The 144,179-nt window shown below is 41.5% G+C and overlaps 7 protein-coding genes across 9 annotated transcripts in view; 3 read left to right on the forward strand and 4 right to left on the reverse strand.

Annotated features, from left to right (window-relative positions):
• The window catches only part of kiaa2013 (KIAA2013 ortholog), a 5,053-nt gene extending 1,759 nt beyond the window's left edge, over positions 1-3,294 (reverse strand). The window contains exons 1-2 of the mRNA XM_084917817.1: positions 1,960-3,294; positions 1-1,439 (exon numbers count right to left, since the gene is read on the reverse strand). The exon at positions 1-1,439 is cut by the window's left edge and continues 1,759 nt beyond it. Coding sequence (XP_084773943.1) covers positions 580-1,439; positions 1,960-2,917 — 1,818 coding nt within the window. The 5' untranslated portion in view covers positions 2,918-3,294 and the 3' untranslated portion in view covers positions 1-579. The remainder of the gene's footprint in view (positions 1,440-1,959) is intronic.
• Positions 3,295-14,804: 11,510 nt separating this feature from the next.
• On the forward strand, positions 14,805-45,209 carry plod1a (procollagen-lysine, 2-oxoglutarate 5-dioxygenase 1a). The gene is made up of 19 exons (XM_084916955.1): positions 14,805-15,713; positions 16,702-16,793; positions 17,067-17,200; positions 19,361-19,524; positions 20,999-21,111; positions 21,985-22,048; positions 27,066-27,163; positions 28,324-28,425; positions 28,563-28,694; positions 30,962-31,083; positions 31,256-31,360; positions 31,516-31,641; positions 33,252-33,387; positions 33,480-33,593; positions 35,353-35,418; positions 35,688-35,792; positions 37,545-37,691; positions 43,500-43,625; positions 43,962-45,209. Exons 1-19 carry the CDS (start codon positions 15,623-15,625, stop codon positions 44,115-44,117), a joined length of 2,193 nt encoding a protein of 730 aa, XP_084773081.1. The 5' UTR covers positions 14,805-15,622; the 3' UTR covers positions 44,118-45,209.
• A 456-nt stretch (positions 45,210-45,665) lies between these two features.
• On the reverse strand, positions 45,666-58,908 carry tpx2 (TPX2 microtubule nucleation factor). 2 transcript variants are annotated; one of them, XM_084916957.1, is made up of 17 exons: positions 57,611-58,908; positions 56,978-57,129; positions 53,960-54,082; positions 53,743-53,866; positions 53,050-53,112; positions 52,771-52,875; positions 50,815-50,924; positions 49,882-50,027; positions 49,581-49,752; positions 49,347-49,485; positions 48,719-48,941; positions 48,523-48,618; positions 48,277-48,450; positions 48,048-48,194; positions 47,865-47,976; positions 47,037-47,203; positions 45,666-45,955 (listed from the first exon to the last, which is right to left on the reverse strand). In XM_084916957.1, the coding sequence occupies exons 2-17, from the start codon at positions 57,087-57,089 to the stop codon at positions 45,845-45,847; spliced, it is 2,124 nt and encodes a 707-aa protein (XP_084773083.1). In that variant the 5' UTR covers positions 57,090-57,129; positions 57,611-58,908; the 3' UTR covers positions 45,666-45,844. The 2 variants fall into 2 exon arrangements, with proteins under 2 accessions (XP_084773083.1, XP_084773082.1); XM_084916956.1 differs by having other exon boundaries at positions 47,037-47,221; positions 57,611-58,902.
• A 2,098-nt stretch (positions 58,909-61,006) lies between these two features.
• LOC146364405 (rho-related GTP-binding protein RhoA-C) lies at positions 61,007-72,991 on the forward strand. 2 transcript variants are annotated; one of them, XM_084917667.1, is made up of 5 exons: positions 61,007-61,110; positions 65,042-65,197; positions 67,299-67,419; positions 67,513-67,643; positions 69,968-72,991. In XM_084917667.1, the coding sequence occupies exons 1-5, from the start codon at positions 61,012-61,014 to the stop codon at positions 70,139-70,141; spliced, it is 681 nt and encodes a 226-aa protein (XP_084773793.1). In that variant the 5' UTR covers positions 61,007-61,011; the 3' UTR covers positions 70,142-72,991. The 2 variants fall into 2 exon arrangements, with proteins under 2 accessions (XP_084773793.1, XP_084773794.1); XM_084917668.1 differs by having other exon boundaries at positions 61,024-61,088.
• Positions 72,992-74,018: 1,027 nt separating this feature from the next.
• Positions 74,019-92,380, reverse strand: tpk2 (thiamin pyrophosphokinase 2). The gene is made up of 8 exons (XM_084917666.1): positions 92,232-92,380; positions 91,909-92,150; positions 82,629-82,692; positions 82,416-82,546; positions 82,180-82,298; positions 75,132-75,264; positions 74,925-75,021; positions 74,019-74,847 (listed from the first exon to the last, which is right to left on the reverse strand). The coding sequence occupies exons 1-8, from the start codon at positions 92,311-92,313 to the stop codon at positions 74,801-74,803; spliced, it is 915 nt and encodes a 304-aa protein (XP_084773792.1). The 5' UTR covers positions 92,314-92,380; the 3' UTR covers positions 74,019-74,800.
• Positions 92,381-94,563: 2,183 nt separating this feature from the next.
• Positions 94,564-102,419, forward strand: gmeb2 (glucocorticoid modulatory element binding protein 2). The gene is made up of 10 exons (XM_084917549.1): positions 94,564-94,844; positions 95,283-95,445; positions 95,941-96,020; positions 96,236-96,360; positions 96,435-96,538; positions 99,082-99,239; positions 99,832-99,900; positions 99,997-100,134; positions 100,237-100,359; positions 100,483-102,419. The coding sequence occupies exons 2-10, from the start codon at positions 95,303-95,305 to the stop codon at positions 101,103-101,105; spliced, it is 1,563 nt and encodes a 520-aa protein (XP_084773675.1). The 5' UTR covers positions 94,564-94,844; positions 95,283-95,302; the 3' UTR covers positions 101,106-102,419.
• Positions 102,420-104,193: 1,774 nt separating this feature from the next.
• Positions 104,194-105,840, reverse strand: pdyn (prodynorphin). The gene is made up of 3 exons (XM_084917550.1): positions 105,645-105,840; positions 105,268-105,391; positions 104,194-104,940 (listed from the first exon to the last, which is right to left on the reverse strand). Exons 1-3 carry the CDS (start codon positions 105,701-105,703, stop codon positions 104,374-104,376), a joined length of 750 nt encoding a protein of 249 aa, XP_084773676.1. The 5' UTR covers positions 105,704-105,840; the 3' UTR covers positions 104,194-104,373.
• Positions 105,841-144,179: the final 38,339 nt, after the last annotated feature.

Here is a 144,179-nt window from a genome sequence, read left to right on the forward strand (position 1 = left end):
TATTCTTTTTCATTTCCCGACTTTTTGTTACTGTTTAACCTGACAGCAACCATAAAACTCATTATTGTAGGCGATTAAGACACCAGCCTGGATTGATGGGTAAGCTAGTAGGAGAAAAATAATGAAACAGTAGCCCCTTGTGCTCAAAATTTCACCATTGTAATCAACAATGTTTTACATTCCACAACGAACATGAAGTGCAAACAGATGTGCTAAGAGGACTGCAGACTAAATGATTTACTGCAACTCTGTAAGGATGCTACTCTTTGTTGCTACTCTGCTTTTAACTGAGATCTGATTTTGCCTTCAGCCTCTTAGAGTAAACGTGTGCAGTGAAAATCTTTATCAAGTCATTCAACACGAAACAAAAACTGTAGAAAGAGCTGGAAAGGAGAGGTGTGTAATGTCATTATGCCAAAACGATCCATGTGAGTTTAGAAAACAGTTCATTGACAGAAAAGGTTAAAGTCAAAACTGAGAACCCATCCCACAGAGAGAGCACTGAGCCAGCGACACACACACACACACACACACTCGAGCAGAGAACATCAGGGTTCAGTTCTGCTTCCTCTCTGCTGTTTATACCTTGCTCCTGAAGAGAGGCTTAGCTCCGGGCCCACAGTACTCGTTGTATATGAGCTTGAACAGGAAAAGGTGGAAGAGAGTTATGAGCGAGGCCACGCTGAACCAGAAGAGGAAGGGCAGGCCTGGGTACCTGTTGGCCATGTGTTCCTCGTGAGCGAGGATGGCCTTGAGGTGCAGAGTGTGGCGGAGGTCCTGCAGATGGCGCAAATCTGTGGAGATGTAGAGCAGCGGCGTGATGGGCTGCGTCACCATGACGGGGAAGGTGTGGCCTTTGATCTCTGAGGTTAACTCCACGGGCTCGTTGAGGCAGCCGGCCTCACAGGCATACAGCTTCACCGGCTTTTCCTGCTGCTTTACCGACACGTGGAGAAAAGGCTTTCCGTCCATATCCAACAGCACCGCCAAGTTGATGAGGTCCTGGTTGTAGTGAATGCCTCTCAATGCGTAGCTGTTGTGCAGCACGTCTGGGTCGGTCTGGAACTGAAGATGGTTCTCTGTGAACTGAAGGCCACCAAAGCTGAGCACCATGCCCTGCATGACTCCATGGGCCCCAGCAGCTACCAACACCTTGCAGCCTCTTTTGTGCAAAGTCAGAGTCCACAGCGTGACCAGCTGCAGGATCTGAGCAGTGCTGCTTACTCTCTCAGGCCACAGGTTTTCTGCATGCATGGTAGCATGGCCGCTGAAGCAGTGGTCAGCGTAGTTGAGACTGGATTCGAGACTGGCGCGCTCCTCGCCATTTAGCCTTTGGTCCAGAAGTGGAGCCGCGGAGGAGGACAAGATGTAGTAGAGGGTGGTGTTCACAGTGCGGCTCGATGGCGTGTGGGAGTCGATTATCTTCCTCATTTCAATACCTAAATGGAAACAAAAAGCAGAGTTATAGCTTCACATGACTCCCTGGGCCCCTTCTGAATAACACAGCAGGTGAAAGTAGCTATTGAAAATACATTTAACTGTACACAGAGAGACACTATTGGCTGACAGGAAGCTTTAATAAATTAAAGACAGGGTCACTCACATCCTATTCCAGTGGTAGCTGCTGATTCAGTTCATTTGTTAGTCTTGCTACTTCTGTGTTATTTTTGGTATTTTTGTAGATTCGACTAAAGAAATGGGAACAAATGTTGTGTTTTTGTGACTGCTAATAAAAAACTACAGACACTAAACTGGGTCTTTGCCAAGTCTGTTATAGGCAGACACAATAGTTACTAACTTAAAAAAAAAAAAAGCTTCACCTTTGGACGACTTGCAAATCACTGCACTGTTTTTATTTAGCTTTAAAGGAGGTTTGCTTACTCTCACGCTTGCATTATGCCTGTACAGTGACACCATCTGTGATCGTTTTTGGTGCAGCCAGCTACTGCTACTCCTCACCTGAAATGAAGAGCTCCCTCCAGGCTTCCTGGTGGTGTTTGACCAGGTCATCCTCACTGGTCCTCAGCAACTCTTCCAGCTCCTTTTTGGCTCCGTCTTTGAGGGCGCTGAAGGTCTCCTCCAGCATTGAGGACTCGATGGACTCTGAGGTCCACACCACACTCACAATGTTGTCTACATGCTCTGACTTAGCCAAAACATGGATCCTGCTGCTTAGCTTTTTGGTGACCACCACGACTAGAACCATCCTATTTTTTTCCACCGGCACCCTGCCAGAGGAGAGGACCACCTCTCTGTCCTCCAGTTTCTCCACACTGGTGGAGAACTTGATACCGAAAGAGGGATTTCCAGACGATAAGTCCAGGTTAAGCGCCCTATCGGAGGGATTGTTGATATGGATTCGCTGCAGAAATACGTTAGGTCTGCTTCTGTGAGCAATAAACTCCTCTCTAATAGTGACACAGTCTCGGGTTGACTGCAGGGTGGCTGGTGAGGCGCAGCGGACAGACAGGACCGATCCCTTCCGGAACCACAGCATGTTAGCCTCAGCCTCGGCCAGCGCCCCATCCAGGCTGACGGTGACTCTGGGAGAGTACTCAGTCTGGTGTACCGGAGCCGAGCCGGGCTGTGAGGATGAGGCTACCCAAAGTTTGTTAGACTCAATATCAATCAGAATATGGCCGTTTCCAGTTACAAAAGGCGTGTCTAGCCGTTCCTGAGGTGTGCTGTATATGCCTTCTCCTCGGTCTACCAGAGACCTCCACCTGTAGATCTCAGTCAAGAGACACTGGCCGGCCGCCCCTCCGGGCATGGCCGAGCCACCGAACAACCTCCATCTTCGCTCGGCTCCCAGGTACCAATAGAAAATGAGGAAGAGCAACAGTCCTATAAGGAGTCTTCTCGCCCAGCTGCTCGATAACAAGCCTGGTAGCCCCTTCAGTCGTTGCTGTAGCCACATTTTACGATCAAAACCCGGCTGTGAGTCTGCTAAGGACAGCACCCAGAGGGCTCGGGGTGAACACGCGAGGATGTCTCACATGGAATTTCGCTCGTACTTTCTCCAGGAACGAAAGCTGACAAACAGGATTCAGGCTAAATGAGCTCGTTAGCTAGCACTGTGGACAAAAGCTGCACAAAATGTGCGGACGCTTCTCGCATTGTAAGCTTCTCTCGTATCCTCAGAAGTGAGACATCAAGATCTCCGTTTGACTTCAACTAGAAAAAAAACGAATAAATAATTAAAACAATTCTCTCCAGAAACAACTTTGCCATAGGCTGACACTTCTGGTTTGTCAAAAATGTCGTAAAGCAAATCGGCAAAAAAAAAAAAAAACGATCGGCAAACATAACAACCGGAACTGTCGCAAAAACCAGTAACTTTACGACAAACAGCGCTGGACAGGAAAACCCTGCGGAACTGATCATTCAACATCTCCGGCCAGAGCAAAGTGGAGTTACTGGTGCTTTATGCTTGCTGCTGTTTGGGTACAACATGAATAACGACAGCTGCAGTCAGAGGAGAGGAGATCAGCGTTTACTTTCCATAACAGCGACTGTCTGTCTGAACTGACAGAGAGAACATGTGAGGTGGTCTGCAGTAAACTCGACTAAGGAACATGAGAGTCTTCATTTTTATAAATATCATGAAATTATGATATTTCATACCTCAGCAATAATCATTTTCCCAAAAAATAAAATGAAAATAGGGGAGATGGACTAGGCTGATGAACAGTATGTTTGAAATAGAAATTAAACTGATGGAATAATTCATATTGGTCTGTTGTCATGTTTAGAAAAAAAAGTTGACTTTTTGGACAAAAATGTCATCTGTGTGTGTGTGTGAGAGAGAGACAAAATGTGTTGAACCATAAAAAGAAGGTTATTTTTGATTAAATCGGTGCTTTTGTAACAACAGAGGGCAGTGAGGATGGGGGAGTTGGAGGCTGTGTGCTTCGTTGGCTGTGATTCGTTTCATTTGTGTTTGTTTAATCCAAACAAAGAAAATCAAAGTCAGACTTACACACACTCTACCTTAGCGTGAGACGGTCGTACCTGAGCAAGGATCCCCAAGTCACACAGCAGCCAGTGTGGGTAAAATGAGGATGTCTCTGACTCACGTTGCGACCCCAAAGCAATTTCAGAAAAGCAGGCTCTCACTTTGCTCTCCTCCAGAGAGTGGAGGAGGCCTGGGTTTAACCTGATCCATGTGAAACAGCTGTTTGTGGGGGGATATCCCACCCCCGCTCAACCCCAGGGACCCCGAGTGACTGGAAGTTATTGCTTGCCTGACTTTCACCAACTGGAAATATCCCCCCGACTGTAACCCCATGGCCACAACCTCGAACTCCTCCCAGACCGTCAATAAAGTCATTACAGTGAGGCCGGCTGTCGCTTCAGCCACTGAAACACCAGGGGATGGCTTTGATCTGACCAATGAGCCTAATTTACTGATGAGTGAAGCGCGCAGAGTTTTTGAAATCAACCAAGACAGCTTTGCAGACTCTCCAGAAATACACAAGTCCTTACCAGCTGCTCCATAACTCAGTATGGTTGGTCCCCTCACCACATTCAGCTGTTTTTCCACTTAAAACATCGCACTGTCAGATATTTTTTGATAAACTGCCATTTTTACCCCCCAGTACAGAAGACTGAGCCTTTAGATCTGATCCAGCACACCCGAGGAGAGCAGCGCACAAATGATTGTGAAGAAGTGAAGGACATTTGATGTCAGGTCTTAGCTAATCGTGAGTTATTGTGTCTGATGGTGAAAAGCACAAAGGCACTGTGGAAAAAGTAAAGCTGTGTAAGTTCTCTAAAACTGTTTTGTGAACACTTTTCTAAGATTATTATGCTTTGAAATGTGACACATCTAATGTGATCATCAAAGACTTTTTAATTAACATTTTATTACTATGCTTTGAAACAATGTCAGATTTTCATATAACATTTATTTGTATGTTGTAATGTTTTTCTTACACCGTGTGTAATTTTTATAGAAACCTTATTCATTGTATCAATGTGTAATCATGTATCTTTGATAAATAAAATATTTCATCTTTTATTTGTTTACTTTGTGGTTATTAAATAAAGATTAGTCACATATTGCACTGATAAACACAGATGGCAGATGGAAAAAGCAAGCACAGTGTTGTGCTGCTAAACTTTGAGGTTCTAAGTCACCAACGTTCAAATAAGAAAAGATCAAGAGGAGACGAGCAGCCCTGAGTCTGCATGTAAAACATGAAAACTCCAAAGCAGCCAACCCAGGTGGCCTTGCATGGAATGGGAAGGAACAGACTCAACACACGTTATCAGGGAGTTTTTGTTCGGCTCCAGCCTTGAGCCCACAGCTGGCGCCGAAGGGGTAGCCGGATTATGATGGTAACATCTTAGATCTATTTCCAGGGGCGAGAATGTTGTATGTTAGATTTTGTTTTAAATCAGATGATTATGGGGTAAATTGCAGTACTGAAGGCAGAACATACATATAATGCTGAGTGCAGAAAGAGATGGTTTCACTTCACAGGTGTGCCTGTCAGGGTTCATTTGTTGCCTTCTTAATGGGGTTGGGACCATCAGTTGTGTTGTGCAGCAGTCAGGTTGGTACACAGCTGACAGCCCTATTTGACAACTGTTAGAATTCATATTATGGCAAGAACCAATCAGCTAAGTAAAGAATAGAATAGAATAGAATAGCCTTTATTGTCATTGTACAAGGTACAACGAAATTGGAGTGCCACTCCCTTGGTGCAAAATGCAATAATAAATATAAATATAAAATATAAAAAGTACAATAAAACAACCGAAGTACTCAAACAATAATAAGTACGATATATACAGAATAGCAACATTCATATAATGATAGTATGAATAGCAGCATAATATAGTGACAGTGGCAAGTATGGTATAGTTAAGCAGGTTCAATTGTTTTGTGCTTATTTACTACGGTGATAGCTCTGGGAAAGAAGCTATCCCTGAATCTGTTTGTCCTGGTTTTATGTGACCTGTACCGTCGGCCTGACGGTAATAGTTCAAACAGTTGATTATTGGGGTGAGAGAGAAACAACAGTCCATCATTACTTTAAGAACTGAAGGTCAGTCAGTCTGGAAAACTTTGATTGTGTCCCCGAGTGCAGTCGCAAGAACCAAACGCTATGATGAAACTGTCTCACATGAGGACGCCCCAGGAAAGGAAGACCCAGAGTCACCTCTGCTGCTGAGTACATATTCACCCGAGTCACCAGCCTCAGAAATCACAAGTTAACAGCAGCTCAGATTAGAGCCCAGATACATGCCACACAGAGCTCCAGTAGCAGACACATCTCTACATGTTCAGAGGAGACTGTGTGAATCAGGACTTTATGGTCAAATAGCTGCTAAGAAACCACGACTAAGGAAAAGCAATTCAATTCAATTCAATTCAATTCAATTTTATTTATATAGCGCCAAATCACAACAAAAGTCGCCTCAAGGCGCTTCATAGATACAGAGAAAAACCCAACAATCATATGACCCCCTATGAGCAAGCACTTTGGCGACAGTGGGAAGGAAAAACTCCCTTTTAACAGGAAGAAACCTCCGGCAGAACCAGGCTCAGGGAGGGGCGGCCATCTGCTGCGACCGGTTGGGGTGAGAGAAGGAAGACAGGATAAAAGACATGCTGTGGAAGAGAGACAGAGGTTAATAACAGATATGATTCAATGCAGAGAGGTCTATTAATACATAGTGAGTGAGAAAGGTGACTGGAAAGGAAAAACTCAATGCATCTTGGGAATCCCCCGGCAGCCTACGTCTATTGCAGCATAACTAAGGGAGGATTCAGGGTCACCTGGTCCAGCCCTAACTATATGCTTTAGCAAAAAGGAAAGTTTTAAGCCTAATCTTAAAAGTAGAGATAGTTTCTGTCTCCCGAATCCAAACTGGAAGCTGGTTCCACAGAAGAGGGGCCTGAAAACTGAAGGCTCTGCCTCCCATTCTACTTTTAAATACTCTAGGAACAACAAGTAGGCCTGCAGAGCGAGAGCGAAGTGCTCTAATAGGGTGATATGGTACTACAAGGTCATTAAGATAAGATGGGGCCTGATTATTTAAGACCTTGTATGTGAGGAGCAGGATTTTGAATTCAATTCTGGATTTAACAGGAAGCCAATGAAGGGAAGCCAAAACAGGAGAAATATGCTCTCTCCTTCTAGTCCCTGTCAGTACTCTTGCTGCAGCATTTTGGATTAGCTGAAGGCTTTTCAGGGAGTTTTTTGGACATCCTAATAATAATGAATTACAGTAGTCCAGCCTGGAAGTAATAAATGCATGAACTAGTTTTTCAGCGTCACTCTGAGACAGGATATTTCTAATTTTAGAGATGTTGCGCAAATGGAAGAAAGCAGTCTTACATATTTGTTTAATATGTGCGTTGAAGGACATGTCCTGGTCAAAAATGACTCCAAGGTTCCTCACAGCGTTACTGGAGGCCAAGGTAATGCCATCCAGAGTATGAATCTGGTTAGATACCATATTTCTAAGATTTTCAGGGCCGAGTACAATAACCTCAGTTTTATCTGAATTAAGAAGCAGAAAGTTAGCGGCCATCCAGGTCTTTATGTCTTTAAGACATTCCTGCAGTTTAACTAATTGGTGTGTGTTATCTGGCTTCATGGACAGATAGAGCTGGGTGTCATCTGCATAGCAGTGAAAATGTATGCTATGTCTTCTAATGATGCTGCCTAAGGGAAGCATGTATAATGTAAACAGAATTGGTCCTAGCACTGAACCCTGTGGAACTCCATAATTGACCTCAGTGTGTGAAGAGGACTCTCCATTTACATGCACAAATTGGAGTCTATTAGATAGATATGATACAAACCACTGCAGCACAGTACCTGTAATACCTACAGCATGTTCTAATCGCTCTAATAGGATATTATGGTCGACAGTATCGAACGCTGCACTGAGGTCTAGCAGGACAAGCACAGAGATGAGTCCACTGTCAGAGGCCATAAGAAGATCATTTGTAACCTTCACTAAAGCTGTTTCTGTGCTGTGATGAGCTCTGAAACCTGACTGAAACTCTTCAAATAAGCCATTCCTCTGCAGATGATCTGTTAGCTGTTTGACAACTACTCTTTCAAGGATTTTTGATATGAAAGGAAGGTTGGAGATTGGCCTATAATTAGCTAAGACTGCTGGGTCTAGAGATGGCTTTTTGAGTAAAGGTTTAACCACAGCCAGCTTGAAGGCCTGTGGTACATAGCCGATTATTAGAGATAGGTTGATCATATTTAAGATCGAAGAATTAATCAATGGCAGGACTTCTTTGAGCAGTTTTGTAGGAATGGGGTCTAAAAGACACGTTGATGGTTTGGAGGAAGTAATTATTGAAGTTAACTCAGAAAGATCAATTGGAGAAAAAGAGTCTAACTTAACATCAATGGTACTAAGAGTAGCTGTAGATAATATTACATCTGTGGGATGATTACTGGTAATTTTTTCTCTAATGATAAAAATTTTATTTGTGAAGAAGTTCATGAAGTCATTACTAGTTAACGTTAAAGGGATGGTTGGCTCAACAGAGCTCTGACTCTTTGTCAGCCTGGCTACAGTGCTGAAGAGAAACCTGGGGTTGTTCTTATTTTCTTCAATCAGTGATGAATAGTAAGATGTTCTGGCTTTGCGGAGGGCTTTCTTATAAAGCAGCAAACTATTTCTCCAGGCTAAATGATAATCCTCTAAATTTGTGACACGCCATTTCCTCTCCAGATTACGAGTCATCTGCTTTAGGGTATGTGTTTGAGAATTATACCACGGAGTCAGGTACTTCTGATTAGAGACCTTAGTTTTCACTGGAGCTACAGTATCCAGAGTCGTACGTAGTGAGGAGGTGAAATTATTAACAAGATAATCGACCTCTGTTGGGGTAGCGTTCAGATAGCTGCTCTGCTCTGTGTTGGTACAGGGCATTGAAGATGATAACAGTGGGTGGATTATATTCTTAAACTTAGTTACAGCGCTTTCAGAAAGACATCTACTTTGATAAAATCTACTCTCCACTGCTGTGTAATCAATTATTGTAAATGTAAATGTTATCAGGAAATGATCAGACAGGAGAGGGTTTTCAGGAAACACTGTTAAATGTTCAGTTTCTATGCCATATGTTAAAACAAGATCTAGAGTGTGATTAAAGTGGTGGGTGGGTTCTTTTACATTTTGAGAGAAGCCAATTGAGTCTAATAACAGACTAAATGCCATGTTGAGGCTGTCATTTTTAGCATCTACATGGATGTTAAAATCACCCACAATAATTATTTTATTTGAGCTCAGAACTAAATTAGATATAAAGTCTGAGAAATCAGACAGAAACTCTGTGTAAGGCCCAGGTGGACGATAGATGATAACAAGTAAGACTGGTTTCTGAGTTTCACAGCTGGGGTGGACAATGTTAAGCATCAGGCTTTCAAATGAATTAAAAGTCTGTCTTGGTCTTTCATTAATTAATAGGCTGGTGTGAAAAATTGCTGCCACACCGCCCCCTCGGCCTGTGCTTCGAGGTTTCTGGTAGTTAGAATGACTCGGGGGTGTTGATTCATTTAAACTAACATAATCATCCTGCTGCAACCAGGTTTCTGTAAGGCAGAGTAAATCAATTTGTTGATCAATTATTAAGTCATGTACTAACAGAGACTTGGAGGAGAGAGACCTAATATTTAATAATCCACATTTCACTGTTTTACTCTTTGGTTCAGATGTGGATACTGTATTGTTCTTTCTTTTTGATTGTTTATGTTTAAGTTGTTTGTTGCTGGTTTTTAGTTTGTTTTTTGTCTTTTTGGAAGCTGACACAGTCTCTATGGAGATGGGTTTTTGGGGGGGTAGCAGGAGGAGAGAAGCTGCAGAGAGGCGTGTAAGACTGCAACTCTGCTTCCTGGTCCCAACTCTGGATAGTCATATTTTGGGGGGTTTAATAAATTTGTCCATATTTCTAGAAATGAGAGCTGCTCCATCCAAAGTGGGATGGATGCCGTCTCTCCTAACAAGACCAGGTTTCCTCCAGAAGGTTTGCCAATTATCTATGAAGCCCACATCGTGGCAACAACAAGCAGAAGAGCAACAAGCAGAAGAGATTTGTTTGGGCCAAGAAACACAAGGAATGGACATTAGACCAGTGGGAATCTGTGCTTTGGTCTGATGGGTCCAAATCTGAGATGTTTGGTTCCACCCGTGACGCAGAAAAGATTAACTGATAGTGTCTACATGCATGGTTCCCACCGTGAAGCATGGAGAAGGAGGTGTGATGGTGTGGGGGTTGCTTTGCGGGGACACTGTTGGAGATTTATTCAAAATTGAAGCCACACTGAACCATCATGGCTACCACAGCATCCTGCAGCAACATGCCATCCCATCATTGATTTTTCAACAGCACAATGACCCCAAACACACCTCCAGGCTGTGTCACGGCTGTTTGACCAACAAGGAGAGTGATGGAGTGCTGTTGGAAAACCATTTCAGGTGATGACCTCACGAAGCTCATCGAGAGAATGCCAAGAATGTGCAAAGCAGTAATTAAAACAAAGGGCAGCTATTTCGAACCATCTGAGATATAAAACATGAAGGAAGGATTAATGAGGGATTAATCTCCATCTCATATGTTTCCTCCATCAGGTTAGGGATAGGAATTAATAAGGATTCAACATCACTTATCAATTCAATTTCCTGTTGATTATCTTAGCACTTCTCACTGGGTTCTCGTTGGCTGCACTTTGAGAGTGGCCACCATTGTTAAACAGCATACCAAAGACATTACATTCATGCAGATGAATTGCATGTTCTGGGTCAAATGTTTGTACATGTTGGAGGCTACTTAAAAACGTCATCAGTACTGTTTTTTACGGTGGCCCCTAGAGACAAAGCACGTACAAACTCCAAAACACATGCAAATTCCAAAACACAACGGAAGTGCTCCAGGACGCTAGGGGCAGTGTTGAGCTTTTGTTACCTAGTAACTACACAAGCCAGGAAGTACCAATGACCGGATTTGGGGTCTGCAGCCTTAAAGGCCGCATTTTAAGGCCGATTACGTCACAGCGACATGGCGAAGGCTGTCCCAATTCAAAGGCTGCTCGAAATGCGGCCCTCAAATGCGTCCTTAATTTCCCTGAATTTTAAGGATGGGTCGGTGTAGCCTTCATGGCCCAACATATCCCAGACTTCATAGCGGCGGAAGCGGAGCGGATGAAGAGTAAACTTTCAGAAGTAAGTACTGAATATGATGTCACTTATTTATGCGCAAATGTTTTTATAATGAAGAACATTAAAACATTACTGTTGGCCACATGTTGGGAAAGTTATGTGACATTAGCGATGTTTGTACTAACTTGGTTTTAAAGCCTTTACTTCAAAATATACGCTGTTCAATAGTTGACTTTAATCTTACAGAGAATGTGATGATTTTATGGATAATTAAAGTCAGTCATATATCCACAAACACAACAAGCTGATAGTCAGTGATGCTGCTCGATTTGCAGTCCTGAATATCATGGCACAAGCAGGATTCACTGCACTGTTAATGTTAGCTATGTTATATTGCTGCCTCTGTTTGGTGATGTCGAGCCAAACGGACTTTAACGTGTGTTTGAACGAGCTGACGGTTCACTCCTTAAGCTGAAAGAAAGATGCTTTAATCACAGGGGTCACACATGTGTCCAATGTACCATCTGGGAACTCTTCTTGTTTAGCACTCGTAATAACACAAACACTAAATCCTCCTTCTCTTGTGCTGTTTTGTAGCAGTGTATACACCTGAGACTGTCACCTGTCTGTCTGTCCTGCACTCTCTCTCTTTTTCTTTCTCTGCTTGTGTAATAAAAGTATGAACATTCATTTATAAGTCACACTTGTGTTTGAATCCTGCAGCTTATCACACATTTGATTTCCATGTGTGACAACTGCAAGTGTCCAGAGTGAGGACAGACTGAGGGACCCACTGCTGCACATCATCTGTGAGGCTTTGCACCCCTGATGATCCACCAGGACAAACTCAGCAGTGTGTGAGGAAGAGGAGGAGGAAGAGCCAGCAGCAGCTGACAGATGCAGAGAATAGACAGACTGTTCCCTGTTTGTGAAGGACTGCTAGGAAAGTTTAAAATAACTAATTGTCTGTCCTGAATCAGTCTTATTAGGTAATGTTCAAATAATTTTATCATTCCAGTGTTTTCAGTGTGGGAGAAAGTACTCAGGGCCTTCAAGTTACACACTATGAAAGGCAGCAACACGTTTAATATTCAGAAACCTAAAGTATGTATCAGCAGCAGAATGGACCTAAAAATAAATGTTTGTTTCAGTTCTATGAAGCTTTGAGTATTTTGGATTAGTAGTACTGCTGTGTTTGTTGCATCATATTGCTGTAATTGTTTATATGCTTTATATATTCTGAGGTAAGTTGATCTATAGTGTTACATCATATTTTATAAAGATGTTATGTGTTTGTATACTTTCTGCCCAGTTTGACCCATTTAGCAGAAGTCAGCCTGTTTAAGGCTCCGATATCTATTCTGTATGACTTAAAGCAGTTATGACATGGTCTGATTTTCTCACTCAATAAAGGAATATTTAATATATCAGTCTACTCTTCATTTTATCAGACACAGTTTTCACAGCTTGTACATTTTCTTTTTATAAATATATGTAAGCAATGAGCCAAATTTAGTAATGCCAACATACTGAAGGAACAACATTTGTCTCTTATACAGGGAGTGCAGAATTATTAGGCAAATGAATATTTTGTCCGCATCATCCTCTTCATGCATGTTGTCTTACTCCAAGCTGCATAGGCTCGAAAGCCTACTACCAATTAAGCATATTAGGTGATGTGCATCGCTGTAATGAGAAGGGGTGTGGTCTAATGACATCAACACCCTATATCAGGTGTGCATAATTATTAGGCAACGTCCTTTCCTTTGGCAAAATGGGTCAAAAGAAGGAAAAGTCAAAAATAGTGAGATATCTTGCAGAGGGATGCAGCAGTCTCAAAATTGCAAAGCTTCTGAAGCGTGATCATTGAACAATCAAGCGTTTCATTCAAAATAGTCAACAGGGTCGTAAGAAGCGTGTGGAAAAACCAAGGCGCAAAATAACTGCCCATGAACTGAGAAAAGTCAAGCGTGCAGCTGCCAAGATGCCACTTGCCACCAGTTTGGCCATATTTCAGAGCTGCAACATCACTGGAGTGCCCAAAAGCACAAGGTGTGCAATACTCAGAGACATGGCCAAGGTAAGAAAGGCTGAAAGACGACCACCACTGAACAAGACACACAAGCTGAAACGTCAAGACTGGGCCAAGAAATATCTCAAGACTGATTTTTCTAAGGTTTTATGGACTGATGAAATGAGAGTGAGTCTTGATGGGCCAGATGGATGGGCCCGTGGCTGGATTGGTAAAGGGCAGAGAGCTCCAGTCCGACTCAGACGCCAGCAAGGTGGAGGTGGAGTACTGGTTTGGGCTGGTATCATCAAAGATGAGCTTGTGGGGCCTTTTCGGGTTGAGGATGGAGTCAAGCTCAACTCCCAGTCCTACTGCCAGTTTCTGGAAGACACCTTCTTCAAGCAGTGGTACAGGAAGAAGTCTGCATCCTTCAAGAAAAACATGATTTTCATGCAGGACAATGCTCCATCACATGCGTCCAAGTACTCCACAGCGTGGCTGGCAAGAAAGGGTATAAAAGAAGAAAAACTAATGACATGGCCACCTTGTTCACCTGATCTGAACCCCATTGAGAACCTGTGGTCCATCATCAAATGTGAGATTTACAGGGAGGGAAAACAGTACACATCTCTGAACAGTGTCTGGGAGGCTGTGGTTGCTGCTGCACGCAATGTTGATGGTGAACAGATCAAAACACTGACAGAATCCATGGATGGCAGGCTTTTGAGTGTCCTTGCAAAGAAAGGTGGCTATATTGGTCGCTGATTTGTTTTTGTTTTCTTTTTGAATGTCAGAAATGTATATTTGTGAATGTGGAGATGTTATATTGGTTTCACTGGTAAAAATAAATAATTGAAATGGGTATATATTTGTTTTTGGTTAAGTTGCCTAATAATTATGCACAGTAATAGTCACCTGCACACACAGATATCCCCCTAAAATAGCTAAAACTAAAAACAAACTAAAAACTACTTCCAAAAACATTCAGCTTTGATATTAATGAGTTTTTTTGGTTCATTGAGAACATGGTTGTTGTTCAATAATAAAATTATTCCTCAAAAATACAACTTGCCTAATAATTCTGCACTCCCTGTATATGATACACCTATATATGCACTGTCAAAGATAGTTGTCTTTGAGTGAAGATTTAAGGTGATAAGACATATAAATAACTGCAACTTGAATCTGTACTGAGGCTCAGTATTTGACACAGAGTTCATGTTCAGTGCTGTAATAGCTAATAATGATTAATATAATAACTATAATATTGGCCATATTATATTTACATTACCAAAGTGATATGACTTTAGTCTCATGAACAACATTAGCTAATTGTTATTTACTAACTAATCTTAAATGACCGTTCAGTACAGAAATGAAGCCCAAAAATCATGTTTTACTGTCCTGTGGTCTCAGCCTCAGATACTTATCAAATCACACAAAGCTCTTGTAGAAACAAACAAACAAACAAACGAACAAAATATGTTCTCCTTCATTTCTGTCAAACCAAGTTGTATGACACGTTTCCAGCGGTTAGTATCATGGTTGCTAGGCAACCTGGGAAGCGCGATGGAGACTAGACCGTCCCATACAGACAAACTTGCCGTTTATTTTGCAAATCAAGCTCAACACTGCCCCTAGCGTCCTGGAGCACTTCCGTTGTGTTTTGGAATTTGCATGTGTTTTGGAGTCAGCAAGTGTTTTGGAGTTTGCAAGTGTTTTGGAGTTTGTAGTGCTTTGTCTCTAGGGGCCACCGTAGTTTTTTCTACCTCTAATAACCTCTAGCTGGACTTTAATGAATGCAATAACACTTTTTAACGTCAGTTAAATTAACCACTATCTAACAAAGAACTCGTATACCAGTATTCGCAAATATATCGGATGTCAATACCACATTAGATATACCTCTGTCTAAACTCTTCATTTGGGTTCTAATGTTAGGTTTATGATTACTTTGGATAATGTGATTGGCACTGATGTTTAACATTTCCTTTCTTTCTTTTCATGGTCAAGTTATAGTGAGAGCTTTAATTTAGCAAACTGAGTTTACCCATAGTCTTTGTAAGAAACTTATATACAACCACCGGTTCAGGCTACGTGCAGATACTCATGTCTGCGGAACAGCAGGATCCCCATGTGCACAGTTCTCTCCTGCCCACTGTGGAAGTAGGCGTTTGCTTGCGATTTTAACAAGTGGGCTACTATGTTATAAAAGAGCCTGGATGGCAAATCTTTACACAGATGCCAAACTGCTGTTTTACTACTGTTATTCTTCTACTTTAACTGCTGTATAGACAAATACACGGTTTGTGTGCACACACTGAGAAACTGCGAGGAGGAGAGAGAAAAGGCAAAGTAGGGAAAAACAAGGCGAGTTAGAGAAGGCTGAGCTGGCAGATCCAACACAGCCGTAGTTGACGTTCGCTAACGGGACCAGTCCGGTTCAAAAACAGGGACGTTAACCTGGCAAAAATGAGACTTTCATCTTTGCTGTTATTTTCAGGTATTGTTGTCTGCGCGCTTTCCGCTCTGGTAAACTCCGAAGTAGAGGGAATTCCTGAAGGTAAGTCTGGAATGCTGGCAGAGATAACGCTGTGTCCGCACCCTACGGTGTTGGTGGTGCAGTTTGTAGCAAATGTGTAACGAGACTAGTTGGGCCAGTTAAGCTCGACACAAGGAGACTTAGTTCATTTGATAACTGGCTGAAAAAAGCTGTGCTGCAACCACGCGTGTCACAGAAATGTGTGAGAAAGAGTTGAAGCCGAACTACAGACAAAACAAGACGGTAGCGACAAATTATCTGACTGCATCTTTATGAAAAACCCGGATCCTTGGATCAGTGTTAGTCTGTTAGAAAAACCGAGATTTCCCCACTTTGTCTCGTAGTGCTTGATGCAGGTCGAAAAGTTGTTTTTCAGTTTTCCAAAATAAAAATCACCGTTAATAAAACATGAACGGAGTTTATTAACGTTTCGTCAGCGCTTTCCAATTCAAAGCAAACTGTAGTCGCTCCGGGCTGAGGAGGGCTGCCATGCCGCTGACGTGGACGATGCTCCTCTGAACTGCTGATCATTGCCTCTAACACATTCACGTTAGCCTGTGGGAAGCCTATATTATCAATAGTTGCAGGGGATGCGGACTTGATTCTGTGATACACCCACAAAGAATAAAAATATAAGTTTAGAGACTTTTTTTCAAGCTTAATTCATAGCGACATTAACCCTGAGCAGTTCACTGTTACATCATAACCATCTTAAAGCCTTTATCACAGCCTGTGCAAGAAACGTATTTGCTCCTCTGTAGAAATGTAACTACATGTCGACATAATCGCACAAGTATAGATCTGCATTAAAGCTCTGTGTTTAAGTGCAAATATGTGAGCATCAAAATGCCATCATATTACTAATACAGCGCCTCTTCTTTCTGCTAGGTTATTGTACACTATAGTTCACAGTCATACATGCGTTACATAAATACTCTTTATGGTGGTACTGTAAAGTTTTGTCACGCTTAAGTCATTCTGAATTCCTCTGTCATGCTCTGGTTTCCAGACAAACTTCTAGTTGTGACTGTTGCGACCAAAGAGACTGATGGCTACAGGCGTTTCCTGAGGACAGCGAAACACTTTAACTATACTGTCAAGGTAAGAACTTCTGGGGCAAAGTTTTCGAAAAAGTTTATTTCATGCTCTGTAGACGTGAGGGCTCACAGTCTCTTTAAAACAAGTCCCTGCTGTGTGCTTTAAGGAGTTTTATCTAAACACAAAAATTGGTCCTTTTCAGTGGATTTCAGTCATACTAATATGTGTTGATAATATAAAGCAGAAAATAAGGAAAGACATAACCTTAATGGCTGTATTATTAAAGGATGATACATTAAAATCTTTAAACTAAAAGATGAGGTGTATGTTTTTAAGGTTCTGGGCCGAGATCAGAAATGGAAGGGAGGTGACTACATGTCAGCCCCAGGAGGAGGCCAGAAAGTACGACTTCTTAAAGAAGGTCTGAAGGAGATGAAGGATGATGACCAAATAATCCTTTTTATTGACAGGTAGAGTGTCTATCTGGATACCTATGCCACTATAATACTGTGTTAGTTATTCAGCCACTGGTTCAATTTCATTTCATGTTACATGAATCTGCCTTGTTCTGCCTTTTGTCAGCACACGAAATATAGTAATGTGTAGTTTGTAATTTTACAGCTTGATGACAAATTAAGGAAGAACTGTATTAGTAGGTGAGAAACATACTCTGTTTGGAAGCTTTTCAGCACTGTGGTGCTCTGCAGGCTGCAGTTAACATCCAGTCATTCTGTGTGGCATTGTGTGTGTAAACTCTAAGCAGGTTGATTCTGATGTATCAAAACGATAAGAAGAAAAGAGCTCAATGACTGTGACATGACGGTTCACTTTGTGTTTCAGTAGGAACAGTGACTAGAAACACATCTGCATTTAGACATATTGGAAGAACATCAGTCCACATGGTTAGAACAACAGCAAACATTTGATGAGCGTGATATTCGGCATTGATACGTAAGGAAAACATAGAAGCACTAAATATTAGTGCATGATGTAATCAGGCTGTAAGTATGAATAGTCAACAGTTAAAGTGATTGATATTGAACAGCTGCACTGCATTAAACTCTCTTTGTAAAGATGAATGCACATTTGTGACTTCATCATTTGAATAGTTGTGTACAACATGAGTATAGAAGTAAAATTAACAGTAACAGTATTTTGTCTAAGTCCGCCATTGTAGAAATCCATTTCACCGAAACAATAACGTGGCGTACGGTGTGACGTCAAAAAAGGCACACACCTTTGACGCTGCGTTTTCTCCGTTTTCCTCGTTCACACATAAACGCAAAAATGGAGTTTTCGAAAAATTTCCACCCTGGCAGTAGTTTTTAAAAATCTCCGTTTTCAGTGATCGAAAACGCCGTTTACGTGTGGACGAAAGGTGCAAACGCATAGAAAAATCTGTGTTTTCAAAAATACCCGTGTACGTGTGGATGTAGCCTCAGTGTAGGGAAAAAAAAAATCACACTTACAATTATTTCTATTGTGCGCTGCAGTAGATGTGTTTTAGCAGACCTGCAGCTCTTTGTGGTTTTACAGAACTGAATTCAGCCAGATGTAAGCAGATGTTTCACGAGCTATCTTGGCTGATTGTCTCCCTCTACACTGACAGCACAATGTTTATGCTGGACAGTCTGAAGCTGCTGTGAAGGTGGACTTCAGTGAATGAATCTAAGCATCATCACATAAAGTTCATATTATGTAACTCGACACTGACCATGAACACCACAGCTGCTGTGCACCCGTCCAGTACAGTGCTTTACTTAGAATCCATTGTATGACTCTAAGCTAACCTGTTTATCCTGCACTAAAGAGCAGATTCAGTAACACAAAGGTCAAAGGCTACACCTCAGTTTGTCTTGCAGGAAGCCTAAAAATTAAGAAAAAAAAACAAAAGGTCACATATACAGAAGCCAGTATCTGATGTAAAAATGAGGACTTACATGTAAACCTAAAATTTCCAGTATATTAAATACCACTGAGCAGTCTTTACCTTTAAATATAACCTCTCTTCTTTCTCTTCTCTTCCACATTTTATACCAAACTAGGCCAACTGACTCAACATGTCCAGTTCAAAATAATGCAAATATCGAGCACAGGTGTATAAGAATTGCCTCGGTATAAATTTAATAGCCACTTATTTAAAATACATTAGCAGTTCTTAACTGTTTCTGCTGTTTCTCTAGTCTTTTAAGGTAGCGTGCTTTGAATTGAGTAACAAGCTCCACTTATAGCAGTTTATTTGCTGCGTTACGATGTTATGAGTCAGTATACTAAATTCAGAAGATATTACTGTTTCAGTGTTTATGCATATTTAATATAAACAACATGTTTTTGAAGCACATTTGATGCACTTTAGCTGTACATGGCAGCTAAAGGAAAAGTCCTGACATTTTGTAAAGTTGTAAAATTCTTTATGGTGAAGCATGTAATTATAGTGAAATCAAGAAAGTGTGTGTTGTTTTTGTTGCAGTTCCTTTTCTGGTAGTAAACATACTCACAGGCAAATTAACTCTGGCTGGTATCATATAATAACAACGCCTTCATTTGTTTTAACTGTGTCACTGGCTTCACACAGTGCTGAGCTGCACTGTGTACTAACGTTTTCTGTTTTCACTCCCTTCATGACTTAGCTACGATGTGGTTTTCGCCTCGGGTCCCAAAGAGCTGCTCAAGAAGTTCCAGCAGACCAAGCACAGGGTTGTGTTCTCCTCTGAGACCCTCATCTGGCCAGACAGACATCTGGAGGACAAATATCCCCATGTCAGGGAGGGCAACAGGTTCCTGGGCTCAGGGGGTATGTTTATCAGTCTTGTTGTTTCTTGTACTGCTGAGAAAAGCAATATTGCTGTGTAATTTCTGTCTGTTTGTTTTTACCTAACATGAAGTATTTATTCTGAGAAAAAACAATATTTTTATGTCATATTTTTTTATTAGAGACACCTGCGTCACAGTGCAGCCATGTGTGGAGGGTCACGTATTTTAGGATGCAGGACACAGCACACAAAGGATTTTTCAAAAAGGGAGCTCGTTAATAGCTAATCCAAAGTGAATCATTGTTCAAGGGAAAAATCCAAAACACAAGAAATTAGAAAACAACAAAACACAGAAAAGTTACAAAGAACAGTGCATACAATGCCAGAGTGGACAAAGCAACTACAGTTCATACTGTACAGTACTGCTGTATGTAGCCACACTGAGGGCTGATGAAATACTGGAGGCCAGCTCGGCAATGAGATAAATCGAAACATAATAAACGCAGGTGAAAACAATCAGGGCAGTCACACAGCAGGGACAGGAGACATCACAGAACAGACTTCACAGTAAAACAGGCACATTTATAGCATCCTGAATACCAACTCCCACTACCTCTCACTACAGAACAAGGAAACACAAAAAGACCAACGCACAGACACAGAATTGAGACAGTTTCAACAGATTTTGTAATATGTGTTCATATGGGATGGGAATCTATTGGAATTTAGCAATTCCAATTCCATTGTTGATGTCACTTGTCCATTCAGTTCCTTACCAATTATCTTATTGATTCTCTACATAATAGCTCTCTAACCTCGAGTACTAGAAGTTAAACTCAGCAGAAAGCATTTATTAATGAAAATCAACCCAGAGACTGAAGTAGCTCACTAACATACGTAAACAGATCCAAATCCAAATGCAGTGCAGCACTGCACTTAATGTTGTTTTAGTACTTTATTAATCAGTACTTTCTTAACGTTGTTTCAGCATTTGCATACTTAGTCAACTGGTGCCATGTAAGCAATTATAAAAATGTAAATTATAAAAAATAAAAAATTTTCAGATGGTATTAAATGTTAAGCTGTTGCTGTATCTCTCACATCCAGCAGGAAAACCTGGAAGGTAAATGAACTGGTTCCTATGTAGTGCTTTTCTACTCAACCTCAGCACTCAAAGCTCTTTATGCAACATGCGTCATTCACCCAATCATAGAAACACTACTCCCCACTTGTGTAAACAAGCAGGTTAAAAGGGTCACTCACCTTCTGGGCTTAAGAAGTACCAGAAAAAAAAAATCCTTAAAATGTGAGGCTCACAGGTTGCTGATAGATGAGATAGGGCAGATGGTTTTATAGCAGGTCGTTAGTCAGCACTGCACTGGTGACATAAACCTGGTAGAGCTCGAAACAGACGCCTTAACTTTCCCTCACTGTGTCTACATGAAGGTCATGAACAAATGTATACTTCTAATATATGTGATCATTTCCTGTCTCATTTCTCTTGTCTCCTCACAGGTTTCATTGGCTATCTTCCCAACATCAAAGAGCTCGTTGCTAATTGGACAGGAGACGACGGTGACAGTGATCAGCTGTTTTTCACCAAGATTTACACTGATCAATCAAAAAGAGTAAGACTTGTTCCACTGCTGTAACTTTATGAAATTCCACTATTTTTTCATGAATGCCTCTACAGCACTGTAATTACATGAAGTGATGTTTATAACATCTCCTGCTAACTGAAATTCAGCACTTTCTGTCCACATGGTTCAAATTACAGGTCTTTTAGCTCATTGGACATTTTCCTGGTTCGTGTTAGGCTTTTTGATGGTAATGATGAACAATACACAAAACAATAGTGCTGAAAATACATCGTTTTCATGTTGAATGCAGCATAATTCAGGGCAGTAATATTCTGATGTTAGCTATCATGTGAAAGCAGGTAAATATACGCTGCTCGGTGTTAAATGTCAACACTTCACCGAGTTCTTTTGATTCCTCAGAGGCATCCGATGGAAGACAACACACTGCTCAGTAGACAATTTAGCACTTTATTTCTCTTTCACATTACTTCTAGAAGGGAGATGCGTCCTGCATGACACATTGCCGTGGATCTCCAAATGGTGGTGTGCCCCTAACGGTTTTATTACAGAAGCTCTCTATCTCTACTCTAAACAACAGTGTCTCAGTAACTTTCCACTAGAGATGGTCCCCTCTTATCTACATTTTCCCAGGCAAGCGTGAGTGAGTCTGCAGCTTTCTACTCCCCAAGGACACATGGTCTTATGCCTTTATTTTCAGGGCTGTGTCCACTTAATACTACACTATATAACTTTATAACACTTATTAATAAAAAAGCATAGCATTATTGAGGCACTGAAAAATTATTTATTCCCAACATCGGCCTGAAGAAGCAGCCACAGTTTGTTTGTTCCTGTAGAAGTTTTCATCTTATTGGATACATGTAACATAATAGATCAAAAGAATATATTTCTATGTTTCAGAAATCTATAAATATCACCCTGGACAACAAATGCAGACTCTTTCAGAACCTTCATGGAGCACTTGGTGAGTGCATTAAATTTTGTTTTCTTTGACCAGCAGGCCAAGCTTGTTGATAACACATGTAACACTGCCCAGCATCTTCTCCTGCTCTTGTTTACTATGCACATTATAACGAAAAATGATAAACAACAGACAATAAATCAGAAAAATCAGAAATCAGAGACACTTTACTTATCCCAAAGGGGCATTTAAGATACAACAGAGCAGCATGACATTGAAGATAAGGACAGGGCATAAACAGGCAATAAGAATGAGAGCGTTGGGTTCATGTCGAAGTGATGGAAACAAGTCTGAAAATCACAAAAATGAGGAAAAGGAAAAGAATACAAAATAAACTGAGTAGATGGCGAAAAGCAACAACGAAAAGAGCATTGAAGTTAGAAAACAGTAACAGAGTAACAACTTTAACAACCTTTTAAGGAACTTATTGAATTGTAGCATTTTCACTTTGACCTACGGATACATAGATGAGGTGATATTTTTGGATAATAACTTAAAATTCATACACTGATGATGAAGTGGTGATTGTTTTAATACCCCAAAGGTGAAGGGTATAATTATGGTTTGCCAAAGTAATTTTTGTGGCATTATTTCCTTTGCTGAAATGAACAATCATTGGCTACCTTAGCAAGGTGCATAAAAAACAAAACGATGTCAGCAGATGTGGTATGGTGACTAAACTATACACTTCATTTAGATGTTACATTTATTTCCTCTGTTGACAGGTCTGTAGTCACATTGTAAAGTCTCAAGGGGAGTGCTCCATTTACTTTTAATGCATCACCAAAATGTACAAAGATCATTGTAAGAATGAGAGAGTTAAAGTGTCTTTACAGGAATAACAATCATACTGTTTACAGAACAGTTGTCTAGTTGGTGGCAGGTAGTTTTTTGTGTGTAACTGAACAAGTCTAGTAGGGAACACATGTCACAAGGTTTGGCAGGCAAGGCAATATAAGGAAGTCCCTCTCTGGTATTGTGTGGGATCAATTCAAGTTTATTTATACAGCACCAAATAACAACAACAGTCGCTCTCAAGGCGCTTTATAGTGTAAGGTAGAGGCTACAATAATACATACAGAGAAAAAACCCAATAATAATATGACCCACTATGAGCAAGCACTGGTCCAGCCCTAACTATATGCTTTAGCAAAAAGGAAAGTTTGAAGCCTAATCTTAAAAGTAGAGATAGTGTCTGTATCCTGAATCCAAACTGGGAGCTAGTTCCACAGAAGAGAGGCCTGAAAACTGAAGGCTCTGCCTCCCATTCTACTTTTAAATACTCTAGGAACAACAAGTAAGCCTGCAGTGTGAGAACGAAGTGCTCTAATAGGGTGATGTGGTACTACAAGGTCATTAAGATAAGATGGGGCCTGATTATTTAAGACCTTGTATGTGAGGAGCAGGATTTTGAATTCTGGATTTAACAGGAAGCCAATGAAGGGAAGCCAATACAGGAGAAATCTGCTCTCTCTTTCTAATCCCTGTCAGTACTCTTGCTGCAGCATTTTGGATTAACTGAAGGCTTTTCAGGGAGTTTTTAGGACTTCCTGATAATAATGAATTACAGTAGTCCAGCCTGGAAGTAATAAATGCATGAACTAGTTTTTCAGTGTCACTCTGAGACAGGATTTTTGCTAATAGCTAAGTGTTAAGGTATGGAGTCTGTTTCTTTCACTGTTTGCAGAAAGCTCAGGTATATGATGTCTATAGCTGGATATCTATATTTTACTTGGTTCAAGCAGATTGTAATGTTGGTCTGGTGAGGAAGGAGCGGCTCGTAGGTCCCGCGGGCATTTGGCATGGAGGTTAGCCGGACAAGTCTGAGCCTAGGCAGTTAGACAGAGCAACGGACCTTTATTTGGCATTAACAGATTAAGATCATACAAGCCAAGTCTCCACGGCTCTACGCTATCCGTACATACATGTGCCGGGGGTTAGGTAGTCGCCTGCACCAGCCCATTACAATGGGAAGGTCTCTCTAAAACACATGAGCGGAGAGCAGCATGCTCGACTGTAATGGCTGCACTCACACTAGGAGACTCTCCAACTACTACAATAATGAGAAGACACCCCTAGCGGTGCTATGCCATAATAATGGTTGTTACAAGATGTAGGCCTTGAAAAGCTCACACTGGAGCTCCAGTGGTTGCAATGCTCCTATATTGGTCCCCACGTCTACTTCTGTGACTCCAGTTCTTGCATATTTTCATTGTCGAGGAGTGGTTCTTATTGCTTTTTTGCTCAACTGTAGAGGACAATCGGCAGTACCTTCATCGTTTCTTTGTAGATGAGGGTGCATCCCACCATTCTAGGATAAGTATGGTGCCATGGTGAGGACACCTTCTGTTGGTCTTTTGAGGAGTTATCTTGATGAGGTGTCACTATGAGAAGGCTACACAACCTTTATCCAGGTGTGGATAAGTTGAGTAGCACAGATTAGAGCAGAACAAAAAATGTTATCCATGACACGCAGGTCATCTTTTCTGTATGAAGTATAAAATGACTTGGTTACATTGGTCTGACAGTAACAATGTGTGAGTGTGTTTTTTGATAAAAGTTGACGTCACTGACATCAACATTGCAGTCCATTTTAGGGCTATTTCTGGGCAGTGTTTAGCCAGTTTTTATCCTAACTAGTTCTAGATTGCAGATGATATGGACAGTGGGGTTTCTGGTCAATTCACAGTTTGGTCATTACCTGCCAGTGAAATTACTTCCTCTCTCTGGCATTTCACAGAGCATCAGAACTGATGCTCTGTGAAATGCCATCTCTGTTAGCTACTTCTGCTAGCTTGAGAAGATATCTACACATATGTGTCACACTTTGACATGTGAATGAATAGACCCCACAGTTACCAGCTGATATGGAGTGTGGGTAAAAATGTTGCCAGTTGATTTGGTAGATTTTTACACCAGGTATCCTCCCTGACACAATCTTTTAGGGATTTATGTTTCCTCATGCACCCAAGCCAGGGATCTTCTGCTTGATACTCAAAGACCTTAATCACTACACTATGGAGCCACTTGCCCTGAAAGACAAAAATAGTCCACAGTAATCATATTTCCCTGTATGGCATTTGCTTATTATAAATAACATGGCATCCAGACAACAGGGGGTAAGTGTGGGTGAACTGTGGGGCAAACCCATACTTATCCCAGTCTTTTGGTTGCCCACAGCCAACTGTGATAGGGGCCCCGTGAAGTAAAACTACTCCTAAACTATTAAAGGGCAAAACTGCTATGGGCCCTTTTTCTTTGCCACACAGCCAGAGATGCCCACTGTGGGCTCACCGGGCATGTTTGCTGGGATTATTTCTCGGTCTAGTCTAGATTTAAATTGAATTACTGATATAACACCTTTTCTATTTTCATGAGACACAGGATATTGAGGGATCATTGGAAAGTCTGTATTTTTCTTTAATAGTATCTGTACAGGCTCAGCAGATCTGATCTGACTAACATCATTAGACACAGAGCCGTACTGATGTAGGAAGAGTGGAAACTATTGTGTCATAAAGCTCCTCTGTGAACTGACTCTGATCTAACAGTGTGACAAGTGTGTCGTCCTGGCTGGTTTCAGTAAGTTTGCCGTTCAAAGTATATCATATAACAATGTCTCTGTCACCCTCGTATGTGTGTGTTCCTCAAGCTAAGGTACTCTCAGGTACTGAGCAGTATCTTAGCTGTTCCTAAGACTGTGCTCTCCCATGGATAGAGACCTTGGATGTTGTAACTGGAATCTGCTGGAGCCACTCTTCCAGTTTCGTGTTTAGAAGCTAAGGGGGGAATTCCAGTGTGGTACTGTGTGGATGAGTTCTTGAAAACACGTTCAAATCTTTAAGGTGTTTATATCATACCTAGAAAATTAAATATCTATGAGGCTTTTAATCATTTCCTCTCATTCATAATCAGCTGTACCATAAATGCTGTCTCTGTATATATTCTCCACCAAATATTATAAATTCTTATTTATATTGATGAGCCAAAGAGAGGTTTAGAGTAAGTGGGGTTGGTTTACACCCAACTAATATATAGGACAATATATAGATCTCTCCAAAACTAAGATTTTACAAATTTGTTATAAAAATGCTATTAATATTATATTTGTCAAAGGATACTGATATGAACTCAAAGCGTTTGCAGCTTTATAGTCCAGCTATATATTTGATTAATGCCATGCTGCTGTAACTTCAGCTCTGAAGACAAACAGCAGACGACCTGACAGGAATGAAAGAAAACACACAGACTAAATGCACACAGGAGGCGATCAGGGGAAGTGGAAACACCCAGGGAAACAGCTGACTAGAATGAACATAATGACGCCACGGAGGAAGTGAAACTAAACACAATGAACATGGGACACCAGACCTCTTCAAAATAAAACAGGAAGCATAATGAGACATGACACAAGCTTGACAACATAGGACATGCAGACATGAAAAGACATGACAGACTAAGACGCGGATTTACCATGGTGGACTGACGAGGAACGCGAACACCATAAAAACGTACAGAGGATGAAAAAGGGACTGGAGATGAGACATGGACGTAACTAAACACGATGACCAGGGGAAAGCACACGTGACAGAAGGAGTGGGTCACAGGGGGGAAAACACGTAAACAAGAAGAGGAAACGGGAGACAACACATGAAGGGCGAGGGAGACAGGGGGTGAGGACACACCTGATAAACAAAGAACTAACATGGCGACCTCGTCAAAATAGAAGGATCTTTAGATAACTAAATGAGACTAAAACATAAACAATGAATATCAACATACAAGGAAACACAAAACACTGGGTCACATGACCTAGGACCATGACATACTGTCAGCAGTAACAGTATTGTGTATGTTTTGTGGTAGCTAGGTCTTACAGTAGTTAACTTGTTCTTCTGTCTATCTGATCTATTTATCTTCAGTGTTCTCTTGAAACATTTAAAATGTAAATTTGTAGTTTTGATATTTCAAATCTTAAAAACAAGTCTGATAGTTGTTTTACATCTGTTTATGTTTCCAGATGATGTGGTGCTGAAGTTTGAAGATAGTCAAGTACGAGTCAGAAATGTGTTGTATGATACTCTGCCTGTCATCGTCCACGGGGACGGACCAACAAAGGTACCAACTTATCTGTTCCATGTTATTAAGCTGTAGTCACATCGCACAGTTTTTAATGGAAACAATAAAACCTGCTCGAAAAGTTTGAGTTTGTATTCTCTCAGCAGTTTTCTCAGCTGAAAACTGAAGGCTCTGCCTCCCATTCTACTTTTAAATACTCTAGGAACAATTAGTAAGCCTGCAGTGTGAGAGCGAAGTGCTCTAATAGGGTGATATAGCAACAAACTATTTCTCCAGGCTAAATGATGATCTTCTAAATTTGTGACACGCCATTTCCTCTCCAGCTTACGAGTTATCTGCTTTAGGCTACGTGTTTGAGAATTATACCACGGAGTCAGGTACTTCTGATTTGAGACCTTACTTTTCACTGGAGCTACAGTATCCAGAGTCGTATGTAGTGAGGAGGTAAAATTATTAACAAGATAATCGACCTCTGTTGGAGTAGCGTTCAGGTAGCTGCTCTGCTCTATGTTGGTACAGGGCATTGAAGATGATAACAGTGGGTGGATTATATTCTTAAACTTAGTTACAGCGCTTTCAGAAAGACATCTACTTTGATAAAGTCTACTCTCCACTGCTGTGTAATCAATTATTGTAAATGTAAATGTTATCAGGAAATGATCAGACAGGAGAGGGTTTTCAGGAAACACTGTTAAATGTTCAGTTTCTATGCCATATGTTAAAACAAGATCTAAAGTGTGATTAATGTGGTGGGTTCTTTTACATTTTGACAGAAGCCAATTGAGTCTAATAACAGATTAAATGCCATGTTGAGTCTGACATGTTTAGTACCTGCCTATAAGGCCCGGGTGGACGATGAATAACAACAAATAAAACCGTTTTTTTAGTTTGCCTTCTTGGGTGGACTGGGTTAAGTATCAGGCTTTCAAATGAACTGAAACTGTTGGTGTGTTGGTTGATTAATAAGTTGGGTTGGACGATTGTTGCCATCCCCACCTCAGCCTGTGCTTCACTGATTCTGATACATAATATGTATGTAGGAGTCGTTCCAGTAATCTAATGATAATCTACCTATATGTCTGAGATTCTGAAAATCTGTTACTCTCATCTTTTAGTACGACTAAGAGATTACCAGTGTTAGACTATTAGATATGAGATTGATATAAAATGAACTACAAGAGCACACGACTGTTTTCCAGCTCCAGATCAACTACCTGGGAAACTACATCCCCAACACATGGACATTTGAGTCTGGGTGCACAGTGTGTCATGAGGATCTACGGTCACTCACAGCTCTTCAGGTCTGTTTACATTTCCTGACAAACTGTATCCATATTATTTCCCAAAGCTACCTTTGATGCCTGATAAAAATGGCATAAAGCCTCATCCTGGTAGAACATGACACTTATTTTTTGTTTAATGTGTGTGTTTCTAACAGGAAAATGAATACCCTCTGGTAGTGATTGGCATCTTCATTCAGCAGCCCACTCCATTTGTTACAGTGTTCTTCGAACGGCTGCTGAAGCTCCAGCATCCCAAGAACAAGATCAAACTCTTCATTTTTAACAAGGTAACTACATTTTCCTGACACTCAGCAAAAATATGTCTGATGTAGTCTGACACAAATTAGCATCACACCAGAATACCTCACTAAGATGTAAATACGCTGGCTAAATGAAATACTGTGGAGTTTATTTCATAAAGCTGCTACTTCTATATATATGTACACACACACACACACACACACACACACACGCACACACCAGGTGCTAGTATAAAGTAAAGAAGGATCATTATGTGCTTCACAGCTACTCCAGCAGTCTGTGAATAGAAACTTGCTCTGTGGGACTGTAGTTTTATTATCAGACAAAGCCTTTCAGGTTATTTTACAGAGAAACCCAAAAGTAATGTAACGCGTAGTGTAACAAATTACCTTCTCCTTGGAGTTATTAAGTAATGTACTGTAATGCAGTGGTCCCCAACCTTTTTTGCGCCACGGACCGGTTCATGCCCGACAATATTTTCACAGACCGGCCTTTAAGGTGTCGCGGATAAATACAACAAAATAAAACTAGTACTGGTACCGAAAAAAAGAAGATTTATTCATAACACACGTGAAAAGACCCAGGAAAACCGAGTTAACGATAAAAACGATAACAAAATAACGCTGAAAACCGATAAAAACCCTGAAAACCATACATTTCACACCTGAGCCTCAACTCTCGCGGCCCGGTACCAAACGACTCACGGACCGGTACCGGTCCGAGGCCCAGGGACCACTGCTGTAATGTACATATTACACACAAAATGTGTTGTGTGTAATATGTGTAATACACTACTTGCGTTGAATAACGACACCAACACTGATCACAATGAAGAAAGGAAAAACCTCAACAAACACGCACAAACATTTGACCGCATAGCGTGCAAGTATGTGCATGAATGTAATGCTGTTGATGTGTTGCTTAGGGACGGTGGTGACTCTCAAAGCAGAGCCAGTGACAGTCGATAAGTGATATCGATAATGGAATCAGAATGGTTACAGTATCTACTCTTATCACAGCTGCATGACCTTCTTACTTTGATGTTTTTGAGGACTTCTCTTCACATGAAGGTTTATAAGGACATTTTCAGTCCTTCCAAAAATTATTAACCTGCTGGATTTAACGTAACTTAGTAGGTAATGAACAGATTGATTTAGGCAATTTTAACAGAAGATGGGTTCATGATTTTCTCTGTGACAAAGTCCATGAAACTAGGAGAATAGTTTGTTAGACTGCTGTGTGTGGAACCCAGCAGTGCGTTCAGCCACAGAGAGTTGGAGGGAATCAAGTACTTGTGATTTGTACACAGTGTCCTCAATGTCCAGGCAGCAGTTATCCTTTGGCGCCTCCCCACCTTTGCCATATGGGTTAACCTTTATGCCCTCCTCGGACATTTCTGTACATTCTTTTCAACTTTTTTTTTGATTTGGCAAACATTTAGGTGGTGTTATAGCCTGTGACATTTTTGCAGGAAATCTTTTGTCAAATCTTTGAAATCGAGTGTCTTTTACTCTTACATGTAATGAATACGCTGTTGATGCATTTTCACACTCTTTAGACACCTCAAGCAGTTCTGCAGAGCCTCGCTGGCTTCCTGCTTCCACCTCCTTGCAGACTTGGTGGCAACAGGAAGTCTTTAAACAGCAGGAACATACCGAGGTGCTAACTGGACAAGAGTGTGGTCTGATCCACTGAGTGGGAGGAGGTTTATTGTCCCATGTTTTGCAGTCCACATATTACTGCAAAGTGGGCAGACTGGAGTCCAGACTGGTGTGATTAAACCAGTGATGGTGATTAAAGCCTCTGCGTGTTTATGCAGTAGGTCAGCAACAGTCATGTGTATGATGTCAAATGCTGCTGTACCATTGGCTAATGAAGATCATTTGGTCTTCTGCTTTCTGATTGGCTGACCTGCTCCCTCCACCCCCAACCACCATGCTCCTCACCACTGCCTACAAGCTCGAGTTTTACCACACATCACAGTCGAAGTGCAGATTGTGGATTTGTGACTTGAGAGGATGCAGTCAAGCACTTTTATTCAGATTTGTGATTATGAGAAGTAAACAAATAAATAAATATGAGCAAAATTTGAATTACAAGTTTGCAGTTCTAGTATATTTGTGAAAACATCAATCTATGCATTTTTTCTGTAACCGTAAATTTAAAACACAAGCGTGTAAAAAACGTACAGGTTTCTACACATTCTCACTTTTTATTCTACATTTTGCAACATACTTATCTTCACAGCAGTCTTCCTGCTCTGCATATCTTTGTGTTTTCCTTTTCCCTCCAGGAAGCTCATCATCAGCGTCAGGTCCGATCTTTCTTGAAGGATTATGGAAGCCTGTATGAGAACGTCACAGTCATCGAACCTGAAGAAGAGATGGATGGAGCTGCCTCTAGGAACCTAGGCCTGTGAGTACTGTCCAACCAGAACGTGACACATCTTCATTTTAAAATGTTTATCAACTGAGTTGCAGAAGATGACGTGTACTCTTCATTATACAGTATTAAGGTCAATAACAGATTGCTCTTTAAATTCTATTATAATATATGTGCTAATCTATCAGTGTGTTTTCTTCTTCAGAGATCTGTGCCGGAGGGACCAGGACTGTGACTATTTCTTCAGTTTGGACATTGAAGTGGTCTTAAAGAACAAGGATACACTCAAAATTCTGATTGAACAAAACCTGTAAGGAAATGTTTTTATACTGAGTCATTCGCTGATGTGCTGGCAGTAGTCACAGTCACATTTAACTTCTTTAGCTCTAGTGTATTTATGTGAGTTGAGTATATGTCTAGATGAAGAAATGTAACACATAGCACTTCTTGAATGGCCTCCTGCAGTCCTATTGTAGCACCAATGATAACTCGAGCTGGTCGGCTGTGGAGCAACTTTTGGGGAGCCCTCAGTGGAGACGGCTACTACGCCAGGTCTGAGGACTATGTGGACATTGTACAAGGACGGAGAGTGTAAGTTGCTTATTTGCTCCCTAAAACCTTTGTCAGCATTTAGAATTTTTTTTGCATTCCTCATTTTTGACCATAAAAGGCTGAGGGGGTATTGTCGTCACCCGTGGGTGGTACAGATACCCAAATCTGTGCCTGCAATAACTAGTGTATCTAGGTGTATCTAGGAAAACTCTCAGACAAGTTTGAATCCTGGTGACCTAAAGGTCAAGGTCAGAGGTCAAGTTTCCAGAAAATCCTGTGAATACAATAACTCAAGAAGGAATTGGGATTTTCAAACTGGTGCTATATGTTCATCTTTTAAAAATCGAATGAGTTTGATTCTCAGCAACCTTAGCCCCAATGTTCACAAGTGTGTGTGAGCACAGGAGCTGGATGAGAATTTAAAATAGATCGAGAGTTTAGGAGAGGTGAGAGTGGTGAGAGGCAGACCTGTCTTGATAAAGATAAAGCGATGGTAGAAGTTGTCAAATGGCAGGAACTGCTGCGGCTGTTTGTAAGTACAACCCACCTGGACCTTGGCTAGATCCACCTTCACTTGATCCTTCAGAATAATAAAGCTCTGGGATGAAAGTGTGTCATCATGGAGTTCACACTCTGTGATAGCGCAGTTCAGCAGGAACCGGAGAACAGCAACAAAAACCTCAAAACATCAATGTCTTTGAGAATAAAGCAGAAATTTCAAGATTGATGTCTAAATGCAATTTCGAGAAAACAGGTGAAATGTGGAAATATGGAGATGTTGTATCTATAAAATGCTTTGACTGACAGCATCTGACAGCGATTGTGCTCCCTCTGCTCGACTGTAAATTCAGCTTTCTTTGGCTCTCATCACCTGTCTGGAGATAGGAGGGATGTCTGATCTGCTGACAATTAATACCTGCAACAACATCAAGAATAAATGAGTATGTTCCTGTAGGATTTCTTATGCTAGAACCATTACTTCAGTTCAAGAGTGAGGCTTCAGGTGAGAAGGGAGAGGATGAGGATGGGAGAAGTGGTGGAGAAGGCAGATGAGAAAGATTAGAAAGAAAAAACTAGAAAGACATAATAAAAATATAACTGTAAGATTTTTAAATGGTCAAATATTATTTGAAACAGATACTGGTGAGTTTAAAAATTGAAATAACTTATAACAAATACTATGTATACGATGAAGGAGAGGTATAAAAAGATTCTCCTGTCCTTGATGATTGACAGCTGAGTGTAAGCAAGGTGGGCAGTGATCATGTTTATGTAAGAAATGTAGGCGTGATTGGACGTGATCGCCACAGGTTATCACGTCCAACATGGTGGACAGCTCTACAGAGATGTGTGCATGACGTCACGTGCAGAGCCTTAGTGTATCGTGTTCTTTGCCTCGTTCCCCTGAGACGTTACATTCTCTTTTTTTGTTTGTTTCACGTGTCACGTTCAACATACATCACCAGCTAACAGTCAGCTTGCATCAGTGATGATATTTTGTTCAACTCACCACAAAAAAAAAAAAGCACAGCAGGCCTGACAAAAAGTGCCTGTAGGGTGGGCTTGTTAAATAATGACCAACAGAAATTTGTAGCAGCTAAGACTTCATTGGAACATTTGTTGGTACATCAATTATCTGTTGTTTTTAGGGGCGTCTGGAATGTGCCATATGTGTCCAATGTGTACCTGGTGAAAGGCGGCCTCCTCCGTAGAGAGCTGAAAGACTACGAGCTGTTCAGCTCCTCGGACCCTGACATGGCTTTCTGCCACAACATACGCAACAAGGTCAGTAAGAGAAACAGGAAACTGTTTTTTTTACCTAAAGAAAAGTTCAAAACTGTCCACAGTAGTGACTGACCTGTTGTTTTTGCTCTCAGGGAATCTTCATGTATGTAACCAACATGCACACATTTGGCCGCATCCTGTCTACAGAAAATTACCAGACCGGTCATCTACATAATGATCTGTGGCAGATCTTTGAAAATCCAGTGGTGAGATGGTTGAAGAAACACCTGGAAACATTACTAGCTGCTGTAGTGTTTGTGGCAGGCAGAATGGTTATTGCAGTGGCAGAAATGAAGTTGGTGGAATTAAGCTGCTATGTACGATATAAAAGCTGTTTTAATTTTATAGTGATGTATAAATGTTAGCTACAAAATCAAAACATTCATATAAGTACACAGTATCTCACCACACAGACACTATGTGTTATATAGGCTCAGTAAAGGATCCCTGTGTTTATATAAAATAAGAATCACAAATATAAAATGCGACAAAATGGAAAAACAAAGCAAAGGAATAAAACAGTGTAACATATGAAGAGTGTTTAAATAATTAATGTAGTTTGTGTGAATGTATAGACAGTGGGTTTTTAGGTTGGGTTTAAAGAAACACCGCTTGCCATTTTTTACTAGGACACCAAATGATGATATATATCTGCGAGAGAACGTCCACAGTTCCTCCTTGAGGAAACCTTTGATAAACGTAATCTAAAATATGTCGGACTAGCTTAAAATTTCAGGGGAATAGTTGCCATATCTCAATTTCACCAGTGTATTTTTGCCATGCCACCAAACATGCTAACGTTTCAGTTTTATGACCTTCATCAGAGCATGACAACATGCAGGTCATATCATGTATGTACTGCAATATGGCAGGTTTAAAAAGTCACATGGTAATCCACATCCTGGTCTCATCGGTTTTCCTAATCATTAGATGGATGACAGATGAACGCTTCATTGATCCCAAAGGGAAACTGCTGTGTTACAGTTACAGTAAATAATAAATAAACAACAAAGATAGTAAAGGTGCCACAGATGCCTGGTAAGGGCCTCTTATACTATGAGATACAAAAATGTAAAAGTAAAAATGAAGTTAGCTACAAACAGTAGACGTAAGACAGACATTGTGCAGGAAACAAGTGCAAACTGGATTCATAAATCATGTGTACATGAAGGTATAATACAAAATATGTTTGGGATCTTAAGTCTGACAGGTGTGTTGTCTCACTCTGGTTTGTCTCACTCCCATTTCTTCCTGTTCCGTGTTGAAGCTCCACTTGGAACCTTGTTAAGATCCAACCATGCAAAATATGAGTTTTCAAGTGGTCAAGACTGTATCATCTACAGTACACATCCACTTAAATTGTTAAGTATTAAAATGCTTTGCCATGTATACTGTAAAATAAGAGCTATGCTTATTTCCTCCCTCTGTGCGCTTCTTCAGACACAGTGTCTTCAGTCATCTTAGCTCCACACACATATTTGGAATATTTCTCAGAAAAATCCTGAAAAGAAAAATGAAATTTAAAAGTAATTATCTACAGAAAACTGTCTGAGAAAGTCTTTTGTAATGTTCACAGTGAAATTCAGTTTGTGTTTTTTGTGATGTGATGGTAGATAAGATATATTCACAGGTGTGCTGAACCAATCTTTTTTTTTTTTTTACAACATTACACGACTTCAGCATAAATGATCCATGAGAACATTGTAGATGTCGTTATAGGGGATTTCCGTGTTACGAGTGCTGACATCAGCATAAAGTATTAAGGTTTTAGTATACATGTCAACATCAACATTACTGAAACAGTCAGTTTAAACGTTTTTTAACGTTACTGTCTAAGCTAAGCCACCGTCTGATCTTCATATGTAAAAGAAGGCAGTCTAGAAGAATTTCTGCGTCTACACGAAGGTTTGATGAGGACACGGTGTGATTTGCAATGAGCAAATCTGTATGTTATATTTATTTCAGGACTGGGAGGAGCGCTACATCCACGAGAACTATACTCGCATCATGAAGGACAAGCTGATTGAAAATGTAAGTTTAAACTCGAGCTGAGCTGGAGTCAGATTAACCTACTGAATGAGCTGTTGTGTTTAGAAGAGGCAAAAGCAAATACATTGAACTCCTATCAACTTCCATGTTTCTTATAAATATTGTGGCACAGATAAGAAGTTAGTTCAGTTACATCTGCCATAACCAGAGGAACTAACACCGTCCTCAGTTTGTAGGACCTTCCTTTAAGAGGCAGTTCTGTTACAAGCTGTTACTTGGTGCTTAATGCTGTTGTATCTTCTGCCTTCCAGCCTTGCCCAGATGTGTACTGGTTCCCAGTCTTCTCCACTGTTGCTTGTAACCACATGATTGAAGAAATGGAGCACTATGGAAAGTGGTCAGGAGGGGGCAATGTGGTAAGGCATCTTGTTATTAACATTAATCATGTAGTCATGATTATTGATAATAACATGTCAGTCATGTAATAAGACGACATCACTGAGCTCCAGTGTTCCTTATATTCAGTCTTTGTTTGCATTATTTGTCACAAGTTCATGTCATTTGCATCTTCCAGCTACATACCCAACTCTGAAAACGTCGGGATAGCTGCTCGTGTAAAAAAATAAAAAGTGAATGTTGTGATTTTCAAATTTCAGAAACTCATATTTGTATTCAAATAGAACAAAGAAAACACATCAAACGCTTATAAAATGTGCCATTTTCAGAAACATACTAGCTCATATTTAATTTGATGACAGCAACATCTCTCTAAAGGTAAAGACAGCCACTGTGTAGATTCCCTCTTCTTTAACAACAGTCTGTATTTCACTCGCTGAACCCACGTCCTCATTTTAGATTTTTTAGTAGATAAAGGCTTAATCAAGAATTGAGCTGCTGTTTGGTGAAGGACTCGATGGGGCCTGGCGGCGGCTCCCGGGCCTGGCAGATCCCCGCGTACTAATGAGAAGTGAAAGAATTAAAAAGGGGAGGGACGGCTTGTAGACCTGGGGGGTAAGACCTGGAAGGGGCGTGTTTGGAGGTGTGGCCCTGCTGCTGAAATTGAGATCATTTATCTCCAATTAAAACTGAGAGTAGTTTTCATTTATGCTGAACAACATCCTGGGAGAGGAGTGTTGTTCCATTCTCGTCTGATATAGGATTCTAGCTCCTCCACAGCTCTGGGTCTTCATCATCATATTGCTTCATAAATGTTTTCATTTGAGGAAAAGTTGCTGGAGTTCAGCACGTGAACTCAACCAAGCTATGGTATTCTAACAGATGCAGTATGCGGTTTAGAATAGTCTCGTTTTGATCCGAGCATATGTTGTTGTAAAGCAATAACAGCAAGCAAGCTGCAGCTTCCATCGACACCAATGCACCTCAGTACCATCAGAGACGCAGGCTTTTGAAACGAGCGCGGATAAAAAGCCAAACGGTCTCTTTTCACTTCAGACCAGAGCAGCATCCATGTTTTCTTCTGCAGTCTATTTTAAAGCTGCTTGGCCCTGAGAGAGAGACCTGAACCTGCATCTGTGGACAGCACAGCAAACTGTGTTTGCACTGATTTTCACACAGATTTATCCAGATTCTCTGAATCCTTTGATGATATTCTGTACTGATAACAATTTCAATTTTCACTTCAATTTTATGTATAAAGCGCCAAATCACAATAACAGTCGCCTTTTATTGTACTCGCGCTTTATATTGTACAGTAGATCGTACAATAATAATGAGATCAGTTTTGTTGAAGGACATTATTCTGAAGTTGTTTCACAATTTATAGCTGCAGTTTTTTGCAGACTGGTAAACCTCTCTCTGCTCGTCTTTATTTGATGTCACTGACCTGTTACTTATTAACCAAGTTCATTCAAATTGTTCCAACAGCTCCAGTTTCTTTTCAGTACTACTTACTTTTTCAGCCTGTTGCTGTCATCAAATCCAAAAAAGGCCATAAGTGTCTTTTTTATAAAGTCAGTTTCCCAGTTCATACATTTAATGTTTTCTATATTCTGTTGTGAATAAAATGTGGTTTTAAAATATGGAGATTTACAAATCACTGTATTCTGTTTTTATTCACACTGTACAGGCTCCCAACCTTTCTGGAATCTGGTCCTGAATACCTCCTGTACTTTAACTATATACCTGATACAAGTTTCTTGTTTTTACAGGATAACCGAATCACTGGTGGCTATGAGAATGTCCCCACCATCGACATCCATATGATTCAAATCAACTTTGAAAAAGAATGGCAGAAATTCTTAGTGGAGTATGTGGTACCAATCACAGAAAAAATGTTCCCTGGATACTACACCAAGGTAAGACCATCACTACACACACACTTGTGAAATGTTTCAGAGAAAATTCAAGAATCTCCTTCCATGTGAGATCTGTGAAGGATGTTCTCAGCTTTACTGAAGAAGCACACTGTGAACACATTCTCAGCTCATTTACGTCACCTGCTCTTGACATTTTGGTGTCGCATGCACCGATTCATTTTTGTTTTAAATCTTTAGTACACACATATACCTGAGTGTTTGTAGAAACAGGAAGAAATTTCAAGCAATAGCACATGAATACTTCTTTAAGACACTCCAGCTAGGCCGGCCACATCCCACAGCTTACATATAAAACAGCTGACAGACATGAAACCTGTGATCATTTGGTGTGCATGTGTGTACTTTGTGTGGTACCGTGAGTGTGCAGTTCAGTGTGTGTCCGTTTACCTTTGTGGTGAGAGCCCTTCTCAGTAGCCTGGCAGGATTTCTGTTACGACCTTTCTGTGTCTCACGTGTCAGCCGGCGAGTGAGAGTTCTCCAGCCTGCAGGACCAGCTTCCCACCTGGCTTACTCAATCAATCAATCTCTATTGGCAGACTTCATGTCCATAAAAACAAGACAGAAACACACACACACAACACCCCCCCCCCCCCCCCCCCCCAAAAAAAAACCCAAAACACATGGTATAAACCTTAAAAAAATGAATAAATAAATAATTAAATAAATAAATATATGTATATATTAGGGGTGCAACGATACACAAAATTCACGGTTCAGTTCGGTTCAATACTTTGGTGTCACGGTTCGATATTTTATCGATACAAAAAAAATGTTCATGCCTTTTTAATTTGTCATTTATTACAATTATAAATATATATTTTAACTCATAAGTACAGTTTTTAAATTTAATGTTGCTGCAACAACAAAGTAATAAAAAAATAAATATCTGATTGAGAAATCACTCATCTTTGGAAAAGAGAGTTTATTACAGAGAAATGTCTCTTTCCAAAATAAAAGCTATACTATACGCTTCTTCTGGGCTATATTCTCAGCAGCATATTAAACATATCAGGTCCCCATAAGGAGAATCACGTGCTAACGGCTGTCTAAATGACTCAGGTAAAGTTTGTAGCATGCGTGCTTGTTGTTTTTGTCTGCTTCCACTTGTCTTTGCACTAGGATGATGTCGTTAAATGTGCAGTCATATTCGTTGTGTTCCCACTAGTGCTGTCAGCGTTAATCTCGTTGAAATGACGTTAACGCCACAACACGGCAAATCTCCGTTAACGAGCTAACTGCGCTAACGCACTAGTTCCCACCAATGTAATTGAGCATTGCGTGGCACATCCAACATACTGTTTTACTTTTGTCCATGACGCGCTTACCTTCAGGGTCATACGTCACATGAAAACCAAAATAGTTCCAAACGCCTGGGGTCCGTTCTTCGTACCTCGCTTACTACATCCAAGATCAAATGACACATCCAAGATCAAATCATCGCGCCAACTTTGAGCTCGCTATTCCGGTTCTCCGAACACACCTGTTGTTGACGATTAGTACAGCTGGATGAAGTAATGTGAGATCACTGGGTGGCTTAAAAGGGGCTATGCATCGATAGTAGAAACATTGATCGGCAACCCTTTGATTGGTCGGCGAAAATGTCGAAGGAGCGCGCTCAGTATTTTTCGCCAGCAGAGCAAGAACTCTTGATTGAGGGATTTCAGGAGTTCCAGAGTTTAATTAAAACGCAAGGGAACACTGCAAAGGCTGCAAAAGCAAGGAGAGAGGGCTGGCAGAAAGTTGCTGACAAATTAAACTCGTAAGTAATTTAATAATAATAATAATAATAATAATAATAATAATAATAATAATAATGGATTGGATTTATATAGCGCTTTTCAAGGCACCCAAAGCGCTTTACAATGCCACTATTCATTCACTCTCACATTCACACACTGGTGGAGGCAAGCTATGGTTGTAGCCACAGCTGCCCTGGGGCAGACTGACAGAAGCGAGGCTGCCATATCGCGCCATTGCCCCTCTGGCCAACACCAGTAGGCGGTAGGGTAAATTTATTATATTATATTACATTATATCATATTATATTATATTATATCATATTATATTATATTATATTACATTATATCCTCTTTCACATTAGAGCCACAACAGGACCCACTAGAACATGGGAACAAGTAAAAGTGAAATATAAGAATATTCTACAGAATGGTAATATTTATCACTTATATTGCTTTTAGTCTCTTAAAAAGAGACCCTGAAATAATCTGTTTGTTTGTTTATAACAGCAACCAAGAAAAGGGCAGAGCAAAAAAAGACAGGTGGTGGTCCTGCACCCCCTCGTCAACAAGTTGGATAAGTAAATAATACCCTCACGGGAAAATCGATATCTCTCACACTGTCGCGCTGAGCTAAAGGATCCTGTCTATCCCGCAATATACGCTGAATTCTGAAAACTCTCCTTATCAATCTTGCACCTTCCGCAATGGGTTGCTCGCGTACAAACGGACAGGACATGGCTGCGACAGACTTCCCAAATCCACCTTCGTTTTTATAGCCGTGGTCTCTCATCTTGATTACACGAAGTAATTTACTATTACTACTCTAAAATATGAATTACATCTGAAATAATCAAATACATGAAATAGAATGATTAATAGTACATTTCCCTTTTTTTAGGAAATGACCTGTATGTAGCTGTATGAAATCAATAAAAGAATCAAATACTGCATTATCTTTAGTTACATTGATAATATTTATTTATGGAAAAACAGTGGAAAAATATCGCTGTTGCTTTCGTATAAATGAAGCGGACATACCTGAGTGGCCGCGATCTAATCCTGTTTACATAAAGTAAGCCTGCTCCCAAGCAGGTTTACGCTTACGGATCTGTTGCTATGGCAGCAAGTCCCGGATGAGCTTCGGAGAACCGAACGATCCAAGATCACGCGAAATCGTCAACAATCAAATCCAGCTAACTTACTTAGCGAGGTACGAAGAACGGACCCCAGATCTGAATTAGGGTGGGGGAGGTTCGATTTGCCATGTTGCAACTAGCTTTGCGCTCAGTGAATCTGCGTTCGACTACTCCGCCTAGGCTGCACTGTGGAGCGCAGATTCACTGAGCGCTCAACACAGACAGCATTGTCAGAAGGAAAGTTGATAAAATAAATTTAAAATTTTGTATTGTTCGATACATATGCGTACTGAACCGAAAGCACTGTATCAAACGGTTCAATATCGATACGAGTATTGTTGCACCCCTAGTGTATATATATACACATACACACACATATATATATATATATATATATATATAGAGAGAGAGAGAGAGAGAGATATATAGATAGATGAGTAACAGGAACCACTCACTGTCGGATCTGTGAGTGCTAAAATTATACTGTTACTGGAACCATCCAGTCGTTCTCTAAAATTGAACATTAACTTTCTTAAAAGTGCTTTAAAAGTCCAAACACCCACAGCTACAAACATCTGGCTGGCACTACCCCTTCTAGGTATCCTGCAAAGGATTCTCATCGCATCATTTTATGCAACATGCAGCTTCTGCACGCTACATTGTTTGTAGGATGACCACAAGGGGGCAGTATATAGCGGTGTGCAATACGCTTTAAACAAAGCCACTTTAACTGGAAGTGAACAAAAGCTGTTTGACAAAAAATTGTCCTCATATGGTTCACTTTTTATACAGTTAAACAACGCACTGTAATGCTGTCTCCATAATGCTGCAAAGTTATCTGCCCCAGAAACACCTTCAACAGTTGATGGTAGAGATGGTTTACAGTTATTAAGAGCTTTCACCTCTTTCCAAAAATCTGTCATATTATTACACAGCATTTTCCTGGCCAAAGAATCTGCTCTCAGCATTTGCTCATTTTTAGTTATAAAGCGAACAGTGTACTTATATCTGGCATTCGCACATTTTTTCTGTTCAAATTCTGGGCCTTGTTTAGGTCTTCCAGCCATGGCCCAACATTTAGAAGCTATGCGAGCTTCATCATGGTACATGGATACATGTTTTTTCCAGCCAGGTCTGATGTTAGGTTTCTTATGCTTATATTGTTTAGAGAGCAGTCACTATATCATCATACATGGAGCAGAGTAAATGTTTATGCACAGCATTCTTACAGTTGACATCCTTGCACAAAATAGCTTCTTTGGGCAAAGAAATGTTGTTCAGATGTATATCGGTATTACTATGATAAGCTAAGAAATCATCTTCACTAAATGCTGACCAGTCTAATTTTACACTGGCAGCAATATTAGCAATATTATTTCCAGTTGTTGCTGGCATTTGTTCCATATTCACAGTAAAACCAAAAGGTATATGGTCTGACACAGTTACCTCATACCTAATAGTCATGTTTGCTAAAGCTGCATGTCCATCAGCTGTACAGCCAAAGCTCCGGCTCCCTGCCTTCCGCGCGGGCCGCCTTTACTTCGACTCCCCCACCGCTCCTCTGCGTGTTTCCCCAGGGGAAAGTGGGAAGCGGTCCCCGACCCCCGAGCATTCAGAGTTACAGGCTCAGCCGGCACCTCAGACCTACACTCAAGAGCAGTCACACGGTGGTCGACCTCCACAGCATTGGTCATAACTTGCTCGCAGACATCCGCCTGTAGTTTAACTACATGTTTTAAAGCACCCACCTCAGCACACAGCTGGTCCATTCGCCGTAGTAGAAAACACACATCCATGCTGGAGTATGTAACAGGTGGCAAATCATCCAGGTGATGAGAGACAAATCTTGGGATATTCTCCCCACACTCATTCAGCACTATAAGACAGAGTTTAATATTGTTGCCGTCTTTATGCTGTCCTTTATATCCAACGCACCGCTGTGAGGTAGTGGGGCAGAGCTCAAACAAAACTTTTTTGGAGGCTTCAATCCCCTCGGATTCACATGTGTTCGTGGCCAACAACACAATTTCATCCTGACTTAAAGTTTTGATTTTTACAGCAAGGAAATTAAGTAGTTCATCCTCTACAATTACCCTTCCATCAGTTGTTTTATATATCTCTGGTTTTAATCGTGACCGTTTGAAAGTCGGAGCTACGTCTGCACCACCACCTGCTACATCCGCCATCTTAATCATTAGTCTGTTTGGGCTGCCCGCACCGTCACGGGTTTACCTGGCCAGTGGGACCCGGCTGTAGCTGATGCATTAGCTCAGCGAGCAAGAGCTTCTCTGTCCTCCTAGGGGAGCCCGGCTTGTTCTCGTGTTGCGAGTTTTACTCAGGCTTCCCAGGTCATAACACATCAAGCATTCCATTCACACCACCATTAACGATAAGAGCAGTGGTTTGGGAACGCTTATATGTAAGCTGTGGGGCATGGCCGGCCTAGCCGGAGTGTCTTAAAAAAGGGCCATGACAGATGTAACTGCATCTCTTCTGAGATGTTGGAAAGTTGCTGGAATGATTAGGTGATGACCGATGATTTTGATATCTGGTTATTTAACTGGTAGAACAACTGGAGGACAAAATCAGCCGTTAAATGTTATGAACTTGTTGAGTAAAACAGGATAACAGCCGACCTCTCATTGTTTCTGTGCTGCTATCCTGTGTGTGTATTACTGACCAGCATGTCTTATCATCAGTGTGTTACACTCCAGTCGATTTAGTGTAGTGGGACAGAAACCTGACCCCTCTCATGCCACATCATGACAGCTACACATTCTGTTCCATCTCTGGAGGCGAATGCTGGACCAAGAACCAGGATTCTGCTTTTATTCAATAAACTGGAGTGTATCTGTGTACAGGGGGCTACAGGCAAACGTTTGCATGATTCTTTTCCCTCTGTGTGTTTGCAGGCTCACTTCGAATTGGCCTTTGTAGTTAGATATAAGCCAGATGAGCAACCCTCCTTAAGGCCGCACCATGATGCCTCCACATTCACTGTAAACATTGCACTCAACCAAGTAGACCTTGATTACCAGGTGAGTGTCAAGTGCTCCATTTCCACCTACGTTTCAGTTAACATGTAATTTGATTTTATTCATACAGAGACCGAATCATTATAAATTCATTCTTTTGATCACAGAATGAAATAAACCAATTCTTCATGCAAACATTAAAAGACAAACAGCTGGTTTACCAGCAGCCCAAGTCTGAATGTTGATTGTCCTCTTCAGTTTGTGGCAGTGAGGCATAGAAAAAAAGGCTTTTGTATCATTTCTGTTCATGAAGAACTCAGGAAGTTGTTGAAGGGTTGTTAATGATCATAAAACTGCCACAGCCATCAGCTGTTGATATGTACTGTTTCTTGGCTGCAGGGTGGTGGATGCAGGTTCCTCCGCTATGACTGCTCCATTCAGGCTCCTCGTAAAGGCTGGGCCCTTCTGCACCCGGGCCGCCTCACCCACTACCACGAAGGTCTGCCCACAACCGCTGGTGTCCGCTACATCGCAGTGTCCTTTGTGGATCCCTGAGCTCACAAAGATGGCTGAACTTGACCAAGCTGGACACATACTGACCACATGGTCCAGCATCATTCTCTGCATTATCCGATTTAAAGCAGAATTGTTTTTGTTTTCATCAACTCATTTCCTTTAATCTGATATGACTTCTGTCACACTCACACGGTGATGAACTCTTAGCTGCATTAGACAAACTTTTCTGTAGTGAAACATGAAAAACACACAATTTTATCACCACTTAAGATGAGAACTTTTATTTAAAGTGATCTTTTGCCCATGAGTATTTTTCAGCAGCAGTCTGCAGGTGTTACCCATCATATGCTCATTTGTATTCAGGCCAGTAACCATCAAAGGTGTAATTTGAATAATTGTTGACTGGCTCACTGAGGTTTGAAAGGCCTAAGTTATCTATTTGTTCATAGGTTTTGTCATAATTAAGCATTTCTGGAAGGTGCTCCACTTCTTGTCAGGTTTTTGAACAGCTTCAAAGGGATATTTAAGAAACCAATAGGTGATGTCACAGCTCACACACTTCTCATGTGAAAAAAGGAAGTGAGGTTGTGGAAAAGCGTGCACATAAAGACGTCACACATCAAGAAAACACATCAGGAGATGACTTTTTTTTTTTTTTTTTTTAAATATATTTTATAATATGTTCATTTTGACTTTAGAATACTTGCAGTGCTGAAATCACCAAGAGCTTCCCCCTCACAGAATGGCAGCATCTGTTGCTGGAGAAGCTGTGTGTCATTCAGCATTCATGGTGCTGGATGGACGGACAGCTGGATGTTTAATTGGTTTATTTTGTATTTCTTTGATCTCAGTTCTGTTTTTTTAAAGAGGTAACGCTGCAAAAACCAACGTGGGTCAGGCATAGGAAGCCTGTAAATGCTTGTACCCAAGATGGCAGCTTGTGTAGTAACACAAGTCATGTCTTCAGCTGAACTTCATTACAGGCAGCTTACCTTTGATTTGTAAAAATAAGTTGTTTTGCTTGATTTTACTTCAGCAAATATCCCTTTACTGTAGCTAAAGCAGCTTTATTCAGACACTCCAAAGCCTGTTTTATACTGTATTAGATAAAAGCCACACTGAGAAGTTTCATATTGGAATCACAGCTCACTTTTATTCTTGAAACTGATGTTCATGAGCTTAAATTTGTAGGACAGTGAGGTTCAGTCTCACTGAACGGTCTGACCCAAAACCATCAAGTTCTGTGTTAAGTTAAACATATTTAATAATAATAATGATTAAAAGTCTCAGCAGTGCTCAGCGAGAGGGCTCGTCTTATGAAACAGCGCCTCTGGTTTGGTGGTTCAGCCGAGAGCACCATCAGGAAACCAGCCAACCAGGAGAAGTCTGATGCCAAGTGTTAAAATTTAGATATTAAACTTTGTAATAATTCTTCCCCATGGACGCACAAGTTATTTTATTTGTATAGCACTCCAGTTCCTGGCCAATCACAAAAAAAGCTCTTCAGCAAATAAACTGGCGACTTTGTGCTGATGTCAAACAATCTGACAGAACAAACTCAGCAGTTAACAGGCCAATAACTATTGGTGGGTGTGGATGACGTTTTATTCTGTAATTTAAAACAGTCACATTAATAAGTGTACATCAGGCAGTTAAAATACAAAGCTAAACATGGAAAAAAGAAAAATGTAAAAAAAAAAAAAAAAAACACCAACATTTCAGGTCAGCGATTTCTGTGGTAACGTTACATTTCACAACAAACGTGGTCACAAGCGGAAGCGATCGGAGAAGTTTGGAGACTCCGGGACTGTAAGAGGAACTTCGCTCTTCTTCACAGCTACAGGTTTGTAGTGTCTGATGGGCTGAGCTTTGTGCACCTGCAAAGTGTGACATACACTGTGTCAGACCACAGACAGGCTGTAAAGTACTGATAGAGCAATAACATACAAGTATACAGTATCATTACACGGAGCCCTGTAATGACTGTGCAGCGTTTCACACGACCAGCTCAAACTGTCTGTCACACAGGTCATCCTACTGGGACGTGGCACGGCCTTATGGTTGATATTTGATATGAAGCACCTTGTGGCGACTGTTGTGATTTGGTGCTGTGTTAATAAAATGACGTTGAGTATTTAAGTTATATATATATATTTAAGGACGACATCTCACCATTATTTGATGTGATTTTATTTCGAGTGATACGACAGGGTTTATAAAAGTATGCTTAGGCAGAAGCTATAAATTAAATCTATTTGTTCCAAATCTGATGAAAAGCAGCGTTTCCATATTAAATATTTCCAATATTACATCATGCCACTTTCTAGTAGTCTTTGTACTGCATGCAGCAACTTTCTATCCCTCCTCAGCATCAAGTGAGGAACATGACCAAAATAAATGGTCTCAAAGTTTAGAGGCATTTGTGTTCTGAATGTCAATGCAGCTTACGTTTTGGGAAATCCCAAAATACACGGTCGTGGTTTGCATCACCTGAACTGCATGGCTCCAACAGAATTTGGGTTCTTAGATTTGTCTTGATGTGGGGTTTTGAAATCTCTGATTACGTTCTTCCAGCAGTGCTCTGTCCAAGTCAGAGGGTTAGCTGAAGAACACTGGAATGTGCAAATGTTACCAAAGACTTCCTCTGATAGTTTCCCAGTAAAGGTTTTAATGGTGACCACAGGAGCAGCGCTGCTGTTTTGGACGATCGTTTTCTTTCACTTAACCTGAGCTCAGCGTCTCAGTAGCAGCTCTGCCTCTTTGCAGTGTATAAACAGACTGTAGCTGCACCTTAAACTGTGCCAGCATCATCATCATCATCACTGCTGCTGTTGTGTTAACAGTCTTTGTTCAAAACTGGGGGCTGTGTGAGCTGCCAAACATGCATTTTTATATCCATCTGTAGCTCTATATCTACACACACCAGCACCAGGCGCTGCTGATACTTTCTGCAGTTACCTGGTCTTGTCGCAGCCGGGCAACCTCCTCCTTCTGTCTCTGCTCTTCTTCTCGTCTCTGCTCTGCCTCCATGTGCGCCCGCAGAACCTCCTTCTCACTGGTCACTCGCTCGTACTCCTGCCACTCTCGGGCACGCCGCTCTGTTGCCAGTTCAAAGGCCTCTACAACTATGGAAGAATTATTGCCTTCAGAGTGCAGTGACAGATGACAGTGAAGACAGAGGACACAGTGAGTGACACAACCTTGAAGAGTGGTTCAGCCTCAGCAAAGCTGAAGCACTCTTCAAGACACATGCAATTTTCAGACAGTATTCAACACCAGCGCTGCACCTTCCCATTACTTTTATCATCCATTAGTCATTCTCAGATCAATCAGACAATAGTGAGATATTTATCAAGAGCCAGTAAATGTGGCTCCAGTGTTTGATAATCAAACTCAAAACTACTTTTCTGATAATTGCACTGAATACTCGCAGCAACAACAAAGCGCAGACATGTGGCTGCAGCTGTATCGCAGCATTCTACATGTCAGCTGAAGATGGAGGTGAAGCAAACACCTGGAGTCTCCAAGTAATCTGATTTGCTAAGAGCAATGTAACGCTCATATTTGTCATTGACATTCCTCAGAGAGAGAAATAAAGCAGTTTATGCTTTATAGTTTGTCAGACTGTCATTTGAACATTTTGGAAAATGTGGCATTCAGCTGAGGAAAGGAGATGTGACAACAGCACAACAGACGATCTCTATACAGCTGCAACCTCCCATCATGCATCACAGCAATGATAATAAACACAAAGGATCTGTTTTAGTCTAAACTGAGCGTCCTTACCCACTGCAGGCCGGGCTTCTTTCTTGGGCCTGAAAGGCTCCTTGTGAATGACGGTGTTGGGACGAGCTTTAAATACTGCTGCTTCCTCTTGATGTTTCTGTTCTTCTTTCACCTGTGAGGTACAGATGTTGTGAGTGTTATTCAAATAAAAAAATGAAAATAAAGTGAAAAATCCCATCATACCATCTGCTCCCAGCGACTGTTCTTCACAGTTCCCCGTTCATCCAGAAGCAGCCTAAAAGGCTCAGGCTTGGTAGGCTCCAGCTTCTTCTTCTCTGGCAGGACCACACTGTCAAAGTCAGGCAGCGGCTGGGCCTTAAACTGTGGTATCTGGAAAATATTCAGGCGACAGAGAGTCACTCAGTAACTCTGTACTGTGAAACTCTCGACGACAGACTGAAAGTCAGACTACCTCTTCGTTTCGCTTTTCCTCCAACTTTTTCTCTCTCAAGGCTTTTCTTTCACGCTCCCTCTGCTCAAAGGAGAAAGGACAGATCTCCACACGGTGGTTCTCAGGTAGCCGGGGCTGAAAGGGCAGGCCGAAGTGAGGCACTGGGGGGGCCTTAACTGGTGACGGCTGCTTGACCTGACAAAGACAGTTTTATGGGTATAGCTGCAGTAGACGGTGCACAGAGCCATAGCAAAGACGCGTCCTTACCTCCTCGACCTTGCGATCTAGTCGAACTCTCTTCTTGAGGGCAAAGGCAGGAGACTCGGGAACAGTTGGATTTGCAACTTTCTTTTCTGGCAGTCCCTGTTGATGAGAGGATTCTTAAAACCGTATTCCCACACAGTAAACTCTGCCTTTCTGCAATGAAAAAACAACTTTGAAACTCATCAGTGTTTAAACTCACCACAACTCCTTCCAGAACCTTTTTGGGCAGAGGCTTGGCTTTAAAGTTCTGGGGCTTTTCGTCATCCTCCTGGGGCTTCTTTGTGGCCTGCCTCTCCTGGAGCCTTTTTTCAATCTCCAGCTCGAAGCCTTCGGGTACAGTGGGCTCCTTCACTGCTGGCTTTTTTAGGTCCTCTGCACTCTCCAGTATCTTCCTGTTCAGCTCCAGCGCCTTGATTTTAAAGCTGCGTTTAAAAGCCAACATTAATCAATGGTCACTAGATCAAAATGTAACTCTGTCACAGTGAAGTGACCCAAACGTAGCTTCTGCCACAACCAAACTACAACTGTAGCGCCAAAAACACGTCACGTCAATCAACACATTTCAGCATTTTGGCCTCTGTAACTGTTGAAGCTGCACCCATGCACATACGGATCCATGACTCCTAAATAATCAGCTGTATTTTGTACAGTAACGGTCCTTAAAGAAACCCTGCAATGCCACATTTTCCATGTGTTAGCAAAAGGAGGAAGTTTACAATGGCTCATCTGAAACATCTTAGTGCATCTTAGTGTAGAAACCACGTTTCCCAACACAAAGTAACGGCACATTACAAGAACCTCCAACCAGAAAAAGCCAAGCTTCTCACTTTGCAAGTTTTTCCGCCTCCTCAGCCTCCAGCTCAGCAGAGCACTTAACAGTAGGCGGCCGGCTCCTCTGACGAGTCATCAGGTGTGGGGAGTGGGGCTGAGTGAGCTTCAGGTGGTTCCCCTTTGCTGTGGTGGGTCCTGTTGAAACAGGACACAGATACAATGAAAACCTGCAATAATGTTTTTTAAATCCTTATCTGAAGAGTGTCACAGAGAGTCAGCATGCACCACACCTCTCTCTTGACTTCTACGACTGTGCATATGGTAGCGGGTGGGGGTTCGCTTCTGGAACTGCTCGATCTGCTGGGCCATGGGCACATAAGCGCTCGCCTCTTCCGCCTTTCTCTTGTTGCCTGTTGACAGGTTGAAAGGTTTGGGCACTGTGGCACCTTTCCGAGCCTTTGCCTGAAAACAAGTATAATCAGGTTTTTTTCATCTCACCTTAGCTTAAATATGCAGATGTTTCATCACGTTTCTTTTAGCTGCTGTTAACAAAGATGAACTTTATAGTGGGCTGCAAGTTGTGCCACTTACTGGGGAGGAGGGTTTGCGAAGCTGACTGACAAAGTCCACTTCCTTCTCTGTGTTGCATGAAGTGGAGGACTTAACACGGGTATCTGTACTGAAGTGGAAGTCTTTGGGCACAGTTGTAGACAGGAACGTCTTCTTTGGTGGTGGATCTGAAATGACAGTGGTCTGTGGTTTGGTTTTGTTTTTTTAAACCAAACAAGTAAAGTGAACATTTTTAACCCCCAGAACTCTAAACTCATCAGAACTGCTAACAGGGGTCATTTTGACCTGCAACAACAGTAATGGCAAAGACGGCGTTTCTGGGTCATCTCTGATCCTTTAAAAATGCACATGAGAATAAACCAATAAACAAAGGGTACAACACATAAAACTGACACCTAAACAATTTACTTGAATAAGAACATTATGAAAAGTTAAACATGTGGTAGTACATGTGCTGAAATAGAGTGTGAAAACACTGTTAAACAGACCGATCAACTCACTGTCTGCATTGTAAACTTAACCACAGAGCAGGTTACAAAAATGTAAGAAACATTTAATTTCTATAAAAAGTAAAACAGTCAAGTTTCATCCGTTTCCTTCACATCGTCTGCTTCACCATCTGATTGGATTAGTTCTGCACACACTTGACTGCTCAGTTCATTTTACTTTAGTCGCTATGGGTCACAATGACATCTTTGACAGTTCAGAGTATGAGTGGTCGTACTATTTCTCCCCTCTTAAAAAACAAATTCACAAAAATAAAATAAAATAAAATAAAATTTTTTTTTTTTTTTAGGAATATTTCTGGAAACACAGGCTGATGAAAAAAAATGGAGTTTTATTTTTCACAGCTCATTTTGTTTAAATGCCAAAGGGTCAAACGTACCTGTTGGCAGTTCTAGAGTTAGAGTGTTACTACTGGCTGTAGCACCACAGTCTGAAACATGTACTCACTCCCAGCTAGAGCAGCCTTGTAGCTGGCCTCATTCTTCTTCCGGTGAAGAGCAACTTCCTTCTGAAGGTTCCTGATGCGCTCCAGCTCCAGCTCCTCAGAGGTGCTCGGCCTGCGGGTCACAGATTTTTGTAGACTTTAATCTTTAGTAAAAGTACATCTGTACCCCCGTCTCTCATTTAGAGGCTCAACATGTCAACGTTCTCTTCATGACCCTACTACTAAAAAAGGCGACTGGCTCAAGCTCAAGGACTCATTTACACCAAATCCCAGACACTACACCTGCTACCATCATCCACCTTCCCACATGTTTGGGTGGGGTACTGTCTTAAAGAAGGATTCCTACAATGTGAGTACTGGAGGTCAGCCCAGTACTCAGAACAAACCTGAACAAGAGAAATTCAAGCACTTCATGACAGGCGAGCCCTCAGACTGAGGACACAGGACTGCAACCATTGATCATCGTAATTATTAAGCATCCTATCCTGTCAATTAATCACATAATCAGACAAAAAATGATTTTTACTTATGAGCAATAATCAAAAGAGAAAAAAGGGTTTAAAATGAACTGCTCATTGGTTTCCATTTTACAAATGTCAGTCAAAGAACAGTCAAAGGTCAAAATCAAATAAGGGATAAATAAAATCTCTACTCTGACACAGCATTTGGCTGTTTGGGAAGAGGGAACGTTTTAGAAGTGACTTGGCAGCAGCAGACGGATGCAGAGCGACACAGGGCAAGCTTTCTGATGTGAGGGGTTTGTGACATTTAGTGTAGTCGTCTGTCTTTTTTTTTTTTTCAAAACAATGAGGCGACTCCTGAATGTCACAGATTGCTAAGAACCAACCAAAGGCAGGAAGAAATATATAAACACCTGTTTTTATGAGGCCTGATGTGGCTGTATCGCCTGATACCAGTCCATGAGGAGGAGAACTCTGCAGCGGTTACCTGTGCCTCAACAACAGCCGCACACAGGAGTGACTGACACTTCAGCAGTAAGCAAAACAACCGGGCTGGAGAGTTCAAACAGCTGGAGACCAACTAACTCTCTAACCCCACCCCACACGCCAAATCACACAAATCCCCGTTTCTCCACAATAACTCAGGCTGTCAGTAGCAGCTCATTTACACTATGGGAATGATTTACCTGACAATGGAAAAATACTTATGACACGACACTAATGTGACAAACGCACATTTTTCTGTCCATACACTGTAACAAAACAAGATTAATGTATGGTGGGTCTTTTAGCCATTATGTAGCGCTTACCTTTGCTTTAACAATGAACAATTTCTTGTTGTTCCCCTCCGGCATTACTTACCCAGTCAGATCCAAAATGCATGTATCTGTCCCTGCTTTCAAAGCTTTAATCCTGGCAGCAGTGTAAGGTGAGGGGTGCTCTACAAGCTACATGGTGGTGACCAAACTGGTGAGACTCTCACAGAGACATCACTACTTTCAGGGATTCAAATAAAGCTGCACAGTATGATCACAGGTCCCTGAAAAAGTTTCTCTTCATATCTTCATTTTCCCCTCCATGGACAGATGATCCAAGCAGTCCGTCTAATATTTACAGTCATGAATAATGAGGGTAGTGAGTCAGGTCATGTGACTGAAAACACACTTCTCACAAGTCCAGATTCTCTGTTTATAACCACTTTAAGACTGACAAATATCTGATTTTCATCCTTTTCTCTAGTTTTATACTCTCCAGCCTTCCTTCTGTTACCAGTATCAGTTCACCCTCCATCCTGCTTACAAACTTGGAACCTGCCGTCTATTTTTAGCTGCCTTAAAACCGCTCGCTCTACCATGAAGTAAATACATATGAGCCAATTTTACTTTATCATTCTACCCAAATGCTGAACATTTCCAGCCGAGAGCATTTTAACATTAATTTCAAGTTCTTTCTCATTGTACATTCAAGGATAGATAAAGGCGTAAGGCACAGTCTTACTCTGTGAGTGTGGAGGTGGAAGCTGCTGCATGGGTCTGATGTTCTCTCTTTGAATTTAGCCGCTCACTCCTGCGGGGACCAAACCCGGAAATCAGCTGCTCACTCCTGGATTTTTGGGCAACAGGACATCTACATTAAACCACTGTAACTGAAAACTCTAAGAAAAAAGCTAAGGTGAAGAGATGGTTTCTTAGCTTTCTAACTGGTAGAAAGTGTGCATGTGCTGGACTCTCAGCTTTTTCAGGTTTAGAATGATGACAGGATACTTCTAATACTCACTCTTTGCATTTCTTTGATGGTGGTGCAGCTGGACCACTGGTCATCTCTTTACGCTTTGAAACTCTAAAATAAATTAGAACAGAAGCAGTTCTCAAACTTGAACCGATTACACACAGATGCTGTTCTATAACCATCGTGTTTTTACACAGGGGCTGGATCAGACAGCGAAGCTGCAGTGTTTAAGGTTTGGACTCTGCATGGTACAAAGAGTACTGCACAACCACTTAGAGGAGTTGCCAATACATACATGCAATGCCACACATTTATATAGTATTTATTAATGTATTTGCACTTGTCTCTTCCACAATGTCAGTCTTACTTTTACTGTTTTGAACCAGCTTCATTTTCACCTTCTTTCCTTCCTGCACTCGGCACCAGTGGCACTTTTATTGTGACGACTATTTTTACTCTTTATTGTTCTGCTGTAACAAAACACTTTTCTTTGTGGGATCAATAAAGTATCTGTCCATATTTATCATGTAGGGTTTGTGTAGAACCTATTTAATACAAATGATATACAACAGGAAACTGTCAATGAATGACTGGATGTCAGAGTTTCATGAATGCCGTCTCTTGTACAGCCCCTTTGGCAAAACCCAACAAGTCTTCTACTGAGTGCTTCATGTGGGAAAGAAACCTTTTGTGTGAAAGTTTCACATGGTTACACAAAAGTAACAACTACACCAACTGTACCTGCGTGGCTGTGCAGGGACTTTATTAACAGGCCTTTGCTTTGAACGGACATCGTTCTGTGTGCGACGTTCAGCACCCCAGGACGTCACAATGTTTGCAGGTGGAGATGCCGATTTGCTGGGACCTGGAACATAAAAACAATTACAGATAGTCACACATTAACCAAGTTACAAGGACAGAAAATAATGACTAAAGATGCACGGGGGTGTTGACTAACCAGAGTCACCGTCAGTGTTTGTTTGAGACAACATCACGTGCTCAGGCTCATCACTTGTCAGACGCAGCTGGTCCGGTCTCGAAGGTGTGATAAGATGATCACTTTCGCCCACAGCGTGCATTTCTGCCCACGAGAGATTCGATAGTCAAAATTTTTTAATTCTGGTCACTAGTACACTACAGGTTCGATTGTAAAGCCCCACTTTTTTAGTTAGAAATCCCACCTGAGGGGCCATTCCAGTTTAGGAGAAAAAGAAAACCTTAACCTAATAAAGTCGGACTTTAAATGGAACGCTCAGTCAAATCCTCAGGACTGACGATCAAATAGAGCAAGCCTATTCAAATGGTGGTAAACGGGCTACATGCAGCCCAGAAGCAACCTCTGAGTGGCCCTGCCTGTGGTCCTGGCAGAATTTTTTTTTCCTACAGCATAGTGTACACTGTGAATGCAACACTCCTAGTAGGCTAGCAACATTCAACCCACAATGCAGCGTGATGTTGTAAACATTAAGCTATCATGGCACCAGTTCCCTAATGTTAAGAAAGTAGCAGTCGTCATCCTCAATATGTTTGGGTCAACGTACACATGTGAATCAAGCTTTTCACACATGAACTCAATAAAAAGCAGCTCTCGTTGTTCACTGACTGACACTTCACCACTGCCTTTGGATTGCAATGACATCTTACGAGCCAAAAGTTGCCGCTCTTGTTCAGAAAAAAAAGTCACGTCTCCCATTAATAATGTAAGAGTAACTGTAGCCTACATATCAACATAATGTGGGATGTCTAACAAGCCATGCCTAATTACAGGTGTTGATTTAAAACAAACCTGTATTCCCTCAGTGTGCAGCAGTAAATGTTGTATTCATATGTGTTACTGCTATGGTTTGTGCATTTGATAGGATTGATTGTTCTTTTTAAAATTCTGTTAAATGGTCTTTAAGATGTGTCTGAGTCACCAAAATATTTATTTTATTTTGAAAGGGAATTATCAAAACGTCTGTTGTGTTTTTTTATAATTTCAAATGTGAAGAAAAAGTATTGCTACTATTGCAGACGCTATTCAGTTATAGATCATTTAATGTTTTTTATGGACCTTTAGGTGTGCATTTGTGAGAGGTCACCAGATTTAAAAGGAATAAAGTGAATAAACATTACTTGTTTTTCAATACATTTGTGTTGGTTTGAAATTTATCATGATCTGCTGCTACTGGCTGCAAAAATATCTCTACAAAAAAATAAATAATAATAATCTGGCCCAAATAACTTTTTAGTTGAATAGCCGTGAAATAGAGGATCAAACATCATTAAACAAAAAGACACTATAGTAGTTTGTTGACCTCAAGTGCTGCTGATCTGACCCAAGCTAAAAACGACTCTTCCTCCCTCCTATTTTAAATATCACAGTCAGGACGTGCTGGTTAGCTCAGTGAGAGACCAGCAAACCATTGGCCACATGGCCACAGAGTGCAGCGACGCATGCTTGAGCTGCAGCCCTTTCCTGCATGTCTTCACCCCTACTCTCTACTTTCTTGTCTTCATTGCTCATCTATCCAATAGAGGCATAAAATGCACAAAAAATGTTTTTAGAAAACAATTACAAAACACCACAGTCAGGACTAACACGTGGTAATATTCCCTAGTCCCCTGGATTACAATGGAGACCCAGCTCTGCAGAAGAATGCCAGAGTTACCAATCTCACAGTTAGTTGCGATAGTTTGTTGAAAATGCTTCCTGGAATAGGGCCCTGTTGATGTCTTTGTTTTGCAACCATTATGAGGCAACAAACCACAATGCATTGCTATTCCAAGAACAATCACTGGTGTGTGTTTATATACATCATCAGGAATTCGATGGGGATGTGGCAAACAGCACCTAGAGGCCAACTTCAAGCCTGTAGCACAAATTACCATCAACTATGGGATTTACCAATGAGATGCTCTGTCCCCACTGCTGTTCTTCACAGGCCTGAACGCCCTCAGCCCAACCATTAACAAGACTCGCTAGGGATACAGACTATAGAATGGAGCCACCTTCGCTTCATGGAGGACACGAAGCTGTATTCAAGGAGTGAACGTGACATTGATTCACTGATCTATACAACAAGGATCTACAGTAGTGACACAGGTATATAAATCCAGACTGCAGATGTCTTCGTTGGACGGTTATAAAGAGAGGGGAGGTAGTCAGAATCGAGTGGGTTGCACTACCAGAAGGCAACATTGCAGATATCAAGGAAAGTTAAAAGTACTTGGGAATCCCACAGGTAAATGAACGCCACAGTCACCAAATACCCAACATGACAAATCTGAAATTTAAAAAACTGGACTAAATTTCAATAAAACTCATTTTCAATGTAAAAGATACACACAGGCTTCAAAACAGATCTTTTTTTTTTTTTTTTTTTTTTTTAAATATATATGATACAACACTCTTAAAATACATATGCAGGGACACTGAAGCTCTTGTAAATATGAAATTACATAGTAAAATGAGGAATTGACTGGTTCATATACAGCGCTTTTCTGCTCTGAGCACTCTATAAAACCGCCTCATTCAACCATTCACACAAGCAACAAATATCAAACATTAGCACACCAATGGATGCATCAGAGAGCAACCTGGGGTCTGTATCTTGCCCAAGGATATTAGGCAAACAGACTGGAACAGCCCAGCATCAGAGCACCAACTTTCCAACTAAAGATGACCTGCTCTACCTCCTCAGCGTAAACTCTCTCTCTACATTCAAAACGCTTGGAGATGACAATATGACCTGCGAGTGGACACTTTGGTGAAACTGTTAGCCAACATCCTAAGATAAAGGATACTGGCAAATGGTAGGAATGACGTACACAGATTTTTGTGAAACAAGTCACCAAAAAGCCTTCTTCAAAAAGTGATCGCTGCCTGTTAGATTCGCTTTTGTAGCCCTCCATAACAACACCCACTTGCTGTATGCCCAGCAGGGTATCCTTTAAAATGCATATTGTTGGATAAAGATGTCCAGAGGACACTTACCAAACCACTCGTCGTCGGTTTCAGCATTCACTAGTTCTTTGAAGTCAACGACGTGGGACGGGGCATCAAACTCGTAGCGCTCCGAAGTGTCCCCGGACTCGTTCTCGGCCATGTTTTCAGGTTATTTCTTCGACAACTCACTAAACAGGAAACTACGAAGATTGCAAACTTCAAATTATCAATCTTTCAGACAAAAAGCAGTTTTATTTGCAACAACCAAACTGAGGTGACTTGCACCCACATAAACCACGGCTAGGTTGCATTCTATCGCTATGGCTTCATGGGAGCCGTGTTAGCCAACAGACAAAACTGGCTGGAAAAGGTCAAAAGCATTTACTTCTCGTCTCCTACGAGAATTTATCCCACAGTGATGTCACGTTAGCTTTGTAATTGCGGTTCCGAGTCGCTTTGTCTTCATAGAAACTGAATATAAACGGTAACATTGCTGAGAAAGAAACAACTGCCGAGCTAGCGTTACATACGTCTTCACGAGAAGGTACTATTAACATAAATCCAACTATAAACTCACTCCATTATACACATAACAATATGCAACACTATATACCGCTCACTAAAAAAATACATCTGAAAATAAGACAACGATAAATAATGTAAATGAGTGCAAAAACTCACCGTCTTTGCTCACTGCGACTAAAAGGGAAAACAAACAAGCCGCGCAGCGCTCAACGGAAGCGTTTAAATTTGCCACTGTTTTGAACCAGCCAATGACAAACGTTGTATTCGCCAACTTGTCACTTATTGGCTTATGCAATGTAAAACGTATTACGTAACCACGTAATCACAAAACTTAAAATCTGCGTGATTTTGTACAGTGATGTGTGTAATTTTGAATACGCCAGTCCACATAATATTGAATATACGTTGTTATTTTTTAGAAATACACACCCACAAGTTGTTAAATTCAGTGTCACAAACTGAATCATCCAAAAGTACAAATGTTTAATATGTGACTTTCTTTTCGTTCGCTTAAAGATCGTTAAATAGGCAGCCACTTTTTCTTCCTCGAAACTTTTATGTCTTATAAACAGTGTAAATGGGTACATTCATCAGCTAAGGAAAAAAAATGCAAAAACTGATGGAACAAAAAATAAATAAATAAAAAATCAGCAAACGTTACAGTTACACATCATGATGTCAGTGTATGATAGCACATACAGATAAACGCACACAACTAAATTATAAAATAATGAAATACACGACTGATTTTGTTCCTGCCTATGTGTTAACCCTGCGACAGACTGGCGACCTGTCCAGTGTGTACCCTGCCTCTCGCCCAAAGACAGCTGGGAAAGGCTCCTGCGCCCAGCGACCGTGAAAACGATAAGTGGTAGCGAATGGATGGATGGATGATTTTGTTCCTTCCTATTTTTCTTATGACCATGAAGTTTTCCATAAGTAATGCACGTTCTTTTCAATTTAGTCCTCATCAAAATAACAATATGCAACACTATATACCATTTATTAAATAAATGAAATATTTCATCACACATACATCTTAACAGTCCTACTGAATATCTTCCTTAGAAAGTTTGCTACATCCATTCAGAATAAGTGTCATAACATTTCAGGCAGATAGGACTCACACAGGACTCCAAGCTAGAAGTTCAGTAGCTTATTTGCAGGATAACAAGGGGAGCAATAATACAGGCTTGGGTCTCCAAAAGCAGACAAATCACAGTTCCTCCTCTCCACAGAATGATTCCTCACCAGACATCAGCCCACCAGTCAACTGTCTCCAAACAGAAAAAAGTCTATCACGCTATAATTAATGCATCAATTAGCCTTTTTCTTATTAATTAATTTAAGGTTATTTATTTGAGGTAAGCACCGACAATCACTGATGATCAATAAACCAATAGGATTGTCTTTTATTTGAAATGGGTTTGCTGTGGGGATGGACTGTGCTGAGGCTAAATAATCAGTAACTCCCCCCTCAGAGTTACTGTTTTTCATAAGAAACATTATTATTGTAATACTGTTAACAGCATCATGTTCTGTTAAACACAATGCCTGTGGTTTTGTGAATACGTTTATAAAATCATCCTAAATGTAGTCAAATGAAATAAACACGTGATGACATTTTATTTATGTCATAGTTTATTTCTAAGAGTGTAGTAGATAAAAACACTGACAGCTGCAGAGTCGTGTCTGGTGTGTTGAACATGAAACAGGAAGTGTTGATCTGAAATCTGGTCAGAATGAATCCAGGTGAAGGTGTGTCACAGGTTAATCTGGTTGGACTGACTGACAGCGTAGCATGGGAGGACTAACATCCACTCCCACATAGCAAAATTGGTATGGCCCCGGATGTGTCCCACACAATGTGGCCCACATACCGCAAAGAATGACGGCCCTTTGGTGGCCCAGACCTGGTTTGCCAGAGGTGGCCCACACATGGGCCAGCACAAGGCCAGTTGCATAGACACTGGTGGTCCTGTGCTGTGTAAGATATATTATTTATACTCTATACTCGACTTTGTCTACTGTATCGCCAAAGTGCTTGCTCATAGGGGGTCATATGATTGTTGGGTTTTTCTCTGTATCTATGAAGCGCCTTGAGGCGACTTTTGTTGTGATTTGGCGCTATATAAATAAAATTGAATTGAATTGAATTGAATTGTATGTGGTCAAAACTGCTTGGTCCCATTAAAACCTTTGCTGAGTCAAATTGTGTTTGTTTTTGCTTTAAATCTAAACTCTGCCCGCCAAGATATTTGATGGAGTGCTGAGCAACTTTGGGTTTGCCTTCTTTATTTAACACTCAGCTTGGCCAGTACAACCTAACAGAATGATCTAAAGTAAGCTGCTAGTAACAAGTGGTCAGTGCAGACTAAGTGATATTGTCACCCCCAAAAGTGTGTGACTTCATGATCCAAAGGGCAAGCAGCTGTACACTGACTGCACTGGTGCAGTTATCAAGAAGAGGGGACTGTTTTTATCTGACAGTGGATTGCATGGCAGTCCTCCAGATGGGGCAGTCTCTGATAACTGCATCATTGAGAAACTGATTCAAATCAGTTCATTCAAAAGTTATTACTTCCAGCTTTTTAAGAAGTGCAGATTTTTAAAATTACTAATATTGTGTAGTCTTTTAACACAAAAAGCACGAAAAATTATGCCTATTCATGAAAAGTTTAGAATACATCCTCCCCTCAAAGTTTTGTGTATTTTCCACAAATTGACCACTGGAAAATGGACAGATTGTCAGGTTAAATGTGTGATATTGACAAAATTCCACGGTTCCCTCTAATGTGATATCAACCAGCAATGTGACAACCAATCTCTATGTTAATAATTCCTGAATATTGTATGTGTATGTTGTTGTTTTAAAGTGGGAAATATTATTTTCCAAACAGGATTTGGGATAAATAAACCATTTCTCATCATCATCAGAACAACAGACTGACAGAGCAACCAGCGTTGCTCCTATGCTGCTACAGACACGACAGTGACTGAGGTGCAAACCTCCTTAATCTCAAAACTGATGTTTCATCATTTAGGCACTGGCCTGGCCTTGTTTCTTTGATTCTTTCGTGTTGTTTGCCATTTCCAGTATGATTATTCAGCATGTCTGGCTGTTTGAGAGTAATTATGGAAACAATATGTTCTTCGCATACTTACAGTCACTTCAGTGCCCCGACTCACTTGAAAAAATTCATATGTGCTCTCCAGAATTTTAACTTGTGTGGGTAATATACAGGGTAATACATCTGCAACACGAGCTATCAGCGGTGACCCTTAGTATATTGAATCAATAACATAGAACTTCAGAAACGATGAAGGGGATGCTGTGGGTGTCAGCTAACCTTGTTTCATATAATTTAATAGAGAAATGCTTTATATACCAACTGCGCTCTAAACACGAACATCCCTGGGAGGCTGTACTCAGGGGCACAACCTTTCAGGCTCTCAGTTAGGGCTAAACATTGTATGGAGACTTTTCATAATATATTATTTTGGTTGGCTAAGTTGCCGTTCACTCACGACTTCAACGTATCCTATTGGCTGAAAGTATGTGGTTTGGCCGGGACAATCCTCGTAGCGCTTTCGGGGGCGGGACTGTTAGTTCTGACAGGAAAACTAAAGAAAGGCGAGTATCTCGCAGGAAAAAGGTAAAACTCTGATTGCTCAGAATCTTCCTTTGCTTTTTAAAATTCCTAGTGTTGAAGCTGGTATCAAGTAATATGCTTCCTTCTCTAAAGTGTGTGTGTTTAGGTCGACAAGAGGCCATCTATCATGAAGAAGTAAGAAAAGTTAGCAAGCTAATGATTAGCTTCCGTAGACGAAATGGAAACTGCAGCTAGGTAGAAGTTAGCCGACACTCTGGTGACCTAAAGAGGTCAACGGGCTACTTCAGAACTGAGGAAACATTAGCGTGCCAAGTTTTATGTAACTTCATTTCACCAGCGTTGAGCTCAGTTACAAGTGCTCCTCCATCGGAGGCAAGTATCATTAAGGAAGTGAAGTTCTAAAGCAGCATAATATTACAAAATCCCCAGATAACCGAGGCTTAAACTCTCAGCAGTGTATAACGGTAAACTATCTTGTTGTGAAGTAGTTAATGGTTTGTATAGGTATTTACAGAAAAGATTAGTCGTTTATAGTATAACTGGAAAGTTAGTTAGGAGATCGATGTACTCAAAATATGTCTGCCTTTACTGAACTGCGTTTGAGCGGACGTCTGAACCTTCAGGAAATAGTGATGTCACAGAAATACATCCTGAAATTACTGCTTTGGATAAAGAAGAGTCACAGCGCTTGAATGGGTTTATCGAGACTATTTAAAAGCCAAATTGTGGCATTTGTGAGCCAACGTATTTATATTGGGTGCCATATTTAGCCAAAAGGACAGAAACTTGGTCTTAACTATCATAACTGTACTTTATTGTGTAGTGATGTGTTCAGTGTTATTGCCACACACACACACACACACACACACACACACACACACACACACACACACACCAAAAATACTATAAGAAGTTTAATTTTTGACATGGTTGTCATATATAATAAAAACATGCCCACTGATGCTTTTATCAAAACTCATAATTATTTATGTAAGAGATTAGTTCAATAGATTCATTTTTCTAAAAAGGCAGCTTGGTCCAAAATAACTTGGAAAGTTGAAAAATAAAATTTAGTTTTTAATAATTTCAATTATCAAGGGGAAAAAAACCCCAAACTACTTGGCCCTGTGGGGAAAAAGTTATTGGCCCCCCTTGAGTTGAATTCAGTTTCACTCACCACCGAGGCCTGATTACTGTCAGACCAGTTTAATCAAGAAATTGCTTAAATACAACCTGTGTCACAACGTGAAGTAGGCTAAAAGATCTCAAAAAGTAACAAACCCTGCCAAAGTCTAAAGAAACTCAAAAAGAGTTGAGAAACAAAGTAACTGACATCTGTCTGGAAATGGTTACAAAGCCATTTTTAAGGTTTTTGGACTCCAGGGCACCACAGTGAGAGCCATTATCCACAAATAAAGAACACTTGGAACAGTGGTGAACTTCCCAAAATTGACAATGGGTGATATATTTGCACATGCGCAGACTTTTTGATGGGCAGAGCAATGTAATCATGGACTGATTTGCATGTTTACAATACAGAAGAAGGCCAAACATGGACAAACTAATTTCCCCCCAAAATTAGGGCTGTCAGCCCTAACGCGGTCATCACGATTAACGCGATTAAAATTTTGAATGCGCTCAACCCATCTGGAGCGCAGAATGAACAAACTTTGGACTAACTGCTGAAATGCGTTGACAGAGACATTTCAGGGATTTTAATTCAGTCTGTGCTCCAGATGAGTTAATTGTTCATCGCGTTAGTCGTGATGATTGCACGTTAACACTGACAACACTAAAAAAAATATAAAGTCACCAATTGGTGACGTATAGTGCGAGCAAAGTACTCAAACACGGCTAACTTACATGAGCATGTACGTGTCCACCATCCGGCTGAGAATGCTAGGCTATCACCAGCTTCTGCAGCTCCATCAACAAGCATTTGGGCGCACTCTGAGGAGGGGGCATTTGCTCACAGATGAAAGAGGGTGCTGTTAAAGCAGCGCTATTATTTTTCTTTCTGTTGACTGCTTCTATTAGCTCCATCATTATTAGCAAACTTACTCATAGGCAAATCAATCAATAAGTCAATAAATAAATACTTTTTTTTTCTTTTTTTTTTTTTACGGATCTTGGAGGCTAGCTGACCAAAATGAGTAACATCCAAGCCACACATGCCAACTATTCATCTAATGCCCATCTCCACTAGTAAGGTAGCCGCAGTAGAAGATATGTCACTGATAACAAGAACTCCTCACAGTACTTGCAGGTCTTCACCTGAAGTCGAGCTCTTTGAGCCTCTGCGAGCAATGGAAACAGGCAAGGTGAGGATTAGTAAGTGTCAGAACGGCAATCCTTGATGAAACAACGCATTCGCAAATACATCAGGAAGATGACCTCCTGAGTTTAGCTGCTCCAAGAATGCCTAAGACAGCTGAAGATGGAGAGTGATGAGGAAGAGGAAGTATGGATGACTGAGCCCCTGCGTGTGATGTACCATTGACGGATGAAGGAAGTGGATGACATCAAGAAATCCTACCAGTTCCTAGAAGAGGCCGGCCTACAGGACAGCACAGAGGCTGTGATCATGGCACATGCCTCTATGGATCTAAGCACCAGATCCATAAAGGCGGCTGTCACAGCTGACAGGACCCAAGTTACAGACTGTGCAAAGGGACCCTGGAAACTGTGAAACACATAGTACCAGGATAAAACCTGGTGAGTGTTCTTCCTGGAATCCAGCACATTCTGGGAACAACATCTGAGACCTCTTTCCAGGAGAAGAGCGCAGTCCTAGGAACAGCTAAGATACAGAACGCATAATAGCAGGATGTCAAGTTGGGACTCAATATGCCTCCTGTCTGGAAAAACTAGTCACATGCATTGTTCAGGTGTGAGTTGGGCCCATTCTTCAACACAAACATTCTTCAAATTCTGTGGTGGTCCTTGGCTCTTGGACGACACTTCTGATAAGTCTTTTCCTGCAGGGAACCATCCGATCCACAAAGGATTGGATGGTTCCCAACATCTGGAAAGAATTTCATGTCACTAGCGCCTTTACAAATATATTCCCTTTGAAAACTGGTGACATGTTCAATACTTATTTTACCTGCTGTATTTAAAAACTAGTCCACCTACCTAGATACAGCAAGCTTCTTTATTTATTTATTTTTTAACAAACCTGTGTTGTGCCTAATTTAGGGAAAATATGATTCAGCACCACTTTCTTCCTTGGGACCCTTAAAGGATGTTTTGGAATATAATTCTCAAACTTGGATAAACTTTTCTTCCATGTTTTCATTCATTGTGTGGTTGAACTTCATGCAGCTGTACACTTTTTTTTTTTTTTTTTTTTTGGTGTTACAAACATACATCACAACGTACGGTTTTCAAAGCTCAACTGTTGAGGATTGACCATGACATGTGTGAGTGCTCACACTCTGCAGGAAACCGTTATTTTGCGGCACAAGCAATAGAAAAGAATGTGTTTCAGAGTGTGTGAACGGGCCTATAGGCTTTAAATGTTTTACAAATCCCTGCATTCCATTTTCAGGCAAAGCAGTGGCTCTCTGATACAGTTGTGTCTGGTTTAGTTACAGAGGGACATTAATAATGTCCTCATCAGGCACTCTACCTGCAAAGACAGGAAATAACCACAACTGACAAAAGCTAGAACTGTTTTCCCTAACGTTCAAAATAAGCTGTGATGAAACATTACAGTTGAAGTTATTTTGTGATTGTTGAGAAATGTGCAAACATTTTAGGGACCTTACTTCAGCTCTGTCCAAGCACACATTATTTTCTTCTTAGTTTTACGTAGTATTTTCTCACCTTTTCAGATTTCTTATTTCACTGATTTTGTGTTTTCACAAGAGCTCAAACCACTCACCCTAACAAGTTTGTCTTTGGCAATAAACCTTTGTGTTAATTTAAATCTCTAGCTTGGCTGATGGATTCTGTACTTTGACTTTTTCAGATGGCGGCAATCAGAAAGAAACTGGTGATAGTCGGTGATGGAGCCTGTGGCAAGACTTGCCTCCTCATAGTGTTCAGCAAGGATCAGTTCCCTGAGGTCTATGTGCCTACAGTGTTTGAAAACTACGTGGCAGATATTGAGGTGGATGGTAAACAGGTAAGCTGTTCATTCTAACAATAAATGTCAGATTGTTTTATATTTATTGTAGCACAGTAGCATAGCAGTGTGTGTGCTATGTGTGAGGCTAAGAGTTTTAAGACAGGACATATCTAAAGTACTTTAACACTAGCCAATTTCATAAATAGCACATTATATTGTAACTATCGATTGATGTATGTACGTTAATATTGAAGCTGAAACTAGCTTTAATTATTTTCTCTATCTTGGATAGCTTTATGAGTGTTAATATAGATATAGCTGATAGAGTTGTGATATTCATTACTGCAAAATTTGCTTTTAACTTTTTGGTCAGCCACCTGCACAAAATGCAGCCACACGGATGATTTCTGTGGTTAATAAGTTCAGAGTTGACTTTAAGTACACCTTGAGTAAAGCTTAACAATAAATAATTTTAACATGGCAGTCTACCACTAATAGATAGTATTAGTCACATGCATTGCTCAGGTGTGATTTTGGTCCATTCTTCCACACAAACAGTCTAGTAGTCCTGAACGTTACATAGGCCCCTTCTATGAACTCTGACCTTTAGTTCTTTCCAAAGACTTTCAGTTGGGTTCAGGTCAGGTGACTGGCTGGACCATTTCAACAGCTTTATTTTCTTTCTTTGAAACCAGTTGACAGGTTCGTTGACTGTGTTGTCTTGCTGAAATGTCCACCTTCATCCTGGTAGATGGCAGGAGATTTAATCAAGAACATCTCGCTTCATTTTTCTATTCATCTTTCCTTCAATGACATGAAGCGTGTCAGTGCCATATGCTGAAAAACATCCCCACACCATGATGTTCCAACCTCCAATTTTCAGTGTTGGTATGGTGTTTGTGGGGCGATATGTTGTGACCTCCCAGCATGGTGTGTAGACCAAGTTTGTTATCATCTGACCAGACTAACTTTCCCAGTATTTCACAGGCTTGTTTAAATGTTGTTCAGCAAACTTTCTGTAGCTCCATAAGTGCTCCTTGGCTCTTTGACAACTCTTCTGATAATTCTTTTCACTCTTCTGTCTGAAGTCTTGTGGGGAGCATCCGGTCGTGGCTCGTTGATGGTAAAATGATGTTCTTTTCACCTCCAGATCATGGCCCCAACAGTACTTACTGGATCCTTCAGTAGTTTAGAAATTCTCCTGTAACCCATTCCATCAGTATGGTTGCAAAGGTCTAAGAGAGCTTATTTTACATTATATACATTATTTATGGACATCAGTGGTTTGACTTGTTTGTATGTGTGGATTGGATGGTTACCAACATCTGGTAGGAATTTCTGTCAATAACAACTTTAGAAATATATTTACTTAGAAAATTGGTGACATGTTCAATACTTATTTTACCTGCTGTATGCAAAGTGTTAAGGCCAGTCAAACTTCGATACAAGAGCAATGAATTTAGTTCAGCATAATGAGGCACATCACAAACTAACCACCTCCTATTACCAGTTTTAAATCTCTGTTTATATCTAACTGTACATACTTGTGTACATACCCTTTCAAACTGAATTTCTGTAATACTGCATCTCACCTGCAGTATCTGTGCGGCTCACGCTTTGGATTCACTGATCAAGCAAAACATGATCTGGAGCCGGGTCATAATTTTACAGCTTAGCAAGAAAACAAACAAAAATGAATCCATTTCCCTCCCAGTTGTAAAACTGGAGCGAGGTCTGTCCATCCAAACTATCTATGAATGCAAAATCAAAACAATTATCAATGCGTTACTCGGTATAGAAATTACTTGTAGATCACATTAATCTTGAGAGAATGTCTGCCTCCTCAAACAAGGATCTTGGGGGCAGATGTCACCTAGACGTTGGTGGGTTGTGCTGCTCTTTTCTTCTCTACTGTCGCCCCCTTAAGTTTGTCTGCACCTTCATCAGTCGAGTGCTCATGCCCTCGATTTTAGGACTCTGTGTAAGCTAGAACACTAATCAATGATTTACACCTCATGCACTTACATACATGCCTGAATGGCTTCCATCCACCTGTCTTCATAGCATGCTGTTACATGATAAAAATGGGCCTGTGTTTGATGACCCTAAGCAGAATTGGTGTGTGTAGTAGGAATTAACTATAGTCCCTCCCCTGCAGGTGGAGCTGGCCTTGTGGGACACAGCAGGTCAGGAGGACTATGACCGACTGCGGCCTCTGTCATATCCAGACACAGATGTCATCCTCATGTGCTTTTCCATTGACAGCCCTGACAGTTTAGGTGAGCCTGTTTCTGTTGGTTTCATTAAAAAAAATGAAAAAACTCTTTTATATCTGCTGCATGTTTACCTTGTCCACATTGTACCTGATGCAGAGAATATTCCGGAGAAGTGGACTCCAGAAGTGAAGCACTTCTGTCCCAATGTGCCCATTATTCTTGTGGGAAACAAGAAAGACCTGCGAAATGATGAGCACACACGCCGAGAGTTGGCTAAAATGAAACAGGTCAGCGACGGCATGCACTCATACAGTTTCATATTAATCCCACCACACAAACACTACACTAACATAACTAATGACAAAAATGTCCATAACTTTTGTCTGTCAGCCTTTAGTCTACTACAGTTTCCACTAACATTCATTAGGTTTTTTTATAGGTCTGCAGCCACTGATAATGAAGACAAATATATTTACTAACTTTTGTTTTGATATAAAGTGTGATATAAGTGAAAAGTTTGGACACAGCTTCTCATTCAATGGTTTTTCTTTATTTTCATGACTGTTTACATTGTAGATTCTCACTGAAGGCATCAAAACTATGAATGAACACATAAGTGTGAAATAACTGAAAACATGTTTGATATTTTAGATTCTTCCTAACAGCTGCCCTTTGCTTTGATTCCTGCTTTGCACACTCTTGGCATTCTCTCCATGAGCTTCATGAGGTCGTCACCTGAAATGGTTTCCAACAGTCTTGAAGGAGTTCCCAGAGATGCTGAGCACTTGTTGGTCCTTTTGCCTTCACTCTGCGCTCCATCTCATCCCAAACCATCTCCACTGGGTTTAGGTCAGGTGACTGTGGAGGCCAGGCCTCCATCACTCTCTTGGTCAAACAGCCGTGACACAGCCTGGAGGTGTGTTTGCTGTTGAAAAATCAATGATGGGATGGCATGTTGCTGCAGGATGCTGTGGTAGCCATGCTGGTTCAGTGTGTCGTTAGTTTTGAATAAATCTCCAATAGTGTCACCAGCAAAGCCCCCTGACACAATCACACCTCCTCCTCCATGCTTCACAGTGCATGCATGTAGAGACCATTGTTCACCATTTCTGCGTCACGGGTGGAACCAAACATCTCAAATTCTGACTCATCAGACCAAAGCACAGATGTCCACTGGTCTAATGTCCATTCCTTGTGTTTCTTGGCCCAAACAAATCTCTTCTGCTTGTTGCTTTTCCTTAGTCGTGGTTTCTTAGCAGCTGTTTGACCATAAAGGCCTGATTCACACAGTCTCCTCTGAACATGTAGAGAGATGTCTGCTACTGGAGCTCTGTGTGGCATGTATCTGGGCTCTAATCTGAGCTGCTGTTAACTTGTGATTTCTGAGGCTGGTGACTCGGATGAATGTCCTCATGTGAGACAGTTTCATCATAGCGTTTGGTTCTTGCGACTGCACTCGGGGACACAATCAAAGTTTTCCAGACTGACTGACCTTCAGATCTTGAAGTAATGATGGGCTGTTTCTCTTTACTTAGCTGATTGGTTCTTGCCATAATATGAATTCTAACAGTTGTCAAATAGGGCTGTCAGCTGTGTACCAACCTGACTGCTGCACAACACAACTGATGGTCCCAACCCCATTAAGAAGGCAACAAATGAACCCTGACAGGCACACCTGTGAAGTGAAACCATGTCAGGTGACGACATCATGAAGCTCACTGAGAGAAGGCCGAGGGTTTGCAGCGCTGTCAACAAAGCAAAGGGCGGCTACTTTGAGGAATCTGTGATATAAAACACACACACACACACACACACACACACACACACACACACACACACACACACACATACATATATACATATATATATATGTATATATATATATATATATAATTCCATAAACAATCCCGATCAAAAGCTTAAGACCACTTGAAAAATGGCAAAAAATCATATTTTGCATGGTTGGATCTTAACAAGGTTCCAAGTAGAGCTTCAATATGCAACATGAAGAAATGGGAGTGAGACAAAACAATTATTTTTGAAAACAACATTTAAACTGAAACAGGCTGTTTTACAGCTGATCAAAAGTTTAGGACCACACCTCAAAAAAAACTGTAAACCCCCCAAAACAGAAATCAAAGGTCCAAACATGAACTCGGTCATGAGCAGCTCCACCGTTAGTGTTGATCACATCAGAAATTAGTTCCGGCATGCTTGATGATTTACTGGTAAACTTAAGACAGGCTTGTGCATATACCTTACTGTGGACAGGTGTGCTTTATACATTTACAGTAAAGAGTTCAGATGGGGAGTGTCTGGAATTGATTGATTGTAATCTGTGGGCTAAATGTGCTCACAGCCAATCTGTGGGAGGGATCAAAGACTTATTTCACTCAATGACAAACAAATCAACATTATGTTTTTGTTTCTGGACCTTCGGTTACTCTTACTGCTCTCCATTAAAATTAATCTACCATGAACATTAGAGTGTGTTCATTTCTTCTAAGTGAGCAAACGTATAAATCCCACAGAGGGTCGAATAATGATTTCACTTCTTCTTTTTCATTGGATTGAGCTGGTTTTCCTTCATGGTTTTGTTCTTCTCAAACAGGAACCTGTGAAGTCAGAGGAGGCGAGAGAAATGGCCAACCGGATCAATGCCTTTGGTTACTTGGAGTGCTCAGCCAAGACGAAGGATGGTGTGAGGGAGGTGTTTGAGATGGCCACCAGGGCGGCGCTACAGGCCAAGAAACGAGGCAGAAAGAGTGGCTGCCTTCTGCTATAGAGTGTCAAGTTACACAGGTTAGGGAGGACAGGAGGAAAGGATCCTTGCCAACAAAAACATTCCTCCTGTTTCTACGTTGTCACCATGCTGTGCAGAATTGAATGGGGCCTTTTCAGGAATAAGGGAGAAAAATCAAACTAGGTCAAAAGGGGAGTGTAAGCATTCATGTCCAAGGTTTAATCTGCCTTTTAATCTGTTATCATATCTTTGGATTCATCAAACCTAAAATCAAGAGAACATGGAAAGAAGGAACCATCTCTCTTAAAGAGGTGCGTTGGGATTTCCAGACCTATGAAGTGGTCTCCGTTATTCTAAATTGCAGCCTGATGGTCTGTACACGAGCCCATCTTTTAGAACTGATCCATCCCAGGTGTTCAGTACATTCACAGCTGTGTACCATATGAACAAGTTTCTGGAGGACTTGGCTTGTGGCGTTTCTTTGAGTTAACATCCTATTAGTCTGTACTTTTGTCATTTCCTTTATTTCTCTGCAAAGACCAACCAACTCTATACGGACCTGATTTCCTCCTTTATGATGATGAAGTAACCTGTCGCTGCAGGTTCACATTCAAAATCCACACTACCGCTCAAAAGTACAAATCGCCAAATGTCAAATTAAATAATTCAATAAAAATCACACTTTTATTCTTTATTATTGATATTAAAAAGTTAGAAATAATGATTTTTGCAAAAATAATTGAGTCTTTCCAGCATTCTACTGTCAGTTTGCTGACATTTTAGTTCATTCTTCCAGAAGCTCCCAGTTTAATGTGGGTGAGAGTGGACTGAGACCCAATGACTGTGCTGGGTTCTCAGCTGCTTCTGTATAGTTTAGAGTCATTCTATGGCTCACTGTGCTGTTGCAGTCAGTCAGCATCCACAGGATCCGATGTTGTCCTGAATTTCCCAGAATTTCCCACTTCACCCCAAAGACCTCCAAAACTTTTACAAAGTGCCACTTGACAGGTGGCAGGCACACCTCCACGATCCTTCAGTCTTTGTCTCAGAAATATTCTTTTTGACCCAAATACCTCTGTTAGGTTTATCTGTTCATAAAACTTTCTCCCTGACTTCCTCTGTCCAACATCTGTTCTTTTTCCCCCACATTATTTCTAAAGCACTTTAAAAACAACATAACAGCTGACCAAAGTGCTGTACAGAAAATAAGAGAACAAAAGAATAAATCAGTAAAAGTACATACAAAGGGTAAGAAGATGACAACTCTCACTGGGTTAAAAGCCAGGTGTGTGGGTTAAAAGGTGTGTTTTTAAACGGGTTTTAAAAACAGTGAGGGATGGAGCCTGCCTGACCTCCAGAGGCAGCTCATCCCACATTTTGGGAGCCAAAGCTACAGAAGCTGGGTCTCCTTTGGATTTATAAAAGCACCTGGTTAGCTGATGTAAGAGCATGTGACGGCATGTAAGGGTGAAGCAGCTCAGGGGCAAAACCATTAAGAGAATTAAAAACAAAATAATTTTAAAATTGATTCAAAACCTTTACCCATCTATTCATTTTATAAGGTGGTCTCTTTTTTCCCCACTGTTTTTAAGCAGGCGTTCGTGATCTGCTTCTCAGCTCTTGTTGTTTAGTGTTTAGCAGGTGTTTTTCTCAGACAGCAGACTCATGTATTTGGCCTGCTGCTCAGTTGGGCTGTTCTATAAAGGGAATAATATTGTGTACAATGTTCTGGGCAGTTTCCTGCATGCAATAGCGTTCACTTTCATAGCACATTATGGTTGAACACACAAAGGATGATGTTTCAGTTACTCAGCTAGCTAAAAGTTTAAAAATGTAATGAATTAACCTTCTAACATGATAAACTTGAATTAGTAGCAACATGCCATTGGAACACTGTGTGCTAAGAATCGGCCTTTCTACTCCAATACAGGTATTCCAATAAAATTACAGTAATGCATGATTACATTAGTTGTGTATGATGTAGTCATAGACTGTGGTTCATTTCTGACTTTTTGTTTTTCAAAATAAAAGTCTGCGCTTCTCTTTCAAAACAAGGACTTTCTGTGTGATGCCAAACCTTGTGTGTAAGATTAAATTACCAGTGTTTTGTACAACTTTTCAAAATTTGATTGCTCGATTTTGTTTTTCAAGTCATTAAACTGATGTGGACTGTCTAACACTGTATGTAGTTGGCTATAGAAGCACTAACAAAGGCAAATGATCCTGAACAGAGTTTTTGTTAACTGTCAGATATTAAAGAGGCCTTGGTGTACCTCTGACACAGAGGAGTGGATGTTTATAGAAGAAAGGATTGTGTTCGAGTCGAGCAGTTCCAGTTTTAATGTGACACCTCCATGTTTCTGATCCGGTCTTGTTCACCTGCTGTCTTGAAGAGTTAATATAATGTACAATTTCTACAACACTAATTCCATCAGTGCTACAGTTAGACTGTAACTAGAAGGCTTTTAAGACTGGACACACTTGGTAAAGAACAGTGTTTCTCTTCTAATATCTTTGTGTTGTGCTGATGGAATTAGGGCTCTGGAAATTTACATTATGCTACTTTAAAGCATGTTGTGAGGCTAATATGTAACTCATTATTTAAGTACAAGTTTGAACATTTATAGTGTACCTATATGTTTTGTTTTTCTTTCCTGCTCTGCATTCCATTGTATGCTATTTTAACTATGGGATATTCCATCAGCTTACTTTTGTATTATTTGCACATAGCTTCAAATGTCTGTGTCATATAAAAACACACAATGTCCAAATTCTGAAATGCAAAATGCAAGGATCTTCTATAGGATTGGTTATTTGTAAGCAAAATATTCTTTTATATCCAGTAGTCTTTTGTAAAGTTTTCTAAAGGAAATACATTTGAGAATGACCAAATCTGCTGTGTGTGTCACTTCTCATGTGTTTTGTCCTCTTACCCACTTAAGAGTGTCCAAGTCTTGGCTCAAGATGGTGAGCATGATGATCTGTGTAGATGTCCATGTGTCTGCAAACGTATAACAGGAACATATTCCCCATCGATGCTATAACCTCATCAACAGCCAAGTTTAATCCCAACTCCATACTGCAAACATTCAAGTATTCCAGATAAGCAATGAGTCTAGTTTTTGCCTCACAAAGGAAAAATAACATAAAAACCATAGTGTAATTACTGGCCAACACTTGGCAGACTTATGATGTAAGTGTGTGTGAGCCCCACATTCAAGGGCTTTAGATGCAGAGAGATGCAGAGAGGCTGGAGAAGGTTATGAAAGCCATTCTAAAAACCTGACAGTTTAGCAGTTCAGCAGATAAAATGACTGTTGCTGTTTTTGCAAAAACAATGCACTGCACATCAAACCTCATCCCAACAATGACATATGGTGGAGGAAGCATGTTTTGGGATCAACGCCTGATCTCTTCAGCCTCAAATATATTCCATTGTGGACACAGACAACTGGAGACCCCGAGGAGTCATTACTTTAAAGTCTGACACTAGTGGGCATGCAAGTGGAAGTACATCTGAGGCTTTACAGTCATTAAAGGAACAATAAATTGAATCAATGAGTCTGATTATTTGTACTGGATCTAGCGAGCGATTCACAAGTTGAATCTTAGGACAGTTTGATGAAATAAGATAAATTACCCAAAGCATGGATGTAAATTAATATCAGAATTGTTCAAAAAAAAATCAGGGAGGCCTGTGCTTAACCCACATGAGGTGGTGTAGCATGATGCGATGATATTTTATAATCAAGATATTCCATAACTGTTGATGAACTGAAACACCTCGCAGAAGGACTGGTCCAAAGTTGTTCTTCGTTACTGTGCAAGTGTCACGAGCAACTGTAGAAAAACCTGTGATGAAGACTGGTCCAGTGAACACTGTTAAGATTTTACAACAGAAAGCACCAATAAATAAAGATGAACTCGCAAATTCCACTTTATTGCTGTGAGGAATCTCAAAACATTCTTCTTTTGGAGTGTTATATGTGTATATTGTCGTATATATCACTGTGTAAACAGTTTTTCAGCAGTACCAGCTGAAGTCACAGCTCCAGGCTCTGTCAGGTTTATGTGACCAGTGCTGGATCCCACAAACCACCCGCCTACACAGCAAATATCCATGTGTGCTTTACTCTAATGAGGTTGCTTATCTTCTCTTTGAGCTCTACATACTCAAAAGAATAACACAACATATTTATCCTATAGACTTGCAGTATATAAGGAGATGACTAGATTTGAATCAAGTATGATTACTGCATTTAATGGGTGGAAGTGCAGAAACTGAAATTGCACTTTGAACTTAAAAGGTCCTACTATGACTATAGATAATATAGAGCATATTTACTCTGAGGTCTGCATGACACCTGCAAAGTGTTGTGCATGATAACTCTTACATGTCATTCTTAGATCCAGCACTCATGTGGTTCAGCCATCCTCTGAACCACTCACCTGCAGTTATCAGGCTGAGCCCACTGAACAAAACTGCATGAAAAACACCTGTGAAATATAATAACCCACTATATTTAATATTAACATGTTGTACAATAAAGTGTATGACTTTTCTTTAGTGTTTCTGAAGAAACACTAAAGAAAAGTTCACATTTTTATGATGTTTCTTGCAACTGTAAATGTGAACAACAATGTTGGCACCACACGGCATATGGTGCCTCAGGCACAGTGAGTTTAATCTTCATCTTCTTTCTATAATATCTGGTGGAGTCCTGTCACAAAGTCCTGATAGTACGGCTCTGAAATGATAACAAAAAGAGAACTAAGGCAGTGAGCTGGTTTTTTGACTGTGGACATTTTGCAAACACCCACAAACCTGTGTCAGGGTCAATGTACGAGTGTCTTATGAGAAAGTCCAAGACTACCATGGCAGAGTTGGGTTTGAAGTCATCAGTGGCCAGCAGTTCCTTCACCTGAAACAAGATGCTATATTTTATATCTTTGTGTCATCTATATCTCAACCCATGCAGTACTGGCTCCTAGAAGCTGAATTCCCAAATTATAGTATGAGAAAAACACTAACCTTATCTATAGGGAGGAGGTAAAACTCCTGCACCTCTCCATCCCCTATTATGGGCTTAAACTCCAAAGGAAGTTCCAAATCAAAGACAAACTGGCTTTCTGGAAACACACCCTCTTCATCCTCATATGTGTAGCTTGAAAATAAAATAAAACAAAAGCAGCTAAATTGTCTCTTTGAAAATCCAATTATATAACTAACTGTTTCATAAAGCAATGATTCTCCAGAACAGGAGGTTCTTCCAGAGGTGTCACTGTGAGGCTGTGATCCAGCCACACCAAAGCTGCAGTATATCAACACCAGTACCGGTGCCCCTCTACCATTCTGACTACTAAAACGCATGTTTTATTATACCCAGTATTTAATTCATTTTGATCACACTATTCCAATTAATGCAAAAACAGTGTTCACAGAATTGTGTTTGTTCTGCCTGTTACAGCAATACGATCGAGCTGCAGCTGCTGAGAGGTTCTAAGCAGCTGCGCAGGCTTTGAAGTGACAGATCTGTAGATCACAATCAAACAATCAACAATCAAAAATACAATGTAGAAATGTAAAAAGATATTGCAAATAAAAATAGTTCTGGTTTTATAGACAGAAGCTGTCTGATGGTTTTCTGTGGTACATCACAGTGGAATGAGCCTTTTCCACAGTGCCTCCTGTTACTGTCCAGCAACAAATATACTGATAAAAATAAAAAATTCAACTTCCACATTTTGTGTGTATATATATATATATATATATATATATATATATATATATATAGGAGCAGAGGATCGCAAGTTCGATCCCCGCCTGGGGCGTCTGTATCCAGTAAGGGTCCTAAGGCTAGACCCCATATGCTAAGCGAGCCTACCGCAGACATGAGCGAGACACATAAATATGAAGGCATGCCGGCTCGGACGTCGCCCGGATCAACGAGGTCCGCGTCAGGTGTTGAGGAACCAGGGCACCCTGACGAGAAGTGGGCTACTAGAGACGAAAACAGGGCGTTGTTGGAATGCTACTACGCAAGTAACCCTGGCGGAATTGGTTACATGAATAGGATGAGGGACCTATGGATTCTTCGATACCCAACATTCACAATGACGGCGAAACAACTAGTAGCTCAGTGTTCCAACATTCGAAAGAAGGGACTGCTCTCACAGCTAGAGATTGACGAGGTACAACATAAATGCTACGGCAAGGGGGAGCCAGGACGCCAGGTCAGGGGGGAGATTGGGTACAAAGCCCCAAGTGCGATAGGAGAAGGATCGTTGAGTACGAGAGGAACTGACCTGAAAGATAGGATCATGGCCAAGCTTGAAACCTGGATCCCCCGTAGCTGGTTACCAAGATTGCCTGAAGTACCCTCAGAAGGTCTGCTAGATGATGTTAATGCAGCACTACGGATGATGCCTACAGCCACGCTTACCGAGACTAACAAGCTGATCTACAATACGGCAGCAGTGATCAGTGAGATGCTTGGCTATAAGTTGAACAGCCACATGGAGAAGGAGGCTAGAGGGCAAGATCTAATTAGCACGGAGGGAGGTTAGCCAACTAACAGAATTCCAGAAAGGTGCGACAAAGAAGGTGCATAAAAAAAATACAGCAAGCTGTCCATACCTGAGGCCTTGGAAACTGCCAAGCAAACACTCACAGCCTTGGCCAGCCGCTTGAGGAGGTACACCAGAGATAGAAGGCAGGAGAATAAACCAGCTGTTCTCCACAGAACCAGCAAAGGTGTACTCTCAGTGGCAAGGAAACAATAAGAGAACAGCACCACCAAGGCTGGAGACGGAGCAATACTGGAAGAGCATATGGGAGAAGGACGCAACCCATAACAGCAATGCTCAGTGGCTAGTGGATCTGAGGGCAGACCATAGCAACCTCCCTGAACAGGGTCCAGTAACCATCACGGTGGCAGACATCCAAGCAAGGGTCTCTAGTATGAAGAGATGGACAGCACCAGGCCCCGACATGGTTCACGCCTACTGGCTGAAGAAGCTGACTGCACTCCACGAGCGTCTGGCAGCACAAATGAACCAGCTGCTAGTTGACGAGAGACACCTGGAATGGCTAACCAAAGGTCGGACGGTCCTGATCCTCAAGGACCCCAAGAAGGGACGGGTCCCATCCAACTACCGACCAATAACCTGCCTCAGTACTACATGGAAGCTCCTGTCAAGCATCATATCGGCTAAGATGAACAGGCACATGGGTCAATACATGAGCGGGGCACAGAAAGGGATTGGCAAGAATACCAGAGGCGCAAAACACCAGCTACTGGTAGACAGAACAGTGAGCCGAGACTGCAAGACCAGGCTCACCAACCTGTGCACTGCCTGGATTGATTACAAGAAGGCCTATGACTCAATGCCCCACAGCTGGATACTGGAATGCCTAGAATTGTACAAGATCAACAGGACCCTAAGAGTCTTCATCAGGAACTCAATGGGGATGTGGCGTACAACACTAGAGGCCAACTCCAAGCCCATAGCACAAGTCACCATCAAGTGCGGGATCTACCAAGGAGATGTTCTGTCCCCACTGCTGTTCTGCATAGGCCTGAACCCCCCTCAGTGAGTTCATTAACAAGACTGGCTATGGATACCGACTACGGAACGGAGCAGTTGTCAGCCACCTCCTGTACATGGATGACATCAAGCTGTACGCCAAGAGTGAACGAGACATTGATTCACTGATCCACACTACCAGGATATACAGCAATGACATCGGGATGTCATTCGGGCTGGAGAAGTGTAGTCGGATGATAACAAAGAGAGGGAAGGTAGTCAGAACTGAGGGGATCGAACTACTAGAAGGCAACATTGCAGACATAGAGGACAGTTACAAGTACCTGGGGATCCCGCAGGCGAATGGGAACCATGAAGAGGCAGCTAGGAAAGCTGCAACCATCAAGTACCTGCAGAGGGTCAGGCAAGTCCTGAGGAGTCAGCTGAACGGTAAGACAAGATCCGGGCTATCAACACCTACGCCCTGCCCGTGATCAGGTACCCAGCTGGTATAATAAGTTGGCCAAAGGAGGAGATAGAAGCCACTGACATCAAGACAAGAAAGCTCCTTACCATGCATGGAGGGTTTCACCCCAAGTCCAGCACCCTGAGGCTGTACGCTAAGCGGAAGGAAGGGAGCCGGGGACTGGTGAGTGTCAGCACCACAGTCCAGGATGAGACAACGAACATCCAAGAATACATTGGGAATATGGCCCCAACTGACCGAGTGCTCAGTGAATACCTCAGGCAGCAGAAACCCAAGAAAGAGGAGGGAGACGAGGAACCATCATGGAAGGACAGGCCCCTGCACGGTATGTACCACTGGCAGATAGAGGAGGTGGCTGATATCCAGAAATCCTACCAGTGGCTGGACAAAGCTGGACTGAAAGACAGCACAGAGGCACTAATCATGGCAGCAGAAGAACAAGCTCTGAGTACAAGATCCATAGAGGCTGGGGTCTACCACACCAGGCAAGACCCCAGGTGCAGGCTGTGTAAAGATGCCCCTGAGACAATCCAGCACATAACAGCAGAGTGCAAGATGCTAGCAGGCAGGGCATACATGGAACGCCATAACCAAGTGGCCAGCATAGTATACAGAAACATCTGTGCCGAGTATGGCCTGGAAGTTCAGAGGTCAAAATGGGAGACGCCCCCAAGGGTGGTGGAGAATGACCGAGCTAAGATCCTGTGGGACTTCCAGATACAGACGGACAAAATGGTGGTGGCTAACCAACCGGACATAGTGGTGGTAGACAAACAGAAGAAGACGGCTGTAGTGATCGATGTAGCGGCTCCGAATGACAGCAACATCAGAAAGAAGGAACACGAGAAGCTTGAGAAATACCAAGGGCTCAGAGAAGAGCTCGAGAGGATGTGGAGGGTGAAGGTAATGGTGGTCCCAGTGGTAATCGGAGCACTAGGTGCGGTGACTCCCAAGCTAGGCGAGTGGCTCCACCAGATCCCGGGAACAACATCGGAGATCTCTGTCCAGAAGAGCGCAGTCCTGGGAACAGCTAAGATACTGTGCAGGACCCTCAAGCTCCCAGGCCTCTGGTAGAGGACCCGAGCTTGAAGGATAAACCGGCCGCAGAGGGTGAGCTGGGTGTTTTTATATATATATTAGAAATTTTTAATTTATTTTATCAACTTTCCTTCTGACGATGCTGTCTGTGTTGAGAGCTCAGTGGATCTGCGCTCGACAGTGCAGCCTAGGCGGAGTAGTCAAACGCAGATTCACTGAGCGCAGGGCAAGCTAGCGAGACAGAAGTTAAGCTCTCCTTGCAACATGGCAAATTGAACCTCCCCCACCCTAATTCAGATCTGGCGTTTGGAACTATTTTGGTATTCATGTGAGGTATGACCCTGAAGGTAAGCACGTCATGGACTAAAGTAAAACAGTATGTTGGATGTGCTACGCAATGCTCAATTACATGGGTGGGAACTAGTGTGTTAGCGCAGTTAGCTCGTTAACGTGTTGGCCGTCCAGCCCCACGCACGGGGCAATCCGCGGTAGCTCGTTAACGGAGATTTGCCGTGTTGTGGCGTTAACGTCATTTCAACGAGATTAACGCTGACAGCACTAGTGGGAACACAATGAATATGACTGCACATTTACTCCGACAGCATCCTAGTGCAAAGACAAGTGGAAGCAGACAAAAACAACAAGCACGCATGCTACAAACTTTACCCAAGTCATTTAGACAGCCGTTAGCACATGATTCTCCTTATGGGGACCTGATATGTTTAATATGCTGCTGAGAATATAGCCCAGAAGAAGCGTATAGTATAGCTTTTATTTTTGAAAGAGCCGTTTCTCTGTAATAAACTCTCTTTTCCAAAGATGAGTGATTCCTCAATCAGATACAGGGCTCGCAAAATGGCTAGCCTGACGTCCTGGGGCCAGCGATTTTTCCAGTCGGGCTACCAAAATCTATCTCTGCCCTGCCCGTCGGGCTATCGTAGGAAGGAAAAATATATGTCAATGCTTTTGCATTCTTTCAGAAATGTAGCTGGGTAATTATGTCATTGGCATCGGTGAGCCACTGTCAATATGTGACATATTGAAATCGGTTTGAATTTGCGCTTGTTTTTTGCTTTCACTTTGCAATCGCGCGAACTGTGTATAGAGAGCGACAGTACTGATTGGTGAGTGACGATAATTTGTGCACCAATTCCTCTGACATCGTCTTATCAATCGTTAGCTTACTATGCAAACATGACAAGTGAAATCTCCCGCAGCAAGCTTAAACGTGAGAGGTTGATCGCGCAGAGAATCGCTGAGCGTTATGTGAGTGTGTGTGTAAAAGCAGCAGGATATATATTTTAGTTCTGCTGAGCCAAATAAGACAGGTCAGGGTGAAGAAGTGACAGCCAAAGAAAAGCTTACCACAAAACGGAAAAGTTATGACAAATCAGACTATAAGGCAAAAAGAAAGTGCAGCTTTATGGTTTCATGGACAAAAGAATTTCTGTGGCTGCAATATGACAAGCTATATAACCAGGGGTGCACATAAGTGGTCCGCAGGTGCGCATTCGCTGTCAAAATACAAAACGTGCACAAGATAAGAAGTTGCAACGCGTGTTTGCGTACATAAGATTTTCTGGAGGACAGACATTTGTTTAGAACTCTTAAAGATGTCGAAGAAGCTCCTTTAAGCAATTACTTTGGTGTTCCTCGACCTCCAAAGAAATGTCAGAAGGAGTCCGAACCACAAAAGAAGCTCGTATTCTCGGAAAAGTGGTTGCAGGAGGTGAGCTGGCTTCAAACAAATGATGAACGCACAGAGATATGGTGCGGAATGTGCCGTGAAAATCCCACTCTAGCGGACAAAAACAGTGCCTTTTATATGGACGCAAACGCGCGTTGCAACTTCTTATCTGGTGCGCGTCTTTTATTTTGACAGCGAATGCGCACATGCGGACCACTTATGTGCACCCGTGTAAATAACATAATGTTCTGCCGGGTGTGTTGTTGGTTTTCCCTCGATTTCTGAGTCGACAAGCGCCTTTGTTACTGGGACCAGTCATTTTAAGAAAGGCCCCCATTAGAACCCATGAGAAATGCATTATTGCTCAGTCTGCAATATCTTTCCCAGAACAAACACCAATTGCAAATAACATACTAAAAATAAACCTGAAAATCAGTTTAAAACAGCGTACTATGTTGCAAAGAGTGAACTACCACTGGCAAAATTTAGCAGTCTTTGCAAACTTCAAAAAGCAAATGGCCTAGATCTTGGTTCCACTTGCCTCTTACCCGTGACTTCAGTAGAAATTTCAAATTCAGGATCTGACACAGACTGATTCATGTCCTACACAGTTCTTACAAGTTCATAGAAATTTCTGTTCAATTAGAACCAAGTATTTGAGTTGATGATTGTAATTTTTATACGTTGTAATTTGTTTTTCAACAATTTTTTGATTAATGTTTTGTTTCCTTTACAATATTATACTTTAATGTATAATACTGTAAAGGAAACAAAACAGGAAACAAAACATCAATCAAAAAATTGCTCTCTTTTTTATTCGGGCTACTTAAATTTATTTTGGGCTACCAAAAACTGAAGAGTCCCTGCCCGAAGGGCTACCAGGGATTTTGAAATTTTGCGAGCCCTGTCAGATATATTTATTTTTTTTATTACTTTTTTGTTTCAGCAACATTAAATTTAAAAACTGTACTTTTGAGTTAAAATATATATTTATAATTTTAATAAATGACAAATTAAAAAGGCATGAACATTTTTTTTTGTATCGAAAAAATATCGAACCGTGACACCAAAGTATCGAACCGAACCGAACCGTGAATTTTGTGTATCGTTGCACCACTAATATATATATATATATATATATATATATATATATATATCCACAGCCCCATCCCCCTTATTATGTGGGGATCTGCAGGCTCTGTTTTTGCCTTTTGATCTGTTACTGTGTAATCACTGTTAGTTGGAGTCTTTTCGGGAGATATGTCAGTAAGAAAACAAAGTGTAGATTACCCTTAGCGTTGTTCTTTAACCCCCTTCTTCTTAGCAGTGTATCAAGCTCACCTTACTGTTGCAACTGGACGAGCCTTCTTAGCTATGGCTGCTGGAACACAGGCTTCCTCCTGACACTCTTTGACCAGAGTGTGTTTGATGCCAACACCAGCAGCCAGCCCACCTGCTGCCTTTGAGGATACAAGCAATACACTGAAGAAACTGAAGTGGAATAGCTTGACATGAGATGCTGCACCAATGCTTTCATCACACTATGGCAGTATGTCAGTGTTTCAGTCTATTCTTACCATGTTATCCAGGAGCCCAGGGTACGTCTGCTTGGTGTGGGAGCGCCGTGCCAACCACATACAAACCTCCTGACTGTCACTGACAGTGTAGCCATTGATATGAACTCCATACCGCTTCACCCCAAAGAGACCTGCAGTGTAGCAGCATGGTCTGCTCATACAGCTCAAACACAGGTATAATATAAAAGCCTGAGACGGTGCTCAAAAACCTACTTGTAGCTGCTCTTTCCATCCACATCAAAGGGCAGTCTGAAAATCTGGGCATTACACTGTATTTCTGAAAGAACAGATGTTTTAGTGTTATAAGTGAGAACATGTAAGTTGATTTAACCTTGAACATTTTTTCACACCTTCCACCTATATTTAAGACAGTGAAACTATCTTGCTTTGCCCTTTTCATTCCACCTGCTTATAACCATTCAGAGAAGTAAACAACTGAACCCAAAGCCAAAATGTAATGCAATGCAATTTGGTTAGCATGGTGGTTAGGACTCTTGCCACACAGCAAGAAGCTGCTGGGTTTGACTCCACCATCTGGCCGGGGCTTTTCTTTATGAAGTTTGCATGTTCTCCTTGTGTCTGCATGGGTTCTCTCCAGGTTCTCCGGCTTCTTCCACCAGTCAAAGTCATGCAGTTAGTGGGATTATGTAAATAGATACATTTACATAATCCCATAATCCCACACAACATCCAGCCCATAAAGGGCTGGATGTTGTGTAATTTTCTTCTCCTACAGTCAGATGAAACTGATGCTTTTCTACTTGGTCTTAAATCCTCATAAGCAGGGTTTTTAATCAAATACTGCTAAGGCATTACCTTTGCCTTCATTAACACTGTGATAAATCTTGGAGCTAATTTGACCAGCACGTCCTTTAACATGCACTTTAATAAAATATGTGGGACTGCTTTTTTTTTTTTTTTTTTGCAAAATATTGCAAAAAATTAGAAACATCATCTCTCAGAGTGATGTTGAAAAGCGTGTTCATGTTTATTAACTCTAGGCTGGACTATTATACTTTATTATTATCTGAGCAATCTAATCACTATATGTATGTGTGTGTGTGTGTGTGTGTGTGTGTGTGTGTGTGTGTGTGTGTGTGTGTGTGTGTGTGTGTGTATATATATATATATATATTCTCATCAGGACCATCAAGGACTCAGTGGGGATGTGGCGTACACACTAGAGCCCAACTTCAAGCCAATATCACAAGTTAACATCAAGTGCAGGATCTACTGCTGTTCTGCATAGGCCTGAACCCCCTCAATGACACCGTTAACAAGACTGGCTACAGATACTGGCTACAGAATGGAGCCGTTGCCACCTCCTCTACATGGATGACATTAAGCTGTATGCCAAGAGTGAACGTGACATTGATTCATTGATCCACACCACCAGGATCTATCTACAGGAACGACATCGGAATGTTGTTAAGATTGGAGAAATGTAGTCTGATGATAACAACGGAAGGTAGCCAGAACTGACAGGATTGAACTACTAGAAGGCAACATTGCAGACATAGAGGACAGCTACAGGTACCTGGGGATCCCACAGGTAAATGGGAACCATGAAGAGGCCGCTAGGAAAGCAGAGGGTCAGGCAAGTCCTGAGGAGTCAACTGAATGGTAAGAAAAAGATCCAGGCTATCAACACCTACGCCCTGCCCGTGATCAGGCACCCTGCTCGGTTAATAAGCTGGCCAAAGGAGCCACTGACATCAAGACCAGGAAACTTCTGACCATGCATGGAGGGTTTCACCCCAAGTCCAGCACCCTGAGGCTGTATGTTAAGCGTAGGGAAGGAGGCCGGGGACTAGTGAGTGTCAGCACCACGGTCCAGGATGAGGCAACGAACATCCATGAATACATCAGGAAGAAGGGGGCCATCTTCCTGACTGCGTGCTCAGTGAATACCTAAGGCAGCAGAAACCCAAGAAAGTAAAGGAAGAGGAGAAACCATCATGGAAGGACAGGCCCCTGCACGGTATGTACCACTGGCAGATAGCGGAGGTGGCTGATATCCAGAAATCCTACCAGTGGCTGGAAAAAGTTGGACTAGAAGACAGCACAGAGGCACTAATCAGGACTTCCAGGTTATACTCAGCACAGATGTTCCTGTATACTATGCCAGCCACTTGGTTATGGTGCTCCATGCCGGCTAGCATCTTGCACCCTGCTGTTATGTGCTGGATTGTCTCAGGGGCATCTTTACACAACCTGCACCTGGAGTCTTGCCTGGTGTGGTAGACCCCAGCCTCTATGTGCTCAGAGCTTGTTCCTGTGCTGCCATGATTAGTGCCTCTGTGCTGTCTTTCAGTCCGGCTTTGTCCAGCCACTGGTAGGATTTCTGGATGTTAGCCACCTCCTCTATCTGCCTGTGGTACATACTGTGCAGAGGCCTGTCCTTCCATAATGGTGCCTCCTCTTTCTCTGCATTCTTGGGTTTCTGCTGCCTGAGGTATTCATTGAGCAAGTGAATGAAGGCTCTTAGGATCCTGTTGATCTTTTATAGTTCTAGGCATTCCAAGATCCAGGTGTGCGGCATTGAGCCACAGGCCTTCTTGTAATCAATCCAGACAGTGCATAAGTTGGTCAGCCTGGTCTTGCAGTCTCAGGCAACTGCTCTGTCTACCAATAGCTCGCTTTTGGCTCCTCCTCTTGCCAATCCCTTTCTGTGCCCCGCTATCGAGCTATGTGTCTGTTCGTCTTAGCTGCTATGATGCTTGACAGGAGCTTCCACGTGGTACTGAGGCAGGTTATTGGCCGGTAGATGGATGGAACCGGTTCCTTCTGGGGGTTCTTGAGGATCAGGACCGTCCGGCCTTCAGTTAGCCATTCTGGGTGTCTCTCATCCACTAGCAGCTGGTTCATTTGTGCTGCCAGACGCTCGTGGAGTGCAGTCAGCTTCTTCAGCCAGTAGACATGAATCATGTCGGGGCCTGGTGCTGTCCAACTCTTCATACTGGAGACCTTTTCTTGGATGTTTGCCACTGTAATGGTTACTGGTCTCTGTTCAGGGAGGTTGCTGTGGTTTGCTCTTAGATCCACTAGCCACTGAGCATTGCCGTCATGTGTTGTGTCCTTCTCCCATATGCTCTTCCAGTATTGCTCAGTCTCTGTATACCTTGGATGGTTCTGCCTTCTATCTCTCTGGTGTACCTCTTAAAGCGGCTGGCCAAGGCTGTCAGTCTTTCCTTGGTAGTTTCCAAGGCCTCAGGTAGAGACAGCGTGCTGTACTTCTTAGGCACCTTCTTCATCACACCATTTTGCAGCTCCTATAGTTGGCTAACTTTCCTCCGTGCTTCCTTGATCTTGGCCTCTAGCCTCCTTTTCCATGGACTGTACTGCTCCTTGTGGCTGTTCTACTTGTAGCCAAGCACCTCATTGATCACTGCTGCCATGATGTAGATCAGCTGGTTAGTTTCGGTGATGGTTGCAGAAGGTATGGTCCATAGTGCTGCATTCACATCACCTAGTAGATCCTCAAAGGGTATTTTACGTAGTCTTGGTAATCGGCTACAGAGAGTCCAGGTTTTAAGCTTCGCAATGATCCTGTCTTCCAGGTCAGTTCCAAATCTCAGGTGGGCTGTTCCCCCCTTGCCGTTGCATGTGTGTGTGTGTATATAAAAAATAAAAATAAAAAAAATACTATTTTGCTATATCATATAGTACTCTGAAACTGAAGTGCATGATCCTGCTGTATAACCCATACAGCATGATAATGTTCTAATACATTTGCAAGTCATGACAAATGGTTTGCACTGCAGTTCTCATTGCCAAGGGTAGCACAACCAGTTCTTAGGTTTAGAGGACAAATGAACCTCTTTTCCACTAGTACCTACTCACCTTGAGTCAACTCAACTAGACTCAACTTGGATTAGGTTGTTTTCCAATATAACTGAATACCATACCAATATGTTCACACTGTGGGAGTTAGCTAGCTGGGAAAACCTCTTACCAGCTCACATCAAGAACATTTGTGTGGTAGCTATTACATCCTTGGAGACACAGCTTGTCCCTTGCAAGGCTTGTTCTTGAAACCATTTCATGACACTGGACATTTAAAAAAGAAAATCATTTGAGCATGGCTGGTTATTGAAAATGCTTTCAGCAGACTGAAGGGAAGGTGCCGTTGCCTTCCCAGTCATGTCCCCGCAAACGTACTCCTGTTTAATGTCACTATGAATTTTGACAATAAAGTTGTGTTCTGTTTCCATCTTTGTTTCTAAGTTTTATTTTTCCTGGTGACCAAGGTTCAGTGATACAAATTAAATGTTAAAAATATACATTTAACTTGTTTGTGTTATGTTAAATCCTATTAAACACTAACAGAGTTATAGGAAATGCCGACACCAGTATGACACAGTTTCTTGATATACTGTTGCAATAACTAAAGTGTGCAATATCTTCTGCATTGGCGCATCCAATAATATAGTGTTTTTTTGTGATGACTTTACCTGGTGAAGAAGATTATTTCTTTTGGTTACTTTTTATTACAAATGAGCTGTCATTGCACCAAAATTTCACTGATAATTGTTTGGTTCATACTTTTGTCCTACTGGTGTTGTAACAGACAAAAAAAAAAAAAAAAAAAAAAAAAAAAAAAAAATCACATACACAATGGTCACTGAATTCTTTATTATAGTCAGCAGCAAAATCCAAACGATTTACAATGTGCAAAATGAAGGCTGAAAAGTTAAACTATATACATTTATTGCATTCATGATGTAAAAATACTGGTGACTGCCAGTGCTACCCCTCAGCCTCCTACTAGCCACACCTATGGTATTAATTTCAAAATCCTACATTTTTGAGTTATTGCTTTCACAAGATTTTCAGAAAACTTGACCTCTGACCTTTCAAGTCAAGGTCACTGAGATTTAAACCTGTCCCCGATTTTTAGTAGTTGCACCTATGGTTTCAATTTAAATGTCCTACGTGACTTCCTTCTTGAGGTATCACATTTACAAAATTAGGAGTCCATGCTGCACGCTCGCCAACAGGGTGACGACGATACCACATCAGCCTTTCACAGCTGAGGGGTAAAAATGTCACTCACTGTGACGGAGTTACACCGTCCCGGGCCGCAGACAGCTGATCTGGGCGCATACACGCACCACCACCATTAGTTTCTACAATTACCGTGGCTGCGCGTCTTTTCGTTCGACCGGGCAGATAAACAAAAAGGGGTGAGAGGTATACTTTGAGCAGCGCAGAGGGTGGCCAACATATTTTCCCACTTACCTTTAATAAAGCCGGTCGCGGAGACTCGCTGTGATCACCGATTATACGGGGGTTATGCAAAGCCGATGGTATGGTGTTCCGGGGTTTAAATAATGGGTTCGCGCGCGCTTGAAAGGTCACGTGAACTGCATTATTTTTTGGTTTGTTTTTTGTTATTGTGAAACACTGTAGGCTGCCTGGAATTGACCATAAATGTCTGTATATACATATATGTATTGTAGGAATACAGCTGGAAATAAGCTGAGGGGGAAAGATTGTTTGGTAAAAGAAATAATAAAGAGATGACTATTACGCCTAGTGGGAGGGGCTATGGGGTATAAAAGAAGGCGGTCAGGGCCTACCTGGGTTCTTTCCCAGTGAGATGTTACAGAGAGGGTAACATGCAGACTGTGTTTTGTATATAGATGTTTGTTTTGTGTTGACTTAAGTTAGTTTCCTATTTTCTTTGTAAATAATCTTTTGTGCACCTGGGAGGCCGGCAGAATAAATTATCCACACTGAATGCTTTCTGACTACGCCTGCATTTGTTCGGGAGAAGTTTAGGAGAGGACCCCGCGACACTCACGCTGGCAACTCATTGCCTGTACAAGCTCACCCAGCACAAAGAGGAATGCCTGGATGAAGGTAGCACTCTGTAATCTCCTTCCTCTGGAAGATGGCTTCTTGCTCCATTGCCTTACATCTCTCACTGAGAAGCAAATCGATTGTGCTGTTCATGTTGCATCTCTTCAAGTACACTTGTCAGGTCCGGTTTGGTGTGGGTCCTCTTCCTCTTGCAAAAGGCAGAAATGGGAGATGGTTAATGAAAGCCAGTTTAAAAACAATATTGAGGAAATGCACTTGGAGCTAAAAAATATTTTGTTCTTGGAAGTGACTACTTGGAGTTAGAGTTGATAGTTAACCATCTAGGTTATTGTCTGCATATAGGAGACAATGGTATTACCTTTAAAATATTCTTGTGAGTTCAAAGTGAGCTTACCACCAATGGGATAATTAGCATAAAAGACGCATTAACCCATAAAGAACTCACCATCCTCATTATGGTTTCCAACAATGCTGTAGCCGAGTCAAGCCCAATCTTCCTCCTGTTGCTTGCCGGTCAGTGCCTGCAGATGCAGTCCATTTGATTGAACCATTTCCAGTCGAACCACTCTGACTGTGGTGGTCCTTGATGGTCCTGCAATCGCTTTTATATTTGATAGGTTCTTGTTGAGATTGCTCTGGTACGTCCTCTGGTATCCCTGAGCAGCCATCAGCTCACAGATCTCCTGGTACACATTCTCATTTCAGGTTGTTCTGCCTGGTTCCTGCTATCATCAGTCACCAAGACCAAATAAATATGCATATCATGATTGGTCTAAGGTATTGGTATTTGCGTAGACACTTCCCCAATTACAAAAATGGCAGGTTTGATTTTTGTGAAGGACTTGCTTTTATGTGACATTGAGTCAGTGGTTCCCAAACTTTTTTTTTTCCACTAGGCTCCTTTGTTTTACAAGAAAATCTTCGCACAGCCTCTTAAACTGCAGCCTATTTGTTGAATCAGAGGTTAGATCAATGAACTGTTCCTCCTTGGATGTGCTGAAGTCAGCAGGGGCTGTTCATCATATTTTCTTGTCTTTGGCTTGGAACGAAGTTAGTTTGGCGATGCTTCATCTTCTGCTTTGCATTTGTGTGGGAGCCCCCCCACCCCCACCTTGGGAACCACAGCACTGAGTGATGTCACTGACTGGCAATCGGTGTAATGCAGTCTACCAATGTCTCATTTTTGGATCGACTCTGCTCACTTGGAATCCCAACAGATAGTAAAAAAGTACCTGGAATAAGGAACTACTACCTAATGGAAAACCCAAAAAACCGAGTCGAGCCAAGTGGAGCCAAGTAGGTACTAGTGGAACAGAAACATGACTCCCCCCCCCCCCCCCCCCCCACACACACACACACACACACACTTTCACTTAGGCCTATGCACATAAAAACTAATGATAAGAAAGGTGGCAAAAACGTTTTCAAAGCAGTGTTTATTGTAGGGCATAGGCCTAGAAATCAAAACACACTTTATAGCTGGAATTGGAGTCACAAGATTTGCTACGTGCTTGATTTATACATCTGTGGCATTGGGACTGAAAATGTCTGAATTCTACGATGAAGAGATGGATGCAACACGTAGTGATGTAAATTTTTAATTATTCTTAATTGTTTTGCTATAGAGATAACAAAACAATTAAGAATAATTAAAATACATGTAGTAGCTCATTTAATGTGAAAGGTTTTGCAAAGCCAAGTTGCCGTGTCCAGATAGTGCGATCCAATACAAGACCCGGCCCCATATTTGAGGACACACAAATAAAAAACTTTATATTGCAAAAGACAACTAACTAATTTCTGAATGGTCAAAGGAGCTTGCAAAGAAAAGCGTCTGGACTTCTTTAAGCCTGAAGGAAAAAAGAAGGAACACACACATATAAAGGAAGCACTCAAAACGTGCAGCTATCCTAAATGGGCGTTCTTAAAGTCAGCAAAGAGGCACAGAAAAGAAGACCAGACACCAGCGAGGGAGGATAAGAAGGACAGACGCAACAACATTGTCATCCCCTATGTAGCCGGGGTATCAGAAAAACTTAGGAGAGTTTTCTCCAAGCATGACATCCCGGTGCATTTCAGACCCAGCAACACGCTCAGACAAAAACTGGTTCACCCGAAAGACAAAACGCCAAAACACAGACTTAACAATGTGGTGTATGCTGTACAGTGCAGCGAGGAATGCCCAGACCTCTACATTGGAGAGACCAAACAGCCACTTCACAAGCGCATGGCACAACACAGAAGAGCCACCTCCACAGGACAAGACTCAGCAGTCCATCTGCATCTTAAGGATAAAGGACACTCTTTCGAGGATGCCAATGTTCACATTTTGGACAGAGAGGACAGATGGTTTGAAAGAGGAGTGAAAGAAGCCATCTATGTCCACTGTGAGCGACCATCTTTGAACAGAGGCGGGGGTTTACGACACCAACTCTCTGCCATCTATAATCCAGTTTTGAGATCCCTTCCCAGACGCCTTAACGCCCACTCACATCCTGGGCCATCTGACCTCAGGAATTCGCATGATAAGGTGGGGCCAGGTTTCACAATGAACACACCCGAAACTCTGGCTGATTGGGACCCACACCCAGTTTCACACCTTGGCTCAGGCGATTAGAGGATCATCAGGGGGTCCTTTTGTCCCTCTGTGGGGGGATACTCCCACTAGGTTTATATCTGGGACTCTCCACCATTTGACCTTAGAACTGAAGAAGCTTCTCAGATGAGAGGTGAAACGTCTTCAAGTAACTTAAAGAAGTCCAGACGCTTTTCTTTGCAAGCTCCTTTGACTACGATGACCTGGATGACTGAGAACCTTCACAGACTAATTTCTGAATGGTATACAGAAATATTTCACTATAGTGCAAAATAAAGCATGTAAAACACAAGAAATTCTTAGTAACAAAATGAAGAAAATACTTTTTTAAAAAAATTCACTTTCATGTTGGATTTAGAAAACAGGACGAATTGTATCACAAAACAGAGGACAGTGTAATCCACCCACAACGCCAAAGTTTTGTAGGAACCCTTCAGTTCCTACAAACACTACTTCCTCTACATTTGCGCGTACTTGAGTCTCAGATGTTGCAGTGAGGACACACTTGCAAACAATGTTCCCTCTAAGCTGCGCGCGTGCGCAATTGCGCACTGCTGGCACGGTCTCTGCGCACAAAAAATCTGCGTTGCGCACAAAAAAAAAATCTAACCTTATTTGAAATTAAAATTGAAACTTTAACAATTCTGTTTTGCAGTGTTAGTCAGTAAGTGACTGGCTGCGCCCGTGTAAGTGGGCTAAAGCAGTTAATTAAAAGTAGTCTAACATAAATGTAAATGCTGTAATTTGCTTATTTTAATAAACCATGTAACTTGGATGGATTCGATGCTGGCGTGACCACAGTGGACATGTCTGCTGTTGCTCACAGTTGTCCAAGGAAACTCAGGGAGTTTGTGTGTTCGCTCAGACACATGAAAAATTAGAGGGAACATTGCTTGCAAAGTTGAAACGTTTTAGTAAATTCTGACTTTGGCACAGGGGGTGGGTGGGGGTCAGGCTTGGTTTTACAACTCGTGATACAGTTGGCCACAGGTAAAGAGTATGTAATGCTTCCAGTGAAAAACCACACAAAGACACAATTGTATACGTTGACGTTTGACTTGCGTGCCTCACCTCATCTCTCCATCCTTTAAGGCAGGTTAAAGAGGGCTCCTGTCTGAGAGCTTGCAGTACATGACTCACAGCCTCGGATCTCTTTTCGTACGAGTCCAGGCCGTGGCAGAGGGTCACTGCACCCTGGTGTGGCGGACTGAACACGTCTGGATAGCGTGCTAAAAGCGAAGCTACGTGAGGAGGTATCCAGCCGACCTGGGCTCCTTCAATCTCAAAACGAAAGCAGCTTGAACGACACGAACCTGTGGAGAGAAAGTTAGACGTGGTTACTTATCAAACTGCCTTCATCCGTTTCATCCTTTCTCTTACTGTCACCCGCATACCTGGTAAATAAAAGTTATTCATTTTACGGAGGAGCTGGAGTATGTTTTCTGCCCAACAACAACTAGCCATTTTAAATGTCATTAAATAACTGCACACACAACTCAGCTGCTAGCACTGTAGCCACTCTACTGCGCATGCCCACGAGACAGCCGCTGTAGTGAGATTTCTCCCTGAGATCTGCTTGTCAGGCAGCACTTCCTCTGACCCGCTGGGTAACGGGAAAAATGACGGCAACAAAAAGGTCACTGTAGTAAAGATTCTTATTTTATTTTATTTTATTTTATTTTTTTGCCCATTCACATCTCATCTCCATCATTTTATCATGAGGTCTCCCTCCCACTAGTGCTATGCGATGATATTGCAAATTTTGGTATTGATCCGATACAGGGCCTGCATATCAATACTGATACTGTAACTTATAAAGGCAGCTTATTTCGAGGAGAGCAGCCATGATCATCATACATTTGCAAATTTGCAAACACATTATAATGACTACCAGGTCACTGTTATTTCCACTGTCCACAATAATTAATTAACAAATTAAACACACCTTTTAACCTTTAGTGTATTTTAAAACTTTTTAAAAAACTATTAACCTGGATTTTTAATGTGTCTGCCCTCAAAATACTTGGGGGCAGTTTCTCCTCTTTAAATGTGCTCTGTACATAAAATAGACTTGACAGTCAACACAATATATTTATATATTCCTTATGTGGTGAGAGCAGGAAGGTAGTTCCTGGAGGATGATGGAATTGATACCATCTAATAGAAAACCTCTGGGACTTTATTTTTGGTCTATCCAACACCACCAGGTTACACCTCAGACTGTTTTGGAGCTCAGTGATTTCCTGGTCCATATGTGGGAGGAGACTCCAGGACTCCATTGGTTGTCTCAATAGGACCACACCCTGATGTTGTTAGACATGCTTACAAACCACGTTGTTTGCCTATTGTTGTTTGTTATCAACATTATCCTAGCCTAATGATAATAAGGCCCAAATCTGCTAAGTCTTTGGTGATTGATGCACTTGCATGTTTTCAGGAACAAATTAATTTCATTTATGTTTGCTGATAACACCCATAAATGTCTTGTTTAATCTCTTACTTTAGAAAATTCTGAAACTTCTGTGCTGCTATGGCTGCTAGTGTGTGCTGCCAATTTCTATTGCAAGGCTCTGTGATCTGGCTTTGTTGCAAAATGAATAAATACATTTTAGAAAAGTAATAATCCTTTTGTTCTCATGCTTATAGAATTTTAACTGTTTCCTTCTTATTATTAGCAAGAACAATTAGCTGTACAAAAACTTATAGAAACTTAGTAAATATAGAAACATGTAAAAAGTCTTGATAGCTTTCTTATTTTTTAATTCGGAGATGGTTTTAATGTAATGCTCCTAAGAGAGAACCTTAGGAATGGAGCAATCACTGAACAGAAAATACAACACACACACACACACACACACACACACACACACACACACACGCACACACGCGCACACACACACACACACGCACGCACACACGCACGCATAGGATAGGACAGCAAAGGAAGCCACAAAGAGTCTTTCAGCTGATCTCGCCAAACAGACTCTGTTAGGACAAGGATGAAGGGCATAACAAGACAAGGAATATAGGAAAGGTGGTGAAAGCACTGAAAGGAAGATATGAAGGGACAGTGCTTTTACAAAATTCAAAGGAAAACAGAGAAACGAGAAGCACAAGAAAGAACAGCAGAGAGGAGACAGTGATATCTGGACTTAGACTTGGACACACTGGTTTAAACAGAAAAATACCACACAGGAAAATGTGTCTGCAGTGGAGAACCATAGAACATGTTTTATTGCAATGCTGGAAATATGAGGGTATGCATAGACAACTGATCCAAAAACTGAAATGAAACTGGACCTTATTGATTTGTCTGTGAAGGTTCTCAGTCATCCAGGTCATCGTAGTCAAAGGAGCTTGCAAAGAAAAGCGTCTGGACTTCTTTAAGTTACTTGAAGACGTTTCACCTCTCATCCGAGAAGCTTCTTCAGTTCTAAGGTCAAATGGTGGAGAGTCCCAGATATAAACCTAGTGGGAGTATCCCCCCACAGAGGGACAAAAGGGGGTCCTTTTGTCCCTCTGTGGGGGACCTTAGAACTGAAGAACCTTATTGATTTATTTATAAAGAACTGAAGACGTGAAAACTATCAGGCTATATTTCATTTTTAAGACAGCCTAATTTGTTTATGGGCCCATAATATGTTAGGTCGCTTCTGTTTTTTGTATTTTGTGGCATTTCAGCCTCCACACCAATGGAGGGCAGTAATGTACCATCTGGGAGCGCCAACCACCAAGAAAAATAACAAAGGAAGAAGAACTATACAGAAAACTATTCATGCTAGCTGGGTACGAGCAGGAAATCTTAATTGTATTTGTTTTCAAATTTAGGCTTCAAAAATCTTAAAAATAGAGCGACAGTGTTCTGTATGAAGACGAAAAGAGACGGATATCAGCAGCTTTATATTTTGACAGTAATTTACTGGAATAGGTTCAGATTTACTAGATAGCATCCTTTCTGTCGGGAGGACACCAACACACCGTTTTCAACATTACGTCCCAAGGCCAAGGTAAGCTTATTCAGCTCCCTCTATAATACTCTAATCTGCGGGAGCGTTGTTACATCCTGTTCGATCAGGCCAAGAAAGCAAACACGTTCATTTCATTTCAATATGTTAGTTAGTTTGTTGCAAACAAATTCAAACCCCAACAATTTAATTCCGTCACAAAACAATGATGTCTCCTGTAGTTTTTCAGTGTAGACAAAGTACACAGTAGATGCTGTCAGTGTTTACTACAGCTAGCAGCCATTTAGCCCCCGTATACAGTTACGGACGCTCTGCAGTCATTCCCAGTATTACTGGAATAATTCTGCACATTCCCACCCTTCTCTGAACTATGGTGTGTTTTTGCTATAGTCAGGAGCTCATTTATTCTAATTACTAAATCTTTTACAACATTATACAATCAGTAACATCTGTCCACCCCCTGCTGTCACCTGTCTGTAGGTGAGCTCCTCCGAGTCTTCATGGCTTCATCAGAGGTAAACATGCAGGAAATGAATGAGGTTGTGATCGTCACCTTACCGGAGTCGGGGAGCGAGGACCTCCCCTCTGTGGCAGAGGAGGATAAAGCAGTGCTGGTGACTGCAGAGTTGACCCCTCAGACCGGGTAACACATACTCACTGCACACATGGCCTTGTGGTCAAAATGTAAAATAAATGTGAAGGGGCAAATTTACTGAAAGATATAAGATGAGTAATAGTGAGATAGAAATGCAAAACTGCTATAAAGAGATACAGAGACACAAACAGGTCCAAAGATGAGCAAGATGGCAACAAAAACACAAAATAAAAATATGCAAAAGTGCACGCTACAAAGAAATGCAACAAACACAGAAATGTAAAATCACTCAACATGTACAAAAATGGAAAATAAATAAAATAAAATGACTGTCATACAAAGTGAGAGAGATACAACATTAAAAATAAACTCAAACAACTGTAATAAGATGCAGAATAGCTACATAAAGAACAGAAATACTGTAGGTGGTCTGCCAACTCCAGTTACTTGACAGTCATATATATACAAAATAACATATTGTACATGAAATCACATAGAGCAGATGTACTGATATGCAGAAGTTTGCTGTTTTTTCCCCCTCAGGGAGAATGTCCTCACAGTAGCACCAATGGAAGCAGAGGCCATCAGAGCAGATTCACTGGCAAAGGAAGACGCAGTCATTGGTAATTTGAACTGAACTTTTCTTTATTAGCTTCAGCTGGATTAATTTTTCTTGTTTTCCACTTTGTTTGCATAATTTTCTGTAAAGAATAAACTGCCGTGCCATTTTTCACTCTTCTGAATTTTTCAGAAGTAAATAAAAGAACGTGTAAGTGATGGTTTACTTTACAGTTTACTATGTGTCCTTATGAAGATGTTTGCATCTCTGTCTTTGCAGTGAAATTAAGTGAAGAGGTGGATGTGGAAGCTGACGTGTTCTACCCAATCACATGCGGAGACGTCAAAGCCACTCTGATCTGGAAGAAATTCGTCTGCCCTGGGATAAATGTGAAATGTGTCCAGGTACACAGTCGTTTTTAAAGCACTTAGCTTGTCCTGAATCTACACTGACTTGTTTTTCTTTCCTCTCTGATCAGTTCAATGAGCAGCTCATCAGCCCAAAGGAGTTTGTGTGTTTAGCAGGGAAATCCACTCTGAAGGACTGGAAGAGAGCTATCCGACTCAATGGCACCATGCTCAGGTCTGGACTTGTTATTAATAGACAGTAACTGTAGTGGATACAAACCCCACTGTGCAGTATATTTTTCAACACACTGTAATTTGAGAGAATCCAGTATTTAACCTTTTCAGAGTGCTTGTGTGCAGGACTTCTTATAGCTGCCTTCATCAGACTTGATCGTGTTACATTGTGTGTTAGTTTGCGATCTCAAATCAGCCTTTTGTACTGTCGTCACCTCGCTGGGCGGGCGGGTGCCGTGGACACCTAAGTTTGTGAATGCAGTAATTCGAAAACGAGGCGACGTAGGAGCTTCAAATTGACGGCATAGGTGATTTCACTAAAAATCGTGCACAGGTTTGAATCTCAACACACCCACTGGTCGGACATGTTGATGCTTACATATGAAAGATCTAGCCAGGATCTTGCCTGATGGCTCGATTTTCCCCCGATATTTAAAATCTTTCACACAAGTTAGCCATCATATGATTCCTTCCAGCGTGGGCTGTAATGTGATGAGTCTGTCTCAGGTGTAATATGAGAGTATTTAGGTAAAATGAATGCTGCTTGAAATCATGTGGCATCACTGAGCGGCTTAAACTTCCTCTCACTCTCATAACTGGGTTCAACCCATACAAAGGCTAATTTGTTTGTCTCTTTACTCCACCTTTAACATCATCATGTCTTCTGCAAAACTTTGACTTTAATAATAATAATAATAATAAAAATAATAATAACAATAGACTTTATTTGAGGGCGCCTTTAAAAAGCCAAGGTCACCTTACAAAGAACAACATTAATAAAAGGAGCAATAGTCATTAAATACATAAAATAAGTTAAAATTGCAAAACAGAACTTGATAAAAGATAAAAATCAGCACTAACGCGAATAAGCCAGTTTGAACAGATGTGTTTGGAGCTGTGACTTAAATACAGGAAGAGAGTTTATATTTCTAATGGCTGGAGGAAGAGAGTTCCAGTGCCGAGGAGCAGAGCTGAAGGCTCTGCTCCCCGGAGTGATGAGACATGAGGAGGCAGTAAGATGAATAGCAGATGAGGATCTGAGAGGGCGGGAAACAGTGGTGATATGGAGCAGGTCACACAAATAGGAAGGAGCAGATTTATGGATGCACTTGTACGTGACAAGTAAGATTTTAAAGTTTATCCTTCTATGGGCAACCAGTGAAGCTGCTGAAGAACTCGGGTAATATGAGCTCTTGACGGAGTACGAGTTAGAAGTTGGAGTTTATGAAGGGACCTTTTAGGGAGACCAAATAAGAGGGAATTGCAGTAATCAGTACGGGACATAATAAGACTATGGACAAGGATGGCAGCAGCATGGGTAGGAGGGAAGGGGTGGAGTCGGTTAATATTACGTAAGTGGAAGTGTGCAGACAGGGTTATGTAATTAATGTGAGGCTGGAATGAAAGAGTATTATCAAGTATGACACCCAAACTCTTAACCTGAGGGGTGGGAAGGGTGGGAGAACGTTCAATGTTAATGGAAAAACTGTGGGATTTGGTTAAGATAGAGGCCGTGCCAATGAGTAAAACTTCAGTTTTATTACTGTTAAGTTTAAGAAAATTGGAGGAGAACCAGGATCTAATCTCGATAAGACAGTTTGAGAGGGAGGTAGGTGGGAGGGATGAATTGGGTTTAGAAGAAATGTAGAGCTGGGTGTCATCGACATAACAGGGAAAATGTATATTATATTTTCAGAATATATGTCCAAGAGGGAGCATGTAAATAATGAATAAAAGAGGCCCTAATACTGAACCCTAGGGCACACCAGCAGAAACAGGATAGATACTTGAAGAGCGTGATTTAAATTGGATAAACTGAGTGCGGTCTGAGAGATACGAGGCTATCCAAGCAGGGGGGGGAGATATTGTGAGAAATGGTATCAAACGCTGTCAAGAAGAATGAGGATATATAGGAGACCAGAATCAGCTGCCATCAGAAGGTCATTGGTAATCCAGAAGACAGGCTTTAACTAACACAGTGGAAGAGGGTCAAGGTGACAGGTGAATGATGTAGATTTTTTTAATAAGATTAGATACATCAGTTATGGAGGGAAGAGTAAAGCTTGAAAATAACTGTGAGGAAGACAGTGGGGGAAACAGGAAGTCTACTTCAGAGTCAGAAGCTCCTGCAGAGTTAAGTTGACGGTAGATATCTGAGATTTTACGAGTGAAAAAAGAGACAAGCCGGCTTGTTGTTCCCGACAGCAACCAGTAGAGGGCCTGGTGGTCTCACAGTCTCGGGTGCAGTGCATTAAAAAAGGACTTTTTCATTTAAACTAGTAATTTAAAGTGTTTAAATTTCCTTTTTTTGTGTGTGTATATCTTCTTCCCTCCCCTGTTTGCATTTAATTTATTTAATTTATGGTTATTTATTTATTTATTGTCTATACTTAAACTCTCCCCTAGATATTTTTTTTGGCCTTTGGTTTGCATTGTAACTTATTTTCAACATGTTTTGCGTCACGATGGCACTCTTCTGTCAGACATGATAGACAGTTACAGCAAATTGTGCCTAACAGCCTTTCATCATATTTAATTTCACAGGAAGATCATGGACTCCGGTGAACTGGACTTCTATCACCACACAAAGGTCTGCTCCAACACCTGCCGCAGTACTAAAATAGACCTGGTGGGAACTAAAGTGTCCATCAGCACTGATTCGTCAGACGATGTGATTCCTGCCACGCCTTCATCAGCTGATTGTAAGTCCTTTTACAAAATGATGTGGTGCAAATCAAATACACTAGATAAAAAATAATGACTGTGATGAAGCAAAAATAAACAGTTTTAAACAGTAAAAATTAACAGATTCTGTACACTATACTGAAAACAAAAATAACTTTGCAGAGTCTTGGAGTGTGTTACATCTCTGTGTGCAGGTTTGCAAACACGATGAGGTCAGAATCATGAAGATTAATCAGTAATCTTTTGCATTAGCCTCACTTAATGTAATCCTGCCAACACAGATTTTAGGTTCGGCTTTGGCCCCATGTACGAGTGTGAGCACAGTTTTAAGAGCTTTTTAAAACCTTCATCCAGCAGTATAGTCACAGGCAAACAGAAAACCTGACTTGTTATTTCCAAGCTAGTTTTAGTGAAGACTGGGAAAACATGTTACCTGTGAAAAATCCCATTTGGCAGTAATTCAGTCACAGTGTGAGTGACTTTGCATCCAGGAGTACGTCATTGTTATAAATAAATATAAAGTGAAGCCAACGCGCAGCACAGATGAGTGGAGCTTCTGAACCAGCACCACAGTCTGCACTGCAACCACGTGTGCCGTCTCTGTTGTAGTGAATGGAGCTGCAGCATCATTTCCAGAGGTGATGGAGGAAGCTTCAGGCTGGGTCACAGCCATCGGAGGTGATCAACAACCTACATACACACAGACACCATCAAGTGGAGTCACCTGACTCAGAGAGGTAATCATGTTATTGATGTGTGTGTTTGTGTGCACAGAGGACTCCATCGCGTTCTGGCGTGCGGTGAAGGAGGCAGGGCTGCTGGAAGAGGTGGTAGAGGACTTCCAGAATGAGCTGCAGGAGGTGCTGAAGGGGCTGCAGGAGAGAGTGTGTGACCCACCGCTCCAGGTCAAAGGTTAGAAACACACACCGGTGTGGGTCGGTTAGTCACCTGCCACAGACGACTAATAAAAATACCTATCGTGAAATGACGCAGCGTGACTGCTCTGTTTCTCAGATGCTGTTTTACTCAACAACATAGTGCAGAACTTTGGAATGCTGGACCTTGTGAAAAAGGTTCTGGCAAGTCACAAGAGCCAGATGGACCGTTACAGAGAGCAGTACACTCGCAGCTTAGCCGGTCAGTGCAGAATCCTAAGTGGTCTTTCTTGTGCTTGTGATTTGTGTAACTTTGTAGAAATGACTGCATTCTGCATGAAGGAGTAACAGCAATCTTGTGGTACTTCACCGTCTCCCCCTGTAGCCCTGGAGCAGCAGTGTGACGAGCACAGGAAGCGAGCCAAGGAGCTGAAGAGCAAATCGCAGCACCTCAACAACGTCCTGATGACCCTCACGCCGGTGCCTGCGCCTCCCGGGCCCAAGCGTCCCCGGCTGACGCGTGCTGTCTCCGGTCCTGCCGCAGTCAATGCTGCACCCACCCAGATCACCCTGCCTCTTAGCCAGCTGACCAGCCTCCCACTGGGGAAGGTGCTGACCGTGGCAGGAGCCCAGCCCAGCACCAATGTTGGCGCGTACACCCTCCTGACCTCCTCGTTCTCTGGGTCAGAGCTTTCAGCTGATGGCTCTAACTTGACAGTTTTGTCCACTGCTGCCGGTCAGGAAGGGGCAGCTGGGGCCAGCAGCCAAGCAGCCTCCGGGGCCTTCGTTAAGTTGGTGGGACCTCAGTTCCAGCTGGTGACGCTGCAGGGTCTGGCTACCACACAGGGCGCCGCTGTCCAACAGCAGGTTGGCACCATCAGTGTTGTCGACACCTTGGCAGCCACTGCCGACGATTCCGAGGAGGCAAACCAGCTAGATGATGATGATAAAGGTCAGCCAGAGCAGGTTAAAGAGGAAGACGGGGACCAGCAGGACCAGCAGCAGTGAAATACAGCCTGGCTGTTTGCTCCCTTGTCTGGCTTCTGATTGGCTTCAGTTTGGAGTGGACTGAAGGTGGAGGTGAAGGCCTATGAACCCTTTGACTTTTCCACACCATTTCATGCATTTCAAGACATCCATAGATCTCCATTAGAAACTGAACAGGTGTTGTGACTGTATATTTCATCTGTAATAAAATATGTATCACGTCTGTCTGTTTATTCCACACAGGAAGATTGTTTAGTTTCATAATAAATGCTTGTTTTTTTTAAAGAAAAGTTCAGGACTTGAGGATTTTTGTAAAACGTATTTTTATAAAAAAGAGTGAAGGGATTTTTGAATTGTCCCGACCTTGGACGACTGTTTGCTGTGATGTTACTGGCTTCATAGATTCTAAATTCACTTGGATTATAAAACACTGTTAATGTACTGGGTCTTATATCGTTCTTTTCTATTCTACTTGAACACTCAAAGCACTTTGTACAACATGCTTTATGCTTTTCTGTCTAACATTCATCCTCTGACACATGCATCCGATAGCATGTTGGGATTTAGCTCCACCAACCTTCCAGTAGATGACCTGCTCCACCTCCTGTTCTTGGGATGCTTTGGGACACTGGGTGTGGTCAGGAGAACACTTTAAAATGGGGTAAAAAAACATTTATGTGAAGCTTAACCAGTACATGACTTATGCTGGCTGGAGTATGTATCATGAACTCAGCATTAACATGTAAATTACAAAAGCTTTGTGTTATTTATACTTCACATTGAGGAAAGCAAATGTACAGGTATTTAATTGATCGTTACTCTTGTTGCGTTAAAGTTTTGTGACCCTACTTTGCATTAAAAGCTTTATTCTCCCCCAGAACATGAAGTTTATGAGTAAATCCTTCAGCTTTATACGCAAAGCAGCAGATTACAGCAGTCATTCCAAACTTGGACACGAGCCCCAGTCATCGGATGGTTGGTGGAAGAACTCTTAACTAGAAGAGATCTGCAGCAGGTTCTTTAGTTTTTGCATTTGCACACTTACATATTTCAAGTCATAGAACAAATGTTAATATTAGAAAATAGTCTTCTGTTATGAGAAAAAAGTAATTGCACTGTAAACCCAAGAACTGGTTGTGTTACCCTTGACAGAGCAATCAACTGATGACTGGCACTGAGTCATTCACATTACTGTGGAGCAACATTGGTCTGTTTTTCTTTGCAGAATTGTTCTAATTCATCCACACTGAAGGGTTTCTTTCATGAATCACTTGTTTAAGGTCATGCAATTTATTCACTTTCCCTCTGGGGTTAATAAAGTTTCTCTGATTCTGATGCAAGTCTGAGTTTTGATTAAAGCAGTGTAAAACTTTTGGTTTTTTTGGCATTCAGAGGTGGACGTGCTGCATAACACAAATGTGCTCAAGCTCCAGGGTACAAACTGATGGCTGGACTTTTTCTGATCAAGAGCAGAATTCACTGTTATCAGTTATAGAAAGTCATCCAGGTGCTGAAGCAGCAAAGCGACCCCAGACTATCACACTACCAGTACCATGTTTGACCGGTTAGTATAATATAATGGGACTCAAACCTTCTTATCGGTGCACAGGATATTTTCCCTAAAGTCTTGGATCATCAGGATGCTCTTTGGCCAACCGTGATTTTCATCGTGAAACTCTCCAGGATGCCATTGTTGTCCAGTCTCTTTCTTTCTGTTGGATCATGAACTCTGACCTCCACAAATGAATCTCACTAAAGTTTGCTGGAGCTCCAAATCCTTAGAAATGGCTTTGTGATGCTTTCCAGTATGGCACATGTCAGTTACTTTGTCCATCCAATCACCTATCAGAATCACAGGAGGGCTAAAACCTTTCCCAGCTACTACAGGAGAACAGAAGTGGATTATCTTTGTCTAGTCTTTGTTTGATCATTTGTCTGCGTATCTTTTTACATGGGCAGCAGGTGGCCCGGTGGGTCGCACTGTTGCCTCACAGTAAAAAGATCCTGAGTGTGACTCCACCTTTCTCCCCCTGTATCTCTGGGCACTCTGGCTTCCTCCCACAGTCCAAAGACATGCAGTCAGTGGGGTTCGGTTAGTTCCTCTCAGGAAAAAAGGTTTTGAACCTCCTGATCAGCTGGGCCCTTTCTCTGTGGATTTTTCCTGTACCTTTGTGAGTTTCCTACAGGCACTCCTGGCTTCATCCCACAGCTGTTTAGTTCAACTTGTCATTGTAAATTAGCCATGTACATGAGAATTATACAGTGAAGGAGATATGCTAAAGCTGGTAGTGTAAATAATTTGTTCAGTAAGAATAGAAAAATGTCAAACGAGTCTATTTCTGTTTTTTTCTTCTGCTGTTTTTCGTTATAATAAGAAAAGGAATTAATAAAATCTACATATTTTCCTGTGGTGCAGAAATGAGCTAATTCATACACATTCATTCATCGTGAATGACGCCTTTATTATTAAAGTGCTTTAACTCCTGTTCTGGGGGAAGACTTCTGACACTTGCCCACACCGTGGCGCAACAGCATCCTGTTTTAATGACTTCACAGATTCATCAGTTTTCTGTCTCAGGATCAAATTCTTGGCATCTGCGCTCCTGTTATATTCATCCTGTAAAACTGTTTATCTATATTTTGGAAAACTTGGGAAAATGTGTAACAACAACAACAACAATAATAACCTAATATAATAATAAATATTCAGGTTGTGTAAAATTTAGTTGGCATTTAGATTCTGTAAAGTGTCCAGTACAGTCCACAGACAGCAGCGGACTGATGAGCTGGCCTTGATTTTTGGTGTCGTTAGAAGTAAACAGAATTATTTTCATTGTTTGTTAATATTAATTATATATATTGTTTTTAAAATTAACGTAAGTATCTATTATGTCAAGTATTGTTTTGAATAATAAAACGGGAACATTGACACAAACCCTACATCGTTTTACTGGGAAATACAAAATTAGGACAAAAACAACCAGCCTGAGAGTGCAAACAGCGGCCGCAACAAGAGAAACAACAACGTAAAATTGTTAAATCGCTCTCAAAGCGAACACCGCGCCATATCGTCCTGTGTGCAAAAAATCAAATACATTTAAAAAGAGGGTGAATTTATTTATGATTTTATTAAACAAGCATTTATTGAAGGAAAGGCGATGATGCAAATTACACAAATGTTACACAGAAGGCAGCCGAATCTAGGCGAGCTCAGCAGGCATATGATACTTCAATTATGGCATTTCAAGTAAACCTGTGCAAGTTCCTTTGAGTTCTCCTACGACTGTGTCTATAGGGTCAGCTCGTCATAGGAGAAATAGGGCTCCTCCACTGAGCGCATAGAGATTTTGAAGTGACGGCGCAGAAACCCTCCGTACCGCTTGTCCCACTTCAGGTTGTTCAACTTTGGTCGGACTCTCCTCATGAAGCCTCCGTAGCGCTTCTGCAGCTCCTCGGGCTCCTGGTCCTCCTGCTCCACGGAGCTACTTCTCTTTGACTTTGGGCCGAATTTCCGTAAAAAGCCGCCGTAACGTTTAACATAACCACGGAGGATGTGATCCTCTGGAGTGTCGTCTGCCTGCTCCGCTGTATCTGCGTCTCTATCTTCCAGCTTCTTCAAAAAAAGCTCATATTTCTTGGGCAGCGAGGCACCTTTCAGGATGTAATTGTCGCGCCACGGAGAGGCGAATATTTTGTTCTTGTTCTTGTCGATCCTCTTGATGAAGCCGCCGTAGCGTTTGACCAGATCTGCCTGCTGGCTCTCCTCCGCCTCCGCAGCCTCATCTTGGCTGAAGTCGGCCAACCGCGGAGCCTGGCTGCAGCTCTCCAGCTGGCCCTCACAATCGGCGCTGCACGACTGCAAGACACAGACAAGATCGGGAAACCAGGGGACATCAGCAGGGCGCACTATACCTGAACGCACGTTACATTTCCCACTTGTGAGTTATGTTTGTGGTAAAGCTCGGCGGCTGCGCCTTACTTCCCAGTCGAACGAGAAATTTCAAAACTATATATACACACAGGCTACTGCATATTCCAAGATTTTATTAATGGTTTTGCCTGATTTTTAACTCCAAGATTTAGATGATTACAGTTAGAATAACACACTGAATAATTTTCTATCATTTTGGATCAGCAACAAGATTATGAAGTCATCTTAAATTTCCCTTTTGAACTTTCTTACCAGGCTGCTGTAAGCTTCATCGGGGCTATGGATTTGCTGCGCGCATTTCTGACACTGTGAAGAACAATCTGTGTGGATGCAGGGCGGCAAGCTCAGCATCAGCACCAGGACATACCACTCCATTCTTCAAAAACATCCAGACACACACACACACAGAGTCAGTGATGGGAGAGAAACACCACATCAAATGTTTCACCAGACTGGAATTAAAGAAATTACTGAAACTGAGAATCACGTTAGCGGAGAGAGCACGTATCTGCAAGTTTTTTTTTTATGTTCCTTCGTCTATTTGTTATCATTACCAATAAAAGGGAAATAAAATGTTCTCTAGTTTAAAGTTTGAGAGAAAGAAAAAGTGTAAAAACCAGACTCGGTACCTCAGGAATCGGACCGATGCTTCCAGCCTTGTTAAGAGTCGCAGAGGAACATCTACCATGAAACTGCTCGCTGTCCGCCCTCCGACACCCGTTTCTCTGGCGCGTCTTGGCGTCTATCTTTTTATCACTGGAGATTTGGCTGTGTCATCAGAACAGCTTCTATAATCGGACCAATAGGAGGGAAATATACTGCGTAAATAAACGCACTGCCTCCCCGCTTCAGGAGTTTTAACAACGCCCACACAGAGACAGGAGTAGCAGCGCGGTTCATCCCATCAGCACATCGTTATTGTCATCATTCCATCTCTGAAGTGACCAAACCCCTGGCTGTAAATCATACTGACATCAATAAGAAAATGATTTTTCTTTTTCAGTGGAACACCATATACCTGAACTGAACAGGAAACGGATCCAAAAGTGACCATTGTGCGTCAAAACAGAGCTTTTCACTCAGCGGCAAATCTTCTGGGGTTCAAGGCACATAAGGCCCCTCCAGGTTCACCGCCATTGTCTTATGTAAATAATCAGACACCACCACCGTCAAAACAACGCCCTATTAACATTTTACGCTGCTCAAAAAAATTAAAGGAACAATTTAATTAAAAAATCATGCTGGGTATCTAGACTCATATGGACTGGGCACAAAAAGATGCCACATTGTTGGATGGATCTGAGGGCTGAATTCAAAGACACCCTGAAAATCAAAGTGAAAAAAGGATATGGCATGCTAGTTCAGTTTGCCAAAAAAATAAATAAAATGACTGCGGGTACTCAGAAGGGTCCTTAATAGTTTTTATGGCCCCCATGTTCTGGCGGATGGTATCCTGGGGGATCACTGAGCTCCTGAACATTCTGAAGTGCAACCTGGTGCCAGAGGATGGACATGAACATAATGTCCCAGAGGTGTCCTTATAGATTTAGGTCAGGCGACCATGGGGGCCAGTCACTGGTACCTGCTCCTTCATCCTCCAGGAACTGCCTGCATAATCATGCATCAGGAAGAACCCAGGGCGCACCGCATCAGTGTAGGGTCTGACAGTGGGTCCAAGGATTTCATTGCACAGTTTGTAGAGGTCTTGTGTCCCTCCATGGATGTGCCTCCCCCCCAAAAAAACACTGACCCAGTGATGAGCCAGGCAACATAACATTCTCATTGGCTTCTTCAAACTCTTTCGTGTGCTAACTGTGAACTTGCTCCCCTCATCTGTGAAAAGCACAGGACACCAGTACTTTTTACCTGCTAATTCCATGACAAATTGGCATTTGCCATAGAATACCACAGTAGTGGGCAGTGAACACAGGGTCCACTAGAGGACATCAAGCCCTCAGACACTGTGCACATTGTCAGTGATGTAGTTTAAGTTTGTCAGCCGTTGGTCCCCACACTGGTCTGGGGTTCCCAACAGTTGCCTGTGTTGACTGATGGCAAGCAGAGTTTCCAGTTTCACCAAAAACTCCTGAAAGCTCAGGTTCCACATGCAACAATTACAGCTTAGAAAAAAACAAACATCACAAAAAAAAAAAAAATTGTCTGACGTGAAATCACGTGTGAGATTTTTTCCTGCTGTCATGCTTGTGTCATGGTCCTGGGTCGTGCGACCCAGTGTTTTGAGTTTTAGTCTATTTTGATGTTTATTGTTTGTTTAGGTTCATTAAGTTATTCTAGCTCATTTGTTATTATATTACCCTTGTGTTAAGTCTCCCTTGCCCTTCATGTGTTTATGTCTGTGTGTCTTATGTTGTCAAGTTCATGTTGTCGTTTCTGTCATCTTCCCCTGTACTCGGTCTCCCTGGTTCGTGCGCCTACCCGTTATGTGTCATGTCTGTGTGGCTCTTGTTGTCTCGTTCGTTTCATGTCTATGTCTCTGTGTTTCCTGTTTTATTTTGAAAGAGTCTGTTCTTTGTTCACTGCATTTAGTTTACTCTCCCCTGTGTTGTCATTATGTTTCATTCTAGTCAGCTGTGTCCCCATGTGTCTCCACTTCTCCTGATCACCTGGTGTGTACTTAGTCCTCAGCCTTGCTGTGTTCAGTGTCGTGTCGTCTGTATTATCTCCCCTACCCCTTGTTACAGTTGCCCAGCCATAGTAAGTCATAGTTTGTATATTGTTTAGTTATAGTCTAAATTCTCAGTAAGAGTCATAGTTTCCTAGTCTATGTTCAGGTTTTCCCTCAGTTACTTTGTTGTTTTTTCCGTGAGTTTTCGGCCCTAAATAAAGGCTCGCTTTTTGTTAAGTCCGGTTTTGTCTCCTCGCCTCTGTCTGCTCTTGCGTCCTCAACTCACTCCACATGGTCTGCCCCGGCAGTCCGTGACAGCTTGTGTATACCTGGATAATGAGAACATAAATAGCACCATCCACACTGTGTCCAGTAAACCTGCACACAGTAGCTGAATAACTATAATAATAGTACTTTATCAGAGAGAGAAAAATCTGCTTATTGGTAACTATTTACAATTCTAACTAATTGTTAAATAATAGCTTATGAACTGTGACTCCTCATGACAGTCTGAAGTGTATAGTATTATTTTCAATTCTCTGTTGAGGATAATTTACTGTAATTAATCCAGTTAGAATGTGTGAAAGTCTCTCTTTATTCATGGTCCTGCTGTTGTTTCATGTTGCAGGTGAGTTATTATTCCCATTAAGTGGATTTTTGCAGAACCCCAGATTATTGTCATTATTGTCCAAGCTGACCTGTCACACTCTTTTATCACTGTGGTAAAGCTTTATTGTGAAGTTGTATTTTACTAAAAAGGTTTCTGCTGTGAACTGGTGCTAATGATTAAATGTTAACCCTGCATCAGGCGTCATTAATACCAATTAACCCAGTGTTTGAATAAAAATGAAATTGCTTAAAAAATGTAAGTGCTTTTAATGTGAACTGTTACAGTGCTTACTTTTTGTTACTTGAAAAGCTAAGAGTTTGGAGAAAAGCCACAAAAACAGTATTGTGATAGCAAAGCATTAACGCTATGTGTGGAGTTACTAATGATGTTTGAGACCTCATAGAGGTCATCATCTTCTCATAGCACTAACCAGGTAGTTTTGTTGTCTAACCAAATAAAAAAAATGAAATGTTCTCATATGGGAAACAAATGAGGTGATGTGCGGTCTGTGGCTCGGCTGCAGGGCAGGGGTGGTGCAGTGGGTTCAGGGGGCAGTGCCATCTCCAGGGTACAAATGTAGCAACCACTTCATCCTCCCAACAACATCCCTTGACCTTTCGTTCTGTCAAAAAACACATCACATGTCCATGATTTTTCACCACTATTTATTGAGTTGATAATGGTGCATTGAGATCTAGGAGGTGGAGGAGGGTTACTGGGGTGGCTGTAACTGAGCTGTGGCTCAGAAGGCAGAGCAGGTCGTCAACAAGTTGCAATGTTGGTGGTTCAGTGTGTGGCTGCAAAGTGTATGTTTTAGAATTTAAAGGTTTTCAAGTAACAGTAACAATAATAGAGCACCGTTGTCAGGAAGTTAATAAATAAGATTATGTCAACCCCTCCTACCTCTCAGCTGAGTTACACGCACTGTATGTATTGGTTATTCATGTGACCCACATGGTCTGTAAACGCTGTAGCAAATCCAGCCAGTCTTTGTTTTATAGTGAAAGGATCGAGTGAAATAGATCAAGCATGACCGTTCAGGTTCATCAGGTTCAGGTCTGAAGTGTTAAGAGACCACCTGACTGTGAGTCTTCTCAGCATTTCTATATGGAAAAATGATGATGGAATAACAATGTGCTGACACAATCTACATGTGTTTCTGGTATCATACCCAGCCTTTTGCTTAAAAAAGTTGATTTCTTAGTCTAATAAATGTCAGCATTGCACCTACTGACATTTAATTCTATTGGGAGACTTCATTCCATTTAAGACACAACAACACAAAGACAACTCAAAAGTCTAGTTCAGTGACTCCAATTAGATGAGAGAGCTGGTTCCCTATGCCTTTGGTTTGGGGAACGTCCTGTCAGCTCAGAGTCTGTGGCCTTCTTGGAGTCTCTGTGTGGGGTGTTCAAATGTGCTCCACCTGGAGACTCTGTGGTCCTCCTGGGAGAGTTCCACACTCATCCCTATACAACTGCTGCAAGTGCTTCGTCCACATTCAGTTGTATAGGGATTGAAGCAGGGTAATTATCTTTTTAATATTATTATTATTATTATTCACTATAATTATACAATCTTATTCATTAGAGTCACCTCTTTGGGTGTGAGGCAGGATAACCTTCAACAAGCTGCCAGTCTGTCACAAGGCTAACACATAGAGACAAATGATCATATATCATATGACGTGATTGGGTCATATGATTGTTGGGTTTTTTCACTGTATGTATTATTGTAGGGTCTACCTTACAATCTAAAGCGCCTTGAGGTGACTGTTGTTGTGATTCGGCGCTTTGTAAATAAAATTTAATTGAATCATTCACTCTGTCCAGTTTAGAATATGCATGCTTTTGGACTATAAGAGGAAACCCACACACAGGGAGAGCATGGGATTGTTTTAGCTTATTAATTAGCCAGCTTCTCTTATTTCTTTTAGTCTTATTTCCTCTTGTCCTGTGTTTGGGTCCTGTTCCCTGTCATAAACAATGACAACTAGTTTCACGATTTTGTCAGTGAGTGGAGGCAAATTAGAGATCAAATTCAATCTTAGGAAAGCAGGGCAGGAAGATACCTATCTCTTACAGGAACAATATATAATTAAACAAAAACCCATGTTAAAATACACAACTTAATGGCAGAAATGAGCCTGCTTTGCAACCTATCCTAACCTACACCACAGCACCACAGCTTTATGGTGATCAGGCAAATATGGCCTTATGTGTGATTACAACTGGCTCATCGTAAAAGTCTGGCTGAAATTGTATCCATCCATGTATCCATTTTATTTCGCTTATTCAGCGCTGGATTGCAGGAGTAGCAGCCTGAACAAAGAAGCCCAGACCTGAAATTTTACTGTTTTATTTTTTGTCAGTTGACACAAGACACTGACATGTGTCTACTGACACCCTGGTTTATGCTGTTGTCCTCCAGCCCCTGCAGCGAGGCTTGGCCACTCAGCTTTGGTTTTTTAAAGTAAAAGTCTTTTATTAAGGTCTGCGGGTTTTGTTAATCATGAACTGTTGCTGACACAACTGTAGGAAACACCACAGCAGTTTGAGTTCTTCTATCAACATTTGACACTATTTGGTTTCATAGGTGGTAGCTATTTTGATGACGCCACTTAGACCCAGGTGTGTTCGATGTGACTAATCACTTCCTGTCTCATGCACAGAAAAAGAATACACCTTCAGGATTCTACGCCCGTTTTTGTGAAAGATGGTCAGAGCACACAAACTGTTTTTTTTTCTACCAGCAAGCCCTCCTCCGCACGGAGAAGAACAGACCCTGAAACTCTGAATGCTTTGCTCTACAGAGTACAAGATAAATCTGAGAAACAAAGTAACTCCCTTGGATCTGTAATTGAATTGGAGCATAGAACACAACAGTTACTATGGTTACCATGACATACTTTTTCACCTGCATTCATCTAGCTTTAATTTTTTTTCATTTGGTTTTAATTTCACTGAAAGACTGGTCAAGCTGGAAATTGTAGCTGTTGTAACAGGATGTAATCGTTACAGAAGGTTAATTCTACACTTTTGTAGGATTATGGTTTCCCTACATGACCACATTACAGTACAATATGCAGACTCATAAGTAAAATGTAATCCCCCCTGATTAGTGACCAAAACTGGAGTCTGGAAGTTGTTAAAATAAATGATGTGTAACAGTGGGAGAGCTTTACTTTTAACATCATCAGCTATTTTTTTCAATTCATTCTTGGCATAAGATGATGAAATAATTGATTAACTGAAACTAAGAGTTTCACAGCACAGAAACAACAGTAGCTAAAGTTACTTGAATTGGCCTCAGATAGTAGATTTGTCTGTTTGCTTGTCCTGCCAGATCTTAATGTAACTTCTGATTGCAATATTCAAAGACTATAATCACTGTTACAGCATAACTTCTGCACTGCCATGAGTCATGTCCTTTTGCTAAATTTCAATTTGTTTATGTACGCAAAGACTCTTCTTCATACACAAACATTAATCATGTAATTCTGCAGCGTTCTGTGTTGGGACCAATACTTTTTTTATGATATTATTTCACATTATCCCAAGCATCCTCCAGATATTAATAACACGTATGATTCAGTGCAGAGAGGTCTATTAACACCACAGTGAGTGAGAAAGGTCAGTGAAGAAGAAACACCCAGTGCATCATGGGAATCCCCCAGCAGCCTACACCTATTGTAGCATAACTAAGGGAGGATTTAGGGTCAGCTGGTCCAGCCCTAACTATATGCTTTAGCAAAAAGGAAAGTTTGAAGCCTAATCTTAAAAGTAGAGATAGTGTCTGTATCCTGAATCCAAACTGGAAGCTGGTTCCACAGAAGAGGGGCCTGAAAACTGAAGGCTCTGCCTCCCATTCTACTTTTAAATACTCTAGGAACAACAAGTAGGCCTGCAGTGTGAGAGCGAAGTGCTCTAATAGGGTGATATGGTACTACAAGGTCATTAAGATAAGATGGGGCCTGATTATTTAAGACCTTGTATGTGAAGAGCAGGATTTTGAATTCTGGATTTAACAGGGAGCCAATGAAGGGAAGCCAATACAGGAGAAATCTGCTCTCTCTTTCTAGTCCCTGTCAGGACTCTTGCTGCAGCATTTTGGATTAATTGAAGGCTTTTCAGGGAGTTTTTAGGACTTCCTGATAATAATGAATTACAGTAGTCCAGCCTGGAAGTAATAAATGCATGAACTAGTTTTTCAGCATCACTCTGAGACAGGATATTTCTAATTGTGCAAATGAAAGAAAGCTCCTGTCTTTTTGTGAATCCTGCTGTCTCATCCATACATTGTAGCAGGTCTCACTTCCAGCTGGTGTCCAGCTTCTGAGGCATACACACTGTCAACATTCAATATCACACCTTCGACTTCTAGCTTAAAAGTCATGATTCTGTCTAACACTCCCTTCACCTCCACAATACTATTCACATGTTTTCCTTCAGAATTACACCTTCTCCATTTTTCTTCTTTTACATTTCAGTAGAACAGTTTCAATTCACCCTCCATGCTCTTGGCCTTGCTAACAACATTGGTGGTTCAGACTGTGCGGAATGCAACAGTTAAACCCAAAAGTGCTAAAAGTCAGCAGTCACCTCTATGAGCTGTTAAAAGTAAGCCACTGATAATCTTCATAACGGCAGTCTCTCTATAATAAACTGTAAAACCTGAATAAAAATGCTAAAACTATTATTACAATTCCTAAGTGTTATTGACCGGGTTCAAAAATCTTTAGTGAAATAAAAGGTTCTTAAGTTAATATTCAAAAGAATAAAATAAGCAGTTGTAGGAAATATTGATTTAAAACACTTGATTGGGGTGAAGGTTGCAAGGTGTACTCTGTCTCTGAGCGATCAATCAGTGTCAGGCCATTACATGCAGGACTGCAGGAATCTTCTTAACTTTGTACTTTATATCACTGAAAAGTTTTATATAAATAAATGTTACTTATTTAAAATGCTCATGCTACTTTTACACACTACTTAACAAGCACATGAACTAACCTGTGAGGACTGATCGTATAAAACAATAATGACATCAACCACAAAGGGTGCAAAGTCTCACAATGTGTCAGAAGATGACCCTTGAAAGCAGTCGAATTTCTGCAGTAAGACTTGCAACCAGTTACACAACATGCATAATGTACTTAATTTTTGTGCAGCCCTTGGTGATGTGTAGACAACCTTTCATACAGGGAGTGCAGAATTATTAGGCAAATGAGTATTTTGTCCACATCATCCTCTTCATGCATGTTGTCTTACTCCAAGCTGTATAGGCTCGAAAGCCTACTACCAATTAAGCATATTAGGTGATGTGCATCTCTGTAATGAGAAGGGGTGTGGTCTAATGACATCAACACCCTATATCAGGTGTGCATAATTATTAGGCAACGTCCTTTCCTTTGGCAAAATGGGTCAAAAGAAGGACTTGACAGGCTCAGAAAAGTCAAAAATAGTGAGATATCTTGCAGAGGGATGCAGCAGTCTCAAAATTGCAAAGCTTCTGAAGCGTGATCATCGAACAATCAAGCGTTTCATTCAAAATAGTCAACAGGGTCGCAAGAAGCGTGTGGAAAAACCAAGGCGCAAAATAACTGCCCATGAACTGAGAAAAGTCAAGCGTGCAGCTGCCAAGATGCCACTTGCCACCAGTTTGGCCATATTTCAGAGCTGCAACATCACTGGAGTGCCCAAAAGCACAAGGCGTGCAATACTCAGAGACATGGCCAAGGTAAGAAAGGCTGAAAGACGACCACCACTGAACAAGACACACAAGCTGAAACGTCAAGACTGGGCCAAAAAATATCTCAAGACTGATTTTTCTAAGGTTTTATGGACTGATGAAATGAGAGTGAGTCTTGATGGGCCAGATGGATGGGCCCGTGGCTGGATTGGTAAAGGGCAGAGAGCTCCAGTCCGACTCAGATGCCAGCAAGGTGGAGGTGGAGTACTGGTTTGGGCTGGTATCATCAAAGATGAGCTTGTGGGGCCTTTTCGGGTTGAGGATGGAGTCAAGCTCAACTCCCAGTCCTACTGCCAGTTTCTGGAAGACACCTTCTTCAAGCAGTGGTACAGGAAGAAGTCTGCATCCTTCAAGAAAAACATGATTTTCATGCAGGACAATGCTCCATCACACGCGTCCAAGTACTCCACAGCGTGGCTGGCAAGAAAGGGTATAAAAGAAGAAAAACTAATGACATGGCCTCCTTGTTCACCTGATCTGAACCCCATTGAGAACCTGTGGTCCATCATCAAATGTGAGATTTACAAGGAGGGAAAACAGTACACCTCTCTGAACAGTGTCTGGGAGGCTGTGGTTGCTGCTGCACGCAATGTTGATGGTGAACAGATCAAAACACTGACAGAATCCATGGATGGCAGGCTTTTGAGTGTCCTTGCAAAGAAAGGTGGCTATATTGGTCACTGATTTGTTTTTGTTTTGTTTTTGAATGTCAGAAATGTATATTTGTGAATGTGGAGATGTTATATTGGTTTCACTGGTAAAAATAAATAATTGACATGGGTATATATTTGTTTTTTGTTAAGTTGCCTAATAATTATGCACAGTAATAGTCACCTGCACACACAGATATCCCCCTAAAATAGCTAAAACTAAAAACAAACTAAAAACTACTTCCAAAAACATTCAGCTTTGATATTAATGAGTTTTTTGGGTTCATTGAGAACATGGTTGTTGTTCAATAATAAAATTATTCCTCAAAAATACAACTTGCCTAATAATTCTGCACTCCCTGTAGTTTTCACAGAAGCGCCACAGTTATGAGTGCATCATTAATATCCTTGTAATTCAAAATCTGCTGAAAGAAAAGTGCAGGGATGTTCTGAAATTTAATAAATTTGACAAAATCCAACGAAACACGTGTATTCATCATTATTTCTAAAGTTCAGGAATAATAATTCTTTGTCAGTAGGTGCTGCCAAAACAAAGACAGATGCCCACAAATAATAAGGAGGAAAATACACTAAACACTAAATGCTGATAAACCACAGAAATGACCTGTGAGAAGATCAGCAGCATGAAACAATACAAAGAGAAACCAAACAAGTGTTCATAGGAGGGTTGATCCATATGAACATGATGATTGGTCACTTCATTTTTAGGACCTCTGTTCTGTGAAACCAGCTTCCAGGTTAAATTCCAGTTATTTTCCTAAACATAAGCTGCTCTGACAGTTTTTGTTTCTTATTTTTTCAGCTGCAGGTGTTTAAGGGTTTGAGACTGAGACAAAGATGAGATATAAAAGCATAATTCAATCAGAAGCGTATTTTGTGTACAAATTTGATATGAGATCAGCAAGCAGAGCGTAGGTGCTGTTTTAGCATCATGTATTAATGCTCGTAGAACAATGGAAAAATAAAAATCATGGACTTAAGTTCCATCTATGAATCTGTGTTTATTACTGATGCACATCAAGGAAACACAAAGACTTTAGACATATATTCCGATCTTCCAGGAACAGGGATGCTATTTTCTTGAGAATCGATTGGCAAACCTGTTGATCTCTAATTTGGAACCTAACCGGCTACTTGGGTCTGCAGCATAAGCTTCCTTTACAATGTACCCCTCTTAGCCTTCTCTCTCTCTTAGCAGGTGCCTCATAGCAAACAACAGAAGTGTTACAATTGAGTTACATCAAAAAAACAAACAAAAAAATACAACAGTCAGTTTTCTTGCTGTTGTTGCCGTGACATCATGGATAAATATGGTGTGGTTGAATTTTTTACGGCTTTTGATAAATCATTTCATGGTCAGATGTGGTTAATGTAGTTAGCTGTACTATAAAATAATATGTAATGTTTTCACTGACTAAACTGACGTTTTGTATGCCATCCTCAGCTGTAGTGTTAGCAACACACCCACACTGCTGCAGCCACTTAATATATCTTTTTTAACGGCAAAGTTATTTTGGGAGTAAGCATGGCCTAACAGAGTGACCTTGATATGCAAGTGTGACTCAGGTTTGGAAAAAAGCAAACATTTTTTGACTGGAGGTCAAATGTTTGTGGTGAGATGTGAATCCTTAAACTGGGCTGACTCAAAGGCGACTTCTTATCACCGGTATGATACGTGGATACATCAACAGATTTTATAGACTCAAACTGAACTCACACTGTGTTCATTTTTAAAATATAGAGTACTTTGCTAAAGTCTTGAGCTATCCTTGTATCTTTTATGTTTTTCTCCTAAGGAGCTAGCATTTGCTATCATTTCAAATGGTCAAGTGGACTTCAGCAAGAAGTTCTCCATACTTTCTAAAAATATTAAAAAATCTCTTTTGACATTTGCTGCTTTTCCGTTTTTAGTCCAGTCTTTGTACCTGACCTGATCATTTTCAGAGGAATGCTTTAGTTTGTTTGTTAAGCCTCTTAACATTAACCGATGAATCATTCAAGCATATAACTGAAAGGATAAATGAGTGTTGTGTTAGCAAAGAGCCAATGTTAAACTGCATTATTATTCACTTTGTTGCTAACAGTCAGTCACTGAGAACTAAAGGAGATATATTATGTGATACAGATAAACAGTCTGTGAAAGTCTTACAGACATCTGTAGATAATGGTTGAGGCTTTGTCACGTTTTTTGGCTGCATGTCAGTCAGCGGTGTTTGTAGAAACAGTAAGACAGTTTCTACATTACATGTAAGTAAGACTGACCCATCATGCAAAAACATCAGAAATAGTTTTGACTGGCATCAGCTTAAAGAGCCAACAGAAATCGAGAGCTTGATGCTTTTGAATCATTTCCTTGTGGCTGACAGTCAGTTAAAAACACTCCAGGCTCTGATCATCATGTGTTTTTCTTCTTCTTCAGGCTGCTCTCTTTATAGGTCATCAAATCTGCCTCCATCTCATCTTATCCCTTGCATCCTCCGCTGTCACATGCACATCCCCAGTTCCAGCAAAGTTGTGATGAAGTTGTATTTTGTTTACAATAGAACATAGAAAACATAACAAACATAACAAACACACAGAAATGCAGAAAATGTACTATTTTTTTCACAGCTGTGGTGTTTGGTCCATTTAAATCGAACTGTGGTTTATTTTTCCTCTTGATGTGGTTCCTTTTCCAGATGTGAACATTGCACTCGGGTGTGGACCAAAACAACCACACTGAGACCTGTTGGACGAGGTGGTCTGGGGGGGATTCCAAAGCAGTTTGTTTATGGTATGAAGGTGATCTGATCCCAATCTAAGCCGGTATGTGCAGGTTTGAGCTGATGTCTGCAACCCAGCATTTTCTGTTTCTTACGTTATATTGAAATATGTTAAGTTCTTGTGATGTTATTCTTAGTTAGGATTTAGTTGAAGTTTAGTCTAGTTGTGTTATCTCCTTGTCTATGTAGGTTTCTCTCCTATGTGTCCCTCTCCCTCTCTCGCTCCCTCTCTCTTTGTCAAGCTTGTGTGTCCCAGTTCATGTTTCTCCATGTTTCCTGTTTTATTTCGAAAGTCTTGTGTTTTCACGTTCAGTGTGTTTGGTTTTGCTTCCCCTGTGGTGTCTTGTTCATCTGTGTCAGCTGTGTCTCCCCGGGTGTTTCCACTTCCCTCATTACCCTTCTGTGTATTTAAGTCCTCTGTCGTCCTTTGTTCAGTGTCACATCGTCTGTTTTGCTCCCTCCGTGTCATGTTAGGTTTCAAGTGATTCATGTTCATGGTTTGTCTCATAACTTCTCTCATAGTCCTGCTATGAATCATGTTCATGCCTCTCTTGGTCGTAGTTATTATAGTCTAGTTTTTTCCCCTTTAGGTTTCAGTTTTTGCCACTGTTTGTTTTGCCTTGTTTTTGGATTCATGTTATCAGCTAAAATTAAGGCTCACCTTTTGTTTAAACAGCATGTTCATTTCTCCAGTGGCTGCTTTTGGGTCAGCTTCACAAGCACACCGGCCATCCCAGCTGTGACACCTGAAACCTCGACCACGTATGCTTTTCATTCTCAATGTGACAAGATACTATAGATGTACAAGGGTCTGTACAGACTAGCAACTAGCTGTGAAATGAACATAAATTCTCCATGTTTTCAAACAGACCAGAACAGCACCTTTTTCCTCTTTTTACTTTTGTTTTCCTGCTCCAGGCGTATCTCTATATTTTGTAGTGACACATTTCGATTCACTTGGAGTTAACTTGGATTTTTCCCCTGTGAAAACAAACCAAACCACAGGAAAAAGCTGCAAGTTTACAAACTCATCAGCTGATTCAGACCAGAGTAAATCAACTATATGTGTAATATTAGCTCATGTTGAATTTGAAGGCAGAAATGCATTGCAAAAATGTTGGGATAGGGACACATTTCCCACTGTTCTGTTAGCAACAGTCCATAAATGTCAGGTGTCAAAGATGGGCTGCGTGAGAGTTAGGAGATTCAAAAAACAGACAAAACGCAAACTCAAAAAACCCCTTTAATGCGGAGCTCCTACAGAGAAAATAATGCAGGTCGAAGCGACCTGCTTGCCTAGCTTGATCAAGCTAGGCAAGTAGTGTTGCTCTAAAAGTAAACATAAATAAAAAAAACTGACCAAAGTAAATCGATCTCTTTCGCGTTTCATCTCCTGGTTTGTTTACTTCCATCCTTTACATTACTGCCATCTTGTGGCCACAGTCAGCTACTGGAGTTGCGCAAACTGAGGGGCAAACATATTTTCTGGTCATTTGCACATGCACATTACGGACAAACCGGTGGTTTTTCAACCTCTGCTAAACTGATGGAAGACCAGCGCGCCAGGCAAGCTGGTAACGCCTCCGCTTTCACTGCTCTGAGATCAGTTACAGTCTTCAAATGGAAACACAGCTACCATTAGCAAGTAAAAGAACCTTCAGTGATTTATCATCGTAACAGATACGTTTGGTCTTGCTAACCACCTTGGCCAACACGTGTGATGTAGAGAAGATGAGTTCAAAACTCCTTTAGTACATGAACAAGGAAAGCGCCGATAATGTTGGAGAAGGGACGGCAACTCTGACCAGATATCTAGGCAAAACCTGATGTTCATGAGCTCAGACACACAGACTCAACTTTAAAAAAATATGTTTTTACAAAAAAAAAGCTCATGAACAATACCTGTGTGTCCTCAGAGGACAGCCGCCAACAGCATATGCTTTATAGAATATGATGATAGAGTTTAAAAAAGGATTTAAAGTATTTCAAATAAGCTCTGCCTTAAACATATGGAATCACATTTAAGACAGATGGGGGAGATTTTTCTCAACTTTATGTTTCTTAATTTTACTATAGAAGTAATAATATTATATAATCCTTTAGCCAGGAAAGAGTGCCGAAAGGCGAAGACCCATGTAGATAACCCAGTGAGAATTGATAAGGAATGAAATTGATAATGAAATTGGAATAGCTAAATTCTTACCATGTGCCATACCTTGATGGGTTTTTGTCTAGTTATTTACAGTGCAGTGGACCTCATCGGGATAAAGGACAGTCAGTGGACTGGTTCTTCTAGAGTGCTTTTCTATTCGGAGTACTAAAAGCCCTTTATGCAATTGCCTCATTCATCTATCATTACTTTTCTATCCAACATTCATACACATTCATTCATGCATAGGCGAAGAGATTGGTGTTAGTATCTTGCCTAAGCCTAAGAACTGGCATGGCCATGGATGTGAGTGGGACACCTGATATGGTAAATTGTGAATGGACTGGTTCTTATATAGTGCTTCTCTACTCTAGTGCTGGTATCAATAATTTGTCTGTGTGATTCAAATAGTTTGGCAATATAGTGTATGGTTTGAAAGGGGAGTAAAGGAGGGGGCCGTTTATGTCCACTGTGAACAGCCATCATTGAAAAGAGGTGGTGGCTACAATGCATCCTTGAGTTCCCCTCCCAGGCGCATCAACCCCCTCAGGTGATCTCGAGAGGTCACATGATGAGTTGGGGCAGGGTCTCCCAGTGGTTTCACCCTTAATGAGTAATGGTAATGACCCATACTTTTTTCACAAACTGCCAGATGTAATGACTGAACAATAGTGGGTCAGTCCTTAGGATCGCATCCAAAAGGGACAACCCACGCAGGAGGTTAAATACCTGGGTCACCTTTCAAACTGAAGCTCCTTGTGTGACAGATGAAATATCTTCATAAACCTGAGGAAGTCTGGTTGCCTGTTTTTCAAGCTGTCAATTATAATATTTTGAAGTTCTTCAGCCAGGAAGGTGTGCAGGAAGGTGAATATGTCCAAGGACAATACAGCCATTTAAATCCACAGTCCCCCATTTGCAGAGAATATTAAGTACAAACAAAGTAGACAAAGTTTTGCATTTGCATTTTATAGTTTTTCACTGTAATTTGAAATATATGGCCCAGAGATATGTTAGTGCAAGTGAGGAGGGTTGAAATAACCAAATAACCAGACTACCAGAGAGGTAAAAGAAACCACTCAGAGCCACTTGAATCTCTGAGGTCGTTATCTCTGATGCTGAGACTTTTCAGAGGAAGCTGATTTCTGCCAATTGATTTTAATTTTAATTTTAATTATTTTTATGAGCTGACAACCCATGAAAAAGTGAAAATTTACCACCAAAACATTCCAACAAAGTACTGGCTGTAGAGAACTGTTTTATTCTCACACACCCACACCCCTCTTCTCTCTCTCACACACATACACACGAGTATCGTATATGGCTCTGGTTTCATAAATGCTCCCCCTTTCTCTGTTTGAGCAGCCTTGTTTGCATTTACATTCCCCAGTAACCTGGAGACACCTGCATGTCACACAGACCAGCCTACTACTCTGACATTCTACTGCTTTCAACAAACACACACACACACACACACACACACACACACACACACACACACACACACACACACACACACACACACACTACACTATATGGCGTTATCTTGCAAGTCATGGTTTACAGCACAATTAAACAGATAGTAACGCTGTAATGTTTGTCTTGAGTTCAATGAGCATAAACCTTCTTCTTTCCATTTCCCTGCTCTCTCACTGTGATTTACTCCTGTAGGTTCCACATGCACACGATCATTGTGTCAAGGTGGCTGAAAAAGTGCTTTAAAGCCAACCTCTCCTCAGGCTTTTCCATGCATCATCATCATCACACTTACACGCTTACACAGTTTACCTCTATCCCTCCCACCCACCGACTCCTTGGTGACGCCTCACACCTCCGCCAATGAAAAAGATCTGTTGTGAGACAAAAGCGAGGTGAGCACACAAGTGACAACAACACCACCAACCTGAGCTATACACCGTATTTGGTGTGAAAGTAACCATAGCAGCCGTTAAGAAAAGCTGCCACTGCGACCATAAATAAAACTTCCTGATAGGTGGAAGATCATGGTATTTATTTCATAACAGCAAACAGAGACTCAGCTACACAATGTAAATACACAATTTAATGCTACAGACTTTAATTTTTCATTAATGCCACTCTCCACTTGAACAGAGCTAATGTATTAATAAAAAAGAGTTTTTTTGACTTCTCAGAGTTGCGACTGTAGATGAAAGCTGTGTGTCCAAGGGAAAATATTAAGTGCCAGCCTCTGTATGTTTGAATTGAAAACATCAAGTGTGCTTCAAGCCAAGAGTGTCTTAAATGCAACAAGATAGATATGCTCCCGAACAAAGCAAAAATAAAGCAGAAGTATGTGAATCAGCAGACTTGATGCTAAATATCAGAAGACTAAGTTTAAAAAAAAGTGCCATGTCAACAACATACTTCACTGAAGATGGATTTTTTTTACATGTATGCCTTTATAGCAGGTATAGTTCTGGGACACGACTTCTGCTGCTAGGAAACTGTTTTTCCCCTTAAATAATGCCACATTTGTGATGAAAATGCATGTGTTTGTTGAGCAGCAGAGCCGTGCCCATGAAAAATTAGCCAAATCTTCTCTGCCAATGCCAAATTACTTATTCTGCTATTGACTCTTGTTACAAGATTTTGGTACCCCTGGTCCTGACAATCCGGTTCCTGTTTGGGGGCTGATTAGCACACATGTGAGTGCTTATCCTGCTACAGCAGTCAGTTGGTGTCTGCTCTAGGGATGGGTATCGTTTAGGTTTTATCTGATACCGGTGCCAAACCAGTACTTTTGAAACGGTGCTGGTGCTTAAACGGTGAGAACACAAACTTTGTCCAAAAACCTCTCATGTTTAGCTGTTTTTTTGTAAAAAGATAACAGTGTTAGCCTTTTCTGCAGCTATAGGGTATATATGGTATCACTCTTGGCTGGAAGCAGTGCATAAACAATGGAAAAAACACAAACTTTGTTCAAAAACCTCTCATGTTTAGCTGTTTTCCACTTTTTCTTTGGTCATTTTAGCCTTTTTGGCCAGGGTGAAGGGAGTATCATCAAACAAGAAGACAGCCGCATGTAACTACGACGCTGTTTGCTAGTTCACCTTATATGCATTAATTTAATAACGTGGTTAGCCTACTCAACGTAAATTACACACGAACAACATTAAGCTACTCACGCAGAGAAGAACGGCTGCTGCTGCCATCATCATCCGTCATCATTTCTGCTACACTGGCAGGGCTAGGGGCCAGGACTCTCCTCTTCGGGTTCTTGGGGGATGTTGCTAACTCCGGGGCCAATAACAGGCACCACACCCGCAGTAGATGTGCTCGGTGTGAGGTCCTGCAGCAAGCTATCAAATACGGTGCATTTCTCGGCTTTTAAAAAAACGCTATGCGTCGCCAGGTGTTTCATCAGATTCGAGGTGTTCCCTCGTTTGCACAGTATCATCTTAAAGCATTTGTTGCAGGCTGCTGAGTTTACATCTTTTGCTGTGAAGTACAGCCAGACTTTTCACTGCTTCGTCTTGGGCATTTTTAATCTGTAGCTCTGCTCTAAAAGAACGTACGTACCTGGGCCCGCCTACTATCCTTGGAAAGGTAAAATGATTGGCTAGAATCCAAAGTGTATGACATCTCAGGGAAAAAAAAGCACTGAAATAAAGCACCGAAATGTTCGCTGCTTTTCGGTCTGGTTACCACCGTTTATGTCAGAACTGGTGCCATAATGGCACCGGATACCGGTACCCATCCCTAGTCTGCTCCAAGCATGCCACATTTAACTGATCTGGATGGGGGCAACTTCAAGCTAGTGTCCGCAAAACAGTCACTAAGTTGAAAGCCAACTTTGATATACAGCGGTCCCTCGCTATAACGCAGTTCACCTTTCGCGGCTTCACTGTTTCACAGATTTTTTGTGTGCAATTTTGCAGGCTTTTTTTTTTTTTTTTTTTTTACAGCGCATCGTGTTCTGCATCCTGATTGGCTGTAGACCATTGTCAATCAATCTCCTCTGTGTCTCCTGTACAGTACAGAATGCGTTCAGCTTGTCAAATTTACATAAATCTTTGATCGCTAGCAGTGTGACTCTGAAGTGCTGCACTGTATGTTTGTAAGTTTTCTCCCCAACAAACACAACAATGTCGACGAAACGTTTTGCACCGTCATCTGGGTACTTATGACCAGAGTGTGTCTCAACAGCATTTTTCATTTTTCAACTTCCTCCATTTACTTCTTGCCTCTATCTCTTTCACACACACACACACACACACACAGGGCAGATTGTTGATTGTTTTCTCCTTTCTTTTCTCTTACAGGTGCCTTGGTCATTGTCATACTATACTATGTTACTAGGGGTGCAACAATACTCGTATCGATATTGAACCGTTCGATACAGTGCTTTCGGTTCGGTACGCATATGTATCGAACAATATGAAATTATTTATTTAATTTATTTAATCTACATTCCTCACAAGCCCACCAAGTTCAAGTCTCAGCCTGGCACTCTGTTTGCCTACAGGAAAAACCACTCCCTGCTGAACAAAAACAGTGTTGTGCCTGAGCTTGATGAATGTGGGTTGACCAGCACAGATCAAGTATGCCTTCCAAGAACCGGGACATCAGTTTAGAGGAGGATGGAGCTCATGTGTAGTGGGGTTTTTTCGTTGTGGATCTGCTTTCGACTACTCCACCTAGGCTGCACTGTCGAGTGCAGATCCACTGAGCGCAGCGCAAGCTAAGCTCGTTGCAACATGGCAACTGCCTCAACGCTACCCGAAATTGAACTTCCCCCACCCTCTTTCAGATCTGGCCTTTGGAACTATCTTGGTTTTCATGTGAAGCATGACCCTGATGGTAAGCACGTCATGGACAAAAGTAAAACAGTATGTCGCATGTGCCACGCAGAGGCGGAGCCAGACATTTGAAACACCCGGGGCTTAGCCCTAAAGGGTAGTATGCATGTGGGATTTTTTTTTTTTTTTTTTGGAGGGGGGGGGGGGGGGGTGTTAGAAATGACTGAAAGATTAATTGGCTCTGTTTTGAGTTTTGTTCAACAAAGAATGACTTCATATAGGGAAAAATATATATCACATATGCAGGACACCTTAAACTAGTTTTTTAATTAAGCAGCAAGGCAGAACAAAGTCGGGGCTGTATCAAGACTAGGGATGGGTATTGATAAGATTTTCACGATTCCGATTCCATTTTCGATTCTGTTTAACGATTCGATTCTTTATCGATTCTCTTATCGATTCTTTTTTTAAAAAAAAGGAGAACACTAAGGTCGATTAGCTTAGAACTTTGTTTTATATCTTCTCTTTGAACAAGATAGAAATTTAGCAGTAACATGGCCTTACAAACCCAACAGTGAGATCTTAAGAGATCCAGCCTATGGCTCTTCAATGGGGTGTCACAGGGTCCCCGGGGAAAAAATTGTAAATGTAAAACAATAAAATAAATATTCTTCTGTAGCAATAACAAAGTATAACATAAATTATTCTGTAGCAATTACACAAGAATATCCAGTAATGTCCCTGCCTACAATTGAACACATTCACTTACCGAAAATCGGGGGCATCTGCTGTAGCAAATGGGTGCAAGCCTTTTACCACAAACTTAGTCACTGCTCGGTGACATTCGTCTATCCTGGCCTGAAAGGAGACGCTACCGGTAGACTGCAGCGACAACTGCCAGCGAGTGCCAGCCAGACTGTCTGTCTCTCTCATCATGGTCACCTAAATGCAGCTCACAGTAATGGCAGGTTTTGTAATAAGGCAGATCGCGCTAACATAATATGCACTGTTAGTTGATTATTTACCTGCCGCATTAACGGGAGAGGACGTGCAAACGTTACCGCTGCTGCTGGGTTGAGATTCACGAGTCCGGAGCAGAATTAAAATCACGACATCCATTTAAGGTTATCGCGTGTTTTGTGAGCAAATGCTTTTGCATATTCGTAGTGTTTCCTCCCTTAAATGAAATATCTACTTTGCAAGTATTGCAAGTTGCCCTGTTGTCATCCGTTCTCGTAAAGTATAACCAAACTTTTGAGCGTTTAAGCCACTTAGGCGTCGTGTTTCCTGCCAGGTAAATGACGCTCCGCAACGTGGTGACGTCATTCGGGGCGACTGGAATCGATAAGGGAATCGTTTGCAAAAATGGCAAACAATTCCATGGAATTGAAACAGTGGGAACCGGTTCTCAACAAGAACCGGTTTTCGATACCCATCCCTAATCAAGACACGAGGACTAAACCCCAATTCAACCAGACCCAGAACTGATCCGGAATTAAAACAGGACTACAACAGTTCAAAATCAGGATTACTGAGGACTTAACCAAGACAGAACCACAATCAGAACTAGATGATAGTAGCACTAAAAATCATCATAGACCTGCACTACACTTATTTTTTTAATTCTGCCAAAGTACACTATTTAGATTGAGAAAAGTTTATATAATTATTTAGCCTTGTTGTGCAAACAAGCCTGCATAACTTAATAAATGTAGAATTTGAAAAATAGTAAACCTAAAAAGAAACACTAGGTACGAGATACATGAGGACCTATGATACGGTGATACTTTTGGTAAACAACCATTTGACTAACATGTGTGTCTCACCTGCTCTTGTTCCATCTCTGTTCTGTCCTCATTCTCCATCTCCCTCTCTGTTCCTCTCTCGCCCTCTTTGTGCTGACAATCATCAAATATACAGTTGAAACCAGATATTTACACACTCTTCAGATCAAAACACAAACACTTTTTTAATTGTAACATCAAATCAGACTAAATGTTTTGTTTTTTTTTTAGATTGATAAATATATTATTTATCAATAACATATTTGTTCACTTTAAGAGTAAAGAGAGAAACTATCTGCAGGTGTGCTGAGAGAAAGTGGAAAAAGGACAAGCTGCAAATCTCCTTCAATATCCTGAGAGACTCTCTTTTAACTTATCAGAAAGCTGCTAAAGAGGCCAAGTCCTCCTACATATCTAACCTGGTCAGCAGTAATGTCCATAAACCTCAGACTCTGTTTCGTGTTTTAAACTCCATTGTTGATCCTCATACGTCCACCTGCCTCACACCTTCTGCCACCCTCTGCAATGACTTTTTATGTTTCTTTGTTAATAAGATTTCCTCCCTGCAGTCTGTCATTCCACCTCCACCTTTCAATCCCTGTGTTTCTCCCTCGTGCCAATCTGCCTTTAACCAGTTTGAGCTAATCTCTCTTTCTCAGCTGCATGAAACAGTCTGCAAGGTCAAGTCTACCAACTGTTCCACTGACGCTATCCCCTCTCGTCTTCTGAAGCAGGTCCTGGACTCAGTTGGACCTGCCCTTCTGGTCCTGATCAATGCCTGTCTCAGCTCTGGTTGTTTCCCAACACTTTTCAAGCATGCTGTTGTTCAACCTCTCCTCAAAAAGCCTAACCTGGATCCATCTATACTCTCTAATTATAGGCCCATCTCCAATCTGCCCTTTCTGTCCAAAGTACTGGAACGAGTTGTCCTCAGGCAGCTCCAGTCATTTTTAGACAACAACAGTCTCTATGAGAAGTTTCAGTCTGGTTTTAGAGCTCGTCACAGCACTGAAACCGCCTTACTGAGAGTTTTTAATGATTTGCTTTTAACTGTAGACTCTGGTTGTGCTGCTGTCCTAGTAACCTTAGACCTGACAGCAGCCTTCGACACTGTTGATCACAACATACTGTTATCCCGCCTAGAACACTGTGTCGGTTTGAAAGGTACTGTTTTAAAGTTTTTCCAGTCCTACCTGGATAACAGGAGTTTTTCTGTTCACCTCGGTGAACTGTCATCTCCCAGAGCTCCTTTAACTTGTGGTGTACCTCAGGGGTCCATTCTAGGCCCCCTGCTGTTTATTCTGTATTTGCTACCTCTGGGCGATGTGCTGCGCAAACATAACGTGTCCTTCCACTCCTTTGCTGATGATATTCAGATCTACCTCCCTCTGAGGTTAGACTGTAAGGACTCTCTGCAGCCGTTATTCTCCTGTCTGTCTGACATTAAGACTTGGATGGCTCTTAACTTTCTACATCTTAATGAAAGTAAAACTGAAGTCATTGTGTTTGGGCTTCCTAAAGACCCCAACCTTTCCTTTGATTTTATGGGACCCCTAACTTCCGAATGTACTTCCTCCATTAAGAGCCTCGGTGTTACTTTTGACAGTGCTTTTAAATTTGATAAACAAATCAGCTCCGTAGTCAAGGGATCTTTTTATCATCTACGGATTTTAGCTAAAGTCAAGTCCTACCTGTGCAGGAACGATCTAGAAAGGGTGGTCCATGCTTTTATTACTTCACGGCTGGACTACTGTAACTCCCTTTATGCTGGTTTAGATCGTTCCTGTCTGCATCGCCTCCAACTGGTGCAGAACGCTGCTGCTCGCATGCTGACCGGCTCTAAAAAGAGAGACCACATCACTCCGGTCCTCTGCTCTCTCCACTGGCTCCCAGTTGCTTTTAGGATTGATTTTAAAATTTTACTGCTGGTTTTTAAGGTTCTTAACGGTACTGCACCTCCTTACCTGGCAGAGCTTCTTAGCATTTACCGCCCCAGGAGATCTTTGAGGTCAGCAGACCTGATGCTTTTAGATGTTCCCAGGTACAGACTAAAGACTAGGGGAGAGAGGGCTTTTGCTGTGGCTGCACCCAGACTGTGGAACAGTTTACCTCCTCACATCAGATTCTCCACAAGCCTAGGAACCTTTAAAACTGCTCTTAAAACTCACCTCTTCTCATTGGCCTTTAGTAAGGTTTAACTTATTGTTTTAATCTATTGTTTTATCAGTGAGGTGTTTTATGTATTTGTGTTTTATTGTATTTTATATTTGTATTTTATTGTACAGCACTTTGGTCAGCCTTGGTTGTTTTTAAATGTGCTTTATAAATAAACTTGACTTGACTTGACTTGACTATCTGTATTTCTTAATTGTAAATGGCACCAAATTGTATTCATAATTGAGCCACACTTATGGAGCTCCACAGTTCTTTTTCTGGTGTTTTGGTTGATATCTCTTAATTTTCCCATTTCAAAGAAACAGGCTCTGTGTTTTGCCTTATATGCATCCACAGGTGTGCCACCAATTTACTCACATGGACTCTACTAACCTATCAGAAGCTTCTTCAGCTCAGAATGGAATTGTCTGGAGTTTCTTATTAATTAACAATAAACTTAGTGTATATGTACTCCTAAATTTGATGAAAGTGATAAAAGAGAGACAGCTCTGTCTCTCTTTATTCTGACATTTAACTAATTCAAAAGATATTTCAATATTTATTTATCCAAAACAAAACAAGTTTACTCTAAATTGATGTTGTACAGTAAAAAAATGTTCTTGTGTTTTCCATAAAGTGTATGTAAATATCTGGTTTAAACTGTGAATATACTGCTGTGTATTGAAGTTCCTCTTGTTTTGCATAGAAATATACTGAACAACATACAAAGCATAATATATAAAATACTACCAGAGTTTTTTCTTTGAAAGAAGCCCCTTATGTCCATTCTTGTATATCAGTGCATTACTGAAACCGATTTATTTAGCCGTGGAGGGTAACAACTGAAAATATGAAATAAACACACTTGTAAGCTAAGACTCTCTAAAGAAACAGAATTTTTTTTGTTTGGCTTTTCATTTCGCCATTTGTTGATTCACTTGAAGAGCAAGTAACGTAATATTGGTCAAGTGACCAGTTTGATATCAATCTGTCGTGATACACCGTCATATTTACATTATTTGTACGGTACGAATGATTTGCTTTGGTACCTGGTCAAACTTAAACTCTCCTTAGTATGGCTGGCTCCGTTTCTCCAACAGCGCACTCACAGGCAGCAGCTGCCCCGCCCTCTCGCTCAGTCGCTTAGTGCCTGAGCTCGGATCATACCAATATCAGGGGGGATTCACTCACAGTCGTAAATTCCCACAGTGTGCACTATGTGCTTCGAATATTGTGTGTACTTTTTGTTTTATACAGTTGTCAGCCAGGCATCTAACTATGAAAAAATTACACTCCAAAAGACCCCGGGCTTCTGACAAAACAACCCGGGCTTAAGCCCAGTAAGCCACCCCCACGCTCCGCCCCTGGGTAACAGGCATCTCTGAAAACGTTAGAGCACTTATGCAAATATGTGATGTCTTGATAAATCGAGCAGATATTTGAAGTTTACACAGCACCATTCTCGCATGAAAATATCTTAAAAGTTTATTTTGTGACCCAGTAAGAGTAATATTTCAAACTCCACCACGCTGTGTTCCTCCGCCACTGCCTCGTTTGAGTTTTGGACGAAATGGATTCTGGGATGTTGCATTTCGTCATTTCGAGCTGATTGGAGACCAGACCAGACTTTGTTTTATACAGTTGTCAGCCAGGCATCTAACTATGAAAAAATTACACTCCAAAAGACCCTGGGCTTCTGACAAAACAACCCGGGCTTAAGCCCAGTAAGCCACCCCCACGCTCCGCCCCTGGTGCCACGCAATGCTCAATTGGTGGGAACTAGTGCGTTAGCGCAGTTAGCTTGTTAAGGTGTTGACGCCGTCCAGCCCCACGCACGGGGCGATCCGCGGTAACTTGTTAACGGAGATTTGCCGCGTTATGGCGTTAACGTCATTTTAACGAGATTAACGCTGACAGCACTAGTGTGAACACAACGAATATGACTGCACATTTACACCGACAGCATCCTAGTGCAAAGACAAATGGAAGCAGACAAAAACAACAAGCACGCATGCTACAAACTTCACCCGAGTCATTTAGACAGCTGTTAGCACATGATTCTCCTTATGGGGACCTGATATGTTTAATATGCTGCTGAGAATATAGCCCAGAAGAAGGGTATAGTATAGCGTTTATTTTGGAAAGAGCCATTTCTCTGTAATAAACTCTCTTTTCCAAAGATGAGTGATTTCTCGATCAGATAGATTTATTTTTATTATTATTATTTTGTTGTTTCAGCAACATTAAATTTAAAAACTGTACTTTTGAGTTAAAATCTATATTTAGAATTTTAATAAATGACAAATTAAAAAGGCATGAACATTTTTTTGTATTGAAAAAATATCGAACCGTGACACCAAAGTATTGAACCGAACCGAACCGTGAATTTTGTGTATCGTTTCACCCCTATATGTTACATATAATGTAATAACTGAAATAACACTAATAAAAATAATTAAATAAACAGTTAAAAGAAATACATAAACAAGAGAAGCCTATTTATAAAATTTATAGAGCACATCTTGGAAAAGCAAAATGTGTTTGGGACAACAAGGCGTTTAGATCACGATTCAGATCGCAAAAGCTGCCAAGACAGGACAGAATTTAAAAAAAAAAAAAGAAAGTTGCACTTTATGCTTAGGTTTTAGCTCCAATTAACTTTCCAATTCTACAACTCTAACCACAAACACTCGGTTTTCATATAAATGTTACAGATAAAAGCACTAACTGGTATTCAGGCCTTGCAGCTGCGGCTTTTGCAGCCGAAATAATCCAAAAAGGTTCCAGTGGAACAAACACAAACATTTATTCCAAGTGTCACAGGTTAAAACTCTGTGGCTAGATGGGACGATGCACAACAAAACACAGTATGGCAAGTGTTTATGTTCAATTGGAAGTTCGGATAATCCACATAATCTGCAGATTTCTTTTCTCATCTATTAATCACATATTTAATCATATCACATTAGTTATAGTAACATCACTTTCTCACTGTACCATAGTAAGAGCACTCCTGTCACTAGTTTACATGCATGTGGAATGTTAAGACAGTGAGGTCATTGTAATGGGAGACGTTAAACAGATACTGGGACTCCTTCGGCTTATCAGGGATGTAAATCCTTAGGTGATGGGCACTCAGAAAACAAGGTCATAATTCTCTCTGTGAGGGAGGAGGTATAGCCCCCCACCCCACCCCACCCCGTGAGAGGGGCCAACATGTGAGTTGTGGAATGTTCTTTGTCTGTGTGTTTGTATATAAGATGTAAGGGCGGTGGCCACAATTCAGAGATGTCCTGGTGTTTCACTGGGATGCTCTCTCCACATTGCAATGTGTTTATTAAACCCACTTCAAATCAAGCTCACTGGGTGTGTTGCAGGTTATTGTTAAATTTTCCACAACACAGTTTAGTTAAATCAGTGGTATTAGGAAACAAAATGAATATAAAATATCAAAAGAAAATATGAATTTAAAGTAAAATAATTCCCCATTATGTTTAGTTTCTGGTGACAGAGTGAAGAATAAAATACTATAACACATGCAAAAGTTTAAATCAAAGGTAAGCCTGACGTCCAGAAAAGGACAGAGCACATATCAGCACAGTAGGAGAGCAACATTTCTGGATTACAGTTTTTATAAGAACAGCATTAACATTAATACTTTGTTTCCAAGCCCTTTCTGTAAAGTGGATCAGTCTCAGGCAGTGAATATAATGCTGATGTACAATGGTTGAAACATGGTGAAAACCTTGTTTGGTGCAATGGTTGAAACATGGTGAAAACCTCGTTTGGTGCCTGCCTTCCCGTTTTATCCCACTTCATAGTTGAGGAAGGTAACTTTCCACTGTTGTGAGACACTAATAAATGATGCATCAGGCAGTCACCTGCTTGACTTCCCACATTTCCTTTGTGTGGTTTTGACACAGCATGTTGCCATGACTTCCTACAAGGCATCTAAAAGCATTTTGCCATTTCCTCAGTACTGACTGCTCTGACCTGGAGGCTCATCCCAAACAAAATCACACAGAAATCCCTGCCTAATACAGAGCGGCAGGACTTTACTTCCCCTGCATGCTATGTGGTCTGTTTCAGTTAGCAACTTCAACTAACAAAGTTCATTATCAAACTCACGGCTTGATGAAAGGTCAGAGGAGCTAGGGTTGCTGTTGTTGAAAGTTCTCCTAATAATCTTTGGAACACTTTCACTGTGTGTGTTTTGATTTGTTTTTCCTTAAAAATCTTACCAGGTTTCTTTGGATGAAAAGGTTTCTGGTTTTATGTGTTGGATCCATTTCCTGAACCCAACTGCAGTAACTGTATGAATGTATGTATCGTTTCATCATAAGAAAGTGGCTTGGCTGTCATACAGCAGATATAGGACTAAGAACTGAGCACAGTGAAAAACTAACCAATACTCCCAGAGTGTGTCCTCCAGCAAATCACAGAAAATCTTCTGGATTTATACCATAATCTGAACTGTTATTTCTTTGCCTGTACTCTCAGCCAGTGCTCATCCTCTCACCATGTTTCATGAAATATAGATTGGGAGTTTCTGGGTAATGGTCAGACAATCATACCACAGCCTTGGTTCTCACCTTGGTGGAGAAACTACAAAGTGGCTCAATACACTTTGTGTTGAAACACAGGCTGTATCGAACTTGTCGTTCAAAACAAGTGGTGCACTCATTCTAGTGGTGTTTTCTATCAGACACGGGACTCCACGACTCCCTTTCTGTTGTGTTAGTAGGGATGACTGTTAAAAGCATGTAGATCAGCACTTAATTTGACTGAGACTGTCCTGATGTCCTCTGAAAGCTCACCAGTGGATGATATAAGGACATATGTTCAAAAGTGTATGTCAGGAGGCCCTCTGCTAAGATTGGACAAATCTGTGAAATGTCATTGAAAAGAGTACAAAGAAAACATATGGTTATGAATGCTCCATGCTGAGTGATTGCTGGTTGCAAGCAGCTCAGGTATATTTTCTTGTTTTTTAGTATTTGTTATTCTTCATTGCTACTCAATACACCTTTGTTTTTACTGTTTTTTGGCAATTAAAGCTGTTTCATTTACACAGCTGCCAAAAAGGTGTTGCGTGTTTATTCTGTGGAAAGAGGAAAGAAGACAAGTAGTGGGACGAGGAAGTACAGGAACAAAGAAAGATGTTGGCAAATAAAAGGTGGGACAGTCAGGGAGATGAAGAAAATAGGTAGGAGTACTGGGAGACTAGATGTATGGCAAAGAGAGATTTCAAAAGAAAATGGTTACAGTGAGTTTTCTGTAACGCTGAATACTAAAAGAAGGCTAGGGATGTTAAGGATAATGATGGAAACGTAATGAATGAAGAGTGAAGACGGGAGGAGTTCTTTGAGTAGCTGATGAATAAAGAAAATGAGACAGAAGCATGGATGGAGGGCAGTTGTTGAATCAAGAACTTCAGGAAATTAGTGAGCTGGAAGTGAAGGCAGCTATCAAGACAATGAAGAGCGGAAATGCAGCTGGTTGTGATGACTTACCTGTGGAGATGGTTAGCAGACAGGGCAGTGGTCAGCCATACCATGAACATATGGGAAAGAGATGTTGATGCTAGGTTAAGAAGAGAGGTGGTGATTGGTGATCAGCAGTATGGCTTCATAGAGTGAAGGAGCACTACAGATATGATGTTTGGTTTGAAAGGGTTGAGGATTGCTTTTGTGGATCTATAGAAAATGTAGGTTGCTTATCTAGGAACTGTGGTACTGCACAAGGACGTTAGAGTGGCAGAGAAGTGTGGGGATGGTAGGACATGTATGAAGGACGGCGAGACTGTCACATGGGTTTGAAGTGGGGGTGGGATCTGAGCCCCTTCTTTAGAGTAGTTTAAAACAGCTAACTGAACCAGCTTCCAGTTTGGATTCGGGAGACAGAAACTATCTCTACTTTTAAGATTAGGCTTAAAACTTTCCTTTTTGCTAAAGCATATAGTTAGGGCTGGACCAGGTGACCCTGAATCCTCCCTTAGTTATGCTGCAATAGACATAGGCTGCCGGGGGATTCCCAAGATGCATTGAGTTTTTCCTTTCCAGTCACCTTTCTCACTCACTATGTATTAATAGACCTCTCTGCATTGAATCATATCTGTTATTAACCTCTGTCTCTCTTCCACAGCATGTCTTTTATCCTGTCTTCCTTCTCTCACCCCAACCGGTCGCAGCAGATGGCCGCCCCTCCCTGAGCCTGGTTCTGCCGGAGGTTTCTTCCTGTTAAAAGGGAGTTTTTCCTTCCCACTGTCGCCAAAGTGCTTGCTCATAGGGGGTCATATGATTGTTGGGTTTTTCTCTGTATCTATGAAGCGCCTTGAGGCGACTTTTGTTGTGATTTGGCGCTATATAAATAAAATTGAATTGAATTGAATTGAATTGATCATCTGGAGGTGAATAGTTTATTTAAAGAGTGTGGCGGGTATGGTGTCAGGGGAGCCTGGTTGTCACAGCTGATCTCCATCGTGCCTCCCCTGGTTTTGATTAACTGCCAGGGCCCAGAGGAGAGAGCTGTGTCATGGTCCAAGTAAGTGCCTGGTGTGTGCCGTGTTTTTTCCGTCGCAGCTCTGGTATCCAGGTTCTGCATTCGGGGTGGAGTTCCACTCTCACACATGTTGCTCCCACCTGCAAGCCATCAAGCAGAAATCAGCTGACTGGCATTTAAAACTAGCATAAACTTCCAATCTCCGCCAGATTACCCCATGGTGGTAAGTTGGAGCCTATGTTCTTCACTTACCTCGCATCTCCGTATGCTTTGGTGCTCGGTCCAGGATCAGTATCCAACTTACCTGCTGTTTTTGTCACTGGTCACACATCTGCTGCACAACTCACCCGTTAAATCAGCCTTGCTCAATGATTCCTGCCACTCAACTGGAAATAAGTAAGTCTCAGACAATCTTACCTGCATGCCTTCCTGCTTGCCAATCACTTCTGGATTACTGGAGAAAAAGTTGGATTATCTGTTCCACTCATCTTGCCAGTCCTTGCCAGACACTTGCTTGGCCACTTTCTTTGGAACTCCTGGTTTTTTGGTTTCACAGGTAAGCATTCACCTTGTCAAGATTCACCTACTGCCAACCATTTACTGCTTGGTAATAACTCCCCTCTAATCCTGAATTTTTAAAAAAGCTTTGATTTCTTGCAAACCTGTCTGTCCTTTGAGTCTGGTTTGGGTCCACTCCACGTACCCGCCACTTTACATGGACCCAACAGACCCAATTCGGACCACTATATCTAAGCAGGATGCCATCATTGGGGAGGATGAGCAGGCACTACAGTGTCAGTCAATTTGTGATAAACAGGAGGAAATTCTCACAGCTCTAAAGGAGATTCACTCTAACACCACCACCACTCCCAGCTAGTCACCTCCACTTAAGGTCCCTTTTGTTGCACCTGAGGCAGTTGCCCAGCTTTCCCTGCAGCTGTCCAAATAGTGCCCATATCTGTGATGCCATGTTGTCAGCCACCATTTTCTGGTGAGTTGGGTTGCTGTGGGGGATTCCTGTTACAATGTTCTCTGGCAATCGGCCACTCGCCCTGTTCGCTCTGATGCTGCTGCAAAACTCTCTAACTTTGGAGGATTGCTGTGTGTAAAAGAGCTGAAAAAGACTTTCGTTCACCCAGTTTCTGAGGGCTGCACAGCCAAGAAACTATCGCATTTACAACAGGGTAATCACACTGTGACCGGATTCATTATTAGTTTCTGCACAGGAGCTGCTGAGGCCTGCTGGCTCGATCACGCTCTTCAGGACATATTTTTTCAAGCGTAAATTCATCAAATGAAAGATTAGTTAGAATCATGAACCCGTCTCATTCAAAGATTTAGCTCTCTCTGTCTCTCTCTGGATAAATAAACACCTGAGGGAGAGAGAGGCCGAGAAAAACCACAAATCCCATAAGGGACTGTTTTGATCATTTCCGGTGTACGTCTCCACTCTCTCCCCTCTGTTAGCAGCTTCTGCTACCACCTCCTTACACTCTTTACCTGGTTCACTTGCCGAACCCATACAGACAGGCTGGTCACTCAGGAGCTGAAGGAGAAGTGCTTCTGTGCCCGTGAGTGTTTTTATTGTGGCCACTCTATTCCTTACAGGTACTTTGACTCCACCCACTGGTAGTTTTGGGAATGTGGGGGGCAGCTCCATGGCTATGTCCAAGCCCTGTTTGCGATTACCAGTTACCCTTTGCTTCAACTAGCTTTCCAACTCTCTCCATGCACTTACTGACTCTGGCGCTAAACAAAATCTCACTGATACTGAATTAGCTTAAAAACGAACCCTTCCTCTAATACTGCTAGATCCACCAAACCCTGCCACCGCATTAAACAGTGACGTTTTGCCAAGATTACCCACCAGACCGACCCTGTCAGATTTATATCCTCTAGAAATCACTGGGAAACCATTACGTTTCCCTCCTCAGACACCCCGTGGATTCTTGGCTATCCCTGGTTGGAGAAATACAACCCTCATATCCACTGGGCTGGTAATAAAATCAAGAGTTGGAGTCTGTTTTGTCTCGCTAACTGTTTAGAATCTGTGCTAACTACAAGTTCAAGCAATTCTCCCTCTTCACTTACACAACCGCCGTACCTGTCCACCATCCTGGAAGAATAAATTGACCTTCAGGAAGTATTCAAAGACAAGGCACTCTCTTCCCCCACACAGACCCTAAAATTGTGCAATTCCCTCTTCTGTAGCCTGGCACCCTTTGAGTTGCCTTTAAAATCTGTCATGGCCATGTATTGATTACCGAACAGTGAAAAATAAATACTGATCCAGTCTTGCTAGATGGGGATCAGTCCGCCAGGACCTCTGCTCCTGGCCACCGCCCAGCTCACAATGCACCCTACCCCTACAGTGCCTCCTGTGGGTAGTGGGCCTGCAAGAAGATGGGCCCCTATTCTGTGCTAGGCTGGGCCCCATGGACTAAGGCCCAGCCACCAGACGCTCACCCACAGGCACCCTCCCCGGGCCTGGCTCCAGGGCGAGCCCCAGTAACCCTATCCAGGGCAGAGTGAACTGTTCCCTCGATGGTCTTCTTATAGGGGTCTTCTGAATCGCTCTTTGTCTGGTCCCTCACCCAGGACCAATTTGCCATTGGAGACCCTACCAAGGGGCAAAAAGCCCCCAGACAACATAGTGCCTGGGATCCCTGGGACACACAAACCCCTCCACCACAAAAGTAGCAATTTGTGGATGATGTGGTTCTGTTGGCTTCATTGGGTGATGACCTCCAGCTCGCTTTGTGGGAATGAGAATCAGCACCTCCAAATCTGGGTGAGGCCATGGTTGTCAGCCGGAAATGGATGGAGTGCCCACTCCGGGTCAGGGACGAGTTTCTGCCCCAAGTGGAGGAGTTTAAGTATCTCTGGGTCTTGTTCACGAGTGAAGGGAGAAGGGAGCGGGAGATCAACAGACGGATTGGTGCTGCGGCTGCAGTGATGTGGTTGCTGTAGCGGTCCATCGTGGTGAAGAGAGAGCTGAGTGTAAAAGCACAACTCTTACCGGTCGATCTACGTCCCGACCCTCACCTATGGTCACGAGCTGTGGGTAGTGACCGAAAGAATGAGATCGCGGATACAAGCGGTGGAAATGGGCTTCCTCCAAAGAATGGCTGGACTCTCCCTTAGGGATAGGGTGAGAAGTGCGGCCATCTGGGAGGGGCTCAGAATAGAGCCGCTGCTCCTCCACATCGAAAGGAGCCACTTGAGATGGTTCAGACATCTGACAAGGATGCCTCCTGTGCGCATCCTGGGTGAGGTGTTCTGGGCATGTCCCACTGGGAGGAGGCCCGGGGCAGACCCAGGACACGCTGGTGAGACTATATTTCTTGGGTGGCCTGGGAACGCCTTGGTGTTCCCCCAGACAAGCTGGAGGAGGTGGCTGGGGAGAGGGAGGTCTGGGCTTCTCTGCTTGGGATGCTGCCCCCGCGACCTGGCCCCGGATAAGCGGAAGAAGATGGATGGATGGAATAAATACTGATTACCTCTCATCAGTTCCAGTTTTGAGTCACTTCAGAGGGCCACCATATTCACTAAGCTTGAGCTTCATAACACTAACCATTTAGTCTGCATCAGGGAAGTGGACGAGTGGCTCCTTTAAGTCACTTTGAGTATCTTATAATGCTATTTGGTCTCACTACCGCCCCAGCATTCTTCTAGGCTCTCATTAAACATGTACTAAGAAACTTTTTGAACTTATTAGTTTTTGTGTATGTGGATGACATATTGACTTTTTTCCAAGTCCCTGGAGGAACACAGGATTCATGTCTGCATCATGCAACAGTAGCTCCTGGAAAACAGACTGTACGTAAAAGCTTCTAGGCTACATGTTGGCAGAAGGGTATGTGAAGCCCAACCTGGTAAAGACGCAAGCAGTGATTCAATGGCCAACCCTATATCCCGGAAACATCTTCAGCTCTTCCTTGGCTTGGCGCTTCATTTGTAATTATAGCCATTTAGCATCAACACTCACCTTCCTTCCCTCCAGCAAGATCTCTTTTGTTTGGTTCACAGAAGCCAAGGCCACATTCATTAAGCTGAAAGAGGTACTCACCTCTGCACCCATTCTAGTTCACCCTGACGTCAAGAAGCAATTTATAGTCGAGGTGGATGCATTCAATTTTGGGGTGGGGCCATTATTCTTCCAGCGTTTGGGCCTGAAGGTAAGCTACAGCTTTATGTTTTTTTTCTCTTTCTCCTTAATCCCCATCAAATGTTAGTATAATGTAGGAGACCGTGAACTACTGCTACTGAACTACTGCTACTGAAGCTGGACTTAGAAGAGTGGTGTAAAGGGTTGGAGGGGGCAGGATAGCCATTTGTCATTTGGACAGATCATAAGACCTTGACTTACCTGTGAACCATTAAGAGACTTAATGCTTGCCAAGCCTGTTGGTGTCTGTTTTTTAGTCATTTCAACTTCCTATGGCCCAGGTTAATATAAAATCAGATGCACTCTCTCGCCAGTTCTCTACCAATGCCAAGCAGCCCATAACAGAAAACATTCTCCCCTCCATGTGCAAAGTGGGCTCCCTCACTTGGGACAGAGAGGAGACCATTCATTGAGCCCGACTGCTCGAACCAGACTCTGGCCCATCTGGCCAGGGCCTTTCTGTGTGGAGATTGCATGTCTTCCACATGTCTATATGGGTAATCTGGCGTTTTCCACTGCACAAACTGTTTTGACAAACTGAACATTTGACAGTATTTCCTGAAAACCCTCTTGTTAATTTTTTAAATAGCATTTCAATTTACAATAATGAATTTCACAGCAGTGAGAAATACATTTCATTAAAGTAGTTATTGTTCTAAAAAAGCTGTAACTAACTTTAACGATATAATTCTTCCACTTCAGTGCCAATACAGAGCAGAGCGGCTACCTAAACTCCACTCCCACAGAGGTAAATGATCTCATTAATAGTATCACATCCTCACTGTGTATGACCTTGCATACTGTGGCTCCTTTGAAAAAAAGAGCCTCAAATCAAAAGTGCTTGACTCCCAGGTATAACTCTCAAATGTGTACCTTAAAGCCATTATCTGGAGAGGAACTAGTGTCACGAATGTTGAAAATCTTCACTTAGCCTGGAAAAAGTGTTTGTTGCTCTATAAAAGCCCTCCATAAAGCTAGATTCATCAGAAATGAAGAAAATAAGAAGAAACATTGGTTTCTTTTCTGCACTGTAGCTGGCATGGAGAAAGAGCAGTTGTAAAACAGCTAACTGATCAAAATAAACATTTTTGACCAGGATATATGCTTCAGTCTACACATTAAACATATATTTTTTTCATGTGCACAATATCAGCACAAAGAGACTTCAAGACAGTTGCCACAGTGATTCTACTTTAGAATCATGACCAGGTAAAAATGGAGGCTGCAGTTAAAGATCAGGGTCTGGCTGCTGAGCTGGGCTTAGCATTCACTGAGTTTTATCATCACTCTGGGTTCCTGGGTAGCTTAGTATTAGCATGTGGACTATGCATGTTCTTGTGCATTCATCCTTTTGTTCAACAATAATAAAAGTATTGTCCAGATCCATGCTGGAGGCTGCACCACTGTTTACCTACTCTGGCACAAAAACTAAAATCAACTGATTTTTACAATAAGTGCAAGTGAAACCAATAAGTGGGTTAACAGGCAAGTAGATTAACAATTCCAAAAAAAAAAATTAACTAGTGGAGACCGTTTTTTGATTCCCATGCCTAAGGCCCCCCATCTTATCTAAAGATGTCCCATATCACCCAAAGTAGAATGGGAGGCAGAGCCTTCAGCCTTCAGGCTCCTCTTCCCTGGAAACAGCTTCCAGTTTGTATCTGGGAGACAGACAGCCTCTCTGCTTTTATAAGATCAGGCTTAAAACTTTTTGATAAAGCATATCGTTAGGGCTGAAGCCCTCAGGCTTAGGCTGCTGGGGGGGTCCCACAGTGCACTCATTGTTTCTTCTTCACTCACCTTAACCCCCCACCCGCACTTACTATCTGTTTATGCATCACACTACATGCGACCATTAGTTATTATTAATGTCTGGCTTTCCTGCCCTCGTGTGTCTCTTTTCATCAAGCACTTGTTGTGGACTCTTGTTGTGATTTGGTGCACTCTAACTAAAATTCAATTGAAATTAAGTTGAATTTTTAATTGGTGATTCTAAATTTCTCCAAGGAGTGCGACTGTTCCTCTGTCTCTGTGTATGAGCCCTGCCACAGACCGACAACCCGTCCTACCCCATGGCAGCTGGGCGAGAGTCCAGCCAACCCAACATGTGATAAACAGAAGAAAATAATGTAGTGAGATATTCACCAGTTGTTTTTTACAGCCCGTGGACTTGTGTGTACTACATGCTATATCTGACATTTAAGATGAGGATGTTTTTTTCCCCCATAGGCAGTATCAATAGTAATTTGTATTGGCTTGCTTTGTTGTGGGCTCTGCCATTAAACGCCACCAGAGAACTTATTTTCTTTATTTTGCCACATTTTGTAAATGTTTAGGTTGTTCTTTCTCATTTCACATCTTGTCCTTGCTGATATTAGGGGATAAAAAGATTCTCTTCTGTGTAAAACATCAAACATATTCATATTTCAACCAACCGTCTCTTGTGTGTCCCTGTTCTTGTTCTCTTACCTACAGTATGTGTGTCTGAGCTTTTCTTTGCTAACAGGAGCCAACATTTTTCTGAAAAGTTGCCTTGTTAGCCATGTTCACAAACAGAAACTTGCTCCTCTCATGGCCTGGGGTCAGTCACCTCTTCTGTTATCCATTATCAGCCAGTTATCCAAAACAAACTGCACAACACCTCAGTGTCTAGGTGAAGATGTGTTCATTTCTCACCAGAAGCTGTTGACCTGTTTGGTTGACTGATCCCTGTGAAACCCTGTTTCAGGATGTCACATGATTTAACACCTCAGATTTCCTCCTGTATGATTTATTGTGTGGTTTCAGTGATTGAAGAGATCAGAGTTACTGCAACTCAAGAAGAAATGTCTGCAGAAACTAACTTTTTGGTGCTAACTTTTGAAACTATAACATGGTCCAATCTAAATGAAATAAATGAGATAAAAAAAAATCCATATTGAAAACTTGTTTTATTGTTTTCATCCAGATGTCACTTGAGACCAACTCCAAAAGGAAGTCTGTTCCCACTAAGCCGCAAGGTAAAATGATCAGTTTAATCACATTAGTGCACATGTTTATAGTCTTTGACAAAAGAAATGGTTTTGGTTTTTCCTCCGAGTTGGGGGAATATTTTTTTCTTTTACAAATCATCTCTCTGTATATTGTAGTTATATTTTGGCTGCTGTCAGGTGACATGAGGCTGAGAGAGAGTGAAGTACCCCCTGGTCATCACAGCTAAGAGGGAGTAAAAGGCGTTAACATCCAGCTTTATGTGATTAAAAATGAGCAACGTGCTAAACAGACCTTTTCCCCGTTTTTCCTAATAAAAATCAAAATTTTTTAGTCTTAATCAAAATATAGTTTGATACACTAAATGAAATATGAAGTGAATTATATCCATATGTGATTGAATGTTTAAATGTGATGGAATTTCTGTGTAAACAATTACAAAAGACATAAATGATTTTAAAGTTTGTGTAATATCATGTAAGTCAGACAGAGAGGATGATAAGGTGCGGGTGGACATTCTGTGATTAGATGTTAATAATGTGATTGGATGTCCTCGGGAAGGAACAGTTCAGAAGATCGGATGTAAGACGTTCACAAATCACAGCAGAGATGCTTGACCCAGTCCGACCTGTGAACCTACAAACTGGTCGTATATTTTTGGCTTTCCTCTCTGCTCATTTTCCCTGTGTTAGATGGTTAGTTCTGAAGGATTTTGGTTTACATCATACTTCCACAGTTCTCCTGTTGGGTGATTTTCATCAACTCAATAATCTATCAATATTTTATTTCTATAGCACATTTAAAAAGGACAGTGTTCATCAAAGTGCTTCACACAAGGTAGCAAAGCAGATTACAAAGGCAACAAAAACAGTTAACAACAATTAAAAACAGTTGTAGTTACAGTCACATAGCACAACTGCAGGCCAGGTGGAAGTCCAAACTAATTTGCTTCAAAAGCTAGATGGAACAGGTGAGTTTTTAAGCGTGTGTAGCAGCACAAGGTGGGAATAAAGTAAATACTCTTCACAGTTTAAAAGACAACGCCACCCTAGGAATTTCACCCAGAGAATACTGGAAGTAACACTAATCACCAAGAAGGCACTAAGGTTCATTATACTCAGTACAGAGACGAAGTTCAATGATAAAACAATCTATTAATAATTATTTAAAACAACATATAAAAGCACAATCATAAATATCAATGTACAAATATGCTTAAAAAAGGTATTCAGAGCCGAGGCTTACCAGTGGAGGGGCAGGGATGCCACACACAAACTCAAAAGAAAAGAAAAGAAAACACACCAATACACAAGTGCAGCACACTCTCACTAATAAACTAAAAGACAGGTGTGTAACACTCAAAAGTTCCCACCACCAAGGCGCCCCCAGTCTCCTCCACGTCAGCCCTCCGCATCTGAATAAAAGAAAAAAGAAAATTATAATATATTACAACAAAACTAATATGCAGCGCTGGGGGATAACCCAACTGCAGGACCACACTGGTGATCTACAGCTAGAAAAAGGGCCTCCCACCAGTGGCGTGACAAAAATCCAAACTACAAATCAAAACAACAGAAAACATACAATCTAGATAAAACTTTAAAATCTGGAGCAGACGGAATCGCCGTATTGCTCCAACTTGCCGTCTGCCCGACTATAAGTTAATCATCCAGTCAATCAATGTGCACGCCAGCCGACTCCCGTAGCCGCTGTTGTGCCAAAAAGTGATTGTCTGCCAAAAAGTGATTTCCAATGTTTCTGTGTATTTTTTATGTGTAATATCTTTACGTATGTTTGTAAATAGACTTCGGTGAACAGGGTTTACAAAGGGGTTATATAGAGAATTAAAAAATTATCAGTTTTTCAAGTATCTTTACAACTCTGTGTTATTGTACTTACATTATAACCAATCCGGTCCTTTATCCCCACTTAAAATATTTTTACAGAATTATTGTAATATTTGCTGCCATTTCTGATGTCCTCTTGGCCAACTTACTCTTACAAAAGACATTTTTAATGTTAATGAGATTTTTTTAACTGCATAAATAAAGGTTATATAAAAGTCACTGCCAAAAACTGATTGCGGCTTCTACCTTGTTACACGAATGTTGTTTGTGGCTCAAGATGACTTTATGTCATCCATAAGGGATTCATTTGACATATGTTTCACATATTATAGCCCAACAAGTTACTTATAGCAGTTTAAATACGAGCAATCAGTTTTTGGCAAATACCGGAAATCAGTTTTTGGCAGACAATCA

This window comes from Perissodus microlepis, chromosome 20, assembly GCF_051167445.1.
Source record: "Perissodus microlepis isolate ML-2025 ecotype Zambia chromosome 20, ASM5116744v1, whole genome shotgun sequence".
In the NCBI taxonomy this organism is placed as follows: Eukaryota; Metazoa; Chordata; class Actinopteri; order Cichliformes; family Cichlidae; genus Perissodus; species Perissodus microlepis.

Coding starts and splice junctions, on each gene's coding strand:
- plod1a (XM_084916955.1), top strand. CDS start 15,623: ATGAGACTTTCATCTTTGCTGTTATTTTCAGGTATTGTTGTCTGCGCG. Junction 27,164..28,323: donor ACGGGGACGGACCAACAAAG/GTACCAACTTAT, acceptor ACTGTTTTCCAG/CTCCAGATCAACTACCTGGG. Junction 28,426..28,562: donor GGTCACTCACAGCTCTTCAG/GTCTGTTTACAT, acceptor TGTTTCTAACAG/GAAAATGAATACCCTCTGGT.
- tpx2 (XM_084916956.1), bottom strand. CDS start 57,089: ATGGCCGAGAACGAGTCCGGGGACACTTCGGAGCGCTACGAGTTTGAT. Junction 53,867..53,959: donor AAACACTGACGGTGACTCTG/GTTAGTCAACAC, acceptor TTTATGTTCCAG/GTCCCAGCAAATCGGCATCT. Junction 48,942..49,346: donor GAGGCGGAAAAACTTGCAAA/GTGAGAAGCTTG, acceptor TTTTAAACGCAG/CTTTAAAATCAAGGCGCTGG.
- LOC146364405 (XM_084917667.1), top strand. CDS start 61,012: ATGTGGTTTGGCCGGGACAATCCTCGTAGCGCTTTCGGGGGCGGGACT. Junction 61,111..65,041: donor GAGTATCTCGCAGGAAAAAG/GTAAAACTCTGA, acceptor TGACTTTTTCAG/ATGGCGGCAATCAGAAAGAA. Junction 67,420..67,512: donor TGACAGCCCTGACAGTTTAG/GTGAGCCTGTTT, acceptor TACCTGATGCAG/AGAATATTCCGGAGAAGTGG.
- tpk2 (XM_084917666.1), bottom strand. CDS start 92,313: ATGACATTTAAAATGGCTAGTTGTTGTTGGGCAGAAAACATACTCCAG. Junction 75,022..75,131: donor ACCTCCTCCCTATAGATAAG/GTTAGTGTTTTT, acceptor ATCTTGTTTCAG/GTGAAGGAACTGCTGGCCAC. Junction 74,848..74,924: donor GTACATTGACCCTGACACAG/GTTTGTGGGTGT, acceptor TTATCATTTCAG/AGCCGTACTATCAGGACTTT.
- gmeb2 (XM_084917549.1), top strand. CDS start 95,303: ATGGCTTCATCAGAGGTAAACATGCAGGAAATGAATGAGGTTGTGATC. Junction 96,539..99,081: donor CTCAATGGCACCATGCTCAG/GTCTGGACTTGT, acceptor TTAATTTCACAG/GAAGATCATGGACTCCGGTG. Junction 99,901..99,996: donor CTGGGTCACAGCCATCGGAG/GTGATCAACAAC, acceptor TTGTGTGCACAG/AGGACTCCATCGCGTTCTGG.
- pdyn (XM_084917550.1), bottom strand. CDS start 105,703: ATGGTAGATGTTCCTCTGCGACTCTTAACAAGGCTGGAAGCATCGGTC. Junction 105,392..105,644: donor GCATCGGTCCGATTCCTGAG/GTACCGAGTCTG, acceptor ATGTTTTTGAAG/AATGGAGTGGTATGTCCTGG. Junction 104,941..105,267: donor ATGAAGCTTACAGCAGCCTG/GTAAGAAAGTTC, acceptor TGTGTCTTGCAG/TCGTGCAGCGCCGATTGTGA.